This window comes from Elephas maximus, chromosome 19 (assembly GCF_024166365.1).
Source record: "Elephas maximus indicus isolate mEleMax1 chromosome 19, mEleMax1 primary haplotype, whole genome shotgun sequence".
NCBI lineage: Eukaryota > Metazoa > Chordata > Mammalia > Proboscidea > Elephantidae > Elephas > Elephas maximus.
Window position 1 is genome coordinate 51,572,109 of NC_064837.1, and position 134,266 is coordinate 51,706,374.

A 134,266-nucleotide genomic window follows, 5' to 3' on the forward strand; every position below is an offset into this window, starting at 1 on the left:
CTTTGTGATTACATCTCTGTCACCACTGGAGATCTCTCCCTATCTTAGCTGTCATACCGCCTGCCCCCAGCAGGGGGAAGCACAGACCCACAAAAGCATTGGTCCCCCACCACCGCAAGGATCCTTTCTAGGATTGCCTCCTCTTTTTGACCCATGATACTTCCTGCCAAGCCGACCAAATTTGTTAGTAATAATTGATTAAATTACCTGTCCCCTCCTCCTTTTTGATAACTAACAGTTCTGACTGGCATTCGAGAGAGAGCTAATATAGGCTTGCTGAACTGGTAAGTTTCCACACGAGAGGTCCCAGCTAGCCCAGCCTTTTTTCTACCCGGCTTTGGGTGGTGGTGGTTGGTAGTGACCTGAGGACCCCCAAGGATTTCTAGCTGTGGGGCACAGATACCCTTTTGGGAGGTTCTGGCCCAACACACCCACCCTTCTCCTCCCCCTTCAAAAAAGTAGTTCTGGGCAAGAGGGGGCATGAACACCTGGCACCACAGGCTGATTTGTAGCAGCCACTCTCCCAGATGTGTTCAGAGTCTGTCCCTTGCTTGTGTCTGAGCGCCCCAAGGACAGGAACTCTTCTGTCTGCCACAGAATCCCCAGAACCGAGCACAGTGGTTGGCACACAGCTGGTGCTAAGGAAAGGTTTGTTGTTGAATTGAAAGAGACAGCCATTGAGAGAATCAGAGGCTAGTTAAAAAAGCAACAACAAAAACAAGCCGTACCACCTAACCCACTTCTGGTCTGTCCTGGGCTGGAGGTGAGGGCGCTGGGCAGGGAATGGATCAGCTTCCCAGGATGCTCAAGGAGAACTCTACTTCGACTTACCTTGGAGGTCTCTGGCAGGAACAAGAAACAAGTGGCTCCATCTCTTACCACCTGGGGTGTCAATGACCTTGGCTTGGATGAAAAGCTTAAATCAGGTCAGCCCTGGCAAGGTGTGTGTGAGGGAAGCTTATCCCAGGGCCTTCCTCAAGATGAGATAACTTCCCAGTTCCTGCTTAAACTCCTGCCAGTGGGTCTTGACAATTTGAGAGTGAGGGTGGAGGGAAGATGATGCTATAAGGGGAGGGGACTCATATGACCTCTGGGCTGGCCTAGAGAAGATCCTGGGCTCATTCAGAGGGTCCTCAATGCACTGGTAGTGCAGGCAGGGGCCAACTGGGGATCCTGTAAATTAAATGCGGATGAGAGGAGCAAGTGAAAGAGACAGGCTTCAAATGCAGGCTGGAGATTGTGCCCCAGCCCTGAATTCTAACCCTCCAGGTACTTCCTGCCTTTCTGGTCCACCCTGAATGGGGGAGGAGGGGTAGGACAGTAGCTCCAAGGTAGTGTAGAAAATGCTCTGGGTTTTGCAGGTGGACAGGCAGGAGGTCTGTGTCTGCCCATTATTAGCTGTGTGCTTTTGGGCAAATTGCTTATCCCCTCTGAGCCCAGTTTCTCCATTTCTAAAAGGAGGAGCTCAGTACCTGCCTCTCCTGGTTGTCTTTGTCAGGATGAATGAGACACAGGCCCTGGGAGTAATTGGCAGACACCAGAAATTGTTATTCTCCAAGGCGAGAGAGAGGCCACCTTAGTTCCCTGGAGGTGACAGCGTCAAGGAAAAAAAAAATTTTTTTTTTTTTTTTTCTCCTCTGCGGTGCCTGCTCCCAGCCCCGCGGTTGGCTTTAATCCTTCCTTATCCAACCCCCGTGGCTCTCCTTGGAACTGCCTTGGTGGTCCCAGCTTCTCGAAGCCAGCCGTTTTTCACAGGCGCCCTATACTAAAACCACTGGGTTTGCCGGCGCAGGCGCAGAGTTGGTCGAGGGTGGGACAGGTGGCAGGGTCTACGTTGGCCTGTGTCCACGTCCCCCGCCCCGCTTCGTGATTGTCGTTTGCAGATAGCTCCTTCTGGTCATTAGCTCATCTGTGGGCTAAAAAGAGGAGAAGAGAAACAAGGGGTGGGGGCCTGAAAGGGGGGTTCCCACCTTCTCAGTCGGGGGCCCGAGAGGGGGACGCAGCCCCTGCGTCCCAACGCAGCACCACTGTGGGTCTCCCAGCCGCACTTGCAGTTGCTGAGAATCCTCGACTCAGAGGTTTACCCCCTCCCGCCCCCCGGCCGTGACCCCCTTCCCCAGACCCGGCCAGTGCTCCCGCTCCAGCTGGCGGCAGATATGGTTCTAGGACCCGGAGGCGCCGCCGAGAGGGCCGCCGCCTCTAGCCTCGCCTTCGCCACCTCCCGCTCCCGCAGGTGAAGCGGCGCCGGCCTCTCTCTGTGCGGCTGCAGGTGAACGGGCCGGCCGCTCCGCCCGCCGCGCCATGGCTGCGGGGGACCCCCGGCCGAACAGCGCCCGCCCCCTCCCTCCAGCCCGCCCCGCTAGGGCTGGGTGCGCAGCGGCGGCGGCGGTGAAATGCGGTCTGCGCTCACCGGGAGCAGCAGCAGAAGTTCGAAAATCGCCGAGGGGGGAGCCTGCGCCGCAGCTTCCTGCCCCCGGCCCAGCCCTCCGGCCCCGGCGGCCTGCAGCCTGACTTCCTCCCCGCGCACTGCAGCTCGCCGCCCCGCGCCCTCGGACGGGGCCGCCCGGATGGGACGCCGCGCCCCAGCCCCTGAGCGCCGCTGAGCCGAGACCCTCACCGCGGCGAGCCGCTGTCTCCATCACCCTCGGGCCGGGATCCGTGTCCCCCGTCCCTGGAAAGCTGGATTTCCGAGGCTGGAGGCGCCTGGCAAACTGGGTGGGGACCACCATGGGCAACGCGGCTGGCAGCGCCGAGCAGCCCGCGGGCCCCACTGCATCGCCCCCCAAGCAGCCCGCGGCTCCCAAGCAGCCGATGCCCGACGCGGGAGAGCTGGAGGAGAGGTTCAACCGGGTCCTGGTGAGTGTGACCCCGGCGGCGCGCAGTGCACGGCCAAGGGGCGGCAGGGGCTCGGCACTTGTCCCCGCCTCCGGGGGGCTCAGGTGTCGCTTGGAGATCCCTGGCCCAGCGGCTGCTTTCTCCAGAGGGTGGGAGTGACAGTGGCTTCCTTCAGAGTGACTTAGCACTCTCCCCCCAAAACTTTTCTTCTGCAACCGCCTGGTCTCCCTCTCCAAGACGCCATCCCCCTCCTCCCAGCACTCCTGGGTCTAAAGGTCTTAAACAAAACTGATCAGTGAGGAAGTGGGAAGCAGAGCAGGCCAGGGGGTCCCCGGGCAGCCCCTTCCACACTACACGCAGGCCCAGCCACCAGGTGCGGGTCTGGAGCATTTCCCCTCTCTGTCTTCGCGGGTCAGAGACAGAAGGGGTTACATCTTAAGCTCCCAGGAGCAGGAGATGGAGGCAAGGTGTTTAGGTTCTGATTGTTCAGTGCCTGGGCTGCTGGGAGTTGGGTCGTTGGGTCGCGGAGAGGGTTATCTGTGTTTCTCACCCGTATTTATCAGGGTGCCTGCAGGTCCTTGTCTTGGGCATTGCCATCGGTCCACTGAAGGAATTAGGTCAGGAAGGGCGGGGTCGGGGCGGTCTGGTCACTCTGCTTGGGGTGGAGCAACAGTCCGGAAGTCCCCCTGGCTTGCTTGTAGGACTGGGAGGGCCCTGGGGACTAGGCCACTGGAGAGGGCTCCATCAGCTCAGTGGGCTAAGTTTGGTGGGGTGGCAGCACCAAAGCAGAGGCAGGGGGTCCCACCAGAGGGTGGGAGGCAGAAGTGGGGAGGGGGAAGAACCATTCATTCTCACTTCTGGCTCCCTACCTCAGCCTGTCCCGGGCCCCTTCTCTAATTAAGTGGCCTGTCTGTTGTCAACCTTCCTTTGATGGACACTGGGTGACAGGCGAATAAGGCTATGCTTTTTCCCAGAGGTCCTTCCTAGTCTGAGCAGGCTGGCATTGCAAGACTGGGGGTGGGGTCTGAGGGAGACCTGGCATCAGTAGTGCTCAATTTGTCCCCTCCACCTCCTTGACATCATTTTCCCGCCCCTGGCTGGTGGTTAGACTATACATTAGACCCTCTGCCTGGCCCCACAATGCACCTCCCAACAGTTCTTGAAAATCTTGGCTGCTGTTCCCTCCCGGAAAAAGGCTAGGAGCAGTTTTGGAGGAGCTAGCTGGGGTGAGGTGGGGCAACAGGCTTGATTAGGGGAGAGAGAGGGCCTCTGAGGGGTGCCTCACTCCAGGCTAGCCCCAGACTTCCCCATTTCTCCACCTACCCTCTCTCCCCTCTCCCTAAACCCAGGGCCTGGCCAAGCTGAGCTGAGCTGAGCAGATGGGTGTCCAGGTGGGGGGTGGGAGGATGAGGGGATCATTTGGGGAGCCTAGGTTGGTGGTGGGTCCCTGGGCTCCACCAGCCTACTTGGGGAGCATAGGTCTTTCTCCTTAAGTGCATGTCTTTGGTGGTGGTGTGGGGGGTCCCAGGGTGAAGGCCAGGCTCCAGTCCACTCTCTGCTGTGCACACCAACGGAGAGGAGCTGTGTGAATAATGCAGACCGCTGGAAAATCCATAAGTCAAGTGGTGAGGCTTTGATGCCTGCGTAGGACATTATTGCCCTGCTTGGGTAGTTGCCATAACTCTGATTGGCTGGGTCTGACACTGAATGCCTTTGGGAGCCCCTGAGTACCAAGAAGTGGAGAGTGGAAGCCCAGAGGTGGGTCTTAGAGGATGATGCCCTTGTGGATAAAGGGTGGTGGCTGGGTAGAAACCTAGGGCATCAGTACCTGCTGAACTTACCCCCGCCCTAGCCCCCAGGAACCCCAGCGTTTACACTTTACTACTTCCTGAGGAGGGTTCGGCCTGGCCCTTGTCCTGTTGTGAGCAGTACTTACCCAAGGTCACTTGGCTAAGAACCTGACTCCTCACACTTCCCACCAGCAGGGGCGTTTGCGTTGAGCCTGGGGTGACAGTCTTGACCCCTTTCTGAGGCTGCCTAAAGCTAAAGATTTGGCTAAACACACACACCTGGCAATGGGCATTGCAAGGTGGGCCTCCACCTGACCTCCCAACCCCAATGGCCAGAGCCCAGTCCTGTCCTTAGGGAGTGTCTAAGATGAGAAGAACCTTAGCTTGCTGAGGGTGACAGGCCATCACCCTCAGTGTCCCCAGTTTTCATGGAAGAGGCATTACCCTACTTTGGGGATCTAGTCAGATGGCCTCAGGGAGCCCCTTCTAATCTCTCAAGCTCAGCCCTTTCACCACTGGGAGGCGAGAGATCCAGACACCCAAAACCACCCCTCCTTTTCTGGTTATGGGCCTCCTCCCTTGGGTGAAGGGTGCCCCCACAAGGGCCATACCCACACAGGAGATCCAGGGAGCCTGCTTTTCCTTCCTGGGGCCAGCCTTTTTCCCATGCAAGGGTGTGGGACAAGCTGTGAAGAGAGAGGGGTGCCCTTACTTAAAATGGGGGCGGGAGGAAGAGCAGGTTGAGCCAGGGTTTCGGCTGCTGCCTTAGCAACGGTGGAGGAGCAGTGTCTGCCCAGCCACATGGGCCTGCTGCGGATGGTGGGAAAACCAGCCAGCCCTGCTCTGCTCTCTCCTCTCCTACGCCCATTCCTGAGGCTGGGTGGCTTCCAGCCCTCATTCCCTCCCCTGCAGGGCAGGCAGAGCCAGAGACTGAGATGGCAAGGTGCCCTTTCCAGGTTTGCCGGACAGCCAGGTATAGGACAGCCCTAATCTGTCTGTAACCTTGGGGCAGAGGTTTCGAAGCTACCTGGCAGGGCAAAGGCATCAAGCGGAGGTGCTGGGAAGGGTGTGCCCAAGGCCTAGGGTGATGCTGGCATCCAAGTGGGGGATGAACCATTTGGAATGGAATTTGTCTGAGGGGGGCCAGCATCCTGGGGTACTGTTAGCATATGCCCTTAGCATGTACCCTTAGCATGTGCCCAGGGATGTGGGCACTTGGCCAGGCTGTGTGGGGTGGTCAGAACAGCCCTAAGCAGGATGTGGGTCCTGGGAGTCCTACTGTGGCTGGCTCCTCCCCCCTCAGACTGGTGATGGGGAGCTGGGGGAGATGTCATGGTTCTGCTGCCCTAGGACTGAGCTCCATTCTCTCTGGTGGAACAGAATAGGTTTTTATTTTATTTTTTCCTAAATTTTATTAATTTTGTTGTTGTTGAGAATATACACAGCAAAACATACACCAATTCAACAGTTTCTACAGGTACAATTTAGTGACATTGATTATGTCCTTCAAGGGGTGCTACCATTCTCACCCTCCTTTTCTGAGTTGTTCCTCCCCCATTAATGTAAACTCAGTGACTCCTAAGGCTCCTATCTAATACTTTTGAGTTGCTGTCGTCAATTTGATTCCATATAGATAGTTCTTAAAAGAGCATAATGCTCAAGGCAGACATTCTTTACTTAAAACAAAACAAACTGTTGAGTCGATCCTATAGGACAGAGTAGAACTGCCCCATAGGGTTTTTAAGGAGCTACTGGTGGATTTGAACTGCCAATCTTTTGGTAGCAGCCAAATGCTTAGCCACTGTGCCACCAGGAAGCCATTCTTCACTAGTTAGGTTAACTTATTGTTTGGCTTTAAGAAGGCTTCCGGGGACATTTTTTTTTTTTTCTTTTAAGTGAAAGTTTACACATCAAGTCAGTCTCTCATACAAAACCTTATATACACCTTGCTATATACTCCTAGTTGCTCTCCCCCTAATGAGACAGCACATTCCTTCTCTCCACCCTGTGTTTCTGTGTCCATTCAGCCAGCTTCTGTCCCCCTCGGCCTTCACATCTCCCCTCCAGACAGGAGCTGCCCAGATAGTCTCATGTGCCTACTTTATCTAAGAAGCCCACTCCTCACCAGCATCGTTCAGGGGACATTTTTGGTTTAAGGTTTAAAGATTATCTCAGGGCAATAGTTTCAGGGGTTCATCCAGGTTCCATGGCTCCAGAAAGTCTGGAGTCCATAAAAATTTTCAAAATCTGTTCTTCATTCTCCCCCCAACCCCTTTTGATCAGGAATCTTCTATGGAATCTTTGATCAAAATGTTTAGTCTTGGTAGCAAGGCACCATACAGTTCTTCTGGTCTCATGGCAAAGGAGGCAGTTGTTCATGGAGGCAATTAGCCACACATTTCATATCCTCCTCCTGTTCCTGACTCTCCGTCTTCCTCTGTTGCTCCAGGTGAATGGAGACCAATTGCTGTACCTTCTTGGATGGCTGCTTGCAAGCTTTTAAGACCCCATGCACTATGCAGTGAACTAGGAGGTAGAACAGAAGCACTAAACATATTGGGCCAAATGACTAGGATGTCCCATGAAACCGTTACTCTAAACCTCCAAACCAAGGAACCAAGTCCCACGAGGTGTTTGGTTGTCCATAAGTAGCCTCAGCAGCTACTCATTTTTTTTTTCTTTTGTCATTGTGTATATCTATCACACATCCTTCGTTAGTTCAACTTTCTACAGGTATACACCTTATTTGTCCTTTTGTGACTGCCTTATTTCGCTCAGCATTCTGTCTTCAGGCTCCATCCGTACTGTACCATGTATCAAGACTTCCTTTCTCCTACGGGCTGAGTAGTATTCCATTGTATGTATGTACCACATTTTGTTTATCCATTCATCTGTTGATGGGTATTTAGGTTGTTTCCACCTTTTGGCTATTGCAAATTTTGCTGCAATGAACATAGGTGTATTTAATTTTTAAAATAATTTATTTAATTTTATTTTGTTGTTGAGAATATACACAGCAAAACATACACCATTTCAACTGTTTCTACATGTACAATTCAGTGATGTTGATTACATTCTTCGAGTTGTGCTACCACACTCACCCTCCTTTTCTGAATTGTTCCTCCTCCATTAACATGAACTCCCTAAGGTTCCTAGCTAATCTTTCCGGAGTTGTTGTCACTTTGATCCCATATAGATAATTCTTAAAAGAGCATCATGCTCAAGGCAGACATTCTTTAATAGTTAAGCTAAACTATAGTTTGGTTTTAAGAAGACTTCAGGAGATATTTTTAGTTTAAGGTTTAAAGATTATCTCAGAGCAATAGTATCAGGAGTGCATCCAGCCTCCATGGTCCAGAATGTCTGGATTCCATGAGAATTTGAAATTCCATTCAGACCAAAATAGGTTTGGGAGCACGTAGCTATGGAGCCTAGGTTGCTCAGGCCCTGTGCATCCCACCTCTGGGCCATGCGGTCAGTTGCTAGGCTGGCCAGAGGCTGGAGGGTGGCATTCCTGGCAGGCAGGCTTGTCACACGTTGACCCTGGAAACCCAGAGATGTGGTGAGCATGATTCATAGAGACATCTGGGTTTGGCAAAGAGCTGGGTGAGATGGGCAGGAGCAGGTGGAACCACCCTTGGGGCTGCCTCTGTGTTTTTGCTGGGAACAGGAAGCCCTGGAAGGTGGCTTGGGCCTCCATGCCTCTGAGTTGGGCAAGGGCTACTCTGGGAAAGGTGAGGGTAGCTTCCAAGCATTGGAGTCATGAAGTTTGGGGTTTGAGTTTTGTCTTTGCCACTTACTACCTGTGTGACCTTGGGTAAGTTACTTAACCTCTCTGAGCATCACTTTTCCTCACATGTAAAAGAAGAGAACAATAATGGTATATGCTGGCCTTCTAGTATTGCTGAGGGGATTGAATGATGGTAGAAATGCAGAGTGTTGAGCACAGTGTCTGGCACACAGTAAATGCTCAATAAACACTCTCCCCTGTGAGGAAGGGGTTGATGACGTTGGAGCTGATGAAGGCCTCTCCATCCTGGGCCCCTGTGAGGTAAAGGAGCACAGAGCCCATCTCTCCCCTTCCCTCACCCCCGTCAGCAAGACCACCCAAGGTTGCTGTGCACCCCTGCAGAGATTCCATCACCGGCCATCCCAGGCTAGGCTGCCACCGCACAGGCCTATGTAGACAGCTCTGCAGTGGCTGGAAACCATGAAGGGCGGCCGGCCTCTCCTGGCGGGTGGAGCAGCAGCGGTGCTAACGGTAACAGTGTGTGTGGAGAGGGGGTGGAGAGGCCTCCACTTCCCCCTGAGAGAGGGTGTGTTGAGGGGGGGGTTCCCCAGTGAGTAAGAGCTCAGTGTGGGCAACAACAGGAAGCGTAGGGTGCTGGGTGGCAGGAAGTGGGGCTGACTGTTGCTGATTCCTCAGATGGGGGAGGGGGGCTGGGCCAGGTTGTCTGCAGAAGACCCCTGGGGGGGCCAAGACCCACATTTCTAGTGGTTCCATCTCCCTCAGTGCTTCTTCTTCCAAGGAAACTCAGTCTTCTCACCAGCTTATCAGCTAGGTCACCTTGGGCAAATGACTTAATGGCTCTGTGCCTCAGTTTCCCACCCATAAAATGGAGATTATAATAGTATCCACCTTGTAGACTCTTTGTTGAGGTTTAAATGAGGTAATAGATGTAAAAACACTTAGAGTGGCACTTAGCACAGGGCAAGTGATGCGGGGGTGTTCCTCCTCTTCCTCCTGCCAGCCTGCTTTATACAGGCAGTGCCTGCTATCCTGGCTTCTACCCTGTTGGTCCTTGTCCCTGCCGTGGGGGCCCTTGAACCCTGAAGGGAGAAGTTGCTAATTTTGGGGGGATTCCAGCACTCTATCCTAGGGCTGAGTCACCCCAGAGCACTTGTATAAGCCTGGGATTGTTTATAAGAGCCCCAGAAAATCTATATTCTGGAATTTTTTAAGTGGATAAAACGGGTTTTTTTGGAGATGCACTGACAGCTTTAGAACCAAGGTGGGGGCCATACAGGGGTTGGGGGTAGGGCAGCCATAGGGGCCGGGCCAGGGTGAGGAACACCTGCGGGTCTGGTTTGAAACTGGAGTTGGTGCCCAAGTTCAGGGGCATCCTGGGACTTGCAGGGCCAGGCCTCATGAGGAGAGGGTGGGCAGGTGGGTTGGGATGCAAACTCAGCTCGGCTGAAAGTGGAACCGGTGGGTGTGGCTGTGTCCAACTGCAGGTGGAGCCCCTTCAGTTTCCTGGGAGCCCCCTCCAGATGGCACCGCTGGTGGGAGGGTGGTATGAGCCTGCGAGGGGCTGGTCTTGAGTGAGTAGAGGATGGGGGCCCCCTTTGGTACCCAGAGAGGTAGGGGCAGGGAGGGAGGAGAATGGTCCACACATTCTAGTAGAAAGATTTGGGGAACCAGCTCCTTTTCTTGGCCACACTCCAAAAGATGACTCTTATCTGCCTCTTTGTCTGACCCAAAGCACTAAGAGCATCAGGAAAAGAGGGTCAAGGGGTCAGTTAAGATTTTAGCCAAGTCTAGGTTTTACCTGGATGTTTTTACCAACTTCCACTCATCATACCTTGTCACTGCACCCCCCGCCCCCGCACTTTGGGCCTTTCCTGGACTCTCTCCTGTCTGTGGAATGCCTTCTGCATAGTGCTGTGCAGTTGAAGAATATTATTCCATCAGAACACAGCTTCTCATCGAGTGTCCCCAGCAGTTCTGTGAGCCTGTGAGGTAGAGGGTGTGCGCCCATTTTATGAGGAAGAAGCTGAGGCTCCGAGGGGCAAAGGAGCTCTAGGGCTGGGGGGTCCAGAGCTTGGGTCTTCTGAATCCAGTCCTGGTTCCTCCATGTCATAGCTGCCCCTCCTGCTCTCCGCCTCCCTGGAGGCAGGTGTCTCCCCCACCTGCACTGCTTGCCCCTTCTGGTCCCATCTGAGCACTGTCAGCCAACCTCCTGCTTATCCCTCCCAACCCCACCCCCGTGCTGGGGACCTGGCTCTGGGGGGCTGTTCCTGCTTTCCAGGGTGGCTTCGCCCCACCCCAAGTGAGTGGCAGCTGCTGGCCTCTCCCTCACTCCCTGGGGTGGCCGTTTCCTTGGAGGGCACGGCAGGCCTGAAGAGCAGCTGCTAATTAGTGCTCAGTGCTGTCAGAGCTATTTCTGATTTCCAAGCCTAAATTTAGCCTGTCTTGCAGGCTGGTGTGTGGGCCCAGAGGCCTAAGAAGGCCCAGGTGGGGAAGGGGCAAAGGGGTACCCTGCCCTCCACCACTGCCTGGAGCTGTCTGAGATCTGGACAGGTGTGCCATCCCTGTAATTGAGGGAAGCAGGCCCCTCATCCCTGTAATAACTGTGGGCTTGTCTTGGGAGGGGCTGAGTGGTGGTTCAGAGCTAGCTCTGGGCTCAAAGCCTGGCTCTGCTCTTACTGGCTGTGCGACCTTGGACAGGTCACTAACCCAATCTGTGTCTACACCTGTACCAAAACCAAACCCATTGCCATTGAGTTATTCTGACTCATGGTGACCCCATGAGTTACAGTGTAGTACTACTCCCTAGGGTTTTTTTTTTTTGGCTGTAGTCTTTATGGAAGGAGCCCTGGTGGTATTTGGCTACTAACTAAAAGGTTGGGAGTTCGAATCTACTTAGCAGTGCTATGGGAGAAAGACCTGGCAATCTGTTCCCATAAATATTACAGTCTAGAAAACCCCATGAGGCAGTTCTACTCTGTCATATGGGGTCACTATGAGTCAGGATTGACTCATCGGCATCCAACAACAGTCTTTATGGAAGCAGTTCGCCAAGGCTTTCTCCCATGGTGCTGCTGGGTGGGTTCAAACCGCCAACCTTTAGGTTAGCAGCTAATTACAAACCACTTATACCACCCAGGCTCCTTCCTACACCTGTAGAGTGGGAATAATAACAGTGCCTAGTAATGGTTGTCGAGCCCTGGTGGTGCAGTGGTTGAGTTTGGCTGCTAACCAAAAGTCAGCAGTTCGAATCCACCAGCTATAACTTGGACACCTTATGGGGCAGTTCTACTCTGTCCTATAGGGTCACTATGAGTTGGAATTAACTTGATGGCAATTTTTTTTTTTTTTTTTTTTTTAGTAATGGTTGTGTGGTAGGAATGGGGTCACTGGTGCAAAGGGCTTAGAGCAGTGGTGGGCATTGAGGCAAAGTTGGATTCTGTGATTATTGTGGTCATCATTGCTATGGTGGAAGTGCTATCTGGGGTACAAGGGCCATTCTGGGAGCCAATCAAGTTGCTGGGGTATGTGAGCGTCCAGAAAGACCCATATTGAGGAGCAGCTGCCCTCTCAGGCTCAGATGCTGGGGCTCAGCCACCCCCTCACTCCTCTGCCCTCCTTCCCCACCGCCATCTCTCCCCCCACCCCCTCCCTACAGGCCACAGGCTCCAGCTTCCCAGACACTGCCTGCCTTCTCTCCTCCTTCCTCCTTTCCGCTCAGCCTTGCTCCCCGCCTTGCCCCTGCCCCCACCCCATGTCTCTGTGGGCTGGTGATGTATCAGGGAGGACCAGGGAGAGAGACAGAGAATGGCCCCAGGGAACCCTCCTTGGGAAAATGGTACCCTCCCCACAGCTCTCAGACCCTTTCCTGGGCAGCCCCTTCCATGTCATAGCAAGAGCTGTTCTGGCGGTTGGTGGGTTGGGGGAGGGGAGGGCGCCTGATGAGACAGCACAGTTTCCTCAATCCAGGCTCAATTTCGCAATGAGGGAGAGAGATGACGTACTCCCAACCCCAGCCAGCCTGGGGGTGTCCAGTTGATGGGCAGTTTCACCTCTCAAGTGGGGCCCTCAGCAATGGGTGCTGAGAGCACCCAGCTTCCTGTCGTCTGGGCTGACCCAAAGCAGTGATTTTTGGGGTGAGGTCTGGTCAGAACCCCAGTACTAGGCCCAGCACCTCAGAGAGGAAACTGGCTGAGGAGCCTCAGATGGGTGTGGCTCCTTTCTGCCCCATCTGTGGCCTCTTCTTAGGGCCACCTGACTGAAGGGGCATCGTCTGAGCCTCCAGAGCCCACAACAGAAGCTTCCATGGCTCTGAATGGGGCTTCTTGGGGGCTCCCACATCCCCAGTTGAGACCCTGGCTTAACTCAGAGCTCCTTGAGGGCAAGAACTGTCTTTCAGGGCCTGACACATCGTAGGCCCTCAATAAACCAGGGGTTTACTAGATTAGAGTAAACTGGCTTCATCTTCTGGGTCTCTCAGGGAGAGGCTCCAATTCTTGGATGTCCAGGGAGCTCCTCGTGTTGGCGACACCTGGTTGATCCTGCAGCCCCGAGTTGGGCCCTCTGCCTTCCCTGTGGGGGAGAAGTTTGACTGAAACACCATACCGTTGTCATCTGTGGCTGGTCGAGGAGGGCCCAGGCAGGCTACTACTGACCTTTCTTCGGTGCTGAGGGAAGTCCCAGCCTGCGCCACAGCACTCCAGGCCTAGCGTGCTGGCTGGGGAGATCCTGTGGCTGGGTGACCTTCCCCTCTGAAATCCCCCTCCCTCCTGCAACCATGACGTACCCGCCTGGAACCCCTGGCCTGCCTGACCCGCCTGACCTCAGCTCCAGGTCCTATCTCCTCACTTCTCAGTGACCAGGTGGGAGGGGGCCCTCTGCTCTCCCCACTGAGAGGTTTTCTGGTGTTTATGAGGCACTGTGCCCTGGGCTGGAAACCCTGGTGGCGTATTGGTTAAGAGTTCGGCTGCTAACCTGAGGGTCGGCAGTTCAAATCTACCAGGCACTCCTTGGAAGCCCTATGGGGCAGTTCTACTCTGTCCTGTAGGATCGCTATGAGTTGGAATTGACTTGACAGCAATGGGTAATGGGTGCCCTGGGCTGGGTGTATGCACACATGGTGCCTGGTGGCACAGGCATGGGTCTGTGTCCATACCTGGCCACACTTGAGCCTGGCTGGGGATGGCTCCTGTTATCTTCCCACCCAAGTGGGGGAAGAGATGATACCCGCATGTCACAGAGGGGGATGCTGGGGCCCAGAGGTGTCTGAGGTCCAGGCAAGCTGGGCTGAGAACCCTCATTCCTGTCTCTGCACCCTGAGTTCCAGGAGGCATAGTCGGGGGGACAGAGTCCAGGCCTGGATGATGCTACCTGAAGGTAGTCCAGGGGTGAGAAGATGATGAGGAATTATGTGTGTGAAAACCTACTAGGGAGCTCGGCCCTTTGTGGTCCTGGGATGCCCATTCTCCCCTGCCCCCACATTGAGGCACCAGGCTCAGGGGGTCTTTGCTTTGTCCCTCCCTCCCCAGAACTGCATGAACTTGCCCCCAGACAAGGTGCAGCTGCTGAGCCAGTATGACAACGAGAAGAAATGGGAACTCGTCTGCGACCAGGTGGGTGCTGGCACAGTTCCTTGCCCTTCCCTCCCACCCTCGGGTGTCCTGCCCTGCCCTGGCCAGGCTGGGGCTGGCTGAAGAAGGGAGACTGCCACACTGCCCATGAGACCAAGAGCCTGCCTAGAGGCCAGCATCGCATCTGGGGAGGGTGCTGGGGTGTCTGCAGTCTCTAGGATCCCCTCTCTCAGACATGGGGCCTCCCCAGAGAGCCTGTGAGTCAGAACCAGGGCTGAGGCTGCCTCTGCTGAGCCGGCAAGGCTGCTCCAGGGCACCCACCAGCATGGCTAGGGCCATGTCGCCATCCTCCTGGCAGCCTCCCTTGACCCCCTACCCCAGGGTTGGACGTCTTCATTTAACCCCATGGGAGATGTGGAGAAGGGGCAGAAACCCCTGTCCTCCTTTTACCTGGGGCCCGGAGGAGCTGTGGCCTTCCCAGAGTCACTCGAATTCCCTGTCTCTTGGTGCTCAGTCTGGGCTCATGGGCCCGCCACCTTCATGGCTCACTCACTGCTCTTGCCCCTCCAGCTCTGGGCTGCTGTCTGGCAGCAGGGTGGACCCCTCTCCCACTACTGGGCGGGTGAGGCCTGGCTGCTGGCAGTGATTTGGTGAGGGAGGGAGGTGGGGAGCAGCATTCAAGCCTGTGGCTCTGGAGGCTGGAGCTGGGGGTTGGGGAGCAGAGAGCCTCCCCTGGGAGCCAGGGCTGGGCCTAGCCTCCTGTAATGGACGGATGGGATGGCTGAGCTGGCCAGGCAGCAGTCTGGGGTTAAGGGCTGGGTGTGGAAAGAGGTTGGGGAGCTGACTCCAGAGGCCTTGGGCCTATAGTAGGGGGCTCGGCATCTCAGAGGTTGAGGGCTTAAAAGCCTGGGAGAAGTAGGAGGTTAGGGGGAAGGCTGGAGCATCTGAGGGATCTAAGTGGGGAAGGACAGGTGCCCCTCTGGTTGGGAGCCTCTGCTGTAGTCCCTGCCCCTTATCTGAGAGGCTGCCTGAGCTGGGGGTGGGCTGGGGGAGCCAGGAGTTGCTTTGCTGAACACAAATGAGCACACACACACAGGTAGCTAACAACACAGGAACCCAGGTGAGCAGGACAGCTGGGATGGAGTCCTGTGGAAGGAGCCCTCAGCTTGCCAAGAAGCTGGGCTAGGGGTAGTGGAGGGGGCTGGCCCTCAATGACCCCTTCCATACCGTCCCCTCCAGGGCATTTTTCCTTCCTGTCCCCCAAGGCCTGAGCTGGGGTGTGGTCCAGGGAGGGCAGGGGACTGGGAGGATGCCACCTAGTGGCCAGTCTGAGTGCCCTCCACCTCCAGAGGTATCCATGGCAGAACCCACCTCTCCAGGCCCCACCCCAGGGCTGTGCTAGCGTATGGCCTGTGAGGCCCAAGTGGGGAGTGAAGGCTAGGCCCAGGATGGGGGAGCTTAAAGTGGTCTGGTGGACTGCTTGGACTTGTGCCTTTGGTAGTTCAAAGGGGTCTTAAGACAGCCTGGGAGCCGGGTCAGGGCTGAGAATGGGGCATTGGGACGAGGGCTAGGGTAGCTCTGCCAGTTCCCTGTACACCCCATTCCCTCTCCCCAGGAGCGATTTCAAGTCAAGAACCCCCCTGCAGCCTACATCCAGAAGCTGAAGAGCTACCTGGATACTGGTGTGGTCAGCCGGAAGGTGGCAGCCGATTGGATGCCCAACTTGGGGGTATATGTCTCCCCTTTTTTCTCTGTCCCTTTTCCCCTGCACCTCCCAAGCTGTGGGCAGCTGGAGTGACTGCGTATAAATGTACACTGTTCTCTGGGCCTGTGTGGGGACAGGTATGGGTATGTGTGTATTTCTAGGGGATGGAGAGTGCCCTAGACGTGGGGTTTTACTGATTCCTCTGAGTGTCCTGTATGTGCATATGTGGGTACACTTCTGTGTACTCATGTGTGTGCAGGTGTGCACGTTGTATGTCCATGCATGGATTCGTTTGTGTACTCTGTGTATATTTTTGTGTTTGTGTATGGATGTGAATGTGTTTGTGTATAACTTTATATATATGTATATACCAGAGTGTGTATGAAGCCCCTCTATTAGTGCTCCTGGGAGCTGTCCATGTCTGAAGCCCCCCACATTAGTGCTCCTGGGCGCTGTCCATGCCTGAAGTCCCCACATTAGTGCTCCTGGGCGCTGTCCATGCCTGAAGCCCCCCACATTAGTGCTCCTGGGGTTAGCCCATCAGCACTTGTTGTTAGGTCCCGTCAAGTTGGTTCTGACTCATAGCGACCCTCTGCACAACAGAGCGAAACACTGCCCAGTCCTGCGCCATCCTTACAATCGTTGTTATGCTTGAGCTCATTGTTGCAGCCACTGTGTCAATCCACTGCGTTGAGGGTCTTCCTCTTTTCCGCTGACCCTGTACTCTGCCAAGCATGATATCCTTCTCCAGGGACTGATCCCGCCTGACAACATGTCCACACATGTGTTCTGTGTGTGTGTACCCCATGTATCATGGCCAGGCATGGGTGTGTGTGTACCCTGTGCGTATATACTCAGGGTACCTGTGTGTGTGTGTATGTGTGTACACACAGGATGTCCATGTATGAATGTGGGTGTGTATTCCCCATGTGTGTATATATCTGGATTGCTTGTATAGGAATGTATATGTGCATGTGTGCTCAAGATGTCCATGTATGGATGTGTATGTGTACACTCTGTGTGCTTGTATGGAGATATGTATGTCTTTGTGCGCTGTACGTCTGAGTATGAATGTGTGTATGTGTGTGTGTGTCTGGTGTGTGTGAGTATGTGTGTGTGTGTACGTGTCATATGTGTCTGAGCATGGTTGTGTGTGTGTATGTGCCCTGTGTATCCGAGTATAGGTGTGTGTGTGTGCGTGCCGTGCATGTCTGAGCATGGATGTGTTTGTGTACGTGCTGTGTGTGTCTGACTATGAATGTGTGTGTGTGTGTGCGTGCCATGTGTGTCCGAGTATGGGTGTGTGTGTGTGCCATGTGTGTCCGAGCATGGATGTGTGTGTGCGTGCCCCGCGTATCTAAGTATGGATGTGTATGTGTACCCTGTGTATCCGAGTAGAGAGATGTGTGTGTGTGCCCTGTATCCAAACACGGATGTGTGCTGTGCACCCCGTGTTCTGTGTATGGGGGAGTATGTGTAGCCTGTGAGTGCTTGTTCTGCTGGGCGGGTGTGTGGAGGTGGTGGGGAAGGCTGTGCGTGAAAGGCCACGGGTGCCAGTGTGGTTGTGTGGGGGTGGCTGCTGCTGGGTGCCACCTCAGGGCTTGGTGGGCCTGTGAGAGGCTTGGGCTACCCCCACCAGGCTGCCCTGTTCTTCACCCCCAGTTTAAGAGGCGAGTTCAGGAGTCCACACAGGTGCTGCGGGAGCTGGAGATCTCCCTGAGGACAAATCACATTGGGTGAGTGAGGGGCTCACATCCCCTCTCTGGTGCCCCAGGAGAGCTCTATCTCCAGGAAGCCCTGGGCTTTCCCTTCCTCCTCTCCCTGTACAGGGCTGTGCCTGTGGACCCTCTGTTTTGGGGTGGGTGTCGGGACTGCGGCCCCACCTCCTCCACTGCCCCACCTCTGGCCCTCATCTCAGCCATGCTTGAGCCGTGGTTCTTGCCTGAGCCCCTAGTATCCTGGGCCTTCTGAGCCAGGGCTTGTGGTGTCTCCCTGGGGGAGGGGCACCCTGGGGCCCTTGCACGCCCATTACCTGCCCAGTCTGGGCAAGCCCTCCTTCCTGGCTGGGACTCAGGGAGCCCTGTGTCCTGTAGGTGGGTGCAGGAGTTCCTCAACGAGGAAAACCGTGGCCTGGATGTACTGCTTGAGTACTTGGCCTTTGCTCAGTGCTCCGTCACGTAAGTGCTCCCGTGTTCACCCCCATGCCCCCACGCCGTGCCTCATAGCCTCACGCTTCCCTGTGCCTTGACCACTCCTCTGGCCAGCTCCAGACAGCACAGCCCCAGCCCAGCCTGGAACCCTGTGCTTGGCCCTGAACGATCCCTTTGATCCCTTTCCTGAAGACCTGCCCTAGACAGGGAGGAACATAGCCTGGGGTGCCACCTGGGACCTGGGGGACATCCCATTGGTGCACTCTTCTGTTCCACCCTTCCTATGCTCCACAGTCCCCCTACCCCATGGCTATGCCCAGCCCACTGCCAAGAACACAGCCTCCTCCCTACTCCAGCCTCTCCCCAGGCCTGTCTCTTTTCCCTCAATTTCCTCCACCCCTCTCTTAAGTACCCCTACAGCGTTGGCCTCTAACCCCACTGCATCATCCCCTGCAGGCATGACATGGAGAGCACAGATAACGGGGCACCCAACACGGAGAAGAGCAAGCCCCTGGAGCAGTCAGTGGAGGATCTCATCAAGGGTCCCCCCTCATCTTGCCCACCACAGCCTAAGAGTCGCCATCTGACCGTCAAGTATGTGTACCCCATGGTGGGCGGTGGGAGAATGGAGAATTCACCCCTACATCCCTGCATCTTGCCAGCCCACCTGGCACCCCTGGGGTGGTGGAAGGGGTAGCCAGGCACTGGGAGCAGGGTTGGGGCCACAAACAGGGCTTGGCTCACAGGTGTGTTAAGAAGCCATTGGGGTGGCCACCTAGGGGCTGGAAATCTGGTTGGGCCTGGGATTAGGACGGGGTTTCTGTACCCATCTAACCCCCTGTTTTCTCCCATGTGGCCTCCAGATGCCCCCCTTCTCCCCGGTATGTAGCCCCCTGGTGGCAGGTGCATGTCTGGCTGGCTCCCTGGGATGGTGGGGGGTTGGGTGAGGCCAATGATTGATGTCCTGGGTTCAGCTACTGTGGATAGGACACCCCACCCAACTCTGCGCAGGAGACGGCCCTGGAGTATCGGCCCTGGAGTATGGTGTGGACCCTCAGCTTCCTCCCTTCCCACTTTGGGTCTAGGTGACCACCTTCACATTAGGCTCCAAACACTCACAATGTACTCATCCATTCATTCATTCAACAAACATTTTTTAGCACTTACTGCGTATCAGGTGCTGTGGTGGGTGTTCAGGAGCCAGACTAGCCTGTGATAGGGGACCCACAGTCTAGTGGGGGAGAATTCAGTGTGACAGGCTGTCACAGAGGTGTGACTGGGAGCTCTGAGAACAGAGGTGGCCACTGCCTAGGGCATCAGGAAGGTGTCCCAGAAGAGGTGACACTGGAACTCTGTCTTGCAGATGAATAGAGACTTTACAGGCAGTGATGGGGACAGGGAATGGCATTCTAGGCAGAAGGAACAGCATGGACAAAGGCTTGGAATGTGACAGGAAGATGGGAGACTCAACTAGGTGGTGGCAGGGCCTCTCAGTATTGTTGGAAATATGACAGAATTGTGACAAGGACCCAACATGCGGAAGTCACAATGGGCTGTTCTACAGTGAAAACGTCACACATGTTTTGGCAAATAACAATTACACATGCTCATATAGTACTTGCTATGTGCCAGGCACTGTTTTGAGAATTTAATATATTTATTCATCTTATAGTCCCAAAAAACCCTATCAAGAAGTTATAGCTATTACCACTTCCACTTTACAAATAAGGAAACTGAGGCCCAGAAAGATAAAGGAATTTATCTAGTAAGTGGCGGAGCTGGGATTTGAACCAATGTAGTCTGAATTGAGACTCTGGCTCTCAAGATGGAAGATAATCCCAAGTAGCCATGAGCGCCACCTTGTGGTCAACCCTTCCATGGCTGTTTCCAAGCTATGGCTGTCTTTTCACTCCATAGCCTCTCCACCCCAACCACAGGGCAACCCTTTTTAATGCCATATTGCTGTTAATGGTCTTTACTTCCCTGACTCCTCTCTTCTCCTCCCCCCAGGTCTAGGGACTGAGGAACCCCACCTGCCCTCAGATGGTCTCTTTTGTTGGGTGGACAGGATGTAGTGGCCTAGGGTTCCAGAGTCCGTCTGAGTGAACAGTGGAATGGGAAGTGGGGGTTCCGGACTCTGACCCTGGCTGCCTCTCCTCCACCCCACTCAGGCTGACCTCAGCCCACAGCAAGAAAGCTCTGCGGCATTCCCGTATCGTCAGCCAGAAGGATGACGTTCATGTCTGCATCATGTGCTTGCGTGCCATCATGAACTACCAGGTGCGCTGGTGGGCACGGGGACTGGGGGGCCCAGGAACCAGGCCTGTGCTTACTAGGAGTTGCCCAGGCTGCTGGGGTTCTAGGACCAACTGTTCCTTCACCCCATCGCCCACTGGGGAGCCCTAGAGGTCTGGGCTGTTAGCTCAGTGTCTTGAGGTTGACAAGTCTTGAGGAGAGTCCCAGATTTTTGCTGCCTCCTTGTCAGTCCTCCTTGAGCACCCCTGGTTGTGGCCAGGGATGTGGGTGTGCCTCATTTGGGGACTTAGACACACACACCAAGAAGGGCTGGAGAGTGAGGTGGCAGCAGACAGCAGCCTGTGGCTATTTAGTTTGGAGGAGTGAATTGGTGAAGTGGGCCCTCCCTCACTTAGCCGGCCTTTGAGGATTCACTATGTCCAGGATGCTTCAGAAAAGACAAAGGGATTTAAAAAGAGGGACAGAGCCAGGCTTTGGCTATAGCAGAAGAGGGTGTGATTGGATAGAAAGGAATTTCCAAGCCTGAGGGCAGTTAAAGGCCAGAATAGCGTGGCACTGTCTGTGCTGAAGGTGCTGGGCAGAGGGTCCTGGCAGTCCTGGGGGTCTGCCCGGAGGAGCTGACCTCTCTTCTCTCCCCAGTCCGGCTTCAGCCTTGTCATGAACCATCCCGCCTGTGTCAACGAGATTGCTCTGAGCCTCAACAACAAGAACCCCAGGTAACGTCCACACCCCTCCTTTCTTCACTTCTAGACCCTCCTCCTATTTAACCCTTTGCCCACTCTGTCCCCCAGTTCTCAGGACTACTGCCCAGATTCATTCTACCCTCATCATTGGCTCCTCTCTTCTCTCTCAAGCCTGGCTCCCCTGCTCTTGCTGAGGAGCTCACTATCAGCTCCCCTGTCCTTGCCAGCCCTGTGCCCACCTTTGCTGCAGAGCCTGACTGTTTTCAAGGGACAACCTTCTCTCCCCAGAACCAAGGCTCTGGTGCTGGAGCTGCTGGCAGCCGTGTGCCTGGTGCGGGGGGGACATGACATCATTCTTGCGGCCTTTGACAACTTCAAGGAGGTACTGGAAATCTCCTCCCCCATGGCCCAATATGCACCTGCCCCTGTGGTGGGCTTGGAGTCCCATTGCTAACAATTGTTGCCTCTGTTGGGGGAAGCCAGGGACGTCAGGTGGGCATTTGGGGAGCAGGGGGAAGTTTTGAAGAGAAGGTGCAGAATCACATAGTTACACTGTCTGGGGCCACAGGGTTAACTCCTGGATCTGCTGAACCTCTGACCCTCAGCTTTGCCACAGCCAGCTGACATGATTCACACATACATCTGAAGTTGCTGACGCTGGGTAACAGGTTCACGAGAAGTAAATGCAAGACATATGATGCATATGCTGGGAAATATTCATCCATTCATTTATTTAATGAATATTTCCCGAAGTACCTACTGTGCCTCAGGCACAAGAGTGAGCACTTGGGTTACACTGGTGAACGAAAGGAACAAAGAAACAAAGCGAGGGAGATGGATAATAACAATATAACAAATAACGCATAGTGTGTTAGGAAATGATCAGTGCTGTGGGAAAGAAAATTGTGTAGGGTAAGAGCAAAGACATTATGGGGGAGGGTGACTGTTTGCAGGGTGGTCAGGAAGGGTCTCCTTGAGGTGAAGGTTGAGCAAAGCTGTGAAGGAAGTAAGGGACTTGGTGCAGTGGCATCTGGAGTGAGAGCGCTTCAGGCAGATGCAAAGGCCCTGAGGTGGGTGTGTGTCAGGACACCAGTGTCACCAGAGTGGAGTAAGTGAGGGGGAACAGTAGGAGGGAATGTAGAGAAGAAATAGAAGGCTGAGCCCTGTGATTGAGTTCTGTAGGGCCCACTTGCCTTGGACCTTGGATCCCATGGCTGGTGGGGCACCTGGGTTTGGCAACAGTATTTGGGAAAGCAGAGGCTAACCTGGCAGGTGGCCAGCTGTGCTAGAAAGAGGAACTTCAGAGCTCCTGGGGGGTTGGTGACAGCCTGCCAACAGGAGAGGGTGTACCTGCAGTTATTGGGTAGGGGGTGGGATTCATTTGCATACAATTTGCATAGATTTCCTTGTAGAACTAATCTCTCACCTCCACCTGTGGACCAAAGGAATGATCCAGGTCTGGACCTCCTCCTGAGTAGTACCATAGAGACCAATTTCTCAGGCTTGTCTCTAATACAAGGAAGGTTTTCGGGCAATGAGGACGCTAGGTAGCTGCAGTCTGTTGGTGAACACAGGAGCTCTCTCCTAGATCCTGCCCTGTGACAATGCGGACTGGGGTGGGGGAGGCCAGGTTTGCCTCTGGGGCTAGGCTGCCCAGGCCATCAGTGACACCATTCCCCTCCACTCAGGTGTGTGGGGAGCAGCACCGCTTTGAGAAGCTGATGGAATATTTCCGGAATGAGGACAGCAGCATCGACTTCTTGGTGAGCTCAGTGACACAGCAGGCTTAGGCCTGGCCAGGGCCACTCTGGGAAGCAGGGGACAGCTAGGGGCCTAGGTATCTGGGGTCTGGGCCCTGCCCCTACAAAGTGTGAGGACTGAGTGGTCAGCGTGGGGGGGTGGGGCGGGTGGATGGCAGAGAGGGAGCAGGCTGGGGGAGAAGGAGGGAGATTTGGGAGATAATGGGGGATGGAAGGCCCTGAGCACCCCCACCCAGAAGATCATATACCTGCTCATGTCCCTGCCCCCAGGTGGCCTGCATGCAATTCATCAACATTGTGGTACACTCAGTGGAGAATATGAACTTCCGTGTCTTCTTGCAATATGAGTTCACCCACCTGGGTCTAGACCTGTACTTGGAGGTGAGCCCCACATGCCCCAAGCCTTAACCACTCACCCACAGCAGAGCATGGCTGAGTGGTTAGCAGCATGAGTATTGGGGTCAGGCAGACCTTGGTTCAAATCCTGGCTCTGCCACTTCCTGGCCATGTGATCTTGGATAGGCTTCTTCCTAGCTCTGAAACCCAGTGTTGTCGTCTGTAAAATAGGAGAATAACAGAGATAATAACAACTCTAAATGTGTAGAACAGTACTGGGCACATAGTAGGTACCTAGTCCATGGAGCGGTTTTTGTGGGCACTGGATCAGGCTCTAGGGGTTGCTGGGTCTGACTGTGGGAGCACCAGCCTCAGACAGGTGCTCTGATGCCAGCACATAATGGGGAGTGACGAGATACTGGGCCAAAGTGGGAGCCAGATCACCTAGCCAGGCCCAGGCCCCAGGTGAGAGCTTTGCCCAGGAAAAGTATGCAGAGGAGCTTGATGCGTCCTGGCGCAGCCAGAGCAGAGAAGCTGCAGCTTCTTCCCTGATTCCTTTGGGAAGCTTCCTGGAGGAGCTGGGGTTTGGGGACTGGATTTTTGAAAGCCAAGATGAACAAAAGGTGAAAAGCAGACTAGAATTGTATATCCACACAAAGAGATATTATTCAGCCATAAAAAGGAATGAAGAGACTACAACATGGATGAACCTTGAAAACATGATGCTAAATGAAAGAAGCCAGACACAACAGGCCACATATTAGATAATTCATTTTATATGACATTTCCAGAATAGGCAACTCCTTGAGACAGAAAGTAGATTAGTGGTTGCCTAGGGCTGGGGGAGAGAGAGGAATGGGGAATGCTAATGGGGACGGATGATGAAATGATCAGATATTAGATAGTGGTCGTGGTTGCACAACCTTGTGAATCCACTAAAAACCACTGAATTATATATTTTATTTAAAGAATTTTAAATTGTATTTTAGATGAGGGTTTTACAGAGCAAATTAGTTTCTCATTAAACAATACATGTACTGTTTTGCGACATTGGTTGCCACCCCCATGACATGTCAACACTCTCCCCTTCTGGACTCCAGGTTCCTCGTTACCAGCTTTCCTGTCCCCCGCCTCCTGCCTCCTTGTCCTTGCGCCTGGGCTGGTGTGCCCATTTAGTCTGATTTTGTTTTATGGACCTGTCTAATCTTTAGCTGAAGGGTGAACCTCAGGAGTGACTTCAGTACTGAGTTAAAAGGGAGACAGGGGGCCATACTCTCGGGGTTTCTTCAGTCTCTGTCTGGTCTTTCTTTCTTTTTTTTTTTAAGTTAGAATTTTGTTCTACATTTTTCTCCAGCTCTGTCCGGCATCCTCTGTTGTGATCCCTGTCAGAGCAGTCGGTGGTGGTAGCCGGGCACCATCTAGTTGTGCTGGACTTAGTTCGGTGGAGGCTGTGGTGCTTGTTAAATTGTATACTTTAAAATGGTGAATGTTACAGTATGTGAAGTGTATCTCAATTAACAACAACAAAAAAAGCAAGCTAGGGCTCAGGCCCCTTCCTCTGGGTCCTTGTGGGGGGACTAGAAGGACTGTCCCCCCCCCCACACACCAGTCCTCACCTTGCTTGTTCCACCTGGGGACAGAGGCTGCGGCTGACGGAGAGTGACAAGCTGCAGGTGCAGATTCAGGCATACCTGGACAATGTCTTTGATGTGGGCTCGCTGCTGGAGGACACGGAGACCAAGAACGCAGTGCTGGAACATATGGAGGAGATGCAGGAACAGGTGGCGATGGTGAGAGCAGCCTGCACCCACTAGCACATAGTAGGCTCACAGGCCCCACACCCAGCTCAGATACTGGCTCTAGGTGTGAATTACGGGTGGCTGTTGACCTGGCGCATTTGTCCCAAGTCCAGATCCTGAAGCCTTTGGGTGCCGTTCTCAATGAGTGTTCATTGAGCTTTTCTACACTGGGCTGGACCTATGAGAAAGGCAGCCCCCCTGCTCTCCCAGTATGCAGACCTAAGGCCCTGGCTTGGGTGAAACTGGGTCCTTGGGTCCCCTCCCAGCTCAGTCTCCTCACTGCCCACCTCCCTCTTGAGAGAACTTCAGTAATCTCAGTGCCCTACCTACTTGAGTTCAAGTGCCAGGCTTGGGCCACCCACAGTACCCTGGGCTGAGAGCATCCAGAAGCCACCCCCAGCCCTCCAGGCAGGCATGCCTGGTGCCACCCCCTCGCTGGCGGCACCAGTGCCCCGCTGTGGGTGGGAGCTCACCAAATGTACTGCTGCCACAGCTGACAGAGAGGCTTCGGGACGCAGAGAACGAATCCATGGCCAAGATCGCCGAGCTGGAAAAGCAGCTAAGCCAGGCCCGCAAGGAGCTGGAGACCCTGCGGGTAAGGCTGGGGGCTGGGCTGGGCTGAGCCAGGTGGGCTCCCAGGAACACAACAGTTGGGACTGCTAAGCTGACATCCTCCTCCACCCCGGGAGGGGGATGGTGATCTGGGCCAGGGGTCTGCAGGTGGGCAATGACCCTTCCCTTGGAACTTACAGGAGCGCTACAACGAGTCTACTACCGTGGGCGCCTCCAGGCATCCCCCAGAGCCTGAGAAAGTGCCTCCCCGCACCTCAGCGCGGCCCTCGGCCCTAGAGCTGAAGGTGGAGGAGCTGGAGGAGAAGGGGTTAATCCGCATCCTGCGGGGGCCCGGGGACGCTGTCTCCATCGAGATCCTCCCGGTCACTGTGGCAACTCCAAGCAGCGGTGATGCCCTTACTCCGACTCCGGGAGTGTCCACCGGCTCCCCCAGTCCAGGTGTGCAGGAGCTTCAGACTCGGGGCCAGGTCGGGAGGGAGAGCTTGGAAACGTCTGCGGCACTGAGGGTTGGAGAGGGAAGCTTGAATTGTGGGCACCGCTCAGGTGTGTGCGGTGGTGAGAATGGGCCCAGTGTGCATGCGTGCGGCGGGGAGGCGGAGATAAGACCGCCTGGGTAAGAAATTGACAGGCCCCCTCCAACCCCCTTTTCCACCTGCAGCAGAGCCTGCTCCAGGAGCAGCGCTCCCACCCCTGCTTCCAGGCTCCGCTCCCCAAGAGGAATCCCCGCCCCCGGCGCCCCCAGCGGCCCCGCCACTCCCGGGCAGCGCAGACCTCCCACCCGCGCCACCGCTGCCAGGAGACCTGCAGCCCCCACCGCCGCCCCCCCCACCGCCCCCACCTCCACCTCCGGGCACTGATGGGTCTATGCCGCCACCGCCCCCACCGCCCCCAGGAGGCCTGTCTGATGGCTTTGGAGGGCCCGGCCAGGAGATGGGCCCAGGTGAGTTCACCCCCACCCACGGGCCGGGGCTGGGGAGAGGGAGGGAGCGGAGCCCAGCCTCAGTGTCCTCCAGGACCCTCCCTCGAATAGCCTCCTGATACTTCCTGCCTGCCCTGTCAGGCCTTGCTAAGCCCAGGTTCCCTCTAGATCCTCCTCCCCTCTCCATGCTCACCTCTCCCTCCCTGCCCCAGGAGTGAAGGCCAAGAAACCCATCCAGACCAAGTTCCGAATGCCGCTTTTAAACTGGGTGGCCCTGAAACCCAATCAGATCACGGGCACCGTCTTCACAGAGCTCAATGATGAGAAGGTGCTGCAGGTGCGTGTGGCCCTGTCTTGCTCCAGTGTGGGCACCAGCAAGGGAGGGCACTCACTCCAATCATGCTGGCATTGGGGGTGGTCATCTCCTCCACCCCCTTGCCTTTCCACCATTTACCCCTGGCAAATGCCAGCTCTTCTTTCAGCTTTAATGGCCTGGGATCTGGGTTACCTGGCTTGGGTGCTCCTCTTCCTCCTTGATGTACCCACAACCCCCTGTGCTTCCCTGTACCTCCTATCATGGCCCATGGTCAGGCTGGGTTATTGGTCTATTTCTTGCCTGGTGGCCTGGTCGGTGCCAGGTAGATGGTTCTAGCACTGAGCACATTCCTCAGTCGGGAGTGTACCAGGCCTTGCCTCGCCCAGCCCCACCTCCTCTCTCTGGTCCCTCAGGAGCTAGACATGAGTGACTTCGAGGAGCACTTCAAGACTAAGTCCCAAGGCCCCAGCCTGGACCTCAGCGCCCTCAAGGGCAAGGCATCCCAGAAGGCCTCTACCAAGGCAATACTCATTGAGGCCAACCGGGCCAAGAACCTGGCCATCACCCTGCGCAAAGGGAACTTGGGGGCTGACCGCATCTGCCAGGCCATTGAAATGTGAGTACCCTAGCACCGGACTGGTGGGCAGTCCAGGCCTTCTGCTGGGCCAGGGTCATCAGGCGAGTCCTAGTAAAAGAGCCCCAAACACTGGACAGAGTCAATCAGGCCTCACACCAGCCCTGGTCAGGGGAAAGAGTGGGGAACAGTGTCCCATTTAAAAAACTGAGGCCACACAATGAGTAACTGCCCAGGCCGAGATGTCCCCACTCCCTCTCTGTCTCCTTGCCCAGCTGTGGGTACTCAGGCCCAGGCATTTACAGCTGGGCACCTGCCACTGTGATATAACAGGGACTCCAGGCTTCCTAGCATCCACTTTCCCTTGTTCCCTGAAGCTGTCAGCATATGGCAAATATTGAAGTTCATTTATTCAGTCAAGGGTGGAGACGGCCCTTCTCTCCGGTGGGTGGGTGTGGAGTGACACCCCCACTACACATACAGGTATGACCTGCACGCCCTTGGCCTGGACTTCCTGGAGCTGCTGACCCGCTTCCTGCCCACGGAATATGAGCGCAGCCTCATCGCCCGCTTTGAGCGGGAGCAGCGGCCCATGGAGGAGCTGTCAGATGAGGACCGCTTCATGCTGCGCTTCAGTCGAATCCCACGCCTGCCTGAGCGCATGGCCACGCTCACCTTCCTGGGCAACTTCTCGGACACTGCCCAGATGCTCATGCCGGTGCAGGCAGGGGGACATTGGGCAGGGGGACAGCAGGCAGGGGACAGCGCATGGTCTGGGGTGGGGGTGGGGGTGGGGAGGAGGCAGCCCCAGCCTGGGCTCCAAGGTGAGTCTGGGAGTGCTTAAGCCTCCCGATGGGGCCATTCCCCCCAACTCACCTTGCCTTCCCTCCCCACACCCAGCAACTGAATGCCATCATTGCAGCCTCAATGTCCATCAAGTCCTCAGACAAACTCCGCCAGATCCTAGAGGTGAGAGGCCAGGCCCAGGGTCCTGGAGGTGGACCCCACGCATGAGTCCCTGCCTGCTCTGGGTGGTATGAGAGTGAGGCCAGACCCTTCCCTGCACACCGAGGATGCAAGAAAGATGAGATGCCCACTTCCTGCTTACATGCCCCTGATGGCACCTCAGAAGGACAGAGCTGTAATGCCATGTCTCTAATTGCACGTTGAAGACCCTGCCTGAGGGCTCAGCCTCCCCGCCCCGTCCCGTCCCCAGCGAATAGCTCTGTGATTAGGGAGCCCCAACCACACCTGCCCCCTGGAGTGTCAAGGAACTATTAGAAAAAGCTGTTAGGTGACCCCACAGCCTAGGAGGGGTGTCAGCAACACAGTGTGGGGTAGGAGTGGCAAAGCACCATGCTGCCAACCGTGCACACATGTCAGACATCCACACACACGTGTATACGTGTCATGGACCTGAGGGGCCCATGCAGGAGTCGAGCGGGGCAGAGTGTGGGGCGTTTCTGCCACCTTTTCTCCTTGTGCTATTTACACTTAAGGGGGTACCCTCAGCCCCAGCACCCCGCTGAGCTGTCTCCTGCCCCTCTAGATTGTTCTGGCCTTCGGCAACTACATGAACAGCAGCAAGCGTGGAGCAGCCTATGGCTTCCGGCTCCAGAGTCTGGATGCGGTGAGCGGGGCAAGGAGGGACCCCTGGCTTGGGGGATGGGGGCTGGCTGGTGGCCAGTAGCTTATGACAGGCCCTTATGCAGCTATTGGAGATGAAGTCAACTGATCGCAAGCAGACACTGCTGCACTACCTGGTAAAGGTCATCGCTGAGAAGTACCCCCAGCTCACAGGCTTCCACAGCGACCTGCACTTCCTGGACAAGGCAGGCACAGGTATGGGATTCTCAGGTCTCTGGGTGAGGGGATGGGCGGCTCAGCCTGGGGCCACTGGGCTTGGCTCCGTTGGGGAATGGCGAGGGGACTGCAGGATGTCTACGGTTGGGGTGGGAGTGCTGCCTCTCTGACTCTCTGCCCCTGTACTGCTACACTGCACCCAGTATCCCTGGACAGCGTTTTGGGGGACGTGCGCTCCCTGCAGCGAGGTCTGGAGTTGACACAGCGGGAGTTTATGCGGCAGGACGACTGCATGGTGCTCAAGGAGTTCCTGAGGGCCAACACACCCACCATGGACAAACTGCTGGCAGACTGCAAGACAGCTCAGGTACTGGGGCTGGGGAAGCTGAGGTGGGGGGGATACAGAGGTACTGGGATCTGGGTGGGGTGTGTAGCCAAGCCCTGGAGGGTGTGGCCCCAGCTGGGACATCATGGGGGGATGAAGCTCCTCTTGGTCTGGGGGAGCAGAGGTGAAGTGGCCAGTATCTTGGGGAGAGGTACCAAGCAGGGGTCAGGCTCCAAGGAGTCTGTGCTGGTGGAGCTGATGGGCTGTGCCCACAGGAGGCCTACGAGTCCGTGGTGGAGTACTTCGGGGAGAATCCCAAGACCACATCCCCCTCCATGTTCTTTTCCCTCTTTAGCCGCTTCATCAAGGCATACAAGGTACGTGTATCTGGTGGGTGGGCTGGGACCCCTGTGGGACATTAAAGCCTCTCCACATGGGTGCTTCTTTCTTGGGGGGAGGATGGGGAAATAGGAAGGGCTTCCCTCATGGAGACTCCCTTCTGCTCCTCAGAAAGCTGAACAGGAGGTGGAACAGTGGAAGAAAGAAGCAGTTGCCCAGGAGGCAGGCACCGATGCCCTGGACAGAGGGGAGCCCTCAGGACCCAAGGTAGGCAGCAGCCTCTAAGCCTCTGCTGGGATGCAGGGATGCTTGGTATCCTCATTGTCCTCTAGTCTTCTCCAAGTCATCACTGTATGGACAGACCCTGCCCAAGGCGAGGGTGGTGCCCCAGGAGCCTGGGATGGAAATGGGTGCCCTCTGCTCAAGCCAGCTGCCCTTGCTGTGGAGGACCAGGCAGATGCTCTAGGGCTGGATAGGGCAGGGGATCTTCAGCTGGAGCTCTGTACCCCTCAGTCGCCGCCCAAGGCCCGGCGGCAGCAGATGGACCTCATCTCGGAGCTGAAACGGAAGCAGCAGAAGGAGCCGCTCATCTACGAGAGTGACCGCGATGGGGCCATCGAAGACATCATCACAGGTGAGGGCTCTGCTGGGCCTCTGTCCTGTCCTCAGTCTGTCCTGTGCTGTCTGTCTTCCATCTGTCTCCCTCGGGGGGTCTGGCTGCCTCACTGCCTTTTGCCACTTTTTCTGTCTTTTTTCTTTTTTCCTCTCTCTACCTCTCCCACCTTCCCACCTTCCCCCCAACCCTCAGTGCTCAAGACGGTGCCCTTTACGGCCCGCACCGGCAAGCGGACATCCCGGCTCCTCTGTGAGGCCAGCCTGGGAGAGGAGATCCCTCTCTAGCTCCCCAGGTACCCAGAGGGCCTAGTGTCTGACCCAGTGGCTGCCCCCAGCCCTGGGAGCCTTTGGGGGCAATGGACCTGTGCATGGCTGGGATGTGTTAGAGCGAGGTTTCGCAAACAAGCAGTGCCCCCTCCCACATGCAAACAACCTGGGTTCCTAGAAGGGTGAGGCCTGTGCTCAGGAGTGGAGCTCCCAGCCCTGGGCAGTCTCCTGAAGGGTGTATGTGTCTCCTCTTGGCTGCCAGATCTGCGGAACCAGCCCTACATCCGCGCAGACACAGGCCGCCGCAGTGCTCGCCGGCGCCCTCCGGGTCCCCCCCTGCAGGTCACCTCTGACCTCTCGCTGTAGCTGCTATCCCCTCAGATGGATTCTGCAAGGGGTGTAGGCCGGAACTCAAGAAAGGTGGTCCTCAGCTCGGCTGGGCCGGGCAGCCCCCTCCTCCGCTGTCCCCCACCATGGACCGGCACTTCTCTCTCTTGCCACAGGGGGCAGCATCGGGGCCTCTCTCCGCAAATGCTGCTTGCAGCACCCCCTCTCCCCAAAAGCCATACTTAGCCCTAGCGGGAGCCTGGCCTATAACTTATAAAGTGCAGCCTCGTCCCTCCCCACCAACTCCCCAGCCCCGGGGAGTCTCCGTGGACCTTATTTTTATACGAGATTAATAAAGATGTTTGCAAAAGATGCGCGTCGGCCCAGTGCCTGCCCCCAAGGCGCAGCCTCGTTTTGCTCGGTAAACGCTTTACTTGTACAGGCTCTTCACTGCAGGTCTCTGCAAACAGGCCGGCGAAGGGGAGGACGGCTGCTTCTGCACTAGGGTTGGCGGAGAGGGAGGCAGCTTCAAGTGGCGCATACACTCTAGCGACTGGTCTACGAACCCTGTGGGAGGGAGGAGGGGGATGTGCGGAGGTCCAGAGGGCAGCTCCGGTGAGAGATGCCATCAGTTCCCACTGCTGTTGAGTAGATTCCGACTCATAGCAACCCTGTAGGTCAGAGGAGAGCTGCCCCATCGAGTTTTTTAAGGAAGCCGACTGGTACATCTTTCTCCTGGAGAGCGGCTGGTGCATTCCAGCCGCTGACCTTTCGGTTCGCAGTCAAACGCTTTAACCACTGCGCCACGAGGACTCTTAACTTCTTCGATGAGCCCCACCCAAGTCCGCCTTTCTGAGGCCCCGCCCCCTCTCCTCCAGTCCTGCCTCCAGTCTGCGTACCTCTCCCTTTCCCTATGCCCTAGCCTCTACCTTATAGTCAAGCCCTCACCCTTGGCTTATTCTCCCTCTGTCCCTGTCTCCATTTCTTCGGCTTCTGCTCCCACTCCTAGCCTGCCCCTCTTCTCCCTAGTATCATGCCCCATCCCTCCTCCTAGCGTCGATACCCGCAGGTCCGGCCCGCGTTCTCCCGTCGCGTCTCCCTGCCACGCCTCCCGCCCCGCCCCTGTTCCCGCCACGCTCCACTCCTTGCTTGCCCCGCCCCTCATCTGCATGGCCCGCCCACCCTGCCGGCCCCGCCTCCTCCCCGCTCTCACTTAGGCTGAGCTGCCTTTTGCAGGCCCCGCGCTTGGGGCCTCTGGGCTGGTATGGTTTGGGAAGTCGGACCTCCGGACGGGGTGCTCGGGTCCTGGTCCTGCGTTCAGATTCCGTCCGCAGGGCCAGGTTCGGTATCTGAGAGTAGGGGCTGCGCGCACCTGGGGTGGGGCGCCGGGGAGAAGCCGGAGGCGTGGATGGAGGGTTAGACGTGATTGGGAGTGCCCCCCTCCCGCAGGCCTCGCCCCACGCCTCCTGCCCTCTCCGCGCACCAGCTTTGTGCAGCCTGTGCAGCGAGCGCGCGAGCTGGGCACTGGAGAAGCCGCTGACGCGCGGCCGGGCAGTAGAAAGCGAGGCCCGCGGGGGCGTACGGGGAGCGGGCGTGGCCGCAGGACTGGCCCGTCCAGCCTGGGTTCAGCTGCAGAGCCTTCTTCTTGGAGTAATAGCTTGAAGGAGGAAGGAGGTGCAGCCGCCTCAGACGGCGCCCAGCCCAGCCTTCTCCATGTCACAAGAAGGGAAACCCAAAGCAAGACCGGAAGCCACTTGTCACTGGCCTGGGGCGAATTGGGGCCCAGGGCTTCTGTCTCTGGGGCAGGATCTGCTCCCTGCATCCCCGGCCCTGAAAGTGGTCGTCGTCAGCCCACGTCATCACCTCCTGCACCGACTTGGAGGGCACAGAGCCCTGGTCCAGCAGTTTGAGCAGCATCTCAAACAACAGCGTCTGCAGGCCCTGGGGGTCATGGATCTGGCTGTTCCTCACTCGGGCTGGGGACAGAAAGCATGAGAAGGCGGTAAGGAACGACCTCCCCCGGGCCAGGCCCCGCACTGTGTCATCAGTCTGGTCCCTCACCCACGCACTGTGCGAAGCGGTGATTGTCAGTGAGGACACCCAGGAAGTCCTTGAAGCTCACGGTGCCATCACCTGGGGAGAGAGAGTGCCGTGGTGCCTCCCCTGCAGAAGTCCTGTCTTCCATACGCTTTAGGGACTTGCTGGCAAGATGCTGGCATTCCAGGAGTTAGAGAATCACGCCAAGGGGGAGACCCCAGTTTGAATGGGGGAGAACGAGCCCTTGCCCTGGGAGAGCCTCAAGTCTGGATGAGAGTAAACACTCTGCAGAAGGTGTGTTAGGTGGGATAGGTGTGTTAATCTGGGAGGGTTTCCTGGAAGAGGGAACTTTAAAACAGGATCAGGCCAGGGATTTTGTGGGCAAGCGAGGCGTTCTTCAGGGCTGGAGGTGGGAGACCACAAGTGGGTGGGGATGAGGCACTGACCATCCAAATCTGCCTGCTGAAGAGCCTAACACATCTTCTCTGGGCTCAGCTGGATGCCCACACTGCGCAAGGCAGCCTTCATGGGCAGCTTTCATGCTGCACATGTCCACAGTGCCTGCTGGGCTGGAGCTGAGCAATCTGAAGACATCCTGGAAGGCTGAGGGCAAGGAAGGGAGCAGGCAGCAAGGCGAGCCTCACATACAGGAATCCTGAGATCCGCCTACTCTAGCTGAGGTAGGACCCACCTACTGGGTGTATTTTTAATACAAAGAACAACTATGGCTGCTGTGCTGGTGCTTGTCAATCATCCATTCAGTCCTCAATTTAACTCATGTCCAAGGTTACACCACCTTTAAGGGGCTATGATGGGATTTGGACCCTCAGCCTGGCGCCCAAGTTACAGTGCTCTGCACGTAGACGGCACTGACAATTGGTGATGAATAAAATGATCCTGATTTGAGCGGCCTCTGCCAATATCGGGACATAATCTTTGGGGGGCATTTGGGCAGTAACTCCTTCTGTTCCTACCCTCAGAGTCCCAGATCCCTGGAGAGGACTCAGATTATTTTCTTCCACCCTTCCTTCCTCTCTCCCTCTTCCTTACTCCCTTCAATTCTGTTCATCCATTCATCTGCCCAACCAAAACCTTCATTCACCCATTCACCAATCCATCCAGAACAGTTGCACACACACACCACTAGGCTATGGGGCTGTAGATGACTGGCATGGAGGGAAGGTTAGAATCTAGTAGACTAATCACCTGCTTCCTGCAGTGAACCCAGCCAGGCAACCTCTTTTAATGCTGTCCTGAGCACTCCCTATTTTTCCAGCCCTTAGGCCCTCATCTGCCAGCTGTCTGGGTGTCAGGGGCAGCAGGTTCTTGTCTGTCAAGCTGCCTGGAAGGAAGAGGTTGAAAAGGCCTTTGCACCTGCTGCAGACAGATGCCAAGGCCAGGCAGGTCTCATCCCCAACCCAGTGTTCCAAGTCTGGCCTCCAGTCCCTGCCCTCATCTCTGAGACCTCATGCTTGGGTATGGCTGTACTGGATAGGTAGCCACAAGGCCCTTAAACTTCCTTGCCCCTGGCCTGGGCCGCTCAAACCCCGTGGCCATGGCCACTGCTGCTAGCTCCATCGCCAGCTGCAGCCTCCCCTTCTGCTCTCTGTCCACCTGCTCCTCCTCTGGATCTCGTGAGAGCAGTCTTCGAGGCTTCTGTGGAGGCCTTGGGAGTGGGGAGAAGACAAGGCAGAGGGAGCCAGCCCACTCTCCCTGCTTAGACTCTAGGAGTATCCAAGATCCCCGACCCAGGTTGAGCTCACAGTCGTCAACCCCAGGGAACTCTGGAGGCAGAGCTGGGGCAGTGCCACCTCCCCCGCAGGTGAGGGGCAAGGACCCTCCCCAGCTCTGTCACCTGCACTTGCTCTGTGCTAATGGGGCTGTCTTGGTCTTCTGCCCACTGCTGCCTGAAAGGCAGAGTCACAGGCTCTTAGGCTGCTCCAGGGCCCTGGGCTGCAGCCCCAAGCTGTGCCTTGGGGGTTAGCATTTTTTCTCTGGGCATGCACTCTCTCACTCACTCCAGGCCCACCCAACCCTGCTGGGGACACCTGCTGCTTCCTTCCTTCGAGTTCTTGCCTCCCTTAAGGCACCCTTGAGTCCTGATGGCAGAGGTCCAGAGAGAGAAGCAGCCCCTGAGTCCCCCAACTAGCGGGGACGAGGGTAGGTCCAGCCCAAGGTCAGGCTAGGGCCCCCTACCCCAGGTCCCCTAGGAGGGGAGGGTCTCCTTCCCCAAACAATGCAAATTCACAAACCAGATTTTAAAAATACCACAGAAGGGATGCATCCCAGCAGCCTGAGGGTGCTTCTGGCCCAGCCCCTCCCCAGATACTTCTGCATCTCCTGCTCGGCCCCTTGCTGTCTGACCTCCTCCTCCACCCTCCTGCCCCCTTCTCCTTCTGGCCTGGCCCATTTGTTACCACTCACTCCTTCCTAATCCCACTCTCCCAGGCCCTCCACACCGCCCTCCTCAGCCCCTCCCAAGCCTGGGCAGGCCCTTGAAGTTCTACAAGCCTGAGCTTTCACTTGACAGGGCAACCAAGGCCCAGACTGGGCAGTGAGTCAAGAAGCCGCTGTGCTGCTTCCCCTTCTCTTTCTCACAGATTTCCCTCTCAGCACCGGAGTCCAACCCCATGCCTCCACCTCTCCTCTGCTGGAAGCAGGGTCCATCCTCTGTGCCTCCGAGGCCGAACCTTGTGCATTTGTGTGCTTGTTTTGTACACAGGCATGTATGTTTATGTGTGTTGTGTGCACGGTTCCTGTGTGTGTGTGTGTGTGTGTGGATGTGTTTGTGTAGGTACCTGAATGTGTGACCCACTGGTTAGCTGATGGGCTGTGTGTGTATGTGTGCCTGTTTGTGTACAGATATGTGAGTCTGGGCTGCACATGGATGTGCACCATTACACGTAAGCACTCTCCTACATTTTGGGGTACCTCCAGATCTAAGCTGTGGCCCCCTGGCGGGCCAGTACTGCAGCCTCACTTCCTTTCTCCCTCAAGCACCTGGACACCATCCCTTCCCCACACCCAGGCCTCCCCTGTGGAGAGAAGCAGGAAAAACCCCCTTCACAGCAGCCCAGACCCACCCCCAGGAGGCCCCCTCCTCAGGTAACCTGACAGGTCCCTGGTTTCAGGCCAAGCAGAAGTTCCCATTTCAGTTGTCTTAGGAACGGATGCCTCAGACAGCGCCCCGGGGCCTCCCCATTGGCTGGTCATAAGTCTTTCCTCCTGGCTTAGAGGACTGGGCAGGTGGGCGTGAAAGGGGAACTACCCATGGGAGCCAGCAGGAGCAAAACAGATGGCAAGGAACAGGCGTGGCAGAGTCAGGGACAGTGGGACTTGGGTAGCTAAAAATGGGAGTGGCTTCCCAAAAAAAGTCAAGACCAGGGCACCGCAGCCAGGTGTGCTTGCTTGGTCCAGACACGTTTGCACAAAAAAATCTAAGCAGGGGCCAGCACTGGAGGCTTTATTGGTTTTGTCTAGTCATTTCTGTGGGGGAAGAGGGGGATGACAGCTTAAAATGGATTTTCAGCAATAAGGGACTCCCTTTCTTGGTTCCTGGCACCGAGCTGCAATGCAAAAGAAAGAGCATCACTTGGACCCTGGTGGGAGGGTGGGGAGAGAGGGGAGAGCCCAGAAGCCTCTTGATGGGAGTGTTGGGGGTCAGAGGGCCTCCTCCTGTTCCGCGCTGATGGACAGCTGGCTTTCTGCCGTGCCCATTCATCACCAGGAAGTGAGGGGTGCTGGAGAACCCTATTCTCTCACTCTTCCCTTGACAGAAGAGGGCTGGGCCCCAGGGCTGGGGACATCAGGCTCTCCCCTGAGCAGACTCTAGTGCAAGCATTTTTGATGTGGGAGAGGTCATCTACCCCCTGGGTAGGAGGCGTCCTAATGCTAGAATGGCCCTTCCCATTTTGATCCCAGCTCCCTGCCCTGGCCCTGGAGTGCTCGCCGTCCATGGTCCCCAGCCCTTCTCCAGCCCTGGCCTTGGCACCGCACTTCAGTCCACTGGAGCCTTCTTTCCAGCAGCCTTTATGAGGTCACTGAGGTGGAGACATCACAGCCCTCCCCATGCCCTGCCTGGCCCCTCGTTCCGCTGTTCCCCACCCCCACCCCTGTGTGAGGATGGGGGAGGACCCACAGGTACTAGCACAGCCCCCTCTTCAGGGCTGCTGCTGGACAGGCCCTCACTTACTCTTTCCTGGCTCCCTGAGGGGGTAGAGCCAAGGTCGGTGGTTGGAGAAACTTGACTTCCCCTTCAATGGTGGCCCTCTTGATTCCCAGATTGTTGAAGCCCAGGCAAGCACCAGGGAAGCTCTTGTCTCCCTCATTCCAAACTTTTTGTGGTTCGCCGGCTTCAGCTGGTTTTTCTGATGGCTTCTCTGTTGGCACCTCTGCGGGCTTTTCCAGCTCCAGCTCCGCTCTGGTGGGCTGGGCAGCAGGGTCCTTGGCAGGCTCTGTAGAGGGCTCCACGGCCTTCTGGGAAGGAGCTTTGATCAAGTGCTCCAAATTGGGCAGGTCCTTGCTGCTGGAGGCCATGACCAGGGAAGATGCAAAATTGATTAGGTCAGCCAGGCCGATGGCTGCTGGGAGACTGGAGGAGGACAGGGAGGGGCTTGTCAGCAGCGTCTGGGAGCTTGTGGTTGAATAAGCTCCCTGGGCCCTGCAGCTCAGAGTGTCGTTGGGGACGTTCTCCTGGCCTGCGCGGCTGGAGGTCAGCATGTTTGTGACGTTTTTCCTGGGCTCCAGGCCTATTGCTGGTGTTGGGCTGTGTTCTGAAGCCTGGATGTTCTTGTCTGCCCAGAAGAGGTGATTGGAGGTCTGTGTGCAAATGGAGCGATAGCTGGTGGACATCTGCTCCTCCTGCACGGAGTTCAGGCTGCATGGGCTGAGGTTCCGCTCCTCGTCGGGGCAGAGGGGCTCTATACTCTGCTGCTCAGGGGCTTCGTCTATACTCTGCTGCTCAGGGGCTTCATCGAAGGACTTCAAGTTGGTCACCTTCAACTCGGGCTCTGTTTCTAGCGCAGACTCAGGCTTGGGCAAGTTTACCTCTAGGTCTCCCTCCAGCTCTGGGTCCAGGTCCGGGTACGGGTCTAGGTCCATGTCTGGGCCCACTTTGGGGGATGGGGGCGACGGCTCGTATTCTAGCAGTTCTGCTTCTAGCTGAAAGGGTACATCTGAAAGCTGAAGAAACAAGAACCAAAGGCCCCTGCCCCTGAGCTCCTCCCCACCCCACTGGTACTTCTCACTTCTTCCCCCACACTTGCCCCTTCGGCAGAGTTCTGCTTGGGGTAGGAGGCAGTGTGTGGGCAGGTGGGGGGTGTGTGAGTGTGCCCACATTGGCCTGATGCCAGGGTCCCAGAATTGTCAAGGGTAGGGGTTGGTCAGGATTTAGGGAAGATGGATCTCAAAAAACCCTGCCTCGGCCTACCACCTCCCCATGAGTGGTGACCCCATCCACTGTTACCTCTAGCTCATCTTCTTGTACGAGTTGGGACTCAGACTGGTGTTGGGGTAAGTTACTCCTATGATAGAAGGAGACAGAGTGGGTAAAAGGGCTCTGTGGGGTGGGTGGGGTGACTTCAGTGGGACAGAGGTATCTGGGTCCCTCAAGGCCCTCTGCCTTGCACAGAGGCTGGCAAGATGTCCTTCACCTTATCTGTTCCCCTGGCTGCCCCGTCCCCACCAGGAATTCCAGAGTGGTATTCTCAAGCTTTAGTGAGTTTAGGGAGCTCCTGGAGAGCTTGCCTACTCATTCCCCTCCCTCAAAGGGGGAGGCCCAGGAATCTTCATTTTTATCAAGAATTACAGGTGGACTGATGCAAGGGGTTCTTTCAGCTCATGTTGAGAGCTAGTGCTCAGGAAGTGGGTACGTGAGGAATTTGACAGCAGTAGCAGGGGGTAATGTTGGAAGTTTTGGAGGGTGGGGAGATGAGGTCCTACAGTGATGGGGGCTGGTTCTTACTGTGTATCCATAATGTCTACTGACTCCTTGCCACAGCAGGAAAATCCATTGACACCTGGCAGGGAGAAGAAGGTGAGAATGGGGGAGCTGCAGGACGGGAAACAATCTGAGGGATCCTGGAGCCAGGGTTGGGTACTCCACCCTAAGCTTCCCCCCTTCTTCCTTGTCCCTTACCTCAGCCCATTTGCCATCCTCTCTCCCATCCTGCCCCTCCTCTCTTCTCTCCCTTGCCAGCGTCACTAGCCCTATCCTCCATGTCTACTTGGCTCCACTTGCCACCTTTGCCTTTATTTCAACTTTCAACTTGGCCTGGCTGACCTGATCAATTTCGCGTCTTCCCTGGTCATGGCCTCCAGCAGCAAGGACCTGCCCAACTTGGAGCACTTGATCAAAGCTCCTTCCCAGAAGGCAGTGGAGCCCTCTACAGAGCCTGCCAAGGACCCTGCTGCCCAGCCCATCAGAGTGGAGCTGGAGCTGGAAAAGTCCACTGAGGTGCCATCAGATAAATCACTTGAAGCTGGTGAGCCACAACTTTCAAACTTTCTTTCTCCCTACTCCATCACTGTCTTCCATAAGGGCTAAGGCTAAAAAACAGTAATAGGTCCCATTTATTGAGCGCTTACGATAGGCCAGGCATTGCACTGAGCACTTTTTGTGTTTTTTCTTTCTAATTCAACACAAAAAATTAGAAGAGGTTCGTTTACCCAAAGTCCCACAGCTGATAATTGCTGAAGTCAGGACTTGAACTCAGGTCTGGCTACAGTAACTCTTAACTTCCCTGCTGGACGCTGAGAACCACCCATGTACCATGTGGAGCCTATATACTGTGTGGGGCCTCTATTACCACCCAAATCAATCTTCCCCATCTCCCTCCCTTCCTGCCCCTGTGTCCCCTTTCTCTACACTCTCTGACCAGGCCTCAGATCTCCTGCTCACCCCCCTTCTAGCCTCTCCTACTCTGAAGCCCTCTCTTCCCCAGGCTTTTCATTCAATTGCACACTTGGTGTCATCCATCCTGAACTCCGGGCCTGATCTGAGGTGATCGCCTATCTGGTGATTCATAAGCTCAGATCACCTTCTGCCAGGGACAGTGAGTGACTCCTTGGGGGAGGTTGCCCCATCCCAGTCCCCTCCTCAGAGAGAACTTTTATTGCAGAAGCTCCTCCTTCATCCCTTGAGGGCGAGAGACACCAGGCTGTCCCGTCCTCTGCTCCCCAGGGTAACGGATAGGGGTTGACGGTGGGGCCGTTATGGCACAACTCAGACCCAAGAGCCTGGGGTGTGGTAGGAAGCGACAGTCCTGGCTGGAAGAATTGCTCCCAGAGGATATGTTGTGGCCTCCGCACAGAGGCTGGGAGGGAGTTCCTGCATGGCTGGTCCTGGGATTGGGATTTGGGCACATCCACGCGTCAGCATTCAGTATACCAGGTTTGGGCCTGGAGGACCTTGGATCTGCTGGGTGGCTGGGCTGGGGCTGCACTACCATGCGTTGGCCCCCAGTGGCCAGCTCAGTGATATCGCTTCACCTCTACTTCCTTGACCACCATGCCCCCTTGGCTTCTTCTTCTTTGTCTCCTCCTCCGCCTGCCCTAAGTGTTGCTGTTCCTCAGGCATCTGAGTTAAGAGCCTTCCTTTGCCTGCTTTACAAAGTTTCCCTGGGCAATTTAATCAACACTCACAGCCTCAACCCTTCCATAAAGAGCAACTGGATGTAGGCAGGAGGAGAAATCATTGCAGTATGAACTCTGAGGCAGCACGGGTGATTGGAAGAAAGCACCTGAGGCTGACTCAGCTTGGGACCTCTGTGCCTGACCTGGGCAAATTCTATTAGAGATTTCAGTGATGTTCTGTAGTATTTGAGATAATTGCAATTTCCAATTGTTTGTTGCTCGTATATAGAAATATGTTGTTCTTTTATCCTGCAATCATGCTAACACGAGTTCTAGTAGCTTTTTTGTAGTAGGTTCCATAGGATTTTCTACATAGATAATTGTGCAAATTAAAATAGTTTTACTTCTTCCTTTCCTATCTGGATGCCTCTTTTTTTTTTGGTCTTATTGCACTGGCAACCATCACCAGGGTAATGCTGAGTAGAAGTGGTGAGAGTGGACAGCCTTACTTTGTTTCTGTTTAGGGGAAAAAATTCATTCTTTCACCATCAAGTATGTTGTTAGCTGTAGCTTTTTCCATAGATGCGCTTTATCAGGTTGAGGAAGTTCCTTTCTATTCTTAGTTCGCGTAGAGTTTTTAATTAGGAATGGATGTTGGGTTTTGTCTAATGCTTTTCCTGCCTGTATTGAGACGCTCATATGGTTTTCTACTATCTTGTCGGCCTGGAGTGTCTTTGTGGGAAGATAGTATAATTACAAATTCAACATTACAAAATAGATATAGGACTCTTTAGACAATTTTTTCTTGAGTGAGTTTTTGGAGTTTGTATCTTTTAAGGAATTTATTTCATCTAAACTGTCGAATTTGTTGATATAAGTTGTTCCTAATATTCCCTTATTATCCTTGTCATATCTGTCAAGTGTGTCCAAAGGAGACTTTTGAATCTCTATTTCTTACTCCTGTTCTCTCCTGAGCTCCAGATCCAAATACCAGTCACTGATTGCACATCGAGGGACCTCAGATTCACCTTGTCCAACACTACGCATCCCTTGCTGGGGCAGGAGCCGTCTCCCCTCTCTGGGATGCTCCTTGTCACCTATTGGTGATGCTGCTCAGGGCTCACCTCTTCCTGGAGACCTTCTGGACTCCACTTCATGGCCTTGGGTTAGAGGCTTCTCTTCCAGTAGCCCCTACCCTGACCCCACTGACCTCTATCTGGGCACACGGTGCCTTGCTGGCCACCAATTAGAGGTGGGCAGTGTGTATGGGTTGGTACCCAGCACAGAGTCTGGCCCCAGGTGGATGTGCAGCAAATGTCTATGCAAATAAATGAATTGGTTCTCTCTCACCCTGCCAAACCCTGCTGTTCCTCATCCGTTTTGTACCTCAAGTTCACATCCTGCATGTCCAGATTCTAGCCTGGCCAACACAGTTCTGCATCTCACCCCTGCATTCCTTTGCACTCTCATGCCCCTCCTCCTCTCGCCCCGATTTATCCTTCATCCTATGACCCAAATTAGAAACCTGGGTCATCTATGACTCCCTGTTGCTGCTCCAGCTCCTGACCTCCTCCCTCTGATGCTCACCTTGTACATATGCATCCCCTTTTCCACTCTGACTGCCTCTCTCCTCTTTACCTCCCAATACCAGAGTCAATGCAGACCTAGGACTTACTACCTGCCAGCACCTGGTGCTCAGTGCTGTGCAGGCATTTAATCTTCACTGCCACCCTATACACAGGTGGCCTCAACGCTCCTCTCATGGAGGAGGAAACTTGAACAAAGTCACACAGCTATTCAGAGCAGAGCCACAGCCTAAATGCAGATCCGACAAGCTCCGAAGTCCTGATGCTAACCACTGTGCTGTCTTAAATCTCTTTGGGCCTCCACGGCAACATGTTCCCCTCTAACTTGATCTTCTCAGTGACCCCAGAGTGATTCTATATCACATCTGCCTCCAGTCATGTTCAGACTTCAGTGCAGCCTTGAAGGTCCTGCATGGTCTGACCCCGTCTGTCTCAGTTTTTGATAACCAGCTTCCTGCTCTTTGCCCCAAGTCCAAGCTACCCCAGAACATGGCAGTCCTTTTCATTCCTCAGGGCCTTTGCACATGCTATTTCCTATACCTGCAAAGCCCATCTTCTGGCAAGTCCTACTCGTGCCTGAGACTGCAAGTCTCCAGTGTCATTTCTGTGACAAACCCAACTGTCCAGCCTGTATTTTAATTGCTAAACCAACTCATCAGACTCAGGGCCTCAGGACCCAGCTCATGAGGAAGCCCTGAGAGGGGTGCAATAAATGTCACAGGAGTGATTTAAGGTGCCAGGAATAAGTCTGTTACCCCGTGAATTTGGTTTTGGGGAAAGCTGCTCTCTGGTTGTAGATCCTTGGCACATTTTTAACACTGGCCTATGTCTTCCCAAGAGAGAAGGTACCCAGGAAGAAAGCCCCCATTTCAATGCGGATCTGAGCCAGAGCTCTGAGGGGCAAATACCTTTGTTCATTGGTGATATCAGCACAGAACAATGCAAGGCACACAAAACCAAAACCCAAACCAAACCCATTGCTGCTAAGTCCATTCAGACTCTTAGCGACCCTACAGGACAGAGTAGAACTGCCCCATAGGGTTTCCAAGGAGTGGCTGGTGGACTCCAGCTGCCAAACTTTTAGTTAGCTGCAGCCGAGCTCTTAACCACTGAGTCACAGGAGGAGCTCAATAAATATTTGTTGAAGACTGCTCCTCCCTGCGGCAAAAGCACCAAGTATCAACCAGGGACAATGTGACATGATGTTTTTGGATGATCTGCAGTCTGGGATAATTCACCGGCTGTTTGCTGGGCACAAGCCATGCCATTTCCGTGGACCCAGGGCCCCTCAAGAAACCTGTTGCATCTTCACCTTTACCCCAGGATGTGCACCGGCACCCGTGTGCACACACATATTTATGCACGGCGCAGGGGCGAAGGCTGGGTATGGAGGTGCGGACACCAGCTGCTCCCTTGCCTCGCGGGATGGCAGGAGTTTGTCTGCAGCACTTCCCTTCCGGCGCACGGAGCTTTGGGAGCACACGCAGCGTCCCGGCCGATTCTTTGCCACCCGCTCCGCGCCCCGCTCTGACTTTCACTTTTCCCGCCCCCCGGAGCCCACCCCCCCGCCCCGGCCCACTGTCCCTCGGCGCCCGCCCCACCAGGCCGAAAGTCTGCCCGCTCCGACCTGTCACCCCCATGCCGACTGAGGCTTTGTCAGGGAAGCGGGGAGCGGGCTGGTGGATGCTGCCCTTCCGCCTCCAGTGCGCTCTTTGGCTGGGCGGTGTGGGGGGCAGTGGACATGCTGCAGGCGCCGGCGCCTGTGATGTCGCCGCCTCTGTGACGTCCCGCTGCTACCCCGAGGGCAAGGAATAGCGCCCCCGATTCCTGGGGGCGTGAGTGCAGTGCGGGGCTGCTGCCGGCAGTGGGCGGGGGCTGCAGGAAAGGCAGAGGGCACGGCGAATGGGTCGTATTCCTGGCGGGTGAGGAAGGCGGCCGTCGCGGGGAGTCGTACGGGGAAGGCTGCCCCACCCAGCCCCGCAACCACAGCCCTTTTTGGGAGACCTCGGGCTGCTCTGCTCACTACAACAGGCCCAGCCTATAAGGAGCGCAGCGACAGAAAGCCTAGCGTCTGGGACTGCGCTTTGCAGCAGGTGGGGGGCACACTGGGTACAGGCTGCTGCCCCTCCACTGGCCAAAGACCGCTCCAAGAACCCCACGGTGTGGACGACTGTTGGAGTGCACACATATTTGTGCACATCTTCAGGGGTGTGAAGTGTTTAAAGAGGCACCTGTGTGGCCGGTGGCATTCATCCTCAGACAGGCCCTGAACCTGACCAAGGCACCCACTCCTGAAAGTCATCCTTGGTGGCATGCAGTCCTGCTCAGGAAGCAGCTGGGAGGGGTGGCACAGTCTGTTCTGGGTATGTGGTCAGTGCCCATCCCCTACTCCTCTCCTGTGGCCTGGCAGCGTTTGGCCAGGGACTTCCCCGCTGCCACTGGATGGGGTATCTTACCCAACTGGTCTGATTAGAAAGCCCAGAGGGGACAGGGATGGTGGGGAAGCAGGCCAACTCAAGGACTGAAAACAGTCCTTGCCCCAGACAAGGGGCCAGCTGGAAAAGACCCCTCCAAAAAGGCCAGAGAGGCAGTGGTTAGGATTAGGAGTTCAGCAAGCAGCAGGTAAGAGTGAGGACACCTATGGCCTACAGAACAATTGTCGTCCTCTGAAAATTTATTGCTTACAGTCTACAACCTAGACTCTGCAGTACCAAGGCTGCAGTTCTTCATGTGTTGGGGGTTGGGGGTCTCTCCTTGGGTAACAGTATGGCTCCATGTGAATGACTGGACAAACATCACCTTGGCAAGAGTCGGGACAAGCTTTCTGAAACTTGATAAGGTGCTATTCCCCAAGGAGGTGTTTCAAGGGACCCCCCACGACCCCAGAAGGCTGGGGCTAGCAGGCCCCTTAACCACAATGATTCACAGTTGATTAATGCTACATGCGTCCTGATCAACACCCCTGGGCTGGGACAATGGGGAGGGGAGCTCATCTTAGAGAAATCTGGAAGAAGTTTTACGAGTCACATGAGTGTAGACAGGTCAAGACTTGAGTCCCTTCACCCTGTCACCTGGCCCACTGGGGGCCACGTCATTACCTGTGCTCAAGCAGAGCCACTGACCTGCCCTCCTGGAGGGTGGCCATGAAAGTGCTTTGAGGTTATCAGAGTGCAAAGTGCAGCTGGCAGTGCCCCTGTGGGCAGGGGCAGGGCAGGGTCAGTGCGAGTGTGAGGCCCTGGCCACATCCTTGGGGAAGATGGCGTACTGGGTGTCAAAGCCGTGACCCCGGCAACAATGGTGCCACTGTCTGCTGCTTTCTTTTGCATCTATCATGCCCCATCCTCAGACCATTCCGGTCAAGTGGGTCTCGTGTCCACCCTTCATTTTTACAGATGAGGGAACTGTGTGCAGCTAGTCAGGGGCAGTGCTGGTCTGCCGTGGGGGCTCTGGATGCCAGAATGGTCTGTTGTTCTGGGCAAAGTGCTGGCCAGCAGCAAAGGGCACGTGCTTGGGGACCAAGAACCATCCACTTAAATACCTTCTTTGGTTCTTGGTTGAACCCAAGTTCAACAACTGGACCTGTGCTGCAACAACCTGAAGTGTGGTGGAAGCTCCCAGGAATTCCTTCCTTCCTGACTTCATCTGAACAGTTCTAGATCTAAGAGTGGGTTAGACGGCCAGGAAAGGCCAGGTGAAGGGACAGAGGCCCCCTCAACCATTAACCCAAGGGCCTGTACTGGACCTGGGTGTGGGATCTCAGACACTGACACCCTCACACCTGCCCGAAGGCTGAGGAGAAAAGGGGCTCACCTACCCCCCGACCAAGGCCAGAAGCTACTCTCCCCTGACTGCCAGCAAGTGCTCACTGATCCAAACATGCCAGGCTAGCTTGTTAGGGCTGAGGGTAGAGAAGACCCTCTTTACTCCTGGAGTGAAGAGGCCTCATGCTTTCCTCCTCTTCCTCACGTGGGCAGTGTTCTCTTGGCAGGCTCAGGCAGGACTCAGGTGGGAAATCCTGGGTGGTGGTTGCTAGTCCTGCTTTGCTGCTGCCAGCCCCTGGTCCCACCGCTGACCCAGGGGACAGAAGGTCCCTGGGAGTAGGCTGAGCCTGTGTCTCAAGGGCAGTATCTAGCCACCATGAAGGAAGGCTGTTTCGGCAGAGCAGAGCTGGTGGTGGAAGGGCACGGCTAGGGCCTGTTCTCCAGTTGGCCGTGCTTGACTCTCCAGCTCCAGGTGAAGTTGCCATCAGGGGCCAGGGTGCACTGCAGATCGATGCCTGAGTCTGGCACTTCCATGTCATAGCGCACGGGCTGCCCATCCTTGGTCACCAAGCTGAAGGCTGTAGCCGGGATCTGGGGGTGGAGTAAACCACGGGGTCTGAGAAAGCTGGTATGGGGCTCAGAAGCCACCCAGAAGCATAAAGCTGATGGTCCCCTACCATGCTGGGAGGCACATCTCCCTCCAGCCAAGCAGGCAGCCCTGAGGGCATTACCTGCCTTTCATTCTAGAGTACTTGGAGAATTTGCCTGGCTCCAGAGAGGGTCCAGAGGACCCTCAGTCACCACTGCCAGTCGTGTCCTGAGCCCCCAGCCCTGGTGCACATCTGAGACCATGTCCAACTATTCCACAGGGTGCCATTTCTACTTACTCAAAAGCCTTCCTCCCAGAGGGCTGGGCCAGGCACACTGGCTTTGAGGCCTCTGCCCCTAAGCAGGTACCTGTCCCCTTACCTGACTGCTGATGCCAGTTGCGATGTCTCCCACCTTGACACGGTGGAACTCCCGGATATGCAGATGTTCGCCGTTGAGGGACTGTATTTGGACTTTCACACCTAGAAGGCAAGATGATAGTCAGGAGATTGGCGCCCTGAGGAACCTTTTATTAAAAAATCCCTCTGTCCTATGTAGAGGGAAGCAGGTCTGGCTGAGATGAAGCTGCAGAGATGACATTTAGGCTGCAAGTGACCCTAACGTTATACACCTGCTAGCTCTTCCTCACGGTTTTCTGCCAACCCCTAGAATTTGGCCTGCACATGGCAAAAAGCTGAGGTTGGCTCTTATGCGGAAGTAATATTCCAAATTGGACATAAGTAAAAAAGGAACTGAAAACAGAAATTCTGAAATTAGATTGTGACAACTCAGACTGCAATGTTCTTTGAGCTAGAGTGGCTCTGGCCAGGCCACGGGGCTTCATGTCATGAGTCACACCAGCCCTGAGGTGGGCCAGGCAAACCCAGCCCTTGTTCTCTCAAAATCACACTATGATCTGTGCAGCCAAGCTTGAAACTAAGATATTATATGTTGTCTTTCTCATATGCTGACCTCAAATCCCAGAGGAGGATTCCAAGACATCTAACTTATGGCCTCAACAAACTTGTAGCTGAGTTCTTGACTGAACTACCCAGGGCCTCCTATCCTTCCCTTTCTCTTCAGAAGATGCTAGTTGGTCAGTTTCTTGACTCTAGGCCAGAAGAGACTTCTCTCCTTCCCAAGCCAGGGGGCCTCTGGGACTCCATCAGCAGCCAATGAGGGGATTCTGGTTCTCCACTGCCCCACCAACAAAGGCTCTTGGGCAATCAGGGCCTTTGCTCTGAAGCCAAATGACTAGCCAGGCACCTCAAGATCCGGGTGCCACGGCCCCTCAAAGAGTTCCTAGTCCCAAGCAGATCAGCCGCTATGGGGGTTGCTGAGCAGATGATTGTGGGATCGTACCATTGAAATAGCTTGGTGTGTCTGTGGGCCGGCCCCGGGCCAGCACCATGTTCCAACTGGAGCTGCGAGCCTCTGCCTGGCTGCTCCACGAGTGCACGCCGGAACTCAGGGTGTCCCGTGAGCTCTGAGAGGCCTTTGATGGGTTCTGAAACAACAAGGGTGGACACAGACTCAGGCCTTGGAACCATCATTGGCCTTGGTCTCATTTAAGGCAAAGGAGCCCTCCCCTGGGGAGAGGAGCTGTTCATGTCCTAGGCTGGAACACAGCTCTGCTGGGCATTTTTGAGGCTAAGCAGAGGCTGAGCTCATGGGGGGCCCCTAAGCTGGAGATAGAAAAGAAGTATTTCTGTGGGGACCAAAGCCTACCTCCATGCTATCCCCAGTAGCTAAACCCATTTCCTAATCCCTCTTGAGAGATTACCTCATCCTGAATAACCATGGCCCTCCCTCCGCAGGACCATTTCCAGAAGGAAGGCTCCCTCACCTTCCCTGTACCCACTTCTTGCACACTGTCCATTCACCAGCTGGACACAAAGCCACCTGCTCTGTGCCAGAACCAGGAGAACTATGCCCCTGGAGTGACAGCTCCTGGCCCATGCTGACTCACCTTCTCACTGTCCTCTGACAGGGAGAGGCTGTCGATGCTGAGGCACGACAGGATCTGTTCCTGCTCCTCCAGAGAGAATGGCTGGGACAGGCTGTTCAGAAATAATTCTGCAGGGAAAAGTGGAAGACAGCTATGAAGGCTGGGAAGGGCCTGACTTTACAGTCAGGGTTCTTTCTGGAAGAAAACCACGCTGGATATAGAGGAGGAAACACCGGCCTTGGTGGGAAGCCCAGGGCCAGTGCTCAGGGATGCAGGGGCCTGAGGGCCATGGCCGCCCATACCTATTTCCAGCTGCTGCAGTTCTTGCTCGGGGAAGGTTGCTCTGCGCTCCGGTGAGCTTGGGCTTTTGGCAGGGGCTGGGTCCAGGGAGGACAGAGGCAAAGGTTCCCATGCCCCAGACTCCTCCTTGCTCAAGTTCAGGGTTGGAGACTTGTTCCGCTCTGGGGGTTCTGGTGGTAAAGGAGGCTGGAGCTTAGGAGCCCCGTCTGCTGTGCTCTCAGCTGGCTGGGGTCCTGGGGTCCCTAGAGAGAGCTCCCTTGGCTGGGTGTGTAGGGTCTGGTGATAGTTTGCTTGGTTTGGTGGCAGATGTCTTGGTTCTTTATATTCTCCCCTCCAAGGGCTCTTCAGACCTCCCACTACAAAACAAGAGAACATAAGCGGAGAGGTAGAAGCATGTCAGGACACAGATGGCTTCAGCCATGTCAGGATACCTTTCTTGAGCAGAGGTGGGCCACACCTGAGCCACGTGAGAGGATTCTTGCTGGGCCTTGTCAGGGAGACCACTTAGGAGGGCAGTGGTAGTCTCCAGAGGGGGCCTCTTAGGTAAGATGGCCTCATAAAATGGGAACAGGACTGTATTTGTCTCTTATTCCATTTCCCTTCACGTTTAACAGTAGCAAATTGAAAAACTACAGAACTGGCTCCAGAGAAGGACTTTGTTATGGCAAAGAGAAGATCCTCCATTGCCCTCACCACCCCCTCTCCAGGGTCTGTGCTTCCTGAGGGCACCATTTTTCTGGAGTCGGGACAGTGCTGAGGCCACCCTCATAATTATAACTACATCCATTTTAAGGGTGGGAGGCTGTGCAAGGCCCCTTCCTGTTTTGTTTCCTTTAAATTCCCAATGCCACTCTTTTCCCTGCCCATTCCCCAGGTGACGTTCTAGTATGTTTAATGTGTCACTTTATTATTATTACTATTATAATATTACTGCAAAACGTGTGTGGTTTTTATCAATCAATTTTTAACTTACAAACAAGGCACTGTGTTCTATGTCTCATTCTGTTTGGTTTCTCTCTGCATGCAGCACCGTGGTTATAGGCTCCATCCGTGCTGCTCTGTTAACATCTAATCTGTTGCTTTAACTGCTGCCTGGCGCTCCCTGTGCATCCCCACCTTTTACCTCTTCACTCTTCCAGTGAGGGAAGGGGGACTGCACCCAGCTCCCCTCCCACAGTGCAGGTCCTCAGACGTGTCCCCTGGTGGATCTGTGTGGGAAGTGCAACCAGGAGTGGAGGTCTGCAGATGTCTGCCTGAGCGCTGCGGGACGCCCTCGAGGGGGCTGTAGCTTTGTCCACAGCCTCAGCAGTGCTCAGGGTTCCATTCCCCACCAACGCATGGCTCTACCAACTTTCTGATTTTCCCAGGCAAAGGGCTGTAAAGTAGACACCTGGTTTTACTTTGCATTCTCTGGTTACTAGTGAGTTTGAGCCCTTCTTTATATGTGGTATGGGGAGCTGGTGACACAGTGGTTAATGCTGTTAATCGAAAAGGTCAGTGGTTCAAAACCACCAGCTGCTCTGTGGGAGAAAGATGTGGCAGTTTGGTAGATTTACAGCCTTGGAAACCCTATGGGGCAGTTGTACTCTGTCCTATAGGGTTGCTGTGAGTCGGAATCAACTCGACGGCAGTGGGTTGTATGTGGTAACCCTTTTCCTCCCATCTCTCGAGTCTTCCCTTTTACAACAAGGCACAGCATAAAGCAGTTTTACTCACATCACTTCAGTCTGTCTAAGATTCCTGAGGTTGGTATCCTGCCCACACTCTAGATGGGTAACTCAGGCTCCCTGAGGTGAGCACCTCACTTGTGCCCACTACACTGCCTGCCTCTTTGCTTTGCCTGTGGCTCTCAGCCCCGCCAGGGGGAGCTGCAGCAGCGCAGGCTCTTACCTTGCTGCAGTGCCAGGCTGACCTTGACCCCCAGCTCCACCGCGGACGCTCTGTGGATGGGCTCCTTTCTCAGCCCCTCTTGGATGGCCTGGGCAGTGAGAGGTGCACAGGAAGGTGGGATCTCCCTCACAGGTGGGGGCTCGCTGGCAATCTGAGGGTCAAAAGACAACACAATGAGGCCTGTGACCCTCTTTTCCCAGCACCCAGCCTTTCTGTTCCTGCCCCACACTGTGCTGAATAGGCCTGTCATCAGGAATGGAGAGGCCTGGGGTAGAGTAAAGGCTGGGACTTCTCCTAGAAAAGGGAAAAAGGGTCAGGTAGGACCAGCCAGGGTTAGGGAGCAAGAGGCCCATGTCCTCCAGGCCCGGCCTATCAGGAGGCGGGTGACAGTGGCCCAGGATCCGGAGAGAGGAGAGCTCTGACTCGCCACGAACTCAGTGCGGCCCTCACCTGGGATATCTCCTTGTGCCCTCAGACCTGGGTAGCAAGCATTTTTGTCAGGACCTGTGTTTCTGCTGAGGCCTCCCCCTGTTCCCTGCTGACATCTGCCACTGAAGAGCAGTCAAAACGGGAGGCCACCTTGCACCCGCAGCCCCGGCCCATGGCCTACTGGCCTTCCCTAGTGCTGTCACTGACCTTGAGGCAGAGTGGCCCTCGGAAGTACTGAGTCCACGGGTGGCAGCCATTGAGCATGTGCAGCATCATGCAGCAGCTGCTCCAGACGTCCACCTTGGCGTCACAGGGCTTGCCTGTCACCACCTCTGGAGCCATGTGGGTCTCAGTGCCAGGGATGTAGTCCCCTGAGAAGGCAAGGGCAAGACAGAAAAGTCAATTGTGAATTCTGCTGGGCAAGAGCCTGGGCAGTGACTGCATCAATCAGTTCCTGGGAGACTGTGAATTTCCCTGGTAAAGTACTTCAGATGAAGAGACAAAGCCCCTGGGTCACTCTGGGGAGGAGCTCAGTCGGGGATTCTGCTGGGACCGCGACAAAGGACACATCATCTACAACATGGGCCAAAGCCTTCAAGTGCCTTTTAAAAACGAGGAGGGGGCTGGAGATTAAAAATCAAGGAGAAGACTAACTAATGGCGTGATGTTCCTGAAATATTAGAAGTAAGAGAAATCCAACTGTAGAAAACTTATATGCATAAAAGACTGGAAAGATCAGTACTGGCTATTAACAACAGTTTTTTTCTGGTGATAATGGATTTTTTATTTTTGCTTAGCTCTACTTTCTACAAGGAAAAGCTTTTATTTTTTAAGAAAAAACCCCACTGAAGTTATCTGAACATGGAGGTGAGGTGTCCATGGTCAATTTATAGCTTCGGAATTACCAACACAGTCCTTAAATGACAAAGAATCACAGTCACTCAAAAGGCTGTTTTTCCTCCGGTCAAAATGAAATCATTTTATGCTTAATGCTGTAAGTGAAAACGGGAGGGCACAAAATTGTATTATAGCGGCCTTAACTATACACAAAGGAAAAAAAAAAAAAAAAACTTGGAAGGAATTATCCAGTATATTCACGATTAGAAATGGTAAGAATTCTTTTTTTTCTCCCCTCTTCTTTTATACCACTTAACTCTGTACTTGCCAAATGTTTGGCGTTGAATTATTTTAATAATCAGAAAAATATAGTTAAAAATAGGTGCTTCCCCAGCTACAGAGCCCAGGCCCCTTGGTCCCACTGTGCTTCCAGTTAACTGTGTTCTCACACATGGAGAGCTAGGGTCGCAGCCCAGGAGCACAGCTCTACCAGAGAGGCCAGACAAGAGTGATAGAGTCATGGGGGCTCCAACGAAGGAGGCCTGGGACCTGAGGCAAGGCCCCCAGCCTTTCTGCTCCCTTCTCTGTATAATGGGAACATCAGAAATGAGCACTTGACATACGTTATTTAACAACAAAAGCCTCATAATGACCCAGGGTTGTTGTGGGACTTAGGTATATATCAGTGGATATAAAGTGCTCACATCTCTTATTCCCATTACAGAAAGCCCAGGGGAAGGTCCACAGCTAATGCTTAGTAAAGGCTACTGCTATTAGCATGGTGGGGAGGGGCAGTCTGGAGGCCTTACCTGTGAGCAAGGACTTCCCCAGGCCATCAGGTTGAAGGCACACAGCATGGCCAAAGTCGCAGAGGGCTGCGCGGCTCCCATCGCTGGACAGGAGCACATTGTCAGCTGCCAGCCCGCCCCGGGGAGGAAGAGGAACAGGTGAGTCATGTCGTATCCCAGCCCACCCTGGCTCGGCTTGGCCTGAACCTCCAGTGAGGTCATTTTCTGGCTGATCCTACAGGGCAGCTGCCGCGTCTGCTTAGTTTCATTAGTCATGGAAGATGGGAGGAGGGTATCAGCTTAGGCTAGAGGTAGGCAGCAGGCTGGATCTCTGAGGATGAGGGAACAGGAACAGAGTTCACTTCTGGGTCACTACCACTCAGCTCTGCTGCCCCCACCCTCTCCCAGTGGTCACCAGTACGTAGGGTCTTAGTCTTCAGTTCTCTGTGGGGACTACCACTTGAAACTACAGTGCCTGACTGAGGGCCTGGAGAACATCCTTATCCCTCCCACAACCTGTCAGCATGATTCAGGCCCTGCCACTGGAGATGACCAGGCAGGCCCAGAACTGGGAGGAAGTCAGAAGACAGGATGGGGTGAGGGGAGAGCCCACTTCAGACCAGGGCCACGGGGGCCTGGGCCTCACCTTTGACATCTCCATGCAGAATCCTTCGTGTGTGTAGGTATTCCAGCCCCTCTAAGGCCTGGCCCAGGTAGTACAGGGCCCGGTCCTCCGGCAGACATCCCTCCTGCTTTACGAGCTGGCCTAGAGAGCCACCTAGGAGACCAATGGCCAGTCTTTACAAGGGGTTTTCCCAGGTCTCCGAGCAAGCCAAGGGCAAGAGCAAAGGGCAGGTAGTAGAAAAGCAGGCCTTTCCTGCAGATGTCATAGGGTTGAGAGGTTAAAATGGATTGATTAAATGGGTAAAGATCGATACTGGGCAAAACTTGGGGGAAACCCTTGGCCCTAAATTTCGAGGGAGAAAGAAGTGGGACTTGGTGTCTTACCTTCCAGCAGTTCCATGAAGATGCTGACCCAAGGACCTTCCTTCACAGCGCCATACAAAGGGACAATTCTGGGCGAGGTCAATCCTGCACATGCCACCAACTCCTCTGCCCGAAACACTTCAATTCGCACCTGAAAAGACCCAGAGGTGGCTGAGTAAGGGGTGAAGGAGACAGCCTGGTTCCTCTAGCATCCTGTCAGAATGGAATCTGGTAACTGCTATCCAGTCATCTCCGGGATCCACGTACAGACTGCTGATGTTCCCAGTGACGATTTGGAGGCCAGGCAGCCCCGGTAGGCCTGCAGAACCTTCAGGGACTGAACTATGCGCTGTGTGTCCTTGGTGTCACGTACAGCTTCTTGTATTTTACTGAAGTTCGGGAGTGCTGACCATGTATGAAATTGTTCATACAAAAACTAGTCATTGTCCAGGCTCTTGGCAGGCTGCGCACCCTCAAATCTGCCAAACAAGACATTTTTACTCCCAGCCCAATGTCTGGGAAATTTCTGGTACATGAGACCTTTTGTTTATCAACATCCATGTCTACTCTTCAGAATCTGGGTTTCTGACTTATCTGAAGCTAGAGCTGATGCTGCTAAGATTCTGTCTCAGGATCCTCTGGACGGAATCCTCAGCACCCTTCTCAGAATTTTTCTTAACTCATTTATAATTGTCTCTTTCTCAGAGGACTCAACTCTGCAGGCGGGGCAGTGTTGATGTTTGTTCTGTTTGCAGCTGTTTCCCCAGCATCTGGACACATAGGAGGCATCAGGGGAAGTGATGGCTGCAGAATGTAGGCCTGGAAAGGTCATTCACTCCTTTCTGGAGGGAGTGGCAGCTTGGCATGGTGGGAAGAACCAGCCTTGTTGTTGCTGTTGTTAGGTGCCGTCGAGTCGATTCCGACTCATAGTGACCCTATGCACAACAGAACAAAACACTGCCCGGTCCTATGCCATCCTTACGATTGTTGTTATGCTTGAGCTCATTGTTGCAGCCACTGTGTCAATCCACCTCATTGAGGGTCTTCCTCTTTTCCGCTGACCCTGTACTCTGCCAAGCATGACGTCCTTCTCCAGGGACTGATCCCTCCTGACAAGATGTCCAAAGTATGTAAGATGCAGTCTCGCCATCCTTGCTTCTAAGGAGCATTCTGGTTGTACTTCTTCTAGGACAGATTTGTTCGTTCTTTTGGCAGTCCACGGTATATTCAATATTCTTCACCAACACCACAATTCAAAGGCGTCAACTCTTCTTCAGTCCCCCTTATTCACTGTCCAGCTTTCACATGCATATGATGCGATTGAAAATAGCATGGCTTGGGTCAGGCGCACCTTAGTCTTCAGGGTGACATCTTTGCTCTTCAACACCTTGAAGAGGTCTTTTGTAGCAGCTTTACCCAATGCAATGCGTCTTTTGATTTCTTGACTGCTGCTTCCATGGCTGTTGATTGTGGATCCAAATAAAATGAAATCCTTGACAACTTCAATCTTTTCTCCGTTCATCATGATGTTGCTCATTGGTCCAGTTGTGAGGATTTTTGTTTTCTTTACGTTGAGGTGTAATCCATACTGAAGGCTGTGGTCTTTGATCTTCATTAGTAAGAGATTCAAGTCCTCTTCACTTTCAGCAAGCAAGGTTGTGTCATCTGCACAATGCAGGTTGTTAACAAGTCTTCCTCCAATCTTGATGCCCCATTCTTCTTCATATAGTCTTCTCGTATTATTCGTTCAGCATACAGATTAAATAGGTATGGTGAAAGAATACAACCCTGGTGCACACCTTTCCTGACTTTAAACCAATCAGTATTCCCTTGTTCTGTCCGAACAACTGCCTCTTGATCTATGTAAAAGTTCCTCATGAGCACAATTAAGTGTTCTGCAATTCCCACTCTTCGCAGTGTTATCCATAGTTTGTTATGATCCACACAGTCAAATGCCTTTGCATAATCAATAAAACACAGGTAAACATCCTTCTGGTATTCTCTGCTTTCAGCCAGGATCCATCTGACATCAGCAACGATATCCCTGGTTCCACATCCTCTTCTGAAACCACCCTGAATTTCTGGCAGTTCCCTGTCGATATACTGCTGCAGCCGTTTTTGAATGATCTTCAGCAGAATTCTGCTTGCATGTGATATTAATGATATTGTCCTATAATTTCCACATTTGGTTGGATCACCTTTCTTGGGAATAGGCATAAATATGGATCTCTTCCAATCAGTTGGCCAGGAAGCTGTCTTCCATATTTCTTGGCATAGATGAGTGAGTACCTCCAGTGCTGCATCTGTTTGTTGAAACATCTCAATTGATATTCCATCAATTCCTGGAGCCTTGTTTTTCACCAATGCCTTCAGAGCAGCTTGGACTTCTTCCTTCAGTACCATCGGTTCCTGATCAAATGCCACCTCTTGAAATGGCTGAATATCAACTAATTCTTTTTGGTATAATGACTCTGTGTACCCCTTCCATCTTCTTTTGATGCTTCCTGCATCATTTAATATTTTCCCCATGGAATCCTTCACTATTGCAACTTGAGGCTTGAATTTTTTCTTCAGTTCTTTCAGCTTGAGAAACGCCGAGCGTGTTCTTCCCTTTTGGTTTTCCATCTCCAGCTCTTTGCACATGTCATTAATATACTTTGTCTTCTCGAGAGGCCCTTTGAAATCTTCTGTTCAGTTCTTTTACTTCATGAATTCTCCCTTTTGCTTTAGCTGCTCGACGCTCAAGAGCAAGTTTCAGAGTCTCCTTTGACATCCACCTTGGTCTTTTCTTTCTTTCCTGTCTTTTCAGTGACCTCTTGCTTTCTTCATGGATGATGTCCTTGATGTCATTCCATAACTCGTCTGGTCTTTGGTCACTAGCATTCAATGCGTCAAATCTATTCTTGAGATGTTCTCTAAATTCAGGTGGGATATAGTCAAGGTCATATTTTGGCTCTCGTGGACTTGCCCCGATTTTCTTCAGTTTCAGCTTGAACTTGCATATGAGCAATTTATGGTCTGTTCCACAGTCGGCCCCTGGCCTTGTTCTGACTGATGATATTGAGCTTTTCCATCGTCTCTTTCCACAGATGTAGTCAATTTGATTTCTGTGTGTTCCATCTGGCAAGGTCCATGTGTATAGTCGCCGTTTATGTGGGTGAAAGAAGGTATTTGCAATGAAGAAGTCGTTGGTCTTGCAAAATTCTATCATTTGATCTCCAGCATTGTTTCTATCACCAAAGCCATAGTTTCCAACTACTGATCCTTCTTCTTTGTTTCCAACTTTCGCATTCCAATCGCCAGTAATTATCAATGCATCTCGACTGCATGTTCAATCAATTTCAGACTGCAGCAGCTGATAAAAATCTTGTTTCTTCATCCTTGGCCCTAGTGGTTGGTGCGTAAATTTGAATAATAGTTGTATTAACTGGTCTTCCTTGTAGGCGTATGGATATTATCCTATCACTGACAGCGTTGTACTTCAGCATAGATCTTGAAACGTTCTTTTTGACGATGAATGCAACACCATTCCTCTTCGAGTTGTCACTCCCAGCATAGTAGACTGTACGATTGTCCGATTCAACATGGCCAATACCAGTCCACTTCAGCTCACTAATGCCTAGGATATCGATTTATGTGTTCCATTTCATTTTTGACGATTTCCAATTTTCCTAGGTTCATACTTCGTACATTCCAGGTTCCGACTATTAATGGATGTTTGCAGCTGTTTCTTCTCATTTTGAGTCATGCCACATCAGCAAATGAAGGTCCCAAAAGCTTTACTCCATCCACGTCATTAAGGCTGACTCTACTTTGAGGAGGCAGTTCTTCCCCAGTCATCTTTTGAGTGCCTTCCAACCTGGGGGGCTCATCTTCTAGCACTATATCAGACAATGTTCCGCTGCTAAGGTTTTCACTGGCTAATGCTTTTCAGAAGTAGTCTGCCGGGTCCTTCTTCCTAGTCTGTCTTAGTTTGGAAGCTCAGCTGAAATGTGTCCTCCATGGGTGACCCTGCTGGTATCTGAATACCGGTGGCATAGCTTCCAGCATCATAGTCACACACAAACCCCCACAGTACGACAAACTGACAGACATGTGGGGGATATGAACAATCCTGGGCTGAGGTCCTGGCTCAGCCATATCCAAAGGCAGATCACTTCTCCTCAGCCGTGTGCGAACAGGGGGACGGTGGTATCTGCTGCTGGGTAACGTGAAGACTTGGAGGGATGATACCTGGTACCATACCTGGCAAACAGTGGGTGCTCAGGAAGCACTCGCTCCTCACTTCCTCCTTCTAACTTGAATAAGAGAAGCTTTTTAAGCACTTAGACTTCATAATAGAGAAAGGTCCTTCTTCCAGGCTGCTTGCTGAGGCTGGTTCTTGTGTAAACTTTGAGTAGTAGCACCAGGGGGCGCCAGGGGTACCAAAACCAGTCTGGGAGAAATCTGTCTGGGACTCAGCAGAGTTTTGTTTGGAGACCTGTGGACTTGGCAAACAGCTCTGCTGACGTGGGGCTTTTGAACTTTTGCCTATCAGTCGTAAGTGTCTCTTTTCTGGTTACTTAAAGGATATTTGGTTTGGTTAATCAAGTCACATGAACTTTGACTCTTCACTGTCAGTGTTTCCAGCTCTTTAAAGGGCCTCTGAATCTGGGTTGGAACTAATTCACCAATAGGACTTGTATCAGCAAATGTGTGTTTTAACCCTACGGTCCCCAGATTGTGAGCTGAAACCCCAAGGGTACTGCAGGGAACTGAGGGGCTCACAGGATGTTTTACGTTTGAGGGAAACGTGATGCTTGGTATCAGTGGGCACTGTGTAAACTACTAGCTCAAATGAGCTCACAGTTTCAACATTAGATCACACTAAGTTCCTTTCGATGATATATTTTGTGAAGCTGGGTTTTTGTAGGTTGCTGTGATAAAAAGCAAGTACTTTAGGAAAAAAAATGTGGAACAGGACACGGAGGTGGTGGTGTCCAATCTGATTTCAAGGCTTGAGGGGCTGAACAGTGCCCAGCCTTAGTAAGGAACTGTGGTTGTTTAGAGTGGAACACAACTTTTTCTTTCAATTTATGTGTATTTTTTAAATGGCTACTAAATTGTTTGCACAAATATGTTATTTGATCTAACTACTTGATAAATGGAGCTGTTAGGTGTTTCTTTTGGCCTGAGGCAACATGAAAAAACTGCTGAGACATTATGGGCTGTGAACCAAACACGTCTGGCAACCTTTGCTTTAACCTTTAAAAGAAATCTGTACGTCTTCTACAGCGTACTAAACCTGTGGCTGTCGAGTGGATTCCACTCATAGCAACCCTACAGGACAGAGCAGATCTGCCCCATAACGTTTCCCAGGAGGGGCTGGTGGATTCCAACTGCCAACCATTTGGTAAGCAGCCATGGCTCTTAATCACTGCACCACGTTAAAAAACATCTCCAGTCACCCAGAGCAAAGTGGGGTGGGGCGAATACTTCAAAACACAAGGTGCTTCTTTAGAGGTCTGGGCCAGCCTCAGAGAGAGTGAGCTGAAAGGGCAGTCAGGTGGGGAGAAAGCTCCTGGCCTTCTAGTCCAGGTCCTACTGCCCGTCTAGCCCACCTCCCCTCTCTGGATTTTAATGTCCTCACCCATAAGGTGAGGGGCTGGACTGTGAGGAGGATGTTAATGAGAATATATCAATGCCTACTTAACATTGAGCATTCTAACTGTTCTAAGCACTTTACAAGCATTAGTTATTTATATTTTATAATAGCCTAGGAGGTGGTATTATCATTATCCTCATTTTACAGACGAGGAAGCTGAGACCTGGACAAGTAACCTGTCCAAGATCACTAGGTAAAAGAATCTGTGCTGGGGCTTTGGTTGGGGAAGCCTGACTCCTGAACCATCAGCCACGCTGCCTCCCTGAAGGCCTTTCCAGGTGCAGTTTCTCCATCTGGGCCCTTCAGGAGCAAGCACACCCAAGCGGAGGTGCAGTCAGCAATCGTCTCCTTCCTAGCTGCCTTGCCCAGAAGCAGCTTCCTTCTACTGAATGGCCTTCTTGAAACTCTCCCCTCTTGTTTTCTTTAGTATTCTTATCCATTTTATTTCCTCTGTAAGAAGGAGGCTAATAACAAGTTTTTTTTTTTTTAAGACTCCAGCTTGCTCTGACCCTGTACAGCCTGACCTCTGATCCCTGGCCCACCTCCGAGGCTCTACCCCCTTAAAAAAAAAAAATATCGACCCTTTAGCAGGGAACTATTTCTCATCTGGGCTTCCAGCTGAAAATCCTAAAGCACTGCCTGCCCTAGCACCCCGTTGAGAGAAAGAAGGGGCTGTGTGGGCTGCCAACAAGCCATCCCCACTGAGTGCCCTTAGATGGGAAGAAGGGAAAGTTCTGAGAGGGGCCAGCTCTGGTGCTGGGCAGTCTGCATGTTGTGGCTGGAGCTTTTCCGACTGCTTCGGGGAGGTGAGAAAAGTAGTATTTGTCCTCTTCTACTAAATTAGGGTTGTTTACCTTGTTGCCTGGGACTCCCAGAGCCTCATCAGGGGAACAGCTGGGAGGTGCAGTGACTAAGCTCCCCAGCACTGGGTGTTCATCTCCAGGACACTTCACACTCTCTCGCCCTCCTCCCGCCCGCCTCTCAGGAGAGGACAGCTGAGCCTTCTCCGGTAGCCTGGGGAGGGGAACTGCAGCTGAGGAGGTCAGGCCCGTGGCCTTGGCATCCAAGTGGAAGATGATGACCCATGATGGCAAGAACTCAGCACGTGTTTCTGTCAGTGGGGGTAGTGAGGGGTGGAGCTAGCTTATTTGATACAATATGTTTAAAGTTTGGGGTAATACCTATGGATAGTCCCCTTTCTCACCCTATCACCAACTTGAACACCCTGGCCCGTGTACGCACCAGGGAAGCCAGGTCTATTCACATCGCAGTTGGTATCCTTACCACTTAAGCACCCACTGCAGTGGTGGTGGTGCTCATGCTGCATGGAGCCTGAGCATGCTGGGCCTGCCTGGTCTGGCTCCTGAAGGAATAGCCACTTGAAACATGGTCCAGAGTTTATTTTGTCCTGCTCAATGAGCCAAGGAAATGGCCCATGGAAATATTTCTGACTTCTGGCTTCTGAGGTCCTGGGTGCTAACTCTGAGGCTAAGAGTCTAGGCCAGGGACAAGATGGCTTCTGATCACGATGAACTGAGTGTCAGGGAGAGGAGAAAAGACAGCCGAGTGGGGAGCAGGGCTGACAACGTTGAGGTGTGTGGATCTGCTGCCACTGCTGCCAATTCTCGCCAGGCCTGGCTGGTCTGATTTTACAGAGGCAGGAGACTCAGTTCTAGGGCCCCCATGTGGCCTTGGACAAGTCCTGCTCCCCTTTCCAGTCCCCAGTTCTCACCAGTGAGATGTGGGCGTGGAAGAGACGTTCTGTTCCTCCTGCCACAAATCAAAATTCCAGGACCACGAGCCTGCCTCTCTCCCCACCTCTCCTGAAGAGTGGTTCAGAGCACAAACTGCAGAGTCAGACTAACCTGGGCCTGAATCAGCCACTAGACCAGTTACTTAATCTTGTGCTAAGTCTCATTTCCTCTTAATATCCGTCTCATATTGTGAGGTCTATTGTGAGGAACAAAGGACATATGTACTGATATGGCAAATAGTGTTTAGTGATTTGTAGCTAAAATCAGTGAAGTGTTTACCAGGTTCCAGGCACTGTGCTGAGCAGTTCACACCTCACATTCTCTCTTCCAGTCCTCTCATGAGCCCTGCTGCTCAGGGCTGCTATCCCCACTTTACGGACGAGGACACAGACACATGCCTGTCCAAGGTCCCACAGCCCAACTCAAACCAGATTGCTCTGACTCCCAAAGTATAAGGTCTCCTCCTGGGAGGCACCTGATAGGGGGAAGCTATTGCTCTCATTACCTTCTGGTCCAGGTGGGGGTGGCCCCACTGTGTGGTGTAGAGGTTTTAGCTCAACATGAATTCCATAATGATCCAACCATCTTCCAGGTTTTGATTTGTCTCTAATGGCCTGGCATTTATTTAGAGTGGCCCAGACTGTATTCAGTCTGCAGATGGCTGCATGTACCCTTTCATATGCCCTTGCACGTACACACATACCAAGTGCAGCTTCCAGGCCAGGACATGTGACTGAGACCGCTCCTTCCAGTTCCAGCTAACCCAGGGCTAGCGATAGCCAAGCTCTGACAGACCCACCCTGCCCTGCTGGCTTCCCTCTTCAGCCCCGGCATGCTTTTTTTTCTTTTGGCGGGGGTGGGGGGGTGGGGGGGTGGGGGGGCGGGGGCAGTGGTGGTGGTGGCGTGCATACCTTTTTGACGGCACACTGGAAGCCAGTCTGCTTGTCCTCCATCCTGTGTACTTCTCCAAAGGAGCCTCTGCCCAGGCGGGGCTGGTGTGTGGCCCAGTGGATCTCCTCTCGGTACTCATAATCCACTGGCTTGAGTTTCTGGGGTTGGCAAGAGACAGAGGTTAGTTTCAGTGGCCAAGGCAGCAGAGGGATGAAGAGCTACAGTGAGAAAGGCTCTCACAACCAAGGACACCACTGGGTCCGAGGCTGGGCTCTGAGAGGCAAAACCACAGGTGGGCTTATAGGACTAGAGCAAAGGCAGAGAAGAGCCTCATGGGCTGCCTGAGGTGGCTGACCCTCATGGTGAAGAAATGGTTTTTCCCCAGACTTGTGGTTGTGGGACAGAGATGGAATTGTAAGCAGCCTTGACAGTGTAAAACTGTAACTCAGGAGAAAGAAAGGGGAGAACAGTGAAGATGGGCAGGGGTCAAGGGATAATGTTAAAATTGGATGGAATAAAAGTCAGAAATTTAAACTTGGTCAAATCATTTAAAGTCACAAAGTTAACCAGTAAGAGAACAAAAGGAAAAGGGGAAGAAGGTGGGCTAGTGAAGATGAACAAAATCTTCGTCTTTTATATCAGGGAGCCATTAGATCATATCTGAAGTGGAACAGATACACGGTTATAGCTGTTTCTCAATATTTGTATTATTCATATAATATGCATGTGCGCACGTGCACACACACGCACACACACACACTCTCTTTAGCAACAATAAGGTAACTAACCAGAATAACTAAAAGCAGAAATAGCTAAAAAGACTAACTGACAAGTGAGCTTGGAGGTGGGAGACTACTGCTTTTCATCAGTGACAATTTACTATTTGACTTGTTGCCAGGTATATCAGTGACTTTGATAAAGAAAAGCAAACTCCAAAGGGTGGGAACTTGAGACTGAGTCTGGCAGGTCTGGAGCGATGCCTCTTCACTAATAGTTGGTCCCACCCTGACTCCCAGCTGCTGCCCCTGGCCCCAGAGTTGGTGGTACTTGTGTGTGTGTGAGAGAGAGAGAGAGAGAGAGACTGGGGGAGCAGTCACCTCATTAAGCAGGACTCCCTCGCTGTCCTCAGTTTCGGGGCTGGGTCCCCGCAGCCTGGGGCCTGTTGCCGACCAGGTTTTGGCCAGGCTGGCCAGGCTGTGGGCCTGGCCTGAGCTCACACTGCCCTGGAGAGCATGCACCAGGTATTCCTCCACAGAGAACTTCTCACAGGGTCCACGTGATGGGCAGCTGGGCTCCCAGTGTGGGCCAGGTAGGGGCTTCTGACTGTCTATATGTGCCAGCTTGCCCAGGTGTGGGCCAGGCAGGGGGTGCTGGCTGTCTGCACATGCCAGTTTGCTCAGGAAGGACTCCAGGGGGTGAGGGTTCCAGGGCTGGAGAGGGTGGAATGGGAAGGGATGGGGCAGTCTGCTGTAGGGGAAGGGGTGAGTGGGCTGGGGCAGGGGGCCCACATCTTGGGGGTGGTGGAGTTTCCACACATGGTTCAGACATTGCAGGGGGCTGATCAGCTTGTGAAATTCTGTTCGAGGAAGTGCTGGCCGTAGGCCCTCCCCGAGTTTCTTAAAACATAGTTGACCAAGGCTGGGCTCCTGCAGAGGCTTGATGAACTGGGGTGTGTTTCTAACATATGAAGAGCCTAGCGGAGACTCATCCTCCTGTGGGGGAAAATACAGTGTTAGGAATAGGGCCAGGGCCAAGACAGGCTGCTCCTCAAAGGAGACACTCTGGAGGCCCATAAGCCCAGGGTCTCACCTGCACTGGGACTGTGCAGCTCTCCTGCTCGGGGGTCCTGGGGAGAGGTTTGGTTAAGGCCACTCCCGCCTGAGCCAGGCCCTTTGAGCTCTTCTTCTTCCGTTTCTTCCGGGCTTTGCCGCGACGCTTTCCCTTCCAACATACAGGGGCCATTTTGCCCTCAGTTGCATGGGCCACATTGTTGGGGATTTGATCAAGACTATCAGACTGGCTGCCAAAAAGGGAAAGATACTCATTTTAAGCACGAGGAGGCAGTAAGACATAACGGTTCAGGACACTGGCATCAGAATCATACAGACCTGTGATCAAATCTCAGCTTTGTTATTATGTGTGCAAACATGGAAATGCTCCTGAACCCCCCAGGGACTTCAGTTTTCCCACTTATAAAATGAGCAGAGTATTTTCTGTCATGCAAGGTGGAGATGAGGTTTAAATGAAGTAGCTCATTTAAAAGGCCTACCTCGGTGCCTGGCCCCAATAAGTAGTAGCTATTGCCATCGTGATGAGGCATACGGTTAGCTCTTCTCGCAGAGAGGGTGGTGGTGGGAGACACACAGTTCTCTCACTGCTCACATGGGTGCTACCCTCCATGGCCTCATCTTCCGCCCCCACAGGAAACTCAAAGGCAGCGGACTGAGCCCAGGTCTGGGGACAGCTAGAAGCCTACAGGCCGCTGAAAGAAGTGGGTCTGTCAGAAACCCTTTACCCTAGGCCAAAAGGCATCTGAGGTAGCTTCAAGAATTCTATCAAACACTGAGCATTTCTTGGTTCAAGGAAGCAGCCATCATCACAACCTCTTCCTCCACAGCAGTTTCCTAATTCCAATGATAAAAAAGTCTGCCTGGTCGTAGAAGATAGAATTGCTTCTAGGTTCAGCTCTCGGTTATCAAAAATTATCTTTAGGGGAATGGGGAGACTGGGAACAGATGAACCTCTCCTCTGGCTTTTTTCTACAGGGCTACAGAGCTGCTCAAATTTACATTTCCACAACCCTCATCCCTACTTGGTGTGCCTCACAGGAGACTCCAGCAGGTTTTTCCCACAGAGGGCAGTTAAAGTGGCACCTCTGGGGCTTTCACTCATGGTCACGTACCAGTGGAAAAGCAGCTCCTATTCCCAGCACCCTCCCTACTGAAGGGGAGCGAGGGGTGCCTCAAGGACTCTGAGGAGAATAAAAATAAAATGTCAAGCTGATGTGACCCAGAGGCAGTCAGTCTACCAGCATCTACAAGCTGTGAAAAGCTTTTGAAAAGCTTATTTGGCTAAGAGACCAGCTCAGCCAGGAAAGCCTGGGCTCGTTCCAAGAGCTGAACCACAGGTGCTGAGGAGGCAGCCAGGGGTCACTTGGGAGCAGCCTGGGCAGGCAGCTGGGGGAGGGAGGACACTGCCCTCAATTCCCTGCCTTCCCCGTCAAAGCTTGCCTGCTTACCTGTACTGTTTCGACCCAGCGATGAAAATTCGTTCTGAAAAGGTGGGACTGAACTCTTGGCTATTCTCACCTTTTAAATAGGGGGAAAAGGGTTGGATAGAGAAGTAGAAGGGAGAAGAGAAAGAACAGAAATTCAGCACTTAGGTGAGATACATTTTACAGCTATGTTCTTGTGCCATTCTTCCCCCTACTGCCCAGGCCCGCCTCCCCCTGGTGGCTCACCTCCCTACCATCACCTCCTTCTCTCACCAACTATCCTCACCTCACTCCCCAGCCCAGCAGTCATGAGCAGAGGGCATGCCTGTAATATGGCGACCATAAGGGTGACCACCTCACTTCATTTACTGTGACACTCGAGTAAGATAATCTACATAAAACACTCAACACAGTGCCTGGCACACAGTAATAGCTCAATAAATATAAACTATTTTTTTTTATTGTATACGTACCTGTATGTTTTCTGGAGTCCCTGAGTGGTGCAAATGGTTAAGCCCTGGACTACTAACCTCCCCAACCCAAGAAGCGTAGTGGGGAGAGGGGAGGCACATGCCTCCAGGCACAAGTCCAAGGGGGTGCCAAATGAAGCTGGCCGGCGAACCCCCCATCCCCATAGACGGCCTGATGCCGGGGACAGGGTACAAATTTAGAGACTGTCCTGAGCGCTCACTGCCCTCGCTAAGCCTCTGGCCAACCCCCTGCTGCTCAGAGGCACATCGGAAGTAAGCGTGGTGATCTGCTTCTGAAAGAGCACAGCCTGAAAACCCCATGAAGGAGCAGCTCTAAAATCTGCACACATAGGGTCGCCATGAGTTGGAACTGACTCAACGGCAACCAACAACAACATAATTTTCCAATTATCTCATTCACTCTTTTTTCAATTTTTATTTTCTCATCACTCTTCAAAAACCAACCAGAAGGAAAATGAGGGGAAGAATTTATATATGTGGGAAATATCTTCACAAACTCAGTCTCACCAGGCTCCGCCAAGAAACTGCCCGAGTTGGAGGGTAGAGTGTTGGAGAAGAGGACGACTCCTGGCCCTACTCAGGACTCCTGAGAGTTTCTCTGTCTCCCAGGGGAAGCTGCCATTACTAGTCATTTTGAGGTATCCTGAGTGGATACAGAAGGGCCAGGCCTCACCCTGCAGTGGCTTGCTGCTCTAGACTGGCCCAACAGGACCAGAGCAGGTGTTCACTCTTTAGGGTGGGGCCATCTCTAGGTAGAAGGTGGTGAAGGGCCTACAGGCCCCAGAGGGGCTTTCCAAGAGGCCTGGCCTTTCCTGTCTGAGGCTTCTCAAGAGTCGCTCAGCTGCTCATGGTCAGAGCGGAAGCCTCATGCCCTGCTTGTGGAGCCTGCAAAGAGTGTTCAGGACCGTGAAGAGCGCCCAGGAGACCCAGGCATTCCTGCCTCCTAGCTCTCCTCCTCTGCTCTGGCCTCTACTTGCCACTTTGCCCTTCTTGTGCTGTTCCCAGGGCTTTCATAGCTCCCACTTTGTTACTGACTTAAGCCCCTGTGGCGTCTTATAAGAATCTTATATAGCAGTCACACTGACCTTCCTCTTCTACAGGGGGACCCTAAGTCCAGCCTCATCTGTGCCCAGCCACCTTTGCACAAAGGACTGCGCTGAGCTGCAGGCCCACCTGCAGGCCTACCATCTGCCCTTTCCGCCAAGAGCCCTGACCCAGTAGCTCTTACATTCAGCCTGGGCAATGATGGAAATGGCGGCCAGCCCTCCTTCGGAGCCTTCCTTGGCTGTGCCTTTGGTAATCACATCATTCAGGATATCCCATTTCCCGCAGAACACGGGGCTCTTCTCTGAGGCCTCGAGCTTGCACACGGAGCTTTGATTCTTCCCCAATGTCTGTGCCTTCTCCTTGGCTTTGGCGAGCTCCTTCTGCTGCCCAACTGCTGAGCCAGGGGTGCCTGGACAGGCCATTTCCATCACTGCCATCTCCCAGGCTCACGCTCACCCTGAGAGAGACAAAACATATAGCACGTCACCATAATCCCAGATCACGATGGGTCCAGATCAGGCTTGGGCTGGAGAAAAGCAGGGGGGAAAGGGCCTCTGCCTCTTTATACTACATGTATCTATTTTCCAACACCCCAAATGGTCAAGAAGTCAACCTCTCAGCATCTACACATGCACCATGTTGTGTGTGCCCTGGCCCTTCCAGCTCCTCCGCATAAATGTACTCTCATCCTACAGGATGATTTCAGATCTACTTCCTCTAGGACAGTGACAATACAAACATCCAGGTTGGCTCTTTCTTGCCTTTATAATGGCTAAATCTTTTCCTGTTGTTTGTTTTACAGCAAATATATGCACCCCTAGGAAAGGGTGGGAGATCCTATCCCCCAAAACCATCTGTAACCTCTTTGACTCCACAGGCCTTGCCTTCTTAGAGGACTTGTATATACCAGCCACAGTGGCTTTTCTCCAAGTGGAGAGAGAATTAAGTTTTTGTTTTTTCCCCCCAGCAGGAGGTACATATATATGCATATATACATGCATACACACACACACACGTACATATATACACACACATATCTACAAAGTCTCAGAAAGCCTAAAAATCAGCATGCAAATAGCAGAGCTCAGTACTTAGCTTCCTTTCTAAGATGCATCTGTTTGTGGCTCTCTAGAAGGAACCGACATGCTTTCTTCTATAATGTCCAAACTTATTTGCTGAAAACTTCTTCTAGGTACCATTTTTCTTTCAGGCAACATAGTAGTGGAATTTATATTAGAACCCCAACACTAACCTACAGCTCTAAAAATATGAGGACAAAGGACAAGAATTCACTTTTTCTGGGTTCTATCTCGGCCAGCCCTGCCTGTCACCAAGGAAGCGATAATCTGTGTGAACAGCATGGAGACAAGAACTGTCATGAAAGAGGTCTGAGACTGTCACCATTTGGAAACCTTTTTAATGATCTGGACTGTGGGCTCCCAAAGGACAATGCCCCTCTGGGGTGTGGCTTGCTTTAGACAAAGCCTGGGAAGAAACCAAATGCAGCCAGGTTTTTAATAACTGCCCTCTGATGAGAGTTTTAAAACAGTAACTAATGCTGTAGTCTTCCTGCTGTGACGCCATTAAACCTAGGTCACTCCTTCTGTTTGCTCTTGGGGGCATAAAGGCAGATCATGTGAAGCCTAACCTCTAATGTCTCTGGCCCGTGGCCCATGAGACCGTGGAAAGCTGTGATATACTAGGTTCGAGCCTTCTTTCCATTGAATTTGCCTCGCTTGTCTTTCCCCACCATAAGGGCTACCAAAGGCTGAGCCAACTTGATTGACAGATGGGGTGAGGTGGGGTAGGGTTTACTGGTCACTATTAACTTGATATTAGCATCTCTGCCTTCAAGGGCTTCCTAATCCTCTGAACTCCAAGCAGCTCCCAGCTTCTAGCATGGGTACCTGGATTCTGTCCTGAAGGCCAGATGCTGAGGAGGCTGACTGGGCAGCCTCATGGTTATATGATGGTCTTCTGAAGTGTAAGGGGTATCCTGACTTCTAAATTAGGGGTCAGCTCTCCAAGGTAGGGTATTTTGCTTTTAACTATACTTTCATCTTACCCCACACCTCCCCAATTCCCTGCCCCTCCAAAAAAGAATTGATCTAGGGCCTAGAGTATATCCTAGGGCCTAGAGTATATCCTACCTTTCTCAGCCTCTTTACCAGGGGAAATAAGATCTTTAAAAAACAAACCCCAAAATCTCCAAACCTAACGGTATTAGAGGTGTGCTTATAGGGATCTTGGGATTACCTCAACCTCGTCAGTTTTACTTGAAAAAACTGAGGCCTAATGAAGTAAAGGCTTGCCCAAGCTCGCCCAGCCCATGCGTGGCACAGCAGGGCCAGGACCTGGAACCCCAGGCTCTTTAGGCTGTGTTGCCCATTCCCAAAGTTTCCTGGGTTATAGGAAACACAAGGAAGGGAAACTCTTGGTTTTCCCTGGTCAGAACATTGTACACAGTGGTGCCCCCGGTATGTAGCATAGCAGGGCACAGATCAGAAAATTGATGTTGGCTGAATGATGAAATCAAAGGATGCAGAGTGCTTTTCCATGCCTTTCAGAGAGAAGATGAGCCTGAGCATCAGGGATAAAGAGAGCCCACTTGACTGATGAGAAAGATGAGGCTGAGGAGAGTACAACTTGTTCCAAGGGCACCCAGCAGTCCAGTGATCTAGCTGCCCTTGAGCTCAGAGAGCCTCTCTGTCTGGTATGGCCTACTAAGTGTTCTGGATTGCTTATCCTGAGCTAGAGCTCCTCCAGAGAGGCTGTGGGGCACCCCGTTGCCCTTGGGAGCTGTACTTTCATCTTGGTGGTTAGGTAGGCATCTGGCCAGGGGCCCTGTTCCTCCCTCCATGAGCACACCAGGCTCCCCTATCCCCAGAGAAGAAGCCGAGGCTGAGGCTGAGGCAGCTGAGCTCAGAGCCTCCTTTGCAGTTCTCTGATGACTCATCCAACAGCCTGGCTGGCAGAGAGAGTAACAAAGAGGCCGTTGAGAAGCTGACCCAGCAGATGGCAGCTGAACCTGTGAAGGCCACAGGGAAACGGACTGACCCTCACCTCCCAGGGGCACGAAATCACCGCCTGGGAGCTGTAAAGCTTCTCCTGTGGCTGCTTTCCTATGCCACATGACCATGACTCAGACCCTCACCAACCGCCTCCAAGTTCAAGAGACTATTCTCAGGACACACTGGCCTGACAGCAGCACTTCTATACACACACACACACACACACACACACACACACATTCACTCACTTGCCCCTCTTCTCCAACTTCTGTAAAAGTTCTGCAGTAAGCCTGGGATGGCTGGCCAGGTAGCTTTCCCAGCCCTGGGCTCTGGACCCTAGCTCATTGCCCCAGCTCACAGCCCCACGTGTCTACCCCTTGTCACTCCTGCAGCTTATGAGGGAGGTGAGAACTAAGGGGGAGCTAGTTATGTTTCTGCCTTTGAAGGCCAGTCAAAATCCTGATCCATTACTAAGCCTGGACACTCTCTCCATTCCACTCAGGCGTCAAATGCATTTGACCCTGATGTCCTCTGTATCAGAGCTGTGGACAGGAACAGTGGCAACAGCCAAACCCACTCAGCCCACCCACAAGTTCATGAAAACAAAAGGGGAAAGGAGAAGTAGAATTCATTCAGTATTATTTTAAGACCTAATGCATGTATGATGCCTATTCTCTCTTCTGCGAAGTCCTGACGACCCTATGGAGAAGTCTGGGGGGTAGGAATGACTGATATGGTACCAGAATCAACCCTGGGTCCTAGCTGTGTGATGTGCCTGTTGTGAACAAGGGGCTCCTGAGCCCTGAGACTCAACGTGGCTCCCCACCAGCTAGTAAAGTTCTTCTGTCCAAGTTGAGAAGTTCTTAGTCTGGGTTCAAGGATGGCTTTAAGGAGATCTGAGTCCCCAGAAACGATGTGCCATGTGCATTTTTCCAAGAAAGAGGTACCATAGTCTTCATCATATTGTCAAAGACTCTGTATTCCCCAGAAGGCTGCTCTAGTCTCCTTAGAAGATAAGGGTGAGAGCTAAATGTCTGATTCTGGCTCTGTCCTTCCAATCCAACCTGACTGCAAGTTAGAATCATCACATGAGTTCTTAAAATCACTCACCCTAGATTACTGAAATCAGAACCACTGGGCATTAGGCCCAGGCCTGTACTTTTGACAAGTTCTCTGGATGATTCTGATACTGAGGGGCTAGGGACTACCATCTGACCCAGCTCTAAACTCTAAGGTTGCACGGTAGTCATTAGCCACATTTGATTATTTAAATTTATTAAAATTAAAAAAATAAAATAAAAAACCAGTTCCTCAGCTACACTAGCTACCATAGTGGATAGTGCAGATAGAGAACATTCCCACTGTTGCAGAAAGTTCTATTGGATAGCACGGCTCTAAGGTGACGGCCATGTTTTCTCTGATAGCAAAACTCCCGTTCCTTGGATTCTGGGACAGAAATGGGGTTTAGGCGAAATTAATTTTTTATTAACTGGAAGGCACAAAAATAATGTTTTAGATTTTGATCTTCAATGATGGTAACCTTTTTAAAATGTATCCTCTTTTAGTTTCCTGCTTTAGTAAGTACAGTGCAATGAAATCACCAGACTAGGTGGTGATTAAAAGCAGTGGGACCATTTTTGTCAAATGAAATCATACCTCAATCCCCAATATATAAAAGACCTAGAAGCATGCAACTGGTATGTAACTCACATGACAAACAGCTGCTCTGGGTAAGAGAGGGTGGGAAGTGCCCCACGTGCTTAGCTTCCCTTTGTCCACCAAGGACCTCTGTGGAGTCCTGGTCTTTGAGGAAGATCATTTGAGAACCAAGTGGCCCAGCAGGTCTTTTGCGGTTCCTTCTAGTTCCAAAAACATAAAGACTTGTCAGGATTATTTTAGGGCCAGATGACTCCAACTCGAAACAATAATTATCACTGTTTGTTAAGCACCTACTGTTACTAATCTCATTTTCACATGTGAAAGCTGAGGCTTAGAGAAGTTAAACAGGCTGCTATAAAAGTTCCACAGTTACAAGCTGTGGAGATGGGGTTGAACCAGGCTGCTGCCTTCTGAGTCTGCAGGCTAAACCTGAGCAGGTAATTTCTCTAAGTTTCTGTTCTTTGTTCTTTAGAATTGTTTCGAGGACTCAATGGGCTAAAGTATATGCAATGCCAATCAGTTTGCCTGGCCAACAGAAGATGTTAAATGAATGTTCATTCCCTTGTCCTTACCAAGCTAGCAGATGCCATCACGAGACAAAGGGACTTCTCTGTTTTGGCATCATATAGTCAAAGCGCCTTGAGCCTTACCTAAGGCATTCAACATCTTGAGCCTTGGTTCTCCCACATATAAAAGGAAAATAAAAATCTTCATTTTATAGTGCCACAGTGACCATTTCTTCTCTTGAGAATGTCCACTGAGGGGCCAGGGCAGACCAGGGCAAACCCCTCTCATGATTATTTCATCTGGAAGTAGAAACTTGTCCTTCTCTGAATGCCCAGAGGGACAAACTGCAGAAGCGTAATGACTCAACTTCCTTAATAAGATATTGGTTGAAAACCAATCTCATCCTGATGCTTCCTCTTTTAAGCCTTCGGCTTGCCCGGCTACCAGGCCACAATGGGAAAGGCCAGCTTCTGCCAATCAAGAATGAGAGGCTGTGGCCAGGAAGGGGAACCACGGGCAAGTGGTCAGCAGAGCAAGCGGGCCTACAAAATAGCCATCTGGCCAGGCAGACACAGTGGTCCTTATCCACACTCAGCCTGGTTTACCTTCTGACCTGCCTGATCTCCCTGAGGCCCAGCCCCCAACCTCTGTTCTAGCCAGACTGTCCCCTCCACTTGCCCGAGCAGGGCTGCAGTGGACAGACAGGATTCTTTTTCTTTGCTCACCCTGTTCCTCCCATACAGAATGCTTTCCTCCTCTATTAATGTCTGCCCAGATCTTATCTATCATTTGAGACCTATCTCCTCCGTGTAGCCATTTATGACAGGCTTCTTCATTCATTCAGCAAGTGTTCCATGAGTGTCTCTGAAGTGCTAGGGGCTTTAATAACCACTATATTCATTAAATGCCTTCTGTGTGCTGGGCATTAAACGAGATGGTTTATCTATATTATTGAACTTCACAGTAACCCTGCAAGGTTGATAATTTCGTTCCCATTTTACAGGTGAAAAACCCACGGCACAGAGAGCTAAGTTATCTGCAGGAACAAATAAGGCGCAATTTATACAAGTAGGACATCTAACAAGGGTTTAGGGCTAAAGTCAAGACATTCCTGGCCCTTTCACCTGGGACTCAAGGATCCTCAGCTCCTTTCTAGAATAAAGGCTTGTTGGCAGAGATACCTGGAACATTCAGAAACTGAGCAGTGTTATTACCCCAGATGGATATTAAAAAAAAAAAAAAAGCCAAACCTGCTGCCGTCGAGTCGATTCCGACTCATAGCGACCCTACAGGTCAGAGCAGAACTGTCCCAAAGGGTTTCTAAAGCTGTAATCTTTACAGAAGCAGACTACATCTTTCTCCTGTGAAGCAGCTGGTGGGTTCAAACCGCCAATCTTTCACTTAGCAGCCGGGTGCTCAACCACTGTTTCTCACCAGGGCTCCTTAGATGAATATTACTACACCTATTTTACCCCTAGGATCTGCTCACTATTAGTAACAATTTCTTAGGTGATGTAGGCAGGAAGCCCAAGAACGAAAAATGAGGGGTCTCCTCAGTCAGGGCTGAATCAGCAGTAAATTTGTCAGACTTCTAGTTGAGTTATACCAGTACATGCTCCTGGGGTGTTAGAATTTTTAATGTGATTAGTTTTAACACGTCATTTCATTTTCTTAAAACAATCAAACCCACACACAACATATACATACGTAAACCAAAGTTCCAGCAGGATGGCACTTCCTTCACTGAAAGAACCACTGAAGGATGTGCTTTGGCAAGAAGAAATGTAAATCAGAGAGAAAAACAGGATGCAAGGAATAATGGTAGGCATAAGAATTGATATGCTGGTCAATTCAATTAACAATAGAATGTGAAAAAAAAATTTTTTTAAACTTTAAAAAAAATTAAATTCTAGACAACAGTAAAAAGGAAGAAGGTGGAGCGGGTTGTTCAATGAATAAAAATTGATATAATCGTTGTTTTCTTGGGGAATTTGTATATATAAGATATTTATACTTCCTTAGAAAAAAATTACAGTTAAGTATGTTAAAATTTAAGGGTAACTACTACAAAAATAAAAATACAATTCATAGTTTCCAAATCAGAAGGATAAAGTAGGAAAATAACAAACTTTTATATCTCTAACAGGAGACAAGGAAAGGAGGAAAAAAGAAGAAAAAGGATAGTAAACATAAAATGAAAACACAAGATGGGAGAAATAAGTCAAAATACTAATACATCATTAATCACCATATACATGAATGGATTAAGCCAACAGACAATTAGGCTGGATCTAAAAAGATTTAGCTAGATGCTGACTTACAGAGACAAAACAAAATTACACAGAAAGGTTGGAAATGAAGCGATGGAAAGAGATTGCCCAGCAAATACACCTACTCCTCACTTATCAACTATCTTGTTATCCAACATTTCACATTTACAACAATAGTGAAAAAAACTTACTATTTGGAGCACTAACGATGTACATCTGGCAGTAATGAATGCTGAGGTGTGAAGCAAGAGTAACAATGGGTGTGACGGTTGTTATGTGTCAACTTGGCTGGGCCAAGATTCTCAGTGGTTTGGCAGTTATGTAATGATATAATTTGGCAGTTGCGTAATTATGCGGTCACCCTCCATTTTGTGCTCTGATGTGGTCATCCTCCATTTTTGCATAACACTGGTTTTTGCATAATTACCTGTTCTTTGGAACCTAACAATGTAGGTAAGTGAGGAGTGGGTGTACTAGTAACAAAAACAAACAAAAAACCAAAGTAGTATTAATACCAGACAAAAACACAAAACAAAACTTAAAAAGATACAACAATCACTTATACGCCCCCAATGATAAAGCATCAAAATCCAATGACTGGTGGCAACTGGAGGCTTTGTAGATGAGTAGGGCCTTGGCTTCAGAGTGTTCTGTCAAACTGCAGAGAACCACAGGATCTTAGAACACAGCACTCCATGAGCTCATTTTGGGTCTGCTGCATGTTGGGCCCTGTGCTGAGTGCTGGGAGTATGCTGAGGAAGACGCAGTCCCTTGAGGACCTGTCTACTGGGGGAAACAGACAAGTAGTCAGACAATTAAAACACAATAGAGTAATGCAGTGACAGAGACAGACACGCAGCAGATGCAGTGGGAGCACAAAGAGAGACCCTTAGTCCAGTGTGGGTGGTGTCATAGAGAGGCCCCTAGTTCTGTGTGAGGGGTGTCATGGAGAGGCACCTCGTCTAGCGTGGGGGGTATCAATAGAAAGGTACCTTGTCTAGCGTCGGGGGAGTGTCATAAAGAGGCACCTAGTCCAGCATGGAAAGTGTCATAGAGAGGTACCTAGTCCACCATGGAAGGTGACATAGGGAGGCACTTAGTTCAGCCTGGCGGGTGTCATAGAGAGGCCCTAGTCCAGGGTAAGGGGCATCACAGAGAAGCACCTAGCCCAGTATGGGGGTGTCATAAAGAGGCACTTAGTTCAGCTTAGGAGTGTCAGGAAAGGCTTCCTAAAAGATGATGCCTGGTCTGAGTCTCAAAGGGTGAGCAAGAATTGCCCAAGAGAAAGGAGAGGGTATTCCAGGTAGGGAGGACATCAACAGTTAAGGTTCAGAGGTGAGTCTATTTGGGAATTATGAACTGCTTGAAGTTGCTAGTGGGTAAAGCTTAAGTCAGAAAGCCATAGGAGATGAGGAGATGAAGCTGGAGACTAAGTTCACATACCAGATATACCCCCAGGATTTAAACTGTCAAAAGAGCAAGAAGGTATTAGTCTACATTCTCTCAAACTCTTAGGGGTAGAGAGTTACAGACAGAGAAGCAGATAGGACAGGGGCAGTCAGTGGATGCTGGGCATTAAGTGAAAATCCTGCCATTGGTACTGAACCCCCTCAGCCCGAGGCTGACAATAGTACAAGTTAAAGGCCTCTGGAAGGCTTACTTAATTCTCTCAGAGAGACAGATGGGCATAAGATCACTGGGACCTAAAAACAACCATGTGAGGAAGGAGAAACCGGGATCGCTGAGGCCCACACGCAGGCACTCCGAATAAAAACTAAGCTGGTGGAATCTCAAAACCTGCCTCACTTGCCAGCTTGAAGCCTGCTTCCCAGGTGAGCAACTTCTGTATAAGCATTTCCCATTAAGGAGGCTATGAAATGTCAATGTACATTAATCACTAAAATCTTACAGATCAATTATAAGAAAGAAATCTGACATGCCCACAAAACTCAGTCTCACCACCAATTCTGTAGGTTTAATTGCAGGGTACCCTGGTGGCATAGCTGCTAACCAAAAGGTCCGCAGTTTGAATCCACCAGGCGCTCCTTGGAAACCCTACGGGGCAGTTCTACTCTGTCTCATAGGGTCGCTATGACTTGGTATCGACTCGACTGCAACAAGTTTGGTTTTTTAACTGCAGAGTAAATAAAATTTATACAGTAAAGTTTATGACTGTCCTATAATTCCTGCCACAACCCAGCCAATGCTGGCTAGCTCCAGGCATACAAAAACACTGTCTTCAAGGCCCCTTAGCATAGGTCTTACCACCTCCAGCTTTTCCCTGACCCTCTCCCACCCCCCAGTGATGCTAAGGTAATCTTTAAACATCATCTTCCAACTTCGAGCTCGAAGACAACTGATGGCTCTCCACTGCTTATGGCCCTAGTCCTAATTCTGTGGTCCATAATCTGTCTTACTACTGTTTCTCTAAACATGGGTTTGGCTTTGGCCATCTGATCTCTCCACAAACCCATACTCAACCCTACAGGTCTCCGTGTGTGTCATGTCCTTTCATGACCGCCTGCACAGCCTGTCTGTCCTTCACTGGCGAAGCTCTGGCTTCCACCTCCCAGAAGCCCCTTCCAACAGCTCCATGGCCCCAATAGCTTCTTTTTCTGCCTGCCTTCAGCATTTGATCTCCTCACTTTCCTCACCATTATTCTGGCATTTATTCACAGACTCCTCTTTCACTCATCAAATGCAATATGTAGGTGAAAGAGCTCAGGAAATGATAAAGTGTTATATAAAGAAAGCCATTTTTTGTGTGCACAACTCATAAAATTGCAATCTAAGTACGGTAATACCGAAAAGATGTATAATCAGATTTCTGGGGTATTTTTATAATAGTAAAAAACTGGATCAAAAGATGTCTAATTACAGGAGAAGTAAAAATTTTAAACAAATCATCTTACATCTATTAAAATGTTTACAAATAATTTTTAACAGTATGGGGAAATGCCTATGGAATACAATGTTAACAGAAAACTGAGAATTACAGGCCGTCCCTGGGTTACAAAGGTCCTGACTTAGGAACAACTCGTACTTGCCCTTCAACGTTAAACTGATCTTGTTTGTAACCCCGGGGCTGCCTATATAGCTGAAGTGAAATCAGTGAGAGTTTTTCCAGGTCTCACAACTTTCCCACTTTTGACAGGGTGCAGTCTTACACTTTTCTATCGCTTGTTTTGGTGGAAAAAATTTGAGTTTTCCTTCTCTGACAGGTTTCTGCTTTACACAGATTCTGGCTTTCACAGGTTTTACTGTATCAACATTTATAAACACACAGACATATACAGCAATGGTTCTCTTTTGGTGGTGAACTTACGGATGTTTTAATATTCTTGGTGCTTTTCTAATTCTTCCACATTTTTTTTTGGTCTGGTGAGCCTGTATTACTTTTCTCAGTTTTTAAAAATTTTTAATAGATATTTCCAAATGGTAAAAAAAAAAAAAAAAAATACAGAAAAGATATACAGTAAAGAGTGTAACTCCTTCCCACCCTTCCCCACTCCAGAGGTGATACCATTAAATTTCTTGTCTACCCCTCCAGAGCTGCTCTCTGTAAAGTATTACTTCCATAGCGAGAAAAAGCTATAACTAACAATGGGTCTCTTCACTTGATGAGCTGCTGCCCCCCAACATCTCCCCCCACCCCCAAAAAGCTCCTCACCAGAACCTCTGTGGCTGGTCAGTGATTCTGGCAGCAGGGCCACTAAAACAGAAGGATATCCAACAGGCCCACTGGGCTGGAAACAGGCAAGCTCACTCCTCCAGGTTTTGGTTTTCATTTCACTCTCTTTTTTGTTCTCCCTTGGGGACTGAGCTTTATCAGTTGTGACTCAAGAAGTAGGAAGGTGCTCAGGGATGGCTCTGTCAGCTACCCTCAACTTCTATGGCCACTGCTTCCCCGCCCTTATTTATAATCATCCGATGACAAACATGCAGTGGTTACAGGCCTGCACTAGAAATGCTTGTGGGCATGAGTGGCCCCATGGACAGTGGGAAACATAGCAGAACTGGACCTGAGAGGAAACTGCCAGCCCCTCCTTCACTGCTTATGTAAAAGGGTGGAATCTGAGGGCTGGCCCCAATCCAGGAAACCCAACGGAGGGCAGGGTTTTTGGCTAGCCTCTCCTACCTTCCTTATATAGTATCTGACCCTTTTTTTTTAATCTTTATTTTTTTCAAATACAAAAATAATACTTGTCCATTGTAAAAATTTAAACAATACAAAAGTGTACAGAGAGGGAAAATATTCCCGTACCTCTTCCCCCTCCCTGCAGCATAAGAAACAAAGTTTGGTGTAAATTCTTCTAGCTCTATTACTACACATACACAAACATATAGTTTGGGACTATTTTAAAAAAACAAATGTGGGGTTATATACATACCTAATATTCTACAAGTTGCTTCTTTCATTTAACAGTATATTGTGGACACTGTTCTCCTTCAGCGTATGCAGATCTATTGCATTCTTTTTAACAGCTCTGTAAGATTCCATGGTATCATCATTTTTTCATCTATTCCTCTATGAATGGACTTTCCAATTGCTTCAATTTTTTACTCTTGTAAGCAGTACTGCAAAAAACACCTTTATTCACATCTTTGTGCACTTGTACTAGTAACCCTAGGTGTGGTGAACCCCTGAAATTGGAATTTCTGGGTGAAATTCTTGGTGGGATCTCTCTCTTCTCCTTTTTTCTTTGTCAGGGAATTAGGCAAGATCTATCACTCAAGGACAGGTGGTTACCAAACATTATATTAATCATGGTACTTATAATCTAGTTGGGGAGAATGGATGGATGGATAAATGATAAAGGAATCACAAAATGATCTTGGGATCGGAAGGGCCCTTAGAGGTCATTTATTCCAACATATCACTTAATCCGGAGGAACAGCCATCTAGCCTATACAACAGGATAGGATGGCCCTGGCATCAAAAGATCTGAGTTCCAACCTTAGTCTCTCAGCTCTCCGGTATGTGACCGCGGGCAGATCACTTAATACGAGACTCAGGTGTCTCATATGTAAAATAGGGATTCTCAAACCTACGTAACAGGGTTTTGCAGGATGATGAATTGTTTCAATGCCCAATATGGTGCCTGGCACACAGTGGGTGCTCTGTAAATGTCAATGGCACCACCAGTAATACGGATGCTATTAAAAGATGAACAGTTCTTTTCGTGATTGGAAGTCCAAATTGTTTGAAAGTCCTTGCCTGTGCAGAGCTGAAACCCACGTCCCATATCTTCTAGCCAGCAGTCCTAGTGTGAAATGGAAGATCTGGAACAGAGTCACTGTCAAAGGAGGAGGAGGAGAACCCGAGTGCAGAAGGTCAGGGGTGGTCAGCAAGAAAAGGCCAACCCACGTGGGAGGATATTCTTCACTGAGCATTCTGCACAGCTCACCCAGTGCCTCTCTGCGGGTGGAGGCTCAGCGCTGAACGGCCTGAGGAATGAACCGCTGCTGCATGATGGGCAGGGACCCAGAATTCCTTGGCAGCTACAGCTGAAATCAGTTGTCCCATGGACATCTTTGGGTGTTTTCAATAACCTGCTGCTATGTGTATATACATAATTACACGCTGGATGTCAGTAATAACTAATTTAATAATGGCAACTATCACTTATTGTTCACCATGTATTAGGATGTATTGGGTGGTGTTTACATTATTTCTGGAATCTTCTCAATGATCCTGTGAGCAAGGCACTGATATAATTCCCTTTATATAGAGGAAGAAACTGAGGGTCGGCAAGCCCTCAAGGAAGTGACAGCAACAGGATTTGCACCCGGGATTCTTTTATGTTGAAGCTCATACTCTTAACCACTACATTGTCTGCACTTTCATACGATCTAAGCTTTAAAAACTGGGATCTCAAATGCAGAAGTTGCCAGAAGCCAAAGGTTTGTTATTTAGAAACCCAGGTACTGACCCAGGAGGAAGCACCTCAGTTAGGAAGCATGAACACAGCCTGCCTATGTTCTGGAAAAAACAGCTTTAAAATGGCGATGGGGACCAAGACTGTGGCAGACCTGCGTTCCTGAGCCCACCCATACACAGCAGGGCCCAGGCCAGGGACTAATTCTGTTACAAAGATCCAATTTACCACTCATTTTGTAAAGCCCGGCTCCTAGCTTCTTGAGCTTATTTACTGTTCTTTTATAATAAAGCCTTGAACACCAGCTGCTAGCCTCATAAATATGGTCAGTACTTTGTCCCCAAGCCCGATGTAAGGCATTATATAAACTTTAAAAGAAAAGTATTACAATGCATTTTCATTCCAACTTTCCAGTTTTTGTACGAGGAGAGTCAGAGTAAACAGAAAAGAAGCCACAGGAGCCATCTCTGATCTACAGAAAGCAACATGGAGTTGGTATGGAGGAGAACATGGGGAAAAGGCAGTATCACGGGTACGGGGGGAGTGGGGGAATGGGGGGGAATCAACCACATGTGCACTTTGTTTTCCACAATAAGCAGCAAGGGATTTTTAAAATGTATGTTACATAAGAAAAGTTTCAAGTGTCCCACTCTGAAATCTGCAGGTTGGGGTATTTGGCTTAACTGAATATTCTCTTTATGTGGCAGCTACAGTGTATACCATTCAACAGTTAGCAATTCCAAAGACTGCAGTGCCGTCAACTGCCCTCAACTCTACAATCACGCTGTACACAACCAGCTTTCTTTGATGAGTCAAAATTCACTTCTGGATCTTGCCAAGCCTTGAGGTCATCATTACAAGCTACGTTTTGGTTGTGAAAAAAACTCTCCTTGTTAACCTTTCAGATTGGATTCTGAGCAAAGAGCACTTCCTTAGGCTATGTTCAATGCCCCTGAAATAGAGCCGCCCCCTCCTGTCTTGGTTTATAAATCAGGCTTTCCCAGGTGGGACTGGCTTCAAGCAGGGTCTACCAGTATTAAGAGAAGACGAAGAAAGACAGGCTTAGCCTCCCTTAAGGGAGGAGGCTTCAAGTTAATTGTAGTCACTGGTGACTGGTTCTGAAATTGAGGAACTAGTTTGAGGAACTTCAGAATAAACAAGAAACCCAAACAACTCGGCTTTCCACAGAAGACTTCCAATGCATGAGGGTAAATGGAAGGAAGCACATGGCTGGTTTGGCTCCGCCCTTTGGCGGTGGAACCCTGACCATGGCCTCATTTCAGATGCTGCCTTACATATACACTCTTTGACAAACTGGCTCAAGTGACCAGCTTGAGGACATGAGCAGTAGGGATACATTTGACATGGCCCTTTACAATGAGGGGTTCACATTCCTGCCCACCCCCAGGAGGAGAGCACAGGGCCGAGTGGCATCGATGTCAGTATTCTCAGAGGATCTCAGGTGGATTCCTTGGTGAGGGATGGGTAACCCATGAAACAGCTTGTGGTTCTTTTACCCTCTCTCAGGCCAACAGGGTAGAGAAAGGAGGAGTCTGGATTCTAGTTTTGTATTTTCAATCAATGACAAATATTTATCCAGTGCTACCATTCTCCTGGCACTGTGCTGGCCAGTGGGAATACAACGGCGACCAAGACAGACAAGACCCTTGCCCTCACGGAGCTCCTTCCCCCAAGTGCTGAAGTTTCGAGGTTGCTATAAAGCTCCTATTTCAAACTGAAGAGTAGTACAAGGTCCCAAGATGAGAGGAATGCCAAGGGTGTTCCCACCCAGATACCTGCAGAATGGGGAGGTGAGGTTCCTCCCCTCCGAGGGTCTGAGCAGCTTTGTATGTGACATTAGGACTGGATCAAGCTGGAAAAGGAGGGCCCTGGGCAATGGTGCCTTCCTTGCTCCTCTTCAGCACCCACAGACATGGTTTATGATTTAGCACCTGGGTTGAACTGTAATGAGCCTGCTTTTGTGCCCATCTTTCCCTTGCCCTAAGAGCAACTCTAGGGCAGTGACTCAATCATCCATATTTTATATCCTAGCACCTAGCTGAGCCTGGCACATTTGGCATGCTTGGCAAGTGTCCACTGACTGAAAAAAATGACTGACACACTCCTGAGGAATAAATAAGTGTCCCAGGCTCCGAGTGCCTGGTTGGCCTGGGATAGGAATATCCAGACTGTCTAACCACCTGGCAAGCTGGAGGGGAGGGGCGTCACAGTATGGTGGCTGGTTATCTGACTGTACCCCAGCAAGAAGGTGTCACATAAACTGGCCGCTGAGCCATTCCTAGGGTCCCCTTTCCTAAAGGTTGACCTGTTGTTAGTCGCTGTCAAGTTGGTCCCAACTCATGGCAACCTAATGTATAACAGAACGAAATGCTACCCATTCCTGGCTGTGCCATCTTCACCATCACTGGTATGTCTAAGTCGATTGTTATGGCTACTGTATCAATAATGTTATCTAAAGAGACCCAATAATTTCCAATTTCTTGAGAAGGTTACCCTTCTGAATTGGAAAACATCCATTTGGGCTCAGATTTACATCTGTGTGCAAGATGGGAGGGGGTACATGACTCTGTTCTTACATTTGTCTTCGTAAAGCTATTCCTCTCTCTCAAAGCATAGCATCCACCAGTTGAGACTGCTGGGCATAGGCTCAAGTGACCCGGTTCATCCAATTAACTCCTGGGGCAAAGGGCTCCATTTCTAATCTTAATTGGTAATAGCATCCACATTTGAGGCTAGCTAGGTCTCTGTTTCCTCCTAATCTGCCAGCCATTCCTAGTATCAACCAGAAGATCGATTCTGGTCCAATAAAAGAAAACTTCAATGCCAGCAGAAGGGTGGGTGGAGTGGGTGGTGGATCTCAGATACAACAGCTCTTTGCACTTACAGGGGGCCACCATCCAGATATGACATCGTATTTGCCCACAAGGAAGAGCCTCTCCACTGAGAGGTGCAGGACTGATCCAGCTGGGATGATGCCTGACTATTCCAGCTCTTTTAGCCAACTGCATGCCATGGGCAACATAACATGCCCCTTCTTCACAGATAAAGATACAGAAGCTTCTTGGTGCTCAAGTAGGTTTGCACCCTCACAATCAATCGTTAGTATTTACTGAGCCCACACTTTGGGTAAGCTACTCTTTGGCAAGGTAGGTAAGTGCTCTAAAGGTGTAGGCAACCTCTGAGACGTCTAAGTAATCCTGCCCAGAATTGTATTTTCTTTTCAACCTTGACCTCCTTTTGGTTATATAAACTTCGTGGTGCAAGATGGCATCAAACAAACAGCTTTCTGTTTACTTTTTCTTAGACCCAGAGCAGCTGCTGCTCAGGCTCCACCCTGCCCAGGCCTGGTAGAGCTTGGCTTGGAGAAAGGCTGAGAGTAAGGGGTTCAGGGTAGGGCAATAAAAGGAGGAGCTAGTTAAGAAATAAAATTCCTACACCAGGAGTAGTTCCTTTGCGCAGCGGCAGCAAAACACAGAGAAAGAAGCCTGGGTTTTAGATCAGGCTCTGCCATTAACTAGCTGTGTGGCCTTCAACAACTCACTCAGCTCCCTTAGGCCACCATTTGCTATTTTGTAAAATAAGGGAGCGTACAAACACTAATGATCATTTCCAATACGTACTTTTTTTTTTTTTAACAGCATGATGTTATTTACATAAGTTTAAAAGTATGCAAAACAATACCACATGCGTTTATGGATATATACAAAAAACAAAACAAAACAAAAAACACCAAACCCGTTGCCGTCAAGTCGATTCCGACCTTACAGGACAGAGTAGAACTGTCCCATTGGGTTTCCAAGGAGCGGCTGGTAGATTTGAACCGCCAACCTTTTGGTTAGCAGCCAAGCTCTTAACCACTGTGCCGCTAGGGCTCTTAAAAAAAATATGGATACATAAACAAAAAACCCGTTGCTGCCGAGTTGATTCCAACTCATACTGACCCTATAGGACACAGCAGAACTCCCCCATAGGGTTTCCAAGGCTGTAATTTTTTTTTTTTAATTGTGTTTTAGGTGAAAGTTTACAGCTCAAGTTAATTTCTCATTCAAAAATTTATACACATATTATTTTGTGACACTGGTTGCAATCCCCACAATGTGACATCAATCTGCACTTCTAATAGTTCTTTCCTGACAAAGCAGTTAAGGTCTCAGGTCATTTAGCCATGTCAGCCTGAAGCCACTGGATGGCTAATCCAAAGTGATGGGGTGTGGATATTGGGGGTGGAGGGAGTGTGTGGCTGATATGGGAAACAAGATCACTTGCAAGGTCTTAATAGTTCCTCCCCTGCACCTTCAATAAAGTCAAGCCCATGTGGGTGATCCGGGGCGTTGCTTATAGATGTTCTTGTCTATCAACCCTCCAGCCCAACCCAAACCATACTGGTCTAGAGCAGTCTCTAAACAAGATTCCTGCCTTGAAGGATACCTGAGGAGGCTTTAGTGGTCACAGGGTCAGCAGAAGGCCTTAGTAACCAGAAATTGGGAGGAAGAAGTGGCCCATGAGTTCCCCCTGCTGCTTCCTTCTGAGTCCACTTCCGGTCCTAGAAGTGTAGACAACTGAGGTGGTGGCAGGCTTGGAATTACAGAGCTTCCTGAAACCCAGGGTTTAATCTAGCCTTCAGATTTAATGCAGTCTTCAGAGGCTCCAACTCAGGTGGGCAAAGAGAAGGCGGGTAGAAAAGGGTTCCCCAACCCAACCGGTCTTTCATACCAAAGTACGGCTTATATCTCTCTGCTCTCTGCCAAGGGATTTCCCAGCTCCCCGCGGCCAAAGCTCCCCTCTGCTTCTTTGCTGACTGTCACTGGAAGTGGGCCATTTTCCACAGTCAAGGTGGCTGGACTCAGGAGTGCAATGTCTGCTGATCTGGGCTCTGTGCCCTATCCACACTACCCCCACCAGGCGGTCCATCTCTCCGCCAGTCAGCAAGCCCTGGAGACCTCTCAGTTGCTTCCTTATCCCTGTCTCTCAAGCTCTTGGCCTGGAGTGAGACTGATCCTTGGTGGAGAGTTTTTCAACACAGTCTGCTTAGAACTTCCTCTACAACTGTGCTGGCAACTAAATGTGCCTGTCATCTACACCCCTGCACGGGTGACTCACCTTCCAGAGAAAATGTTCTGCTCACCTAAGCAAAGCTGCCTGGAAAATGACTATGGTACCTACCAAATGTGTCTGGGGAACCGACTAGTTACTGAGCTGGGTCCAAACGCACTCTGCCTGTCACCTCCTGCCTGAAGTCAAGGGCGAGCTGCCACTCAGGCTGGCAGGTTTCATTTTCATCTGTACTGAGCTCCACAGGAGGCTTGACATCCGGTGATCTATTTTTTCTAAAAACTAGGTTCACTTTAGAAATGACTCCTCGACCATCAAGACAGCTTCCCCAAGAGAAAACAAAATGTTATTTAAAGGGAACGTCAGCCTGGTGGGGTCCTATATTTTTGTTTTGTATTAAGAAAGGGAAAAAAGAATCCAAAACCTAATATGAAACTGGTTTTTCTTCTTGTACAATTTCAAGGGAAATCTGCAAGTTCCTGACTGCAGATCCAGAGCCCCCAAACACGGTACTAGAGAGAAGCTGACAAAGATATATTTGTAAGACAGAAAAGGCATGAGCTGGGGGTGCTATGTGTTGGTGGGAATCTTCCCCCCCTAATCGCCCAAAGAAGAATAAGTCCTTGCAGACTTACATTCTACACAGTATTTTCCCTTTTTTTCACCCGCAGAGTGGGACCTACTTCACCACACGTGGGCATAAGGCAGCCTCCAGAAAGGCCCACTGTGACTTCTGGCTCAGAGTTTTGGGAGGTCCTAAGGGGTGCCCCTAGTTTAGGATCACAACACTGACCAGGCGGAGCCCAGGCCTTTTTAGGCTTATTTGGAGTGTAGTGAGGGCAGTATCCAAGTGCAGTTAGTGTTAAGACAAGGAGTGCCCAATGCCAAGACCTCTAGACTGGAGAAATGCCCTCCTGGAAGAAAGGTCCTCAGAAAATGACTCTTAGACCTCTCAGGTAGTCTGACCCTTCCTGACATTATCTCACAGAAAACAGAGGTCTAGTCAATGTGGTAATTGGTAACTACAGTACTACTACTGCTACTAGGACTACTAACAACAACAACAACATTAACGGCCATCATGTTCTGAGGCTTATCCTATGCCATGCACTGAGCTCACCACTTTATTCTCTCATTTTCTACTCCAAACAATCCCATGAAGTATTTCTGACCCCAGTGACAGATGAGGCACCCAGTGCTTAGAGAGGGGAATCATTTGCCTGAGGTCGCAAAGCCAGATAGTTGCAGAGCCTGGACTTGACCTGGGTCTGTCTGACCTGACAGCCTAAACCACCACATTTGATATGAGGACACCATAGACTTGCTCTACTGCTCTGGGCAAAGCACTTGGCCTCTCTGCCTCAGTTCCTACATCTCTAAAATGGGGATAAGCAGACCTGTCCAGCCTGCTTATGTTAAAAATATCATGAGATATACTATTCATCTTTCATCTCTATTCATTAATAAAAGCAACTACCCTGGTGTAGTTACGTTCAAAATTGACATGTTCGGGGGCAATAAAAAAAAAGCTCTATCCTTCCTGTCCTTTCATGGATAAGTTAGTAGAAAAAGCAGTGAACTAGGTGTCAAGACTAGAAAAGGACATCATGTTTGGTAAAGTAGAAGGTCAGCGAAAATGAGGGAAACTCTCAATGACATAGACTGACACAAAAGCCACAAGAATGAACTCAAACATACCAATCATCATGAAGATGGCATAGGATCATGCAACGTTTTGTTATACATAAGGTCACCATGAGTTGGAGTTGACTCAATGGCAACTAGTAACAACAAAAACAGCAGCAACAGATGTCAACAAAAGTGGGTTCAAATTACGGGCATGACACTGATTTTCTGAGTAATCTGGTCCACTTTATCTTTTTCAGGCTTCACTTTTCCAATCTTTGTTCCTGCCTTTCTTTATACGAGTATTGTGAGAAAATACAAAAATAGCTGCCAAATACTATTACTCTTGATGCCATATAATTTCAGAGGATTTATATCAGGAGGATAATTAAAGGGTATAAAATAGCAAGAAAGAAGAGGACTCTTTAAACTTGAATACAAAGAAAGCACAGGCCACTAAAGAAAAATTACTTTTCTTGGCATTGTCACTCTCAGGTTATAAGACAAGCCCAGAACTTAAGACCCCATATCTAACAGACTTCAATGTCCCACCAGCTCAACTGAAATGATCTCCTACACAACTTGCCCTATGTCTGGCCTTCCATTTCTCATCTACTGCTTTCGACATTTCAGTCAGCATCACCAAGTACATGCAAAGCCTTCACACGTGCATCATTTTACGTGTTCACGCTACCCCTTGGAGCTGCTCAGCTGCACTCCTTTCCCTTACTAGGGACCTTGGTGTTCCGAGGCCAGAGGGGCTGGCTTATCCTTACAATTCCCAATAATCCACTGACACAGATTTTCCCCCCATGTCAATTTCATGCTGGTGCCGTCAAAAGTGCCCATAATGCTCCGATGTCTCCAGTTTAACTGAAACACTAAAATGGGGCAAACAGGAAGCATCAGACACAACTGCGGTAGTGACTTATTAATCATGAAAGCAGAATTTTAGTTGCATTTTAACCTTTTGCCAGGAAAAAAAAAAACAGCTTTGAGATGATGGAAGCCTTGGTAGAAATATGCTGCCTGATTGTGTATGAAGCTTATACTTGTTCTTTAGCAATGAATTAGGTTTTAAGATTTTTTAACGTTTCCCCAAGCAAGTACATCTGTCAAGTCAACCAATGTGAATCTGTCAGCTCTTCATCAAGGTGGCTAGGCCTGTCAGGAAAGCCCATGTGGTATCCATTGAAACAGGAAAAAAATAGGAAACTAAAAGTGACTTCATAGGCCAAAGGGACAGAACACTCTTAAGAGGGTGCCAACAAGGAAGAAAACAGCCCTAGATGAAGCTTCACCTCTCACATTTCTACAGATCTCTCACTAGACTCAGGTCATGGATGGACTGTTATCACTCACCAAAAAAAAATCACAACAGTTGCCTAGGGTTGGACAGCCAATCAGGGCAAGTCCACTTCTCAGCATGAAATGATACACAAACACTCCAAGCAGATCACAAAGGAGGCAATGTTCAACAGGAGAATCAAAATGAGGAACCAAATCTCCATCTGTTGAGGCGAAACAGCCTGGCCAGACATTTTTGTTTAATAGATGAAGGCTCATCTGGCAGGGTCTCTGTCAATGGTGCCACTCCCACAAACTCTGACAGACAATACCAGGGGCAAAAAACCCCTTTAGAACTCCTCCTTATCATCTGAAAACACTCAGGAGACAGCCTAAAACTTAGCAGCTTACTGCTGTCTGATTTCACAAAAGTGCTGAAACATATACCTGGGTTCTTATTTCTAAAATTAAAGTCAGAGACTACAACTTTTATTTTGAGACCTTCTGAGAAGTTCACCACACCCTTCAAAATAAATGAGGATGTCCTAAAGGTGTCTGAACATCTTAGAGGTCTGCTATCACTGAACCAAAGAAACTAACTTTGACATTACTTTAAAAAACCAAGAGTAAATCTGAATGCATCTTAAGCAAGACGAGCACCTTCTAAGTGTCTTCTCACATTAAGAGCATAAATACCACACCAAACACTGCTCCCTCTTTCCTACATCTGAGTCCCATAATGTGGTTCTGGTCCAGGGGAAGGAGTGCAGAAATGACTTGAGCGACTCAGGCTCAAGTCCCCCACTATCAATGTACGAGGCATCAGGCAATATACATAATTCCCACCACCACCTCCCTCAGGTACTTCACTTATAAAACAGGACAATACTATCTATCTTAGCACAGAGATGTCTGAAGGGAAAAAGGGGTTACAGGTATCAAGATACTTAGATACTTAAGTAAAGTAAAAAATACATCACAAATGTTAAGATACTAATCTCCCTATAATCTTTCATAAAGACCATGCTTCTAGTCAAGGGGTTTTCAACCTTTTTCCAGGAATAAACTTCAGACTGCTAGTTTGTGTCATGGTCCAATCTTATCATTTAATTTCATTTGCTTTTAGAGTTCTTAGTCCTTAAACATCACTACTGTTCTTTGGCTCCAAGTAACAAAAATAATTTTACCATTTTTACTGCTGATTTCTGTACCTTTTCTGCATTCGTCCTTTTTGAGAGCCAAGAGCAACATGTTAAACTCAGCTAGGAAGTAAACACGTTTCTGAAGTTTACCGAGAACCAGGGAGGCTCCTAGGCAGGTGGGAACCTCTGCACTGTACAAGTGTCCTCTTTCTGTCTGGTGCCCGGTCGCTTCAAGTTGCCAGGGCCACGATGGGCTTCCAAGTGGTAATATTATATCTTAGCCGGCAGATAAGAATGTCCTCAGTGGAAAGGGCTGAAGAATTAAAGAGCAGGGCTGGGGCCAGAGGAAAGAGGGAAGATGCTCCGGCGGCCAGCACTGCCCCGCTGGATGCCAAGGGCAGGCTCTGCTCCTTCTCCCCGCCTCGGAGCGTGACCCACGAACTTCCCGGGGACGGCCACGAGAGTTTCACTGGCCAGGGCAGGTGGCAAGGCGCACGGGCCGGGCGCACATCAGCATAAGACACCTTGCTCCCGGAGCGAAGAGAGCCCCGATCCTGGAGGGCACCCGGGGGGTGCGGGGAGGGCGCGGCCTAGCGGTGGGGGCATCTGAGCGCAGTGGAAGAGGGGGTGTTGGGGAAGGGGAAGCAGCGCGCCCCTGCGGGCGATTGGGGCGAGCGTGTGGCCTGGGGGGGGTGGTGAGCGGCCTGGAGGCCTGGAGCGAGCAAAGCGTGCGACTGTAGCCCCGGCAGCGCGTGTGAGCTAGGGCAGGCGGCCGGCCGCGACTGCCGACAGCCCGTGCGCGGGTGGGTCGGACCAGGAGGGCCGGGCCGCGCGGGACCGGACGGCCGGCTCCCCCGCTTAAGGGGCGGCGGCAGGCCAGGCCGTGGCCAGGCCATGGGCTGAGGAGCAAGCTGTCCCCGCCGCCCCCTGAGCGCCCCACGACGGGCCCTGGGGTCCGGCTCAGTCACCTACCGGCCGAGCGCCGATTTCTCCAGCCAGCGAGTGTCGCGCTCCTTTCTCCCACGATCTCCCGCCGCCGGTCACCGACCGCTGAGCTCCCAGCCCACGGTCGCCCCGCCCCACGGACGCCCAGCCCCGACCGCGGGCCCCGCCCCCTCATCGCCTTCCCGGCCGCCCCCGGGGCCACGCCTCCCCCGGCGGCTGCAACTTTGCCTCTCTTCGCGCCTGCTTTCTCTGGCCGCGTCTCGACCTTTGGCCCCTCCCACTCCTCCAAGATAACCAATGAGACGGGCCCAATACTAGCCCAGGCTCTCCCCGTTGTCCCGCCCCTCTAGCGGCGATTGGTTAACGAGGCCTCGTTTCCAGAAATGGGCACTATTTCCGGACAGTGTTTATAGAGAAGAGATTGCTGGGCGGACAGATTGACAGAAAGCGGAGGCGGCCGAAGTGATTGGTGTAACCACACATGCGCGCTCGGCTGCGGGCAGTCTTTTTACCGGTTGCGTTTTTCTTGAGGTTACGGGAAGGAAAGGAGAGTGTGCGCATGCGTGGGCACTCCCAGCCTCTGATTTCGGTTACCTTGGAGACGGCGAGGCGCACCCCCTCCCGGGTGTCGTTCCACTTCCCCTTTGCTGCCAGGCGGAGGCTGCTGAGGTCGGGGGTGATGGGATTAGAAATACTTTTGTTGAGCACTTACTGTATGCCTGACTCTGTAGAGTCCTTGAGGACGAGTAAGACAAGTTACGGTGCCTGCCCTCGAAAAGCTTAGGGAGCCAAGGGCCTACACAGGTCACAGGTCGGATAAAAACGTGTGTTCAAATCAGAGCCCAATGAGAGCGTGCGGCTGACGTGATGCAAAGCCTCCCCTGCCAGAGAAACAACGTGGTGCTAACCCTGGGCGAAGCATCTCCTCGCTGGGTATGCAGGTTACCAAACCAAAAACCAAAGCCATTGCGGTTGAGGCTACTCCGACTCATAGGGACCATAAAGGTTACAAAACCAGAAAGATTAAAGCCTTGCATATGCAAAGAAAGGACTTGAGTTTAAATACCACCGAGGTGTCAACAGTGCTTCTGTCTGAATGGGGAGGAGGGATTGGGGAGAGGGAGTAGAGATAGAAGGTATGGATATTTTTTATTTTCTAAGTTACCTATCTTTTTTTTCCAGTGTTTCTACAGTGAGCCAGTACTTCATAGTAAAAAAAAAAAAAATCAAAAATTATTTTTAAAAGTTTGCGAAATAAAAGATGTGCCCCTTCCATGGTAACCCCCCCCCCCATCAGGGACTCACACAAGTTGTGACTGGCTCTAATGGTAACGGTGAGGAGGCCCCATCAAAGGCAGCTGCCTTGAGCAGTCTCTAAAAGGGTTTGAACAAAGGCCAGGCCACTCTGCTGGAATCACACTTTTCAGACAGTCTTTGGTAGCTCAAAGCCTCTTTCTGAAGATCGGCACCCAACAAACACCTTCTCTTGGGTAAGGTGTTTGTTGGGTAAGGTGTTAGGGAAGACTATTCATTTAGGCACGGAGCCCTGTGGCGAGGTGGTCAAGATCTCAGGCTGCTAACTGTAATGTTGGCAGTCCGAATCCACCAGCTGCTCCTTGGAAACTCTATGGGCAGTTCTACTGTGTCCTATAGGGTCACTATGAGTTGGAATTGACTTGAGGGCATACAACAACATTCATTTAGGCAGGGGTCACAAACTCACAACCTGCGGGCCTCACCCACTCTCCCAGGCCAGAGACATGTTTTGTTTGGCTGGCCCAGTGGTTTTTATTTGTTTGTTTTTTAATTTAATACCTTAGCAGCGCCTGCAGTTCTTTACAGCCTCCACCCCTGTTGTCTTGTGTGCAACCACTTAACCTTATGCCACCTGTCTGCCCCTGAAGCATTTGAGGTTGTGGCCCCATAAAGCCTGTGCTTTGGAGCCAGATATCTGATGCAAATCCTGGCTCTGCCACTGACTAGCAGGGAGATGGTGGGTAAGAATGAAGCTGGACTGTTGGCTCCTAAAGCTCCCTCCAACCCCAGGGTTCTGTGTTTCAGTGACTCAGGGAGAGGTGGAGCTTGCCAGATGGTAGGTTACAGGTTAGTGTCCGTGGGCTTGGATTCCTGGGCTTGGATTCATGTCTTGCCTCTCCTCTCACCTGTTTCCTCTGGGCACACCACTTCTCAGGAAGGACGTGGGCACAGACCCAGATTCTGCAAATGCTCCCTGGCTCAGCTTTGCCTTCCCTCTCTTTCATCATTCCTTCTCTAGTACACAGTGCCCACGTACCTTCTCCAGGCTCCCTTGGCACTTCTCTAATCTTGGGCCCCCTGCATGCCCGACTCACCCCACTAAGGTTATCTGCCCCGAGAAGCTGGAATATATGAAGAAGAACAGGACGTCAGGATTGGTGGAAGACCCTTTAACAACTGTGATACGCAGATGTCAAAACCTTTCTTGCTGAAAGTGAAGACAACTTGAAACACTGATGGAGATCAAAGACTACAGCCTTCAGTATGGATTACACCTCAACATAAAGAAAACAAAAATCCTCACGACTGGACCAATGAGCAACATCACAGTAAACAGAGAAAAGATTGAAGTTGTCAAGGATTTCATTTTACTCGGATCCACAATCAACAGCCATGGAAGCAGCAGTCAAGTCAGAAGACACATTGCATTGGGCAAATCTGCTGGAAAAGCAAAGATGTCACTTTTAAGGCTGAGGTGCTCCTGAGCCAAGCCATGGTGTTTTCAGTCGCCTCATATGCATGCAAAAGCTGGACAATAAATAAGGAAGATCGAAGAAGAACTGATGCCTTTGAATTATGGTGTCGGTGAAGAATATTGAATAAACTATGGACTGCCAGAAGAATGAACAAATCTGTCTTGGAAGAAGTACAGCCAGAATGTTCCTTAGAAATGAGGATGGTGAGACTTTGTCTCACATACATTGGACATGTTATCAGGAGGGACCAGTTCCTGGAGAAGGACATCATGCTTGGTAAAGTAGAGGGTCAACAAAAAAGAGGAAGACCCTCAATGAGATGGATTGACGCAGTGGCTACAACCAGGGGCTCGAACATAGCAACGATGATGAGGATGGTGCAGGACTGGGCAGTGTTTCGTTCTATTGTACATAGGGACATTATGAGTAGAAACTGACTCAATGGCATGTAACAACAATGACAACACTAATGTGATTAACGGGAGAGATTGAACTCTTTGGCCCAAAGCTGTGGCTCTGGAGAAGGAATTTCACGTTAGGTTGCAGGGAAGGAACCAGGGAAAGAACTGGTAGGAACTCCTGCTGAGAATTTGCCTTTCTGTCCCAGATATGGAAACCCTGGTGGCATGGTGGTTAAGTGGTATGGCTGCTAACCAAAGGGTCAGCAGTTCGAATCCACCAGGGGCTCCTTGGAAACTCTATGGTGCCGTTCTATTCTGTTCTATACGGTCACTATGAGTCAGAATCGACTCGATGGCACTGGGTTTGGCTTTTTTTTTTTTGGTCCCAGATATACTGAATCAGAATCTACAGCTAAACAAGATCCCCAGGTGAATCTTATAGATGATAATTGTTGATAACCACTGCTCTACTGGTGGTTCTCAGAATTGGTCCCTAACTAGCAGCATAGCATCACCTGGGAACTTACCAAAAATGCAAATTTGCAGCAGGAGTTCAAACCAGAACAAATCAGTTCAAAGTCCTGGAAGGAACAAACCACCCAGTGAGGAAGATATCTGGAGACAAGCAGGGTTTTGGCTGCTTTTCTCGGTCTTTCTAAGCCCCTTCAAGTGAGCCCCTTGGAGTCTCTGAGTCTTGAAATGCTTCATTTTGCACCCCCTGGAAGGAGAGCTTCAGGGCAAAATCACTTCCTCCACGCCAGGCTAGTTAGGTCACCACAGCCTGGGATGGCTCCTAGTCCTGAGTCACTGGTATGGCCTCAGTTCTGCTTTCAATAAAAGAAATTGACATTTACAGAGTGATTCACACCTGGAGCAGTGAGCAAGGTTCTCAGCGCTCAAGGGTTTCCACATTCCACCCCAAAGGCTTGGATCTGGAAATAGAAAGGTTAGACCATGATCTTCCACAAAGAAAAATCTCAGAATAACAGCTCCTATTTTTTGAGTGTTTACTAGTTGCCAGACACTGGTAAGTACTTGCTTCTTGGGCATGATCTCACCAAATCTTCACCTCTAATCCAGGGTTTCTCAACCCTGACACTATTGACATTTTGGGTTGGATAATTTTTTGTTGTAAGGGGCTATCCTGTGCACTGTAGGATGTTTAATAGCATTCCCGGCCTCTACCCACTAGATGCCAGTAGTCCCTCCCAGCCAGAGTTGTGACAACAAACAGTGTCTCCAGACATTGCTAAATTCCCATGAGGGCAAAATCACCCCCAGTTGAGAACTCCTGCAGTTTAACTACATAGAGTCCAAAAAACCAAACCCGTTGCTGTTGAGTCTCTTCTGACTTACAGCAACCCTATAGGACAGAGTAAAACTGCCCCCTAAGGCTTCCAAGGCTGTAAATCCTTATGGAAGCAGCTTGCCACATTTTTCTGCTGTGGAGCGGCTGTTGGGTTTGAACTGCCAACCTTTTGGTTAGCAGCCAAGCCCTTAACCACTGTACCATGAGGGCTCCTTTCTACAAGGAGTAAGTACTGCTGTTATCATACCCATTTCATAGATAAAAAAAAACAAAAACAACTGAGGCTCAGAGAGAAGTAACTGACCCATGGTCACTTTGCTGTAACAGAAGATCAGGGATTCAAACCAAGTGTGACTCCAGAGCTCCTGCCCCCCTGTTTGCAGGGCTCTTCAAAGAGACAGGTCTTCCAGGAGCCAATTGCCAATTGGTTTTGTGGAAGACTGATGAAAAATGGGTAAATCTTTTAAAGAATTTTTATTGTGCTTTAAGTGAAAGTTTACAAATCAGTCTCATACAAAAATTTATATACACCTTGTTTTTTTTTTATATACTCCTAGCTGCTATCCCCCTAATGAGACAGCATACTCCTTCCCTCTACCCTGTATTCCTGTGTCCATTCAGCCAGCTTCTGTTCCCTTCTGCCTTCTCATCTCCCCTCCAGGCAGGAGCTGCCCACTTAGTCTCATGTGTCTACTTGAGCCAAGAAGCTCACTCCTCACCAGTATCATTTTCTATCTTATAGTCCAGTCCAATCCCTGTCTGAAGAATTGGATCTGGGAATGGTTCCAGTCTTGGGCTAACAGAAGGCCTGGGGACCATGATGTCCGCGGTCCTTCTAGTCTAAGTCAGACCGTCAAGTCTGGTCTTTTTACGAGAATTTGAGGTCTGCATCCCACTGCTCTTCTGCTCCATCAGGGTTTCTCTGTCAGGGTATTTATCAGTTGTAGCTGGGCACCATCTAGTTCTGGTCTCAGGCTGATGGAGTCTCTGGTTTATGTGGCCCTTTCTGTCTCTAGAGCTCATATTTTCCTTGTGTCTTTGATGTTCTTTATTGTCTTTTGCTCCAGGTGGGTTGGGACCGATTAACGCATCTTAGATGGCTGTTTGCTAGTGTTTAAGACCAAGAATGGGTAAATCTTGTGCATCAGTGAGAGAATGCTTTCCTTGGATCATTTTTTCTTTTCTGTTTACCTTGGAAAAGAGGAAAGTATATTTTGGTTTTACTGCCTTAGTCAGTACAGTTTAGGGTGTCCAGCCAGTGAGAAAGTGCTTGGTGAATCATCTGTCTATGGATCTCAGGCCCCCAATTTCTGTGAGATCCTGAAGTTACGCTTGAGAACTGAGATGCGAGGCTGAGAAAGTGATAGCTATGGGGTAGGGGGTGTACCTGGAGGAGAGACAGTTTTGCTTGCCTTGCCCTAGGCACCCCTCTCCCCATCAAGGATCTTTTTGAGGCTATAGCTGAGGTGCTGCTGCCGCCCTCTCAGGCTTGGACCTGCCCCATTGCTGCCACCCAGTCCAGAGGTCTATGAAGGGGTAAGGGAAGCAGGAGAGGAGGTGAGGTGAGTAACCTCACACTGGAAGCTTAACATCAGCGATGGTGGGAATATTTACACCATGGAAATCAGCAAACAGTACAAATCAAGGCTCCCTCTCCTCTGCTGGTTGTTAATCATTTAGCAGCACGTCACTACATGCAGGCCTGGCCTTGACCTGCCCCCCACCCATCCAGCCCCACATGGGGAGATGGAAGGGGATACCACAAACTATGGAGCTACTGCACAAGAAGAGGAAATGTGGCAATGTGGACAAAGGGGAGAAAAGCTGCCAATCTTGGCAAAGGATTAAGCTGCCTGGGTCGGGGCGGGGGTCTCTGTGCTGCACTGGGCAAAGAGGAACCGAAAAAGAGCAGATCCCCCATCTACCTTCCTGAGACACCCCCTCCCAACTTTGGAGCCTTCTTAGAGAGTCCTGAGTTAAGGCCTGATTTAATTCTTCTCACTTCCTTATTGGTTATCCCCTCCCAATTTATCTCCTACCTCCAGTCTCTCCATCCCATCCTCAACCCTTCTGGTGGGTTCAATTCTCCTAAGAGACCACCTAGGTCATGTTGTTCCACCCCAATGTCCCAGCATCTTCTATCCTTCAACTCCTCCCTCCTTTAGTTTCTTCCTTTCAATTTACAAATGTGATCTAATCTCTCTTCCCCTCCCACTTTCCTCTACACTGTCAGCCCAGTCTTCTTTCCCCTTTAACTCCCAAATTACTTGATGCTCCTAGTTTCTCTTCATCTCCCACTTAGGTGTATCCCTTGTAGTCTGATTTCTGCTCAACACCCCTCTCTTCAAAAACACCCCTCAGTTGCCTTCTAGTCAGATGACCTTTTCTCAGTTCTCCTCTGCAGCCAACCGCAGATATGATGCACCGAGCATCTAATGCCTCTGACCCTGGGGAGTGCCTACTGTCCAGACCTATCCCTGCCTTTAGGGAGCTTCCAGTCTAGTGAGTGCGCAGACCTTGAACAAGTAAGTAACTGCAGATGAGGACTTAAGTTGTTCCAAGTGTGGTGATGTATCAGGCAGTGTACAAGCAGGGAAGCTGAACCCACTGAGTTTTTAACATAGAATTTAATGCAGGGAACTCGTTGTGTAGGTGATGGAAGAGCTGAGAAGCCCAACAGGAGATTGTGAGGAAACCAGGAATTTACTACCTTCCCTGGTTAGAGGGACTGGGGAGGAGGCAGTGTAATCAGAGACTAGGGCCAGGGTCACTTGGAAGAAATTGGAACCACAGAGAAGACGCAAATTACTTCCATAGACACCACTTAGGACCAAGAAGGAGGGGAAATACCCTGTTTTCTCCCTTTACTTTAGTCTCCCATTAGATTGTCTCATTGCCCCAGGAGCATTCAGGAGTTGGTTACCGGAAGTACAGAGCAGGCAGGGAAGGTGAGGACCAGATGGGAGGGCAAACGGCCCAGGACCAGCACAGGTACTGGTTGGGAGAGGATAAGAGGGGACTCACTTGGTGGCAGAGTCAGAGAAAGCTTCCCTGAAATCTGAAAGATGGGGGGAACTTAGAGAGGGAAGATTATTCCTAGCAATCACCGGCATTTTTGGCCAGTGCTCTTCCTGGAGTTGCCAAGATTCTGTGCTTTCCATCTCTGTTTTCTTCTCCTGTTTTTGAAATTCAAAGCACTCCCCAAGGCTCAGTCCTAAGCCCTTCCACTTCTTTACACTCTCTCTCTTAGAGTTCTCATTCACTCCTGGCTTCATCTGACCATTCAGCAAAAATGAATTGATCACCTACTATGTGCCAAGGAACCCTGTAGGCGCAGTCATTAAGCCGCTCAGCTGCTAACTGGAAGATTGCTGGTTGAAACCCAACTAACAGGTCTGTGGGAAAGAGATCTGCTGATCTGCTCCCATAAAGATTACAGCCTAGAAAACCCTATGGGGTAGTTTCACTCTGTCACATGGGGTCCCTGTGAGTTGGAATCAACTCAACAGCACACAGCAGCAGCAGCAACAACTATGTGCCAGGCACTGAGCTAGGCCCTGGTGACCGAGAGAGAGGAATGAGTCAGGAGGCCTGCCCTTGAGGAGGAGATGGACAAGTGAACTAAGGTAGCAATACAATGTGGAGGGTAGAAGGAATCCCTGGGTAAGGTAAGAACACATGGAAGAGCTCGAAGGAGGTTTCCTGGAGGAAGTGGTGCCAGAGCTGATTGCTGCCAGGTACACTAGCAGTAAGCCAGGTGAATGAGTTGGGGAAGGGTGTTCTGGCAGAAGGAATTGGATGTGTAAAGGCATGGAGACAAGGGATAGACTGAGGCATGTTTGGGCAACTGGGTGTGGGATGCAGTTGGCCCTGTAGGCTGTGGCCTAGACTGTGGAGGGTCTCGTAGGCCCTACTTAGTAGGCCAGTCAGTAACATTGCTAGAATGGGGTTTTAGAAAGATTGCTCTGTCAGCAGCGTGAAAGTGTGGAGGTGCAGACTGCAGACCTGTAGATCACCTGGGGGACTTTGCAGTGAACAAGATGAGAAGTGACAGGCACCTGGGCTGAGGCAGTGGCAGGGGGAATGGGAAGCTGGAACAGATTAGCAAAATATGGAGAAATTCAGTATTGAGAAAATAAATAGGATAGGAGGGTATGGTTGTGAATGAGGAGGGTGAGTCTGGGATGCTGCTCCTGAGCTTGAGAGCCATAGGAGGAGAGGATTGTGGGAAGCAGAAGAAGAGTGTCTGTTTTGGACATAGTGTATCTGAGGTGCCTCTGGCTACCTCAGTTGTCCTCTCTCAGCTGTTGACTCCCAGACTGACACCTCCAGGTGTGACCTCGATCCTGAGCTCCAAACCGGAATTTCCAGGGGCCCATGGAAAATTTCCACCTCCTAGCCGCCTGGTACCTCCAGCTCTACATTGTCCCCCAAACCTGTTTCTCACCCAGCTTTCTATGTTAATAATATCGCCATCAGCCCCAGAAGCCTCCATTTTCTCCTCTTGCTGTCTCACCCCAAGCCATGTTGATTCTTGTTTCTATAATATCCTTCATGTCTGTGACCTCTCTTTGTCTCTTTATGCCAATGCCCTCATGATGACTCATCTTTTCCTCTTGCTTCCTGTCTTTACCATCTCGAATCTTCTTACACTCTGCTCTGTCTTTCAATGGCTCAAGAACTTGCTCAGGAACTTTGAATGGCTCTCCACTTCCTACTGATAAAGTACAAGCTCATTATCTGGCCTTCAAGGCACATGCAGTCTAGACCCAACTCCCTTTTTTGGTTGTATGTTTTACAACTTCCCTGTGGGCGCCTTTCTGTACTACTTGCCATTGCCCAAGCCACCCTGTGTGTCCTGTACCCAGACCTCAGGCTGCCCTCCAGACTGAGATGCATCCCTCTACCGCTGCCTATCAGATCACACCTGTCTTTCAAATGCCTGATAAAATGCCTCCTTCTTTAAGCATCGCATTTCCAGTTATTTACCTGCATGTCTTGTCTCTCATAACAGATGGTAAGCACCTTGATGGCAGCTTACCATCATCATATGATGAGTTGGTATTCATTAAATGTGTGTTGACCTGAATTGGCTCAAAAACCATTTCTCAGATCAAGAGCCTGCTGTGGCTCCTATTGCCAACCACTTCAGAAGCCTAGTGGCTTCTCAGCTTCCGTCTTAGGTATTTAACCTTATTTCTTCACTGTCCCCCCAAACATGTCCATGTTCAATTTCGACCCTATGCCAGAGGTGTGAAAGATATAAAATTAATAAAACATACCTTTCCTGCCTCTAAGCGTGTCATCTACCAGGGTGGATAAGCTATGCCTACTAATAGCTGATATGTTAGTTAAAAATAATGTCGTCTGCACTCAGTCCAATCTTCTTTAAGATCAGAACTCTAATTTGGTTCAGAGTGGCGATGTGTTCAGGCTCCTTTGCAGCTTGGGTGACCATGTGACACAATTCTGGCCAGTGAGGTGTACACAGAAGCTTCTGGGCGGGGTTCTGAGAAAGCTTGCTAACAGGGGCAGACCTAGCTGGTACATAGCCTTTGTCTTTTGCCCTTTGCCCTATCTCCCCAGTGCCAGGAAGTGTAGCAGCCAGTATCTGAGGATAAGAATGAAAACCTTATGCTGATGATGGTAGACCAGAAAGCTAGATGAACTCTGAGTTCCTGATGGCCTTATGGAACTGTCATGCCACCAAGGACTCCAACCTTCCAGGGACTGCCCACCTCTGGCTTCTGGCTACATGATTAAGGCACCGTAGTTGCATGCAACTCTGACTGATAGAGTGAGATTGGTGAACTTTAGCCAGATTGAGAATTTCCAGCCGTGAAAACTAGTCCCAGGATGAAGTCACACTGTGGCAAAAACCTTAATATCTATTAAAGTCTGTTGTATATGCTTATTAGGGATTGCATAACATATGGAAACATACAGAAAAACAGGTCAATAGCCTGGGTCAGTTGAGAGCACCACCCTTGTTTTCTGAGAAAGGGAACCTTGCCTGGGAAAACTGTGGAAGGAGGGGAGTGACTTAAGGGAATGGAGAGGCTGCCAGAAATGTCAGACAAGGATGCGCCTCAACTCCTCCAGCAGATCAGGACCAAGATATGTTTTACTCAGTGAAGATAAGGGATGCTCAGATTAGGCGGAGGGAAAGCCCAGGTGTTAAGATTCAGATATTATGAGCAGAAGTCAATCTGCAGGGACAGAAGCCCTCTGCTGTAAATCACGTTTTCCCAAAGTAGGGCATGTGGTTCCCCAGTGGAGCCCTAGACTATGTGTCAGTGGCTCACAGTTGTAACTCCTGGATCTCATGCTGAGAAAGTTTTTCCCTTCTCAATTCTCTTTTAAATTTGTCTATTGCTTGAAAAGAGGATGGGCACCCCAAAGGGTATACCTCTCTTATCTCTGGCCCCAGATCCTCCCTTTGATCTTACTAGTTTCTTATGCATCTTTTTAGAGATCTTTTATGCATTTACAAACATGTAAATTCATATAGCTGCTTTTAAAACATGAATGGGAATGTGATGTACACATTTGCTCTGTTCCTTGCTTATTTCACGTAACGTATCAGTGAGCACCATACAGTGTATCTAGAGCTGCCTCATTCTCTGTAAAGACTGCATAGTAGTCTATTGTATGGCCCATCCGCAATTTATCTCATCCCCTATTGATGGAGGTTTTTACCTTGTTACCATTTCCTATTATAGGAATTGTTATAGTAAACATCCTTGCACCTATTTAATTTTGAGTATAAATAATTCATGCATTCAGTAAATATTTATTCAGCACCTACTATGCACCAGGTCAACTCTAGGCACCAGGGATAGAGCAGGCATCTTTGTTATCTAGTGCTGCTGTCACAGAATTATCACAAGTAGGTGGCTTTAACAAACTGAAATTTATTTTCTCACAGTTTAGGAGGCTAGAAGTTCGAATTCAGGATGCTGGCTCTAGGGGAAGTCTCGCTCTCTCTGTCAACTCTGGAGGAAGATCCTTGTCTCTTCTGAGCTTCTGAGCCTGGGCAATCTTTATGTGGCTTGACATCTCTTGTCTTCCATCTCTGCTTCTTCGCTTGCTTGTCTAATCTCTTTTATATCTTGAAACACACCCTACACTAATCCCATCTCATTAACATAACAAGGACAACCCATTCCCAAATGAGATTACAACCACAGAAATAGAGGTTAGGATTTACAACACCATTTGGGGGGGACACAATTCAATCCATAACAGCAGTGAACACAACAAACTAAGTCTTTGCCTCATGGGGATGCCATTCTACAGTGGAGAAGAGCCACAGAATAAGTCTCTAGAAGTGGGTCACCCTTTCTTTCAATCCTTCTGATTAACTCAAGAAAGAAAGTCTCATGTCGATGCTAATATGTCTTTGACACCTCTGCATCATTTGCTATTCTTTTTAAAACAGAGTGTTGGCTCCACTTTAAGAGTCATTGTCAGTCCATAGAGTTTAGCTAGAGTTTAATAACAATGTTTGGATTTATTTTTACATAGGGAATGGTACCAGTTTTCTATCTACAGTCAAAATATGAAGGTCCCTTTCAAAGTAATTTAAATTAAAAAGAGATGAGTTAATTTAGAAAAGAAAATTAAATAATAACATCGGTGGAATTCAGATGCGGAAAAAAACAGGTGATATTCAAGTTACATCTTTGACGTAAACAAAGCAAAGGGAAGAGGCTAGGCTCTTTACATGGTATTTGATGTTTATTTTTGTATTCTCACTCATCTTTGACATTGAAATGGTCTCGCCTGCATGTTTCTTTCAGGGCAGCTTAAAAAAAGAAAAAAAAAATTTTTTTTTTTTAATTTGCTTATCATTTTTTTTTTTAATCATTTATTATCATTTATTTTTGGTTTAGTAAGTCTTATGTTCAGATTTCACTGTGCTTCCGGTCACCAAAAGTTGTTGTTTCTTTTTTTTAAAATAAACTGTTAATAATTTGCATTCTCTCAGGAAACCTTTTTCACTTGAATTCCCCAGATGCCCCAGGCCTCTTTGTCATTGCTGGCTTTGGAGATGCTTGGATATGTTCCTGCCAGGGGTGTTTATGCAGCACCTTTAGTCAGATATTCATAATCTGGCTGAGGCTTGCCCAGTAATTCTCTTAAAGTATAATATGATGAAACAACCATCTGAAGTAGGCCTTTGAGGTGATCTCAAAGCCAGAAATTTCGGAACAAATTCCCACAACAACCAGTGGTAATCAGCCACAGCTTGTTAGCTAAAGACAAAAACAATTAGCCTGATGGTTGGAAATGTAAACAGGGGCATTTCACAAATGTGTTCTTTATGCCAGGTAGGTGGTTTTAAGAGTCTCTAGCAGTGCTTGTTAGCCCTTCCTGGGGCATACTGTCAGAGGGTGGATCTTGCCTGAAGGACCAGGGTTAGAGAAACTTTGTGGTAAAAGACAAGAGGGGTTAAGGTTGCATGGACAATCTCTTACAAACAGTGGGGCAAACAGTTAATATACTTGGGTGCTAACTGAAATGTCGGCAGTACAAGTCCACCTAAAGTCCACCTAGAGGCACCTTGGAAGAAAGACCTAGTGATCTACTTCTGAAAAATCAATCATTAAAAATCCTATTAAAAAAAAAAAAAACAAACCCTGTGGAGCATAGTTTCCCTCTGACACACATGGGATCTCCATGAGTCAGAATCTACTTGAAGGCGACTGGACAGAGGGTTGAATGGAGGAGTGAGGTTGGGTCGTAGGGTGAGGAGAAAGCAGGGCTCCAAGGCAATGGGAGGTACATCTGAGCACTTGGAAAATGAGAAATAACAAAAAGTAATGCCATCCATTAGAGGTTAAGTCTTTGAGTTTTGAAATATGGTAAAGATTAATGGCTGGCACTTAATTACTGAGGGAGGATCTACCATGTACCAAAGGTCCCTGGGTAGCTCAGATGGTTTGCACTCGACTACTAACTGAAAGTTTGGAGGTTTGAACCCACCCAATGGCGCCTTGGAAAAAAGACCTGGCAATCTGTTTCTGTGAAGATTAAAGCCAAGAGAACTCTATAGAGCAATTCTCTGTAATAACATGGGGTCACCCTGAATTGGAAGCAACTTGACAGCAATGGTTTGGGTTTTTTTGGACCATGTACCAGGCACTCATTTAAGTATTTTATATGTACTAACTCACTGGTTCTCAAACTTTTTGGCCTTGTTATTAAAAAACTTTGAAGACCCCAAAGAACTTGGCTTATGTGGGTTATAGCTAATGGTGTGATGGTAAATATTTATATTTAACAACTTGTTCAGAATCAACTTGATCGCAACGGGTTTTTCTCTGGGATTAAAATCCCTGAATTACAGAACTTGCCAATTTCCATGGTGTAGAAACTCTTGCCAAGGCTGGTTTTAAGATACCAACCCGATGTCATTGAATGTGGAGTGGCAAGAAATGTGTACAAACTCTCCCAAGCTAGCGTGAGCTGACTCCAGCACACTGCTGGAATAGTTCTCAATGTTTAAGGTATTAAAAATTAAAACTAAAAATTAAAAAAATTCATATAAAATACTAATAATAAACACAATAACATAATATAATATTATAAACATAATAACAAATAACATTTTATGAAAATAATCATTTTCAAAAAAAATTAGAAGAATACAAAGAGTGAAGAAGAATTGATGGCTTTGAATTATGATATTGGTGAAGAATATTAAATATACAATGGACTGCCAGAAGAACGAACAAATCTGTCTTGGAAGAAGTACAGCCGGAATGTTCCTTAGAAGCGAGGATGGCGAGACTTTGTCTCACACACTTTGGAGATGTTATCATGAAGGACCAGTCCCTGGAGAAGGACATCATGCTTGGTAAAGTAGAGGGTCAGTGAAAAAGAGGAAGACCCTCAATGAGATGGATTGACCCAGTGGCTGCAATAATAGGCTCAAGCATAACAACAATTGTGATGATGGTACAGGACAAGACAGTGTTTCATTCTGTTGAATGTGGGGTCAGTATGAGTCGGAACCAACTCGATGGCACCTAACGACAGCAACAAATTCCCTGAAGCAATTTGGATTACCCCCTTTTTGCCTGCAGTCACTTCTACTCAATCTTCCCGTCACTTGGCCCTCAGATTAGCAGCTCCTCCAGATGCTTCTTCATCCTTCTAGAAAATTCTGCATCTCCTGTGCTACTGGGATTGGGATAGGGAAACTCTCTGCCTTTCCCTTCATACCATTTGCTATGTGTGTTATCAGCACCCCCCCCCACACCCTTTTCTAGGACAATTAAACGTTTTTATTACATCACCTATAGAACGGGTCAGGGGCTGCAAGAGTGAAGTCATTCTTGTTACAGTGCCTGCACCACTTGTTATACTTCTGGAGGCTGGGCACTCTGGGGAAAGGCAGCCTGGCAGGTGGGAACGGTTAGAGGGAGGCCACCACCCTGGGCTGGAGCCTCCCAGCTTCCTCTTTTGCTATCTATACGGTCCTTTCCAGCAGTGACCTTCGAGGATTCTCAGAAGCCCCATGGAGGGAGAAGTGTAATTGTGGGGGAGGGAGGGAAGCAGTGCAGAGACAATTGGCCAGGATTCTGCCTGGAAGGTCACGGGGCTGAGCTCTGGCACCAAAGACCTTTAAGGAGAAGCAAAAAAGGAACTGAGAAAACAACCAGGAGTCTGCTCAGCCCAGAGTTCCTGGCATTCTGCCTTTTGTGTGAGCTTCCCGAGGCAGCCAAGGCCCCTTCTGACTAACAGGAGATGAGAATGGGAAGCGAAGAGGGTGGGTGGAACAGTGGTTTAGCCTGACAGCTCTCCTGGCACTGCCAGCTCCACAGACTGGCTCCAGGTTTCCTCCAGGAGCCTATCTGGGGCTCCTAAGAACCTCACCCATGCAGGTGGTGGTTGGCTGCCTGCCACACAGGGGCTGGGGCAAGTCTGACAACCAGGTTCTCTTCCTGCCAGGGTCAAGTTCTCGGCCCACCTGGTCTGGGATAGGCCATCAAACCAAGGTCATCATCTCTGTCAGGAAGGCCACCTTTAAAACAGAATCTTTACCCAGGAAGGAACGCCTGACTCCACAGCCATTTTTATGATTAGGTAGTTGCTTTATCCTGGAAGGCACAGTGAGCCCGGCCTGGACACGATGGGTTTCAGAAAGAGGCGGGAGCGGGAGCAGGAGCGGGAGCAGGAGTGGGGTGGGGTTCTTAGGGAATAGTTATGATTGGGATCGGGGTCTTTCCTGAGGTTGTGGCAGACAATTCCAGGAGTTCTTTTTCCTCCCTCTACACACAACCATTGTTGTTAGCTGCCGTTGAATTGGCCCCAGACTTACAGCAACTCCACGCACAGTGGAATTAAATGCTGCCCAGTCCTGTGCCATTCCCGTGGTAATCCATAGGGTTTTCACCGGTAGACTTTTGGAAGTAGATCATCAGGCCTTTCTTCCTAGTCCATCTTAGTCTGGAAGCTCCTCCGAAACCTGTTCAGCATCACAGCAACACGCAAACCTTCAATGACAGATGGGTGGTGCCTACACATGAAGTGCATTGGCCAGGGGTCAAACTTGGGTCTCCTGCATTAGTGCAAGTGAAATCTTGCTAAAGTGTTTTCAGGATCAACACCTGTGAAAGGAGGGGCCAGGCAAGACTGGGCAGTGGGAGAAGTTGAGCTATGAGGCAGTCTGAGCCAAGGCCTCAGCCAACCTCATAGGAAGCTCAGAGCTGAGATGGCCTTTCAGCATTGTCTCCAGTTGAGGTGAGGGGCTTGCCTTTATACCATCATGTGGGTCCATCATTGGATACTGGCTGCCTCTGGAAGGAGGTGTGACCTTGGGTGAGCCTGTTTTCTGCAGGTGAAGCAATCCCCAAAGAAGGCTGACAGCTGAAGGCATCTTCCGGTAGCCTCCTCAACAACTGGGGCTTTGGGTGGTGCCTCACAGCATCTACCACAGGTGTGTTATTGAAAATCAGGCCCAGACAGTAAGTGTAAACCAGCACTGTATTGGGTACCCAAAGCAGGATGCCTGGCTGGGTGTTTCAGCTGGGATCCTATGCAAATGCAGGGTGGCACAAAGCTCCTGGGCGAAAGGAATGAATTTAGGGCTTGCTCAATCCACAACCATTCATCGCTGTCCCTCCTCCTTTCCTTCACCTGTTCCTCTTGCTTTTTAGGACCATTCAATGTTTTTGCATGCATTATATCATTTCACATGCATTATATCATTTAATTTGCTGGGAGGTGTGTGTAATTATTCTCACCCCCCATATCCAAACTATCAGCAAGTCTTTTCACTGTTACCTCCAAAATAGAGCCCCAAACCATTCACTTTCTCCATCTTCGTAATCTCCTCCCTAGTCCAAAACAGTACCGTCTATCTGTTGACTGCTGAAGTTGCTTTGATTCTGAACAAGGGTGGCCAACAGCATGGAGCTGCTGAAAAGACAGATGACAATGTAAACAACAGCAACAAAAATAACAAGACCACTTAAGGAGCCCTAAGTAGAGCACATACACTAACAAAAGCCAAAAACATGATATTTGAACTGAAAAATCAGCATGCGAGCTGAAAGTTGAGAATAAAATTCAGAGGCAGGAGAGCACAGTGGTCAATGGCATGGCCTCTGAGACCCATTGCCTGGGTTTTTCTGGTCTTGGAACAGCCTCTTATTTCTCTATGACTCGGTTTCCTTGTCTGTAAAATGGGAGTGATGATAATAAAATTATAGTCATGCATCGCTTAACATTATGATACGTTCTGTGAAATAGAACACTATGTGATTTGGATGTGTGTGAACACCATATTGTATACAGCCTCCAGGTTATGAACACTCAACTTACATACAACTTATAGTTATGAACCAATCCCTGTAAAGCTTATTATCTTAAAAATTCGAGGTACAATCATTTGTAATAACAAACAGGCATTACTTTGTGACACGTGTGAAAACATTAGTATTATTATTAGTGTATTATTACTCTGATCAGGATTTCTAAACTCTGTTATAACCTTACGGGACCATGGACGAATATGCAGTTGAACATTGCCTGAGTGGACGTTATGCTGCACACGACTGTATTACACAGGGGTTGTTATGAGAAGTAATGAATCACCATGTATAAGACATTTAGAACAGTGCTTAGGGCACACAGGAAGTACTCTATGAGGCTGTCATCTTGGTCCCCATACAGCATGGCAGACTTGGCTGTTGACAGTCCTTCTTGTTTCCATTCCTCCTTTACTCCTGTCTCTAACACTTCCTACTCCACATGGAGTCATTTATTCATTCAACAAATATTTCTTGGACGTCTACCCATATTTTGTTGTTGTTGTTGCTGGGTGCTGTCCAGTGGATTCTGACTCCTAGAGACCCCATGTGACAAACTAGAACTGCCCCATAGAGTTTTCGTGGCTATAAATGTACCAGGCACTAAATTCTTGTTCTATATCCCATGGTGGAACACAAGTCCTTGAGCTTGTGAGCAGGCATCCCCAGACTTGCTCTCACTGGGGTGGGAGGCTCCCTCCCCTGCCGTCTCTTGTCCATGCTCAAGGTCACCCAGGTGAAAAGACAGGTTCTGTGTGGTACAGCCACCTCTTGTTCTCCCTTTTGGACCTTTAGCTCCTGGATCAACATCTTTGGGCTGAGAGTCGGCATCAGGACCTCATGAACTCTGCTTCTCGGACCCAAAGAACGCTCAGTGGGAAAGGAGGCCAACCATTTTCTTAGGGCCTTCTACAGCCTTGGAACCCTGTTCTCTCACATAGGTACCTTCTCCATGTGGATTGTACCTTGGCTGTGACATTGTGTAATCCTGGTTTAGACGTCAGCTCCTCATCTCAGGAAAGGCCCTGGAAGGGATGTGGGAAGGTTAAACCTGAGGGAGCAGGAGGCTAAGTGGGTAGAAGAATGGAGTGGAAATCAAGTCAGGCAACAGGGTCTGAGAGGGAAGAGGAGTGAGAGATGCTGATGAAGATTCTTGGCATGAATTAATTTATTAACTCATTAATCCTCATAACGTCCCTACGAAGTCATCCATTTTACGGAGGAGGAGACTGAAGCAAAGACGGGTTATGAAACTCGCCCAAAGTTACACAGCTCGTAAGTGGCAGAGCTGTTATTTGAACTCCACCTCCTGGAAAGGAAAGGTCCAGAAGACCCAAAAGGGCATCCTGAGGTGGGCATGTACCTAGTATAGAGCAGGCACTCGATGAGCAATGTTGAATGAATAGTGGCATAGGGACTTTGGGAATGAGGGCTAGGGGCTGGCTCTTCACATAAATGCCTAGTGGCTGTTGGATCCAGCTAGTGAAGCATCTTTTTTTTGTTGTTGAGAAAATACACACCAAAACATACCCTGATTCAACTGTTTCTACATGTACTATCCAGTGACATCAGTTACATTCTTTGAGTTGTGTTACAACTAGTAAAGCATCTTATCTTTCCCACCTAGCAACTCCTCAGACACTTTGGTCAGGGTCCCCCTACCCACCAGCCAGAGGGAAACCTGGATTTACCAGGTTCAATTCCAGCCATACAGGAAGGAAGGTGGCTGGGTGCGGGGCACAGGCTTAATAGTGGTCATTTCCTACCTTTGTGACATTCAGGCCAGGTATTTAACTTTTCACTGAGCCTCACTTTCCTCGGTTGCAAAATAGGAATAGTAAGTCCTTCCTCATAGGGTCATTGTGCAGATGAAATTCTGTAGGTGAAGAGCCCAGCACAGGGTAGAGATTCAATAAACGATGCGTTTATTCCTGCCGTGGCTCCTGGTCACAAATCTCACCCCTTACCTTGTGCTTATGTCTGGTGGAGTTTTTACTGTTGACAGAGCCTTTCTTGATCCCATCTTGTTTTGTTTTTAATTGTGGTAAAAATACATGTAACAGAACATTTGCCATCTCCACATTTTTTACATGCACAGTTTTAGTGATATTATTTATCTTGTGTGACCGTCACCACTGTTTCCAATTTTTTCCATCACCTAACATGAACTCAGTCCCCCCTAAGTCCCATCTGAGTTTGACTTGGATCCTCTTAGCAGGTGACAGGCCCTGCAGGACCCCCGTTTCTGTTTCACGGATAAGCAAATTAAAGCCTAGGAGGTAGGGGAGGACGCCAAAGCTTCCTGGGGGCCTATGGGGTTCTGCAGGTGAGCCAGGAAGAAAGGGCCCTTCCAGGAGGTGGCAGGGGGGCCGAGGAGCCCATTGAGGACTGCCTGCTGTCCCCTCCTCCCTCAGCTGCCTAACCCATCAGTGTGGCTGCGATCTGTTGGCCCACAACTGGTTCCCATGTTCCCTTTCCAGCAACAGCCTGACCTCGTCTGCTTGGAGAAAAACAGGAAGCTGGGCTCTGCCAGGCTCTGCCAGGAATCGAAACACACCCTTCCTTGGCTCTGGCCTGTGAGGACACTGGGATGGTGGGGGACTCTGAGCGAAGGACACAGGACGGTGTGTGGGGTGGGGTCTTCACAGGGCTAAGCCAGGGTGGACTGGGCCTCACCAAGGGGTTTGGTTCAATCAGCTGGGCTTGCTCTGGCCTGGCCTTGCTGGGCCACCCTGGGGGCCAAGAGAAAGGGTGAGGTGGAGAGTGGGGGAAAAGGGCTCCTAGCCTTCCTTTCCAGTTTGGGGGCAGAACATGGTGGGGGCGGGGTAGGGCCACATTAGCACTTTCGCTTCTGTGGGCCCCTTACTCCATAAAAAAAAATATATATATATATTTAAAAATTTATTTTATGACTGTGTTGGTATAAAGATGAACATAATCCAAGTTGGAATTATAATATATTCATTATTATTAAATCCATGTTATCTTCTGATTTTAAAATAAATTAAAATGTAAACATTTTGATGGGCCCCTAAAGGTATTCTTGGTCTGAGGCACTATGCCTCTTGTGCCTAATGGTTAAGTGGGCCCTGTAGGGGAAGCTTCCAGCTCTTTCCCATTCTGCAGAAGAAGGGATTAGTGCTCAGATCTTAGAGGGGAATGTTTGGCTCGGCCTAGTGCAGAACCTCCTTGGGGCTCAGTTTCCTCTTCTGTAGAATGGGGGAAGGAGAGCCCCTCACTCCTGACGCTGTTCTGAGATGTTCCTGTGAAGAGTTTGGCTCAGGGCCTGACCTGAGTGAGCTCCCATTGTTTGCACAAGCTTATATGAGCCTCCAAGGCTGGTGGCGCAGTTGTTAGGCACTTGGCTGCTAACTGAAAGGTCGGTGGTTTGAACCTACTAGCCGCTCCACAGGAGAAAGATGTGGCTGTCTGTTTCCACGAAGATTACAGCCTTGGGAACTCTCTGGGGCAGTTCTACTCTGTCCTATAGGGTCGCTATGAGTCGGAATCGATGCAACGGCAATGGGTATGTGAGTGAACCTCAGGGTCCTAGGGTGGTGCAAACAATTAACATGTGGCTGCTAGGGTCGGAACTTTAGAGTCCATCCAGAGATACCTCAGAAGAAGGCCTGACAAGCTTCTTCCAAAAAATCAGCCACTGAAAACCCTATGGCACACAGCTCTACTCTGGTGCACGTTCGGTTGCCCTGAGTCAGAATTGACTTGGCGGCAGCTGTTTTTTGTGTGTGTGTGTTTTGTATGTGAGCCTCAGACTCCAGAAGGGACCAAGGCAGTTGCAAGGTACCCGGCTTGGGGGTTTGGGCACATTCCCAGGGTTCCTGTACCTTTTCCTTCTCCCTCCTTTCTTGTCTTTCCCTCTTGGATCCCTGCTTCAGAGTCAGATCCAAGGCAATAACAAATGTAATGATTCATGTTAGTCCAGTTTACAAATTTTTTTTACTCAACGATCTCATAGTCCTCACAACTGCCCCATGTTGCTGGAGGGGATACTAACCTTCAGAGAGGCTAGGTACCTTCTCTAAAGTCACACGGCTGGGAGGGACAGAGCAGGACAAGAGCTTGGATCTGTCAATCCTGACCTCAGTTGGCTCTGTCAAATCTGAACCCCAAGGAGTTCATGCCAATCAGCGTGAGTGTGTGTGTGTTGGCTCTTGTGACAGGATGAGTGACTGATTAGACTGACCCTGGAGGGGTACAGAAAGGGCTCAGGACCTTGCTGGGGTGTGCTGATAGATGGCCCGGAGATATAACAGGTCTTCCTGCTGGGCTCTACTGCAGTCCCTGAGGATCCAGCCTTTTGTCTGTCCTGCTCTGGACCCAGGGCAGGACCTGCTGGTTGGTCCCTTGGTTCTGCTGCTCCCCCTGATCCTGAGCTCCTGCTCCTCTTTACTAGCTGTTTCCTTACTGGCAATGTAGATTAGGCACCTACTGGGTGCAGAACCCAGGGAGGAAAGCTCTCTGAGAGAATGGCTGCCATTTTATATTAGAATTCTAGGGTCAGCTTTACTTTTTTTTTAATAGACTTTATTTTATAGAGCAGTTTTAGGTTTACAGAAAAATTGTACAGAAAGTACAGAGAGTTTCCACGTACCCCCTCTGCCCTCTGCACATGGGTTCTCCTATTATTAATATCTTGTATCAGTGTGGTCCATTTGTTATAACTGATAAACCAAAATAGATACATTATAAACTCAAGTTCCTAGCTTACATTAGGGTTTGCTTTTGTGTTGCACCAAAAAAAAAAAAAAAAAAAATCAGTCCCACTGCTGTCGGGTTGATAGTCCTACGGTTTTGACAAGTGCTAATGTCATAGGTCTACCACACAGCATCATACAAAAGAGTTTCACTGCCCTTAAAGTGCCCTATATTCTACCTATTCATCCCTCCCCTCTCCCCCTTCTCTCCGGCAACCACATCTTAAATTTTTATCTTTTTATTGGAAAGCAATTTATTTACTATCTTCAAATATACACAATTTCACAAACAAAAATACAATGCAAAGCTGGTATTCATATTAGATTTCAGTAAACAAGATTTAGCCCCAGGATGAAGAATAATTCACAGGCTGAGAATGCTGTTGAAACATGAAAACTGATTAGTGTGTAGTGTATGGAGAACCTCTTTCAAAGAGCTTGAAGGAGAGAATGAATTTCCATGTGGCTTGATGTTTCGGGTTAAAGTTTTCATTTCTGTGCCGTTCATGATTAAAACCTTCCAGCTCCTCTGGCTGAGTGAAGCTACTTTTGTCTCTTGTTATTTTGGATTTCCTAAGAATCTGAGCTGGGGCTTGATGACAAATGTGGTCCTGAGCCCAGTCACTCATGGACAATGTGGGCCGACGGCCTGAGATGCCACGATCCAAACCTCCTTTGCCAGATGAGGATGGGGGTGGGGATGGGGGACCAGTCACCCAGATGGTAGGTGCAGAGCCTGAGAGCAAATCCACAGCTGGGAATGGTCTCTTTATGACCCCAATTCCATCCTGTCTCTGCTTGGAACCCTTCAGGGGCCTCCTATGGCTCTCCCACTTCCTGCCACTTTGGCTGAAGCAGTCCCTGCTGTTACTCCTTGTCCCAGCCTCCTGTTGTCTTCCTCATAGCCCTGGGCATCTGCAAATGATCCATTTATGTGTGTGGGTCTCCGAGTGGAGTCGTCTCCTCTGCTGGGCTGTAAGCTTCCTGGAGGCTGAGACTTGTCCTGTCCTGCTCACCACCCTATACTCAGCGCCCAGCTTAGTGCCAGTGCACAAGAGCACCCAATAAATATTTGCTGAATCCATGATCGGTCAAGAGGACAGACGTAAACATCACATAGACCTGGGTTCAGATCCCAGCTCACCTAGTGGCTCAACCCCTCTGAGTCTCTCAGGTTTGTCTTCAATGGGGAGAAGGGGTAATAATGGCGGCTGGCTCACTGGGCAGCTGCAGGGAAAAACGAGCAATGCACATAAAGCCCTTTGCAGAATGCCTGGAGAACATGAATACATGCTCAACACTGTGAGCTGCTATGATGAGGAATCCCCCTGGTGACAGCGAGGGGTGAGGATGAGGGCCCAGGACCCGCTGTGCAGGCTGATGCAGGTCAGCAGAGCAGAAATGAGGGGTCAGATGTGCCTTGGGATGACAGGAAAGGATAAATTTATTCTGTGGACTCTGGCCAGATCATGTCAAATGGGCCGGAGAATATAACCCATGTGGTTGCCTGTGGAAGTCAGCAAGGGAGTGGTATGGGTCAGCTTAGGAAGTGGGAGAGGAGAAGAGGGGGCATCAGCTAGGCCTGCCAGGTCCTGCTCCTGCAGATACACTGATAGCTACCCATGTACTTATCCCTCAGCTGCTGCTAGAAATCGGCCTCCAGCCAGAGCCAGGGCAGGGAACAAGCATGGTGGTTCAGTGTCATGAATTCAAATCCTAGCTGGGTGACCAGTGACCCTGTTTCCATCAGAAGCTGTAGAGTGGAGCAGTTAGGAGCATAGGCTCCAGGGCTGGACCTCAGGGTTCAAATACCCTACTATGCCACTTTCTATGGGATTTTGGACAAGGCACTGAAACTTTGAGCCCCAGTTTACCCATCTGTGAAATGGAGAAGGACATGATAGTTCCCCTCTCATTGGAATGCTGTGAGAGTTAAATGAGTTAATAGACATGAAGCTCTTAAAACAGTATGACATGTGGTGTCATATTACTGTATGTCTTAGTCATCTAGTGCTGCTGTAACAGAAATTCCACAAGTGGATGGCTTTAACAAAGAGAAATTTATTCTCTCACGATCTAGTAGGCTGCAAGTCCAAATTCAGGGTGTCAGTTCCGGGGGAACGCTTTCTCTCTCTGTTGGCTCTGGAGGAAGGTCCTTGTCATCAATTTTCCCCTGGTTGAGGAGCTTCTCAGTGCAGGGACCCCAGGTCCGAAGGATGCACTATTCTCCTGGCTCTTCTTTCTTGGTGGTATGATGTCCCCAACTCTCTGCTCACTCTCCTTTCCTTTTACCTCTTTTAAGATAAAAGGTGATGCAGGGCATCCCCCACAGAAACTCCCTTTACATTGTATCAGGGATGTGATCTGAGTAAGGGTGTTACATCCCACCCTAATCCTCTTTAACATAATCTAATCTTGCCTCGTTAACCACAGACAGAGATTAGGGTTTACAACACGTAGGAAAATTACATCAATCACAAAATGGAGGACAACCACATAATTCTGGAAATCATAAACTCACCAAGTTGACACATATTTTTAGGGGGCACAATTCAATCCATGACATTGTATATCACCAAATATAAGATACCATCAATTATAATTACTTTATAATTAATCACTTTTAATTTTTTAATTTTTTATTATTGTACTTTAGATGAAGGTTTACATAAGAAGCTAGCTTTTCGTTAAACAGTTAGTGCACATATTGTTTTGTGACATTGGTTACCAACCCCATGACATGTCAACACACTCCTTTCTCGACCTTGGGTTCCCTATTTTCAGCTTTCCTGTCCCCTCCTGCCTTCTAGTCCCTGCCCCAGGGTTGGTGTGTACCTTTAGTCTCATTTTGTTTTTATGGGCCTGTCTAATCTTTGACTAAAGAGTGAACCTCAAGGAGTGAGTGACTTCATTACTGAGGTTAAAGGATGTCTGGGGGCCATACTCTTGGGGTTTCTCCAGTCTCTGTCAGATGAGTAAGTCTGGTCTTTTTTGTGAGTTAGAATTTTGTTCTACATTTTTCTCCAGCTCTGTCCAGGATGCTCTATTTTGATGCCTGTCAGAGCAGTCCGTGGTGGTAGCTGGGCATCATCTAGTTGTGCTAGACTCAGTTTGGTGAAGGCTGTGGTAGTTGTGGTCCATTAGTCCTTTGGTCTAATCTGCCCCTTGTGTCTTTGGTTTTCCTCATTCTCCCTTGCTCCTGACAAGGTGAAACCAGGGGAGTATCTTAGATGGCGGCTTGTAAGATGCATCTCACTTTTAAATGTTATAATGTGAAAAATGTGCATCTCTAGAATTGAGGAAATATAGTGTGATTATTAGATGTTTCATAGAAAAGATTACAAACTCTAAAGTAATAGAAAAATGGTAATACCTAAAAGTTACTGAATGTTTTCTATCTGCCAGGCATTGTGCCAAGGTCTTACAAGTATAATTTTTTTCCATCGAATCCTTATAATAACCCTAAGAGGTAGGTTCTAAATTATCTTCATTTTATAGACAAAGAAATGGAGGATCCCTGAAAGTTAAGTGACTTGCCCAAGATCGTACAGCTTTGTCTACATAAATGGTGGATATTCATAACCACAACCACAATCTTTCCTACATTGGTTTCATCTGATTTAGAATGGTCTTACTCCTGTGGTTCCTGAACCTGGCTGCCTGATGGAATCACTGAAGAGCTTTAAAAAATACTAATGCCTAGGTTCCACCCCCAGAGATTCTGATGGAATTGGCCTGGGGTGTGGCCTGGGCATCTGGATTTTAAAAATGATCCCAGGGTTCTAACATAGCCAAGGGCGAGAATTGCTGCCTTACTTCACAGGTGACTTCAGGGGTCTCCTGACTTCTCACCAGTTTCTTCCCATCCAAATAAAATTCATTTGACACAGCAGAAAGACTTTCGCAGCACAACAAAAATGAACGACTTAAAATGCAGAGGGCGGGTTGAGGAAGGACAACGGCTGAATCTCATTCCTACTCATGTTCCATCAGGCAGCTGTCAGAATCTTTTCTGCCTTCCTAGCAGGGAGGAGATTAAACCAGAGGAGCTGGGCCTGGCAGTAGGAAGGGAAAGAGAAATAGGGTCGGATGTCTAGAGACCCAGTCCTAAGCCCAGCTTCGTCACTATGTAAATATGGGCCAATCCCTATCACCCACCCATCCTGGGTCTCCGCTGTGAAATGACAGATTCCTTCGAGAGCCAGCATCCTAGAGCTAGGGCTGACTCCACAGTCCCTGAGAACCAGCCTTCTAGCAATCCTAATGCCTGTGCATCTGTGCGGTTTCCCTGGACTCTAGCTCGCTCTGTTTTCTGAAGTTTATTTGTTTAACGCAATCAAGTTATTCGTAAAGCTTAATTCCCAAAAGTCATAACTGTACTTTTGAAGTTATGAAGCAACTCAAAGTAAACTTATGATGTGTTGACAAGTAGAGGTCGTGGGGGACCAGCTTTTGATTGCATAGAAGAGAACCTTCTATAATCAGATGGAGGCTTATCTGCAGTTAGATGTTGCCTAAGAGAGAGAAAACATTTCCTCTCTTGAGTAGGTCAACATGGAGCCATTGTAATAATTTTTTATACAAGTTATTTAAAGGGAACTCACTTCTTGTCGCCAATTCTTAATTGGTGTGGCTTTATAGTTGTTGGAATAAAGAAGAAGTGGACATTCCAAGGAAGAGACAGGAGACCTATAAAACACTTTTAATGAGATACAGGAGTGAGTAGGATTGGAATGGGAAAATATCCTGGATCCAGCCTGAAGGGTGGGCCCAGGAAGCTATCCCTGAGCAACTCCTCTTGGCTTTCAGATTTTTTTCCAAGGTCAGGGCCAACGGCTTCTGGCTCTGGAGCTCAATCAGAGTGCAATGATTGCACAAATCACAAACATCTAGCGCCAACACAATCAAGTCCAAACCCAGCTTTTCTGAGTCTTAGAACTTATATATTTGAGGTCAAGCTCTGCTGGACATGGAGAAAAGGGGTGTTTGGGAAAGGGTAGGCTTTTTCCAGAAACTGTCTGGCAACCAGCTCCCTATAACTCAGATTTGAGAGCATATCCAAAGTAAGGCGACATCACGAAGGACTGCTCAGATACCCTGGGAAGTTTTCTAGATGAAATCCATCTGATCGCCTAAACATATGTACTGACTGAGACTTTCCTGGGCCTAGCATGGGCTAGATGTTCAAGTAGGAGTTGGGAAGTAAGTAAACTTGGCATCAGCCTTGTGCTCTATGGGGAGTTAAATAATCCTGTGTGTCAGACACTGTGCCTGGTATTGGGTTGGAGGTACTGAGGTAAGGAAGACCTGCCCTGCTGTGGAGGGGTTCACAGCACATGGGGGAGACAGACAACAGGCCCAGCCTGACTACCCTGCTGCCCCAAGGTCCCCTGGACCCAGGAATCCTCCCTGGACAAACTCTGGCTCTTAATCCCACTCACAGTGATTATTAAACCTTCCCACACTACTATGGCCCTCCTTTAACCCGCCATCTGGTTGACCCAGACTCTAAACAATTACCCTGATTACTGAGTTTTTTGGCACCTCCTTGAATTTTGCTCCCGAGGCAAATGCTTAACTCATCTTACCCTAATCAAGGCCCTAGTAGACCTCTGACAGACGGTGACACATATACAAGCAGCTGCAGCCCACAGGGAGGAGTGCTTAGACCAAAGCTCCATGAAAGTCTGGAGGGACGTTTGAGTAATCCTGGTGGTTCCCAAAGTGCGCTCTGTGGAACATCAATCCTGTGAGGTAATCCTCCAAAATTAAAAGATTTTGTGGACAAATACATTTTTGTAACAGTGTATATCCTAGTTCCCCCTTAGAGGTTCATAATGGACATAAGAACACTAAAGAAGAAACAATACTTTTCTAGCTCATCTTCCCCAGCTACTTGGCTGGATCATCTTGGGCGAATCTCTATCAATGTTTCTTAAAGTGAAATTAGAGGGCACTCACTTCAGAATCTCTTGGTGGTACTTGTTAGAAATATAGGTTCCCCATACATTCTGAGTAAGAATCTCTGGGGCCCAAGACGCAGAAATCTGTTTTAAACAAGCTTCCAGTTGATTCTGACACGTGCTCAAGTTGAGAATCCCAGATAAACCTTCCCAGGCTTTGGCTTTTTCTAGTGGTGGTGTAAAGATCAAGAGACGGTTAGTCAAAAAGGAAACTTGACATTTCCCAACTCATCCTATGAGGCCAATATGACCCTGATATCAAAACCAGACAAACGCATCACAAGAAAAGAAAACCACAGACCAATATAGCTTATGAATGTACGTGCAAAATCCTAGCAAACTGAATTCAGTAACATATAAAAAGGATTATACATTCCTGAGCTTTACTCCAGGGATGCAAGGTTAGTTTGACATCTAAACATCAATTAGTAATACACCATATCAACAGAATAAAAGACAAAAGCCATATGATCATCTTCATACATACAGAAAAAGCATTTGACCAAGTCCAACACCACTTCATGTTAAAAGTACTCAAATTAGGAATAGAAGTGAACTTCCTCAATCTAATAAAGGGCATCTAAAAAAAAAAAAAAAAACCCACAGCTAACATCATACTAGGAGCCCTGGTGGCACAGTGGTTAAACTGCTAGGCTGGTAATTGAAAGGTCGGTGGTCCGAACCCACCAGCCACTCCTTGGAAACCTTATGGGGCAGTTCTACTCTATCTTATAGGGCTACTATGAGTCAGAATTGGATTGACGGCAGTGGGCTTACCATCATACTTAATAGTGAAAGATTGAATGCTTTCCCCCTAAGATCAGAAACAAAACAAGGATGTCCAGTTTTGTCACTTCTATTCAACATTGTATTGGAGATTATACTCAGGGAAATTAGGCAAGAAAATAAAATAAAATAATCCAATTGTAAAGGAAGAAGTAAAATGATCTCCATTTGCAGATGCCATGATCTTGTATATAGAAATCTTAAGGAACCCACGCCCCCCCCAAAAAAAAACTATTAAAACTTTTAAACAAGTTCAACAAAGTTGCAGGATACAAGGTGAATATACAAAAGTAAATTTAAATTAATGATTTGAAAATAAAATTAAGAATCTGGGGTCTTAAAAGCCTGTGTGTGGCCATCTAAGATACTTCACTGGTCTTACCCCTTCAGGAGCAAGGGAGAATGAAGAAAACTGAAGACACAAGGCAAAGATTAGTCCAAAAAACTAATAGACCACAACTACCACAGCATCCACCAGACTGAGTCCAGTACAATGAGATGGTGCCTGGCTACCACCACTGACTCTTCCGACAGGGATCACAATAGAGGATCCCAGATAGAGATGGAGAAAAATGTAGAACAAAACTCTAACTCTCTCTCACACACACACGCACACACAAAAGACCAGACTTACTGGCCTGACAGAGACTGGAGAAACCCTGAGAGTATGGCCCCTGGACACATTTTTAGCTCAGTAATGGAGTCACTCCTGAGTATGACCCTCCAGCCAAAGATTAGACAGGCCCATAAAACAAAATTAGACTAATGGAGCACAACAGCCCAGGGGCAAGGACTAGAAGATAGGAGGGGCAGGAAAGCTGTAATAGGGAACCCAAGGTCAAGAAGAGAGAGTGTTGATATGTCATGGGGTTGTTAAACAATGTCATAAAACGGTATGTGTACTAACTGTTTAATGAAAAGCTAGTTTGTTCTATAAACCTTCACCTAAAGTACAATAAAAAACAAAAAAGATAAAATTAAGAAAACAATTCCATTTATAATAGCATCAAAATGAATAAAATATTTAGGAAAAAATTTAACAAAAGAAGTGAAAGTCTGATATTCTGAAAACTATGAACATTGTTGAAAGGAATTAAAGAGGATCTAAATAAATGGAAAACATCTTATGTTCATGGGTCAGAAGACTTAATATTGTTAAGATGGCAATATTTCTAAATTGATCTATAGATGCAATGCAGTCTCTCTCAAAATCTCAGCTAACTTCTTTGTAGAAATTGACAAGCTGATTCTAAATGGAAATTGAAGGGACCCAGAATAGCCAAAACAATCTTAAGAAAGAATAAAGTTGGAGGGCTTACACTTTCTTATCTCAAAGCTTACTATAAAGCTGCAGTAAACAAGACAGTGTGGTACTGGCATAAGGACAGACATATACATTAATTGGAAAGAATTGAGAGTACAGAAATAAACCTGCACATTTACAGTCAGTTGATTGTTGGAAAGGGTGCCAAAACAATTCAATGGGGAAAGAATTTCAACAAACGGTGCTGGGACAATTGGGTATCTTCATGAAAAAGAATGAAGTTGGATCCCTACCTCACACCATATACAAAATTAACTCAAAATAGACCAAAGACCTAATATAAGGACTAAAACTATAAAATTCTTTGAAGAAAATCTAAGGCTAAATCTTTGTGACCTTGGCTTAGGCAACAATTTCTTAGATATGACACCAAAAGCACAAACAAAGAAAGAAAGAAGAGATAAACTAAAAAAAAAATTAAAACTTGTGTGCATCAAAGGACACTACCAAGGAAGTGAAAACAAAACTCACGGAATGGGAGAAAATATTTGCAAATCATATATCTGATAAGGGTTTAGAATGGAGGATTTATAAAGAACTCTTACAACTTGACCATAAAAAATAAATAACTGAATTGAAAAATAGGCAAAGGATTTGAATAGATATTTCTCTGAGGAAGATACACAAATGGTCAGTAAACACATGAAAAAATGCTCAACGCATTAGGGAGAAAAGATTACACATTTGGGAGATGCAAATCAAAACCACAATATGATACCATGTTTTTCCCACTAAGATGGCGATAATAAAAAATTCAGACAATAACAAGTGTTGCTGAGGATGTGGAGGAGTGGAACTCTCATACATTGTTGTTGGGAATGTAAAATGGGATGGCTGGTGTGGAAAACACTTTGGCAGTTCCTCAGAAAGTTAAACACAAAGTTACCGTATGACCCAGCAATTCCATTCCTAGATGTACAATCAAGAGAATTAAAAACATACATCCACATATAAACTTGTGTAAGAACATTCATAGCAGCTTTATAAAAGCCAAAAAGCAGAAACAACTCAAATGTCCATTAACTGATGAATGGATAAACAAAATGTGGTCTATACATACAATGGGATATTGTTTAGCAATAAAAAAGAACACATTACTGAATCACTGATACGTACTACAACATGGACAAACTTTGAAAACATTATGCTAAGTAAAAAAAAGCCAGGCAAAAAGGTCACATATTGTATGATTCCATTTATATGAAATGTTCAGAATAAGCAAATTTAGTGGTTTCCTAGGGCTTGGGGGTGTATGGGACCGGGGTGGCACTGCTAAAGAGTACGGGGCTTCTCTTGGGGGTGATAACAGATGAACAGTCACTTCTCTCAGTAAAAGAAAGTGAACAGGGGTGAGGGGAATGATGGGAGAGTTTCAAGGGTCTCTTAGAAGAAGAAAAGCAAATGGTCCAGGCTGACCATTTGTTGAAGATGGTGGGGTTTTGTTTGTTTATTTTGTCTTTTTTCCAAAATATTTTAGTATGAAAAACTTCAAACATATAAATAAGTTGAAAGAACAGTGAACACCCGTATACTTATCATCTAGATTCTGCAGTTAACAATTTGTTCTATTTGCTTTATCATGTACTTATACACCCATCCACCAGCCCGCCCGCCCGTCCATCCGTCCGTCCTTTTTTTTTTTTAATCTACCTCAAAGTAAGTTGCAGACATCAGTATGTTTTACACTTAAACACTTCAGGATGCATATGATTATAACTAGAGTTCAATATTTCTTGTCTTTTTTTTAAAGAAAATTTACATAAATACAGGAAGCACACGGATCTTAGAAATACATTACATGAGTTTTGACTAATGCACATACCTGTATAACTCAAACCTCTATCAAAATATAGAATATTACCACCACCCCTAGAAAGTCCTCTCATACTCCTTCCCGGTCCATCCCTTCCTCCTACCCACCCGGGAAACTGCTATTCTGATTTTTTTTCCGCCATAGATTAGTTTTGCCTGGTCTAAGACTTCATATAATTCAAATCATATAATACGTACTCTTCTGTGTCTAGTTTCTTTCATTCACCATGAGAAGTCCACGTTCCGGCTTGGTTGGTAGTTCATTCCCCTCCACGACAGAGCAATATTACATTATATGCTTATACCACAGCTTCTGTTGATAGTCACTGGGGCTGTTTCCAGTTTTTAGTGATTATGAATAAAGCTATGAACATTCTTGTGTGAGTCTTTTTGTGGACATATGCTTTCATTTCTCCTGGGTAAGTACCTAGAAGTGGAATTGCTTGATCATAGATACGTTTAGTTTTATAAGAAACTGCTAGATCTTTATATAAAATACTTGTACCGTTTTACACTCTGACCAGCAATGTATAAGAGTTCCAAGTGCTCCACACTCTTGCCAGCGTTTGATGTTCTCAGTCTTTTAATTTTAGCCATTCTGTTGGGTGTATATTGGTACCTCGTGGTTTTATTTTGCATTTCCCTAATGACTAATGATGTTGAACACTTTTTCATGTGCTTCTTGACCATCTATATATCTTCCTTTGTGAAGTTTTGATTAAAATTTTTTGCCCATTTGAAAAATTTGGTTATTAGTCTTTTGATTATTGGGTTATGGGAATTCTTTATACGTTCTGGGTACAAGTCCTTGGTCAGATACACATTTTGCACATATTTTTTCCTGGTCTGAGGCCTGCCTATCGTTTTCTTAATAATGTCTTTTGATGAGCAGAATTTTTTATTTTGATGAAGTCTGATTTATCAATCTTTTATAGTAATTGCTTTCTGTGATCTATATTAAAAAACATTTGCCTACTCCTAAATCTCAAAGTGTAGCCTTGGTGGCGTAGTGGTTAAGAGCTCGGCTGCTAACCAAAATGTCAGCAGTTCAAATCCACCAGCTGCTCCTTGGAAACCCTACGGGGCAGTTCTACTCTGCCCTAAAGGGCCGCTATGAGTCGGAATCAACTCAACTGCACCCCACAACAACAAATCTCCAAGGTATTTTCCTGTGTTTTCTTTCAGGAGTTTTATGGTTTTAGCTTATAATTGAGGTCTATGGTCCGTCTAAAATTAATTTTTGTGTGTGGTGTGACAGAAGGATTAAGGTTTATTGATCTTCCATATGGCTATTCAGTTTTTACCCAGTTGTTCCAGCACCATATGTTGAAAGACTTTCCTTTTTTTATTGGATTACTTTGGTGACTTTATCAAAATCAAATGACTGTGAATCTATTTCTGGGCTCTCTATTCGGATCCATTGATCTATGTTTATTCTTATGATAGTGCCACAATGTCTTTTTTACAGAATATAAACTTTATTTTAATTATTAGATTAACATATATAACATTACTATTTCAAATTGCTATAAAAATTTCTAAATGCTTACTCTCAATCTGTATATTCATCTTATTGGTAACAAACAGTTCACGCTCCAGTTCTGGTCCACAGACTTCATGTATTTTTTCTAAATTTTATTTATTTTGTTGCTGTTGAGAATATACACAGCAAAACATACACCAATTCAACAGTTCCTACATGTACAATTTAGTGACATTGATTATATTCTTCAAGCTGTGCATTTTCACTCCCCTTTTCTGAGTTATTCCTCCCTCATTAACATAAACTCACTGCCCTCCTAAGGTTCCTATTGGTTCCTATCTAATTTTTCGAATTGTTGTCAGTTTGATTCCATATAGATCTTAAAAGAGCATAATGATCAAGGCAGACCTTTTTTTTACTAGTGAAGCTAAACTATTGCTCAGTTTTAAGATGACTTCAGGGGATATTTTTGGTTTAAGGGTTAAAGGTTATCTCAGGGCAATAGTTTCAGGGGTTCACCACAATGTCTCAAGTACTGTAGCTTTATAATATGTCATGAAGTCAGAAAGGGTAACTTCTCCAATTTTGTTTTTCTTTTTGAGATGCTTTGGATATTCTGGGTCCTTTGCATTTCCATGTAAATTTTAGAATCAACATGTCAATTTCTTTTAGAAAGTATGCTGGAATTAGAGTTGAAATTGAGTTGATTCAGATCATCTTAGGGAGAACTGACATCCCAACAATATTGAGTCTTTCAGTCCATAAAAGTATCTCTCCATTTATTTAGGTCTCCTTTTTTTTTTCATTTCTTTCAGTAATATTTTGTAGTCTTCAGCGTAAATGTCTTCCACATTTTTTCTTAAATTAATTCCTAAGTATTTCATGTTTTTTGATGATATTTTAGATGGGATTTAAAAAACTTTCTTTTCTATTGCTAGCAGATATGAACACCAGAAGAGTGACAGAAAAGATAGCCCTTCAGGAAATACTAGGTGTCTTAGTTATGTAGTGCTGCTATAACAGAAATACCACGAGTCGATGGTTCTAATAAAGAGAAATTTATTCTCTCACAGTCTAGGAGCCTAGAAGTCCGAATTCAGGGTGCTAGCTCCAGGGGAAGGCTTTCTCTGTCTGTTGGCTCTGGGGAAGTGTCCTTGTCATCAATCTTCCTCTGGTCTAGGAACTTCTCAGCGCAGGGACCCCAGTCCAAAGGACATGCTCCCCTCCTGGCTCTTCATTCTTGGCGGCATGTCCCTTTCTTCTTTGCTCGCTTCTCTCTTTTATAGCTCAAAAGAGATTGACTCAAGATACAACCTAATCCTGTAGATTGAGTCCTGCCTCATTAACATAATTGCCTCTAACCTTGCCTCATTAACATCATAGGGGTTAGGATTTACAACACACAGGATAATCACATCAGATCACAAAATGGTGGACAACCACTCAATATAGAGAATCATGGCCTAGCCAAGTTGACATACATTTTTGGGAGACACAATTCAATCCATAACACTAGGTATGGGGAAGCGAGGGTAGAGGGGCTTCCAGTTATTTGGGGGCAGTTGTAGGGGGGCTGAGTGAGTCCAAAAAGATGCAGCGATGTGATGGGAGGAAGGTTAGATGCATAACACAGAGTGGCTGACTAATTTCTTTTCTCTACTCCATTCCTATAAAGGAACATCCTTCCCCAACATTATCCCTGGAGAAGGCAGGCCTCCACCTCTGGCCCAAGGCAATGGGACCTTGGGACAGTGTTTCTGTCCTCCTTTTGCCCAGCCTCCTGAACTGCATCATTCAGCCAGTTCTCTGGAAGGGGCTGCTGCTGTCATGGCCTGGAATGAGCACCGGCCTCAACACAGGTAAGGAGGTCTATTCTGCCCTCTCTGGGAGAAGCTACCGTGGCCTCCAGTCCTTAACTGGCCCAGCCTTCAAGGAGAGGATGGAAACTGAAACTCCTGGGCTTTGTTGTTGTTGGCTGCTATCAAGTTGACCTCTCGTTCATGGCGACCCCATGCACAATGGGAACGGACTGTTGTACTCCATAGAGTTTTCACTGGCTGATTTTCAGAAGATTGACAGTTCTTTCTTCCTAGTCTTAGTCTGGAAGCTCCACTGAAACTTGTTCAGCATCACAGCAACACGCAAGCCTCCACTGACAGATTGTGCTTGAGATGCACTGGCAGAGGCTTAAAGCCACGTCTCCTATGTGGAAGGCAAGAATCCTACTACTGAACTACCGCTGCCCTCACTTGGGCTTTACTCTGCTCAGAATAGCATATCTACACTCCTGTGCTGGCTTTCAGCTATTCGCCACTTACTGCTGCCCTCACACTCTTTCTCCAGCTGCTCCACCCAGTTATAAAGTAAGCTTCCTGCACATCTCAGAAAGGCCAAAAATTCCAACTCATGCTCTGAGGAAGAATTCTCAAGAAGCAGAAAACTAGACAAGCCAAAACCCCACCCATCCTGGGTCCTGTCATTGTCCGTAGTGAAGGATGTTTGTAAGGAGAAGGCAGGACAGCTGCTATGTTGTTAGGTGAAAGGGCTGTGGTGGGCAGAGGCAGTGCAAGGGGAAGAGGGACCTTCACCCTTCTGTGCCCCCTATAGTGCTTCAAAACCCCTTCAAAGAAAGGTATACAGCAATGCTCGCTGCTGTAACAAGTAAATCCCTCCAAAGAAACTGTGTATTTCTCATTCATGTATCAGTTCATAGCAGGTGTTCCTGGCTTGCAGGTGGCCTTCCCGCATGCACTGACTTAGAGACCAGGCTTTCTTCATCTTGAGGCTCTGTCATCCCCTGGTCATCTTCTACATCCATCTAGTAGAAAGAAAAAGGCATAAACACTTCTCAAAAGCTGTGGCCAGGTGACACCCACTACTTTTGCTCACAGTCCATTGGCAAGAGCCTGTTATGGGGCCACACTTAGATGCAAGGGAGCCTGAGAAATGTGGTTCTGGTTCAGCAGCTGCTCCCCACTGGAAAGGAGAGCCCGGGTTTTGCTGTCCCTGTCACTGAGGTCCTGCCGTGTTTCTAACCAGCTTTGTGACGGTTCTTTGTAAACTGTAGAGGGCTGTCTGGATGTGAGCGGCTGTCCCCCACCCCATCTCCAACAAGAGTATCTCACTGTCTCCTCTGTCTCTGAAGTTGCTCGGTGTCATGGATTGAATTGTGTCCCCCCAAAATATCAACTTGGCCTGGCCATGATTCCCAGCATTTTGTGATTGTCCACCATTTTGTCATCTGATGTGATTTATCTATGTGTTGTGGATCCTACCTCTATAATGTTAATGAGTCAGGATTAGAGGCAGTTATGTTAATGAGACAGGACTCAATCTATAAGATTAAGTTGTGTCTTAAGTCAATCTCTTTTGAGATACAAAAGACAGAAGTGAGCAGAGAGACATGGGACCTTATACTACCAAGAAATAAGAGCCAGGAGAATAGCGTGTCCTTTGGACCTGGGGTCCCTGCACTGAAAGGGTTCTCAACCAGGGGAAGGTTGATGACAAGGACTTTCCTCCAGAGCTGACAAAGATAGAAAGCCTTGCCCTGGAGCTGACACTCTGAATCTGGACTTGTGACCTACAAGACTGTGCGAAAATAAATTTCTCTATGTTAAAACCATCCACTTGTGGTATTCCTGTTACAGCAGCACTAGATGACTAAGACATTCGGGTCATTCTCCGTCCTTCCCCTTGTAGACACTTGCCTAAACCATTCTCCTCCTTGTAGACACTTGCCTAAACCTGACCTCCTCCAAGAAGCCTTCCAGGGATCTTAATATCCACACTGAAGACTTCCATTGTCTGGGCCCTGGTTGCCATAAATATGAGCAGGAGCAATGTTTGGGGTGCAGATCTCTCCCTCTATTACCTGCTTGCTAACGTCTGGAGTTCCTTCAACTAAGGACCAAGAATTTCTCCCCACAATCAGCATTAAGGCTTCAGACACACATGGTGTGGGGGTTGGGGTGGGGGAGGAGGGTCAGATACTCTCACATAAGGAAGAGTGGCTGGGTCATAGCAGGCGCTTCTAGAGGTGAGGGAGGAGGAACAAGGGGACCTGGGCAGGAGTAAAAAAGGTAGTCAGCTATAGAAAGCAGGCCACAGGCCTAATACAAGCTCTGCTGATATTTCAGCTATGTTTTTCAATTGTATGATGTCTCAGCTCTGTTTTTCAACTTTTTCTAAATAAACTGGGGCTAATCAAATAGTTGGAAATCCTGGTGCTGTAGTGGTTAAGAGCTATAGCTACTAACCAAAAGGTCGACAGTTTGAATCCACCAGGTGCTCCTTGGAAACCGTATGGGGCGGTTCTACTCTGTCCTCTAGGGTCACTATGAGTCAGAATTGACTTGACGGCAATGGTTAACATTTTTTTTTTAATCAAATAGTGTTCATGTACTAGATGTTTACCATGTGTCAGGCATTGCTAATCTGATCTATATTCCCAACAGTCTAATGAGGTAAGGATTTTTATTTTTATCCCCATTTTACAGAAGAGGAAAGAGGCTCAGAGAAATTAAATAACTTTCATATGAAACCAAAACCAGTTGCTGTTGACTCAATTCCAACTCATGGAGACCCATGTGTCAGAACAGAACTGTGCTCCATAGGGTTTTCCGTGGCTAATTTTTCAGATTGGCAGGCATTTTTTTTTTTTTTTTTTTTTGAGGCACCTCAAACTTCTTACCTTTGACTTAGCAGCCAAGCGTAGTAACTGTTTGCACCACCCAGGGACTCCAACTTTCACATAGATAGTAAATAGAAGAACTTGGGTTTAAACCTAGATATCCAGCCTCAAAGTCTGCTATTTTCTTTGTGCCTGTTTCCCTCTTCCACGGGCTCCTGCACACTTTCCAGACTTCCATGCAGTTAGGTTAAGTCCATGTGACTAGCTCTGACCCTAGGCCATGAATAGAAGTGACATGTCATTTTTCAGACCAGAGCATTTAAGAATTGGTGTCCAACCCTCCTGTCCTCTCTTTTCCCTTAGTGGCGACCATAGAGGCCATGGTCTGAAATGCTGAAGCCACTGGAAGGAATCAGCCTGGATCACTGGGTCATTGTACAAACGACAATTGCCCTGAGAAGTTGCCCAACCCGCAGCAGCTTTGTGTAAATGAGAAATACACCTTTATTGTGTTAAGCCATGAGATTTAGGGGTCGATATGTTACTACGGCATACCATAACCTTTCCTGACTGATTCACCAGAGCAAGACATCAGATATATTGATGTTCCACACAGTTATTGACAAACTAGTGTTCCTCAGACACTTTTCTGTGTAAACTATAGAGGGCTCCAGAATAAGAATGGTGCTGAGGTGACTGTCCAAAATGCAAGCTGCCAGAGCAGACGGGAGAATATTGAGAATCTTCCCAATCCCTCTGGAGAGCAGAGTCACCAGGCCTGGTCTTGTTTCAGTTCTTCCTCTGTCTTGCATCAGGCTTTCTCCCTCAAAGCTGCTCACCTTTGGCACAGTCCCGCTGTCTCCACCCCCAGCAGACTAAGGCCCAGACTTTGGCCTCTCTCCAGATGCTGGCCAAAGTGTCTGGAAGTTTCCCCATGCCTTGCATTGTCTTTCAGATATGTCCCTGAAGACCCTGAGCTCTTACAATCGGGGCAATCACCGCTTTCTGGCCTCAGCTGACTCTGGAGCCACCAGCTGGGTGTGGCAGGCAGGAAGCTCAGGCCAGGGCTGCCCACTGCCAGGTCAGGTCTCATAGTAGGACTGGGAGGAAGATGGAGGCTCTCAGGACCCTGGGCTGGCTAGCTCCCAGTTAGAGAGGACACAGTGAGAGCGTTCACTCTTCATCCAGATGGTTCTGCAAATACTCACAGTGCATCTCTGAGTGCCTCTCCCTGTGCTTTGGTGCTATGAAATCTCAAAGGCAAAGAGGTTGTGGCGCCTGCCTTCCAGGAGCTTCCATTCTATAGGCTCGAATAGACAGAGCCACAGAAAAACAGAGCACAAAGGAGTATGTCAGTCAGGGATTTTTCAGTTGCAAGTGACAGAAACCCGGGGCCAGGGTAAGACCTCTAGCAGGAAAAGATTGTGTGCTTCTCACTTGTGAAAGTAATTCAGATTCAAATGCTATTTTTTTTTTTAATGAATATATGTAATAAAGCCATAGTGTCAATTGCAACTCATAGTGACCCCGTAGGACAGAGTAGAACTGCCCCATAATGTTTCCAAGGAGCATCTCGTGGATTCAAACTCCCGACCTTTTGGTTAGCAGCCATAGCTCTTAACCACTGCACCACCAGGGTTCTCTCTCTCTCTCTAAACCCGTTGCCGTTGAGTTGAGTCCGACTCATAGCGACCCTATAGGACAGAGAAGAACTGCCCCCATAGGGCTTCCAAGGAGTGCCTGTTGGATTTGAACTGCCAACCTTTTGGTTAGCAGCCATAGCTCTTAGCCACTATGCCACCAGGGTTTCCATATATACACACATAACATGAGATTCTAAATAAGTTTATCAAACCTGAGCTCTTTTCTTTTTTTTGTTAACTTTTATTGAGCTTCAAGTTTACAAATCAAGTCAGTCTGTCATATATAAGTTTATATACATCTTACTCCTTACTCCCACTTACTCTCCCCCTAATGAGTCAGCCCTTCCAGTCTCTCCTTTTGTGACAATTTTGCCAGCTTCCAACTCTCTCTATCCTCCCATCCCCTCTCCAGACAGGAGATGCCAACACAGTCTCAAGTGTCCACCTGATATAATTAGCTCACTCTTCTTCAGCATCTCTCTCCTACCCACTGTCCAGTCCCTTTCATGTCTGATGAGTTGTCTTCGGGAATGGTTCCTGTCCTGTGCCAACAGAAGGTTTGGGGACCATGCCCGCCGGGATTCCTCTAGTCACAGTCAGACCATTAAGTATGGTATTTTTAAGAGAATTTGGGGTCTGCATCCCACTGATCTCCTGCTCCCTCAGGGGTTCTCTATTGTGCTCCCTGTCAGGGCAGTCATCGATTGTGGCCGGGCATCAACTAATTCTTCTGGTCTCAGGATAATGTAGGTCTCTGGTTCATGTGGCCCTTTCTGTCTCTTGGGCTCTTAGTTGTCGTGTGACCTTGGTGTTCTTCATTCTCCTTTGCTCCAGGTGGGTTGAGACCAATTGATGCATCTTAGATGGCCGCTTGTTAGCATTTAAGACCCCAGACGCCACATTTCAAAGTGGGATGCAGAATGTTTTCATAACATAATTATTTTGCCAATTGACTTAGAAGTCCCCTTAGAGCATGGTTCCCAAACCCCCACCCTTGCTCCGCTGACCTTTGAAGCATTCATTTTATCCCGGAAACTTCTTTGCTTTTGGTCCAGTCCAATTGGGCTGACCTTCCATGTATTGAGTGTTGTCCTTCCCTTCACCTAAAGCAGTTCTTGTCTGCTAATTAATCATTAAGAACCCTCTCCCTCCCTCCCTCCCTCCCTCCCCCCCTCGTAACCACAAAAGAATGTGTTCTTCTCAGTTTATACTATTTCTCAAGATCTTATAACAGTGGTCTTATACAATATTTGTCCTTTTGCCTCTGACTCATTTCGCTCAGCATAATGCCTTCCAGGTTCCTCCATGTTATGAAATGTTTCACAGATTCGTCACTGTTCTTTATTGATGCGTAGTATTCCATTGTGTGAATATACCACAGTTTATTTACCCATTCATCCGTTGATGGACACCTTGGTTGCTTCCAGCTTTTTGCTATTGTAAACAGTGCTGCAATAAACATGGGTGTGCATATATCTGTTTGTGTGAAAGCTCTTGTTTCTCTAGGGTATATTCTGAGGAGTGGGATTTCAGGGTTGTATGGTAGTTCTGTTTCTAACTGTTTAAGATAACGCCAGATAGATTTCCAAAGTGGTTGTACCATTTTACATTCCCACCAGCAGTGTATGAGAGTTCCAATCTCTCCGCAGCCTCTCCAACATTTATTATTTTGTGTTTTTTGGATTAATGCCAGCCTTGTTGGAGTGAGATGGAATCTCATTGTAGTTTTAATTTGCATTTCTCTAATGGCTAATGATCGAGAACATTTTCTCATGTGTCTGTTAGCTGCCTGAATATCTTCTTTAGTGAAGTGTGTGTTCATATCCTTTGCCCACTTCTTGATTGGGTTGTTTGTCTTTTTGTGGTTGAGTTTTGACAGAATCATATAGATTTTAGAGATCAGGCGCTGGTCGGAGATGTCATAGCTGAAAATTCTTTCCCAGTCTGTAGGTGGTCTTTTTACTCTTTTGGTAAAGTCTTTAGATGAGCATAGGTGTTTGATTTTTAGGAGCTCCCAGTTATCTGGTTTCTCTTTGTCATTTTTGGTAATGTTTCGTATTCTGTTTATGCCTTGTATTAGGGCTCCAAGGGTTGTCCCTATTTTTTCTTCCATGATCTTTATCGTTTTAGTCTTTATGTTTAGGTCTTTGACCCACTTGGAGTTAGTTTTTGTGCTTGGTGTGAGGTATGGGTCCTGTTTCATTTTTTTGCAAATGGATATCCAATTATGCCAGCACCATTTGTTAAAAAGACTATCTTTTCCCCAGTTAACTGACACTGGGCCTTTGTCAAATATCAGGTGCTCATATGTGGTTGGATTTATATCTGGGTTCTCAATTCTGTTCCACTGGTCTATGTGCCTGTTGTTGTACCAATACCAGGCTGTTTTGACTGCTGTGGCTGTATAATAGGTTCTGAAATCAGGTAGAGTGAGGCCTCCCACTTTCTTCTTCTTTTTCAGTAATGCTTTGCTTATCTGAGGCTTCTTTCCCTTCCATATGAAGTTGGTGATTTGTTTCTCTATTACCTTAAAAAATGACATTGGAATTTGGATCGGAAGTGCATTGTATGTTGAGCTCTTTTCTTTATTCTTCTTGTTCTTTCTGCTGGTCTCCTAATTAGCTGGTGCCCTAAGTTTATGTTTTTAGTTATTCAACACTGAACCAATCCCCACAATGGAATATTCTGGTCCCACAACCAAAAAGACTCCAGCTTCAAGCATGGTTGGATCCAGGTCCTTACAACATGTTGTTTATAATCTGTCTTTTTCCATCTTCTGGCTCTGATTTTCTCTACTTTGGCTTTATTCTCAGGGAGGCTCATACTTCTTGGGCTATGTCCTATGCATATCAATCCCAGTTGAAAGAATATATGCATCTCCTGGCTCGGCCAAAAATGCCCTGATTTAACTCTGGCTCTGACTGGCTTACAGGCCCATCCCTGAACCAATCACTATAGTGATGCTCTGACCTCTACGCCTATGTCATTGGTGTCTCTTGAGATCCTAGGATGGAATCAGCTTCGTCTGGACCACGTGGTGGGAGGTAGGAAACAGATGGTTTACCAAGGCAAACTGGGGTGCTATGATCAGAAAAGGGGGGTAGATATTAGGTAGGGTGACTAGTGCCTACTGCAGGTAAGATAACGAAATGCAACCTCAGAGAGTTATGAAGCAAGGGCTGTGGGAATTCAGAGGAAGGAGATGTCATTCTAGCTAAGGGAATCAAGAAATGCTTCATGAATGGAAACAACCTAAGTGCCCATCAACAGATGAATGGATAAACAAACTATGGTGCATACACATAATGGAATGCTATGCAAAGTTAAAGAGCAATGATGAATCTGTGAAACATCTCACAACATGGATAAATCTGGAGGGCATTATGCTGAGGGAAATAAGTCAACAACAAAAGGACAAATACTGTATGAGATCACTATTATAAAAACACATGAAAATGTTTCCATACAGAAAGAAACAGTCTTTAATGGTAATGAGGGAGGAGGAAGATGGGGAGGAAAAAACACTAACTAGACAGTAGATAAGTGGTAACTTTGGTGAAGAGTAAGACATACTCAATACTAGGGAAGTCAACACAACCTGACCAGGGCAAAGCCATAGAAGCTTCACAGATACACCCAAACTGCCTGAGTGACTGAGTTACCAAGCTGAGAGCTGGGGAACATGGTCTCAGGGAACATCTAGCTCAACTGGCATAACATGGTCTATAAATAAAATGTTCTACATCCGACTGTGGTGAGTATTGACTAGGGTCTTAAAAGCCTGTGAACAGCCATCTAAGATACATCTACTGGTCCCACCCAGGCTGGAGCAGAGGAGAATGAAGATGACCAAAGGAACAAGGGAAAGATTAGTCCAAAGGGCTAATGAACCACAACTATCACAACCTCCACCAGACTGAGCCCTGAATAACTAGATGGTGCCCAGTTACCACCACTGACTGCCCTTGCAGGGATCAAGGCCCTGAACAGAGCTGGAGAAAAATTGTAGAACAAAATTCAAATTCACACTCACACACAGAGAAAAGACCAGGCTTGCTAGTCTGACAGAGACTGGAGAAACCCAGAGAGTATGGCCCCCAGGCACCCTTTTAACTCAGTACTGAAGTCATTCCTGAGGTTCACCCTTCAGCCAAAGATTAGATAGGTCTATAGGGCCAACAATAACACACGTGGGGAATATGTTTCATAATTCAATTATGTTTAAGAGACTAATGGGCACACCAGGCCAAAGGCAAAGGTGAGAAGGCAGAAAGCGACAGGAAAACTGGACCAATGGAAACAGGGAACCCGGCGTGGTAAAGGGGAGAGTGCTGGCACATCACGGGGTTGGCAACCAATGTCACAAAATAATTTGTGTATTAACTGTTTAATGAGAAACTAATTTGCTCTATAAACTTTCACTTAAAGCACAATTAAAAAAAAAAATGCTTCATGGAGGAGGATGCACGTGGACTGAGCCTTGGAGGATGACCAGGGTTTTTATGATTGGATCTTGGGGGATGGGGAAGGACGAACCCAGAGGTAAGTATACAACATGCTCTGAGAAATGAGGCCTGTTTGGAGCAGGGTAAGAAAAGGTCTTGAATTCCAGCTAAGGAGCATGGATTGAATTTGGAGGCATCCATGGATGATAGTTCTGGAGCCAAGGATGGGCTCATCAGACCTGAGCTCCTGGGAGCTGATACTACCTGCCACAGGGATGTTGACCTGCTATTTCCATCCCACTCTCCTTCCCTGGGACCCACTGGTCTCTTAGATGGCCCTCTGGGT

General features: G+C 49.3%; 3 protein-coding genes across 6 annotated transcripts; 1 reads left to right on the plus strand and 2 right to left on the minus strand.

Moving 5' to 3' along the window:
- The first annotated feature begins 2,107 nt into the window (after positions 1 to 2,107).
- FMNL1 (formin like 1) lies at positions 2,108 to 31,075 on the plus strand. 2 transcript variants are annotated; one of them, XM_049859010.1, is made up of 26 exons: positions 2,108 to 2,856; positions 13,902 to 13,985; positions 15,559 to 15,672; positions 17,311 to 17,384; positions 17,742 to 17,825; positions 18,255 to 18,392; positions 19,970 to 20,078; positions 20,694 to 20,770; positions 21,026 to 21,119; positions 22,426 to 22,500; positions 22,768 to 22,878; positions 24,474 to 24,623; positions 25,126 to 25,227; positions 25,385 to 25,643; positions 25,864 to 26,145; positions 26,337 to 26,461; positions 26,854 to 27,056; positions 27,498 to 27,732; positions 27,915 to 27,983; positions 28,564 to 28,644; positions 28,727 to 28,856; positions 29,021 to 29,184; positions 29,418 to 29,519; positions 29,653 to 29,748; positions 29,995 to 30,115; positions 30,626 to 31,075. In XM_049859010.1, the coding sequence occupies exons 1-26, from the start codon at positions 2,728 to 2,730 to the stop codon at positions 30,727 to 30,729; spliced, it is 3,312 nt and encodes a 1,103-aa protein (XP_049714967.1). In that variant the 5' UTR covers positions 2,108 to 2,727; the 3' UTR covers positions 30,730 to 31,075. The 2 variants fall into 2 exon arrangements, with proteins under 2 accessions (XP_049714967.1, XP_049714968.1); XM_049859011.1 differs by lacking the exon at positions 2,108 to 2,856 and adding an exon at positions 9,831 to 9,947.
- A 5,017-nt stretch (positions 31,076 to 36,092) lies between these two features.
- Positions 36,093 to 39,791, minus strand: SPATA32 (spermatogenesis associated 32). 2 transcript variants are annotated; one of them, XM_049859014.1, is made up of 5 exons: positions 39,765 to 39,791; positions 38,690 to 38,744; positions 38,192 to 38,249; positions 36,920 to 37,908; positions 36,093 to 36,293 (listed from the first exon to the last, which is right to left on the minus strand). In XM_049859014.1, exons 2-5 carry the CDS (start codon positions 38,698 to 38,700, stop codon positions 36,191 to 36,193), a joined length of 1,161 nt encoding a protein of 386 aa, XP_049714971.1. In that variant the 5' UTR covers positions 38,701 to 38,744; positions 39,765 to 39,791; the 3' UTR covers positions 36,093 to 36,190. The 2 variants fall into 2 exon arrangements, with proteins under 2 accessions (XP_049714971.1, XP_049714973.1); XM_049859016.1 differs by having other exon boundaries at positions 36,920 to 37,887; positions 38,690 to 39,786.
- A 4,750-nt stretch (positions 39,792 to 44,541) lies between these two features.
- MAP3K14 (mitogen-activated protein kinase kinase kinase 14) lies at positions 44,542 to 89,981 on the minus strand. Of its 2 annotated transcripts, XM_049859012.1 has the most exons (16): positions 89,881 to 89,981; positions 66,636 to 66,911; positions 64,941 to 65,010; positions 63,512 to 63,722; positions 62,800 to 63,414; positions 61,723 to 61,860; positions 53,435 to 53,564; positions 53,073 to 53,204; positions 52,448 to 52,552; positions 51,009 to 51,172; positions 50,373 to 50,523; positions 48,485 to 48,838; positions 48,204 to 48,310; positions 47,597 to 47,741; positions 46,616 to 46,716; positions 44,542 to 46,237 (listed from the first exon to the last, which is right to left on the minus strand). In XM_049859012.1, exons 2-16 carry the CDS (start codon positions 66,889 to 66,891, stop codon positions 46,073 to 46,075), a joined length of 2,844 nt encoding a protein of 947 aa, XP_049714969.1. In that variant the 5' UTR covers positions 66,892 to 66,911; positions 89,881 to 89,981; the 3' UTR covers positions 44,542 to 46,072. The 2 variants fall into 2 exon arrangements, with proteins under 2 accessions (XP_049714969.1, XP_049714970.1); XM_049859013.1 differs by lacking the exons at positions 66,636 to 66,911; positions 89,881 to 89,981 and adding an exon at positions 63,972 to 64,184 and having other exon boundaries at positions 64,941 to 65,006.
- Positions 89,982 to 134,266: the final 44,285 nt, after the last annotated feature.

Bases quoted from the DNA above. Each gene is read 5' to 3' on its own strand.
- MAP3K14 (XM_049859012.1), bottom strand. From the start codon at position 66,891: ATGGCAGTGATGGAAATGGCCTGTCCAGGCACCCCTGGCTCAGCAGTT. The intron at 63,723-64,940 runs GTAAGCAGGCAA...CCTTTTTGGCAG, and splicing joins GCTGGGTCGAAACAGTACAG to CCAGTCTGATAGTCTTGATC. The intron at 48,839-50,372 runs GTAAGAGCCTGC...CTTGTTTTGTAG, and splicing joins CAGCCTGGCACTGCAGCAAG to TGGGAGGTCTGAAGAGCCCT.
- SPATA32 (XM_049859014.1), bottom strand. The intron at 37,909-38,191 runs GTAACAGTGGAT...TTGTTTCTTCAG, and splicing joins TACAAGAAGATGAGCTAGAG to CTTTCAGATGTACCCTTTCA. The intron at 36,294-36,919 runs GTAAGTGAGGGC...TTTGCATTGCAG, and splicing joins CCTCAGGGAGCCAGGAAAGA to CTCGGTGCCAGGAACCAAGA.
- FMNL1 (XM_049859010.1), top strand. From the start codon at position 2,728: ATGGGCAACGCGGCTGGCAGCGCCGAGCAGCCCGCGGGCCCCACTGCA. The intron at 26,146-26,336 runs GTGAGTTCACCC...TCCCTGCCCCAG, and splicing joins CGGCCAGGAGATGGGCCCAG to GAGTGAAGGCCAAGAAACCC. The intron at 27,733-27,914 runs GTGCAGGCAGGG...CCCCACACCCAG, and splicing joins CTGCCCAGATGCTCATGCCG to CAACTGAATGCCATCATTGC.